At 39.9% G+C, this 135,281-nt stretch overlaps 8 protein-coding genes across 9 annotated transcripts; 2 read left to right on the top strand and 6 right to left on the bottom strand.

Annotated features, from left to right (window-relative positions):
- Positions 1 to 16,229: 16,229 nt before the first annotated feature.
- eef1g (eukaryotic translation elongation factor 1 gamma) lies at positions 16,230 to 23,954 on the bottom strand. The gene is made up of 10 exons (XM_085426123.1): positions 23,818 to 23,954; positions 22,788 to 22,946; positions 22,457 to 22,520; positions 21,980 to 22,122; positions 21,711 to 21,854; positions 21,459 to 21,588; positions 20,695 to 20,899; positions 19,552 to 19,724; positions 17,365 to 17,489; positions 16,230 to 16,583 (listed from the first exon to the last, which is right to left on the bottom strand). The coding sequence occupies exons 1-10, from the start codon at positions 23,827 to 23,829 to the stop codon at positions 16,425 to 16,427; spliced, it is 1,314 nt and encodes a 437-aa protein (XP_085282249.1). The 5' UTR covers positions 23,830 to 23,954; the 3' UTR covers positions 16,230 to 16,424.
- Positions 23,955 to 24,056: 102 nt separating this feature from the next.
- On the bottom strand, positions 24,057 to 28,407 carry polr2g (RNA polymerase II subunit G). Its single transcript, XM_085426142.1, has 8 exons — positions 28,179 to 28,407; positions 27,804 to 27,913; positions 27,500 to 27,659; positions 26,259 to 26,309; positions 26,086 to 26,151; positions 25,778 to 25,849; positions 24,577 to 24,610; positions 24,057 to 24,396 (listed from the first exon to the last, which is right to left on the bottom strand). Exons 1-8 carry the CDS (start codon positions 28,188 to 28,190, stop codon positions 24,383 to 24,385), a joined length of 519 nt encoding a protein of 172 aa, XP_085282268.1. The 5' UTR covers positions 28,191 to 28,407; the 3' UTR covers positions 24,057 to 24,382.
- Positions 28,408 to 28,567: 160 nt separating this feature from the next.
- On the top strand, positions 28,568 to 32,638 carry LOC146677780 (uncharacterized). The gene is made up of 5 exons (XM_085426135.1): positions 28,568 to 28,975; positions 29,057 to 29,230; positions 29,310 to 29,409; positions 30,831 to 30,961; positions 31,185 to 32,638. Exons 1-5 carry the CDS (start codon positions 28,925 to 28,927, stop codon positions 31,470 to 31,472), a joined length of 744 nt encoding a protein of 247 aa, XP_085282261.1. The 5' UTR covers positions 28,568 to 28,924; the 3' UTR covers positions 31,473 to 32,638.
- An 8,820-nt stretch (positions 32,639 to 41,458) lies between these two features.
- On the bottom strand, positions 41,459 to 43,893 carry LOC146677779 (uncharacterized). Its single transcript, XM_085382705.1, has one exon. The coding sequence runs from the start codon at positions 43,788 to 43,790 to the stop codon at positions 41,895 to 41,897; it is 1,896 nt and encodes a 631-aa protein (XP_085238831.1). The 5' UTR covers positions 43,791 to 43,893; the 3' UTR covers positions 41,459 to 41,894.
- A 5,731-nt stretch (positions 43,894 to 49,624) lies between these two features.
- LOC146677778 (neuronal acetylcholine receptor subunit alpha-7-like) lies at positions 49,625 to 87,109 on the bottom strand. Its single transcript, XM_085426209.1, has 9 exons — positions 86,799 to 87,109; positions 71,238 to 71,377; positions 67,766 to 67,810; positions 66,984 to 67,093; positions 58,538 to 58,785; positions 57,576 to 57,770; positions 56,906 to 56,992; positions 50,643 to 50,752; positions 49,625 to 50,541 (listed from the first exon to the last, which is right to left on the bottom strand). The coding sequence occupies exons 1-9, from the start codon at positions 86,866 to 86,868 to the stop codon at positions 49,948 to 49,950; spliced, it is 1,599 nt and encodes a 532-aa protein (XP_085282335.1). The 5' UTR covers positions 86,869 to 87,109; the 3' UTR covers positions 49,625 to 49,947.
- A 4,605-nt stretch (positions 87,110 to 91,714) lies between these two features.
- LOC146677777 (uncharacterized protein C3orf85-like) lies at positions 91,715 to 93,347 on the top strand. Its single transcript, XM_085426231.1, has 5 exons — positions 91,715 to 91,877; positions 92,005 to 92,040; positions 92,277 to 92,401; positions 92,480 to 92,565; positions 92,867 to 93,347. The coding sequence occupies exons 1-5, from the start codon at positions 91,736 to 91,738 to the stop codon at positions 92,943 to 92,945; spliced, it is 468 nt and encodes a 155-aa protein (XP_085282357.1). The 5' UTR covers positions 91,715 to 91,735; the 3' UTR covers positions 92,946 to 93,347.
- A 642-nt stretch (positions 93,348 to 93,989) lies between these two features.
- Positions 93,990 to 100,952, bottom strand: LOC146677776 (neuronal acetylcholine receptor subunit non-alpha-2-like). The gene is made up of 6 exons (XM_085426220.1): positions 100,734 to 100,952; positions 99,594 to 99,745; positions 97,279 to 97,323; positions 96,765 to 96,874; positions 95,023 to 95,935; positions 93,990 to 94,908 (listed from the first exon to the last, which is right to left on the bottom strand). The coding sequence occupies exons 1-6, from the start codon at positions 100,798 to 100,800 to the stop codon at positions 94,735 to 94,737; spliced, it is 1,461 nt and encodes a 486-aa protein (XP_085282346.1). The 5' UTR covers positions 100,801 to 100,952; the 3' UTR covers positions 93,990 to 94,734.
- An 8,356-nt stretch (positions 100,953 to 109,308) lies between these two features.
- On the bottom strand, positions 109,309 to 135,048 carry LOC146677775 (neuronal acetylcholine receptor subunit alpha-3-like). Of its 2 annotated transcripts, XM_085426101.1 has the most exons (7): positions 134,016 to 134,211; positions 121,738 to 121,877; positions 121,603 to 121,647; positions 121,398 to 121,507; positions 120,869 to 121,076; positions 118,312 to 119,322; positions 109,309 to 110,318 (listed from the first exon to the last, which is right to left on the bottom strand). In XM_085426101.1, exons 1-7 carry the CDS (start codon positions 134,071 to 134,073, stop codon positions 110,193 to 110,195), a joined length of 1,698 nt encoding a protein of 565 aa, XP_085282227.1. In that variant the 5' UTR covers positions 134,074 to 134,211; the 3' UTR covers positions 109,309 to 110,192. The 2 variants fall into 2 exon arrangements, with proteins under 2 accessions (XP_085282227.1, XP_085282236.1); XM_085426110.1 differs by lacking the exons at positions 121,398 to 121,507; positions 121,603 to 121,647; positions 121,738 to 121,877 and having other exon boundaries at positions 134,016 to 135,048.
- Positions 135,049 to 135,281: the final 233 nt, after the last annotated feature.

The raw sequence follows: 135,281 nt of genomic DNA, 5'->3' as shown, positions 1-135,281 counted from the left end.
ACTGCTAATGTTAAGCTTAAAGTCCTAGATTAATGTCAGAGTACTTCTTTTACATCCCACTGTGTTAAAAGTACTGCAAAGCCAAACACTGAACGTTATGAATTAAAACCAAAACATTCTAAATGATCATAGCTATGAAATGTTTCAATGTGGTATGCAGACACGCAAAGCGATGGCATGATAGCTTGTTACGAGAGTCACTGGGCGGTTCCTCTGACAAATCATACTGGGATTATGGGTATGGCTGTGTCACCAACAGGCTTATAGATGAGAACATCTGATAAGCCATGACTAACACTATGTTTTAAAAAAAGGTATTCCCATCCATTTTTGTTCCCAGTGTACACCAGCAGCTTTGTTAAATGAACTTAAGTACTCCCCTCAAGGACATGTTTCGAAAAGTGTTTATTTGGGCGTTCCTAACGCTACTAATGCAAGTGTGAAAGCTGTTACTACAGTGTTTAGCAGAGCAGAATTTATAACTTATGTGCTGGTTTCTTGTAGCTCACCACAAGCTAACCTTTACCATCACTTATCCATTATTTTTATTTTTATCCTATTGTATATATAATTTTATTTCATTTCATTCTATTGTATATAGTATTTTATTCTATTCCATTCTATTCTATTCTGTACAGTTGTGTACAGTATCTTATTCTTATTGTATTCCAGTGTTCTCTAATTTTATATACAACTATATATAACTTTGCACTGTTCACTTTCTGCTAGACAAAACAAATTTCCCACGTGTGAGACTAATAAAGGTTATTTTATCTTATCTTATCTTATTACTCTTGGCTGCTTTTACCATCTAGCATAGCTGTATATAGCTATGGATATTTTGTGCCACATGCTTTTATCAGTAACAGTAATTTTGGAGGGTTGTGGATTTTTTGCCAGTCTTGGTAGCTGGGGACCTCCGTCAGGACCTCAACTCCTGGCCGCCACACGGCTACGGTGCCTCCTGCGGGTGTTGGGCCTGCAGGAAGATGAGTCCATGTCCCTTTTTCGGGCTGTGCCCGGCCGGGCCCCATGGACTAAGGCCCGGCCACCAGACGCTCGCCCTCGGGTACCCTCCCCAGGCCTGGCTCCAGGGCAGGGAGGGTGAACTGCTCCCTCTGAATCGCTCTTTGTCTTGTCCCTCACCCAGGACCAATTTGTCATGGGAGACCCTACCAGGGGGCAAAAGCCCCCAGACAACATAGCCCCTGTGATCCCTGGGACACACAAACCCCTCCACCACGATAAGGTAGCGATTCACGGAGGACAGGAGGCAGGGAGGAGGCCCCAGGGCAGACCCAGGACACGCTGGAGAGATTATATCTCTCGGCTAGCCTGGGAACACCTTGCTGTTTCCACGGACAAGCTGGAGGAGGTGGCTGGGGAGAGGGAAGTCTGGGTTTCTCTGCTTGGGCTGCTGCCCCCGTGACCCCGCCCCAGATAAGCGGAAGAAAATGGATGGATGGGATTTTTTGTTTGGGTTTTTTAGGGGGAGTATATGTGTGCATCCAGTTTTGAAAATAGAATTCATATGTGGGTTGTGGATGCACATGTGTGTTTTAAGTGTACACATGTGCGTCTCCCCTTCTCACAACAGTGTCTAGTGTCTTTGAAATTCCTGCAGTGTCCTTCTCAATATGCCACACCCATACTCAGCGAGATGAAGGCAACATGCAAGGAATAGATTACATACAGAGGAAGTTACTGTGTTGTTTTTGTTGGGAGTGAACCGGGGAGTGGTACTCACACGCTTGTGCTTGTGCGCGCACACACGCATATTTTAATGTTACTACACTAGAAACTTTGAGTCAGGAGATCTCAGATTTTGTTTTGTTGCGAAAACAGGGTGCAGCTCTCCCACAAAAAAGAAGGCCCGCTGTTTGTGCGCAGACGTGTGTAGATGTCTGTAATTGTGAGCACACTGAGATAAAAGTGGAGAAATAACACCAAACATGTGCAAGACATGCAGAGATCCTAAAGAACTGTGTATAAAGTGGGGTAAAGCTTTACTCTTTGGGATGGAACAGTGTTTAAAAATGTTCAGGGGAAGTTTCAAAAGAGTTTTTTTCAAAAGTTTCAAAAAGAAAAACGTTACTTTAGTGTTTAAAGTATACTGTGTGTATGAGTGCACAACTACTAAAGCAATCATCTAGTGCTTATAGTATTTTCCACAGAATTTAACGTTTTAACTTGAACAGAATAAGATTTCACCCACTTTCGAAGTACAGCGCCTATTTGATTCCCTTTCTTGCCAACGGGGTGTGGCCTTTAAAGAACAGTCTTAGCTACCAGAAAATGCTGATTCCAGACAGACAACTCCTGTTATGTGTCTGCTAGCAATCAGGATTACTCCTGTCAAAAACGATGCACTGCTCACAAACTTTTCAGTAGGAGTTAAATGTTTACAGTTATTTAATAACTCATCAGTAAATCATATCATTGGTTATTTTTTCAGATACTCATGACGTTTATCTATAATACAGGTGTTCACATATAAATTTCTTATAAATATATCTGCTTTTATTCTAAATGAACTCACTGCAGCAGGTCAGAGGGAGACAAAGATAAGCAGAGCAGTCAGTTAGCTCTGGGACAACTCAAATGTGGACTGTTCAAACTGGATAATTGTGAAATGTGCTAAATATCTTCCATGCTCTTGCAAAGTCAATGTCCTCTGTGTATCACTGTTTTGTTGCAGATCACTCACTTGAATACAAGGATATGTGGGAATGGGTGTGTTTCCTGGCTCTAGGTGTGTCAGCCAGTGTGAACCAGCGCAAATAGCTTGGCTCAGACGCACGATGAGTCACAGCCCATGACTACAATGAAAACATGGGCAGCTCAGACTGCAGAGAGGAGTAAAATCAGAGGATTAGATTGGGATGGACGGTTGAATAAATGTGTGTGTGCTTGTGTGCGTATGTGTGTGTGTCTGCGTGTGATTGTTTGTGTGCGTGTTATGAATAATTTCTCCCGCAGGATAAGGGAAGTCACATGCCACTGGCCTAACTGTAACTTGTGATATGACTGAATAAAAGTAACATAACAACCAGACAAAATAACTTTTAATCTATCAAATTTCTTTCAGCAGCTGTTTGGACCTGCCTATAGGTAAGAAGGTGTGAGTAGAACACCTGATTGTGCAACACAGGCTTAATCATACACAATGGACTGATCTCAATCAATGATTTCCAACCACATATCAGGTTTTTAAACTGAATGAACACATAACTCCAATTTTAGCCAAACTACATTGGCTCCCTGTTAAATATTGCATAGATTTTAAAATTCTTTTGTTCACTTTTAAAATTCTAAATAATTTAGCGCCCGCCTATCTCTCTGAACTACTCCACTTATACAATCCCAACAGAGCACTTAGATCATCCAATCACATGCTCCATGCACAACCTAGGTCTCGAATGAAGTCGAGAGGAGACCGGGCCTTTGCAACCGTGGCACCCAGATTCTGGAATAACCTCCCTGTACATATTCGTACTGCCGAGTCTATCCAGTCTTTTTTTTTTTTTTTTTTTTTTTTCTAAATGTCTATCCAGTCTTTTAAATCACGTCTTAAAACTTATCTTTTTACTTTGGCTTTTGATTCTAACTAGTTGGCTGTTTTAGGTTATTGTGTTGTTACCTATTGTTTGTTGTCCTGTTTTATTGTTTGTTTTAATTGTCTCGTGTTTTTACTGACTGTGAAGCACTATGGTCAACACTGTTGTTTTAATATGTGCTATATAAATAAATTTTGATTTGATTTGATTTGAATGGATGGTATAATGGCTTTGAAAGCTGCAAATAAAATGTAGTATACGATGGAAAAAGAGAAAGATTTTATAGTATATCTGTAAAAAATAAATCACAAATATTGAAGGAAACTATGATCTTAGATTCAGACCATGCCAGCAGTGTACTGTAAGTATCTTGTTTGTAGGTATTGAGATGATTTTCAAGATATGATAAATGTCTATTCCAGAGCACATTTAAGAATATAACTCAATGTTTGCTGCTTTTTATTTCTAGAGACATTGTCAAAATGCTTCTGTTATGATTTTTTCAAACTTCTGTTAAATAAGTGGACGAAGATGGATGGATGGATGGATGGATGGATGGATGGATGGATGGATGGAGTATTCAGTGTAATGACTAACCATCCCTGGCAGTAATCCCAGAAAAAATGAGAAAAAAAGAAATTCAACGCATCTATTTGACGACAAGATTACTTTCTGTAGTTTTGCTTGCTTGAAAAGTTTGCTCAAAAGTATTTTAAAAGCCTGGTTTGCATTCAGAGAGCTTATCAAAAGCAGGCGGTCAGTACGCAGAAAGTGAGCAAATAGAAGTTCTTTGTAGCTTCATTAGATTTTTTTTACACAATGCAACATTGTCGATATTGTGTTGAGTGTTTTTCCAGCCAATGCTGAAGACAGAGTGAGATAAACATTGTCAAAGAGGCATTGTCAGTAGTGGAGAATGTCAAAAGAAATTCACCACAAATTCCACTTGTGTTTTTGGTGAATGAATGCACTATTGTAGAAGATGAGTTCAAAATAACTGCAAAAATAATTAGAACAAACACTGACCTGTCTTATGTTCCTACAGCTGCTGCCAGTTTCTTTTTATTTACTTATTTAGGATGTTTTATCTTTTTCTATGGTTTGATTCTGAAAGCAAATCAAATTGAAGTAAGAACTTCTTTAAGGAAAACACCCACTAAATCTAAAAGAATTGTATTCTATTGCACTGCTAAAGAATAAAAGTTTTTTTAATAAGTTATTAATATAGGCACCCTCTGCAATTATACTGTGCGCAAAAAATAATTAAGTATAATGACAATATTTGTTAAGTTTAGTTTAATAAAGAGAGATCATGAGAAGGAATTAAACATGATTTATTGATGTATAGAATTAAATTTGAGGTATTTGCCAGTTAGACTCCAATGGCCATCCCAGCTGTGATTTTGATTAGGGCAGGACCCACCAGAGTCTAGACGCTGGTGGTGGAGATGGAGGCATGAATGGAGCCTCAGTGATGAGGGAAAGAGGGTGATGGGGAAAGAGGTGTGTTGCACAAAGGCGTCTGCAAGGAAGAATGATGGATGCGCAGGAAGATTTAAAGCACGCAGAGTGAAAGCTGATTGGCCTGAAGAAGGCCGGCAGAAAGATGATTGGGGTAGACCAGTGATGTCACCGTCACCTTGACTGCCAATACCTGGGAAGCAGTCAGATGTGTGACTACAGATCTTCTTGTACAGCTACAAGCATTTCACCCCCATGTCATACTGTGTATGGTTGTGTGTGTGTGTGACAAATAAAATTTGAATTTGAATTTTGAATTCTTTATTGAACTAATGCATAAGCTTCATTTCAATAAGGAGAGATCATTAGAAGGAACTGAACATGATTTATTGATGTAGAAAATACAATTTGAGGTATTTGACTGTCAGACTTCGATGGCCAATTACAGCAGAACAGAATCCCAGAAGTGATAGGTATTAGGGCAGGATACCCAAAGAAAAGAACGCATTCTTGCCGTGACAGGAAGATCTGATCTATAGGGAATGGAACATATGAATTTATGAAGCAGCAGAGTAGAAATTGAGCCTGCGACAAGACTCGAGGGCCATCGGGGGCCAGGAGGGTGGAGAGAAATTGTAATAAGGCATGAGGACAGACTAGAGCTAAGACAGGGACGTAGATCCTTTGATTTGGCTCAGAGCTGAGGTACGACAGGAGAGATACAGAGAGTTAGTGATAAGGCTGAGAGCTGGCAAAGGAGACAGGAGAGATTGAAGGGCAGAGAGGAGAGGCTGCCAGCTTAGGGGCACTGGAGGCCAACCTGCAGCAGAAAGATGATAGGAGACAAGAAAGGGTTGCAAAATGCAGGAAAGAGAAGAGCCTGCATTAAGACTCAGAGCCGCTGTTGGCCAATAGAGAGCAGAGAGCCTACAATAAGACTGAGAGTTGCACAGACAGGAGAGAAAAGAGCCTGCATGGAGGCGCGGGCTGGCCAACAGAGAGCAGAGGGCCTGCAAAAGGCTGAAAGTTGCAAGACAGGAAACAGTAAGCCGATAATCACCAACATGTGAACGACAAGAGAGATTTACCTAACCAAAGCTTCCTGGAATAACAGAAAGAGGCTAAGGGTTTTGTTTGTTTGTTTGGGGTTTTTTTTATTATATAAGGTTCACTATAGTGGACTGAATGAACTTCCGTATAAATGGCTTATGCAGATGTAAAAATCAAAGCTAAACATATCACCCTATTAAGAAAAAAGAAAACAGGCTCCGCCCCCTCACCTGAATTCCACACATAAACTTTGATCAGTTTCATATTACTTGGTATTGAAAAACTGAAACGTCAGTAATTATTGCAAAGACCAAAGCCTGACCTGACCTATCCGGGTCTAGCTTTGCTAAATACAACTCATGACTCTCAGAGATTTAAAAAAAAAAAAAAAAAAAAAAGGCATTTATCTGCACAGTTAGTTTAAGGCATGACCCAACTGAAAAATTTGAAACAAATGGGGGTATGTTGCGAATGCTGAGCAGACACAGTTCATGCTTTAGTAAAGAAAAACCACTGCAGGCAAGAGAATGTCTAACCTGAACACCCCTCTTGCCTCTACAATGGTGGACAGGGTCTGCACCTTTATAACTATGGCTAGATTTCACTATATGTCCTATCTGTAAGGTTTTGAATAGCAAAGTGACTTGAGCCGAATTTGCCCACTTTTTAGTTGGCTACTCATACAGAACATGTGGACTACTGCCACATGAGCTAAAGAGAGGAATCCTCACCTTCTGCTTACAGGAGTGGGATGCAATATAATGAGAAAACTAACTTGAATGTGTTGGTGCAAGTGCTGCAAACTTAGCTGCGGAGGATTCGCTAGAGTTGCTGCAGATTTAACTCTAGATGAATGTGAATGATCAGGCTGAGTGATTAGACTGGGAATTTTAGCTTCTTACCAAGCTTTGAACTTATGAAATTCCACTAGAATGTGTTTTCAGTATCAGCCAAAGCAAAAAGTTAAATGAGATGTCATGCAAATAACCACAACTGAGAATGAATTAACCATATTTTTTAAAAAGCTGAATACAGTTTCACTTGCCAAACCCGGGCTTGATTACTGCCACACCTGCTGAATCAAGAAATCATTTCAATAGAACCTGTTTGACAACGTGAAGTTGGCTAAAAGCTTGAGGGGGGGAAAAAACACCCATCACACCACAATCTAAGGAAACTCGAGAACAGATCACCAAGGGACTGACATCTATCAGTCTGGAAAGGCTTACAAAGCCATTTATTAGGCTTTGGGACTTGAGGGAATCACTGTGAGAGCCATTATGCAGAAATGCAGAAAACTGGGAACACTGATTAACCTTCCCAAGATTGGCTGTCCTACCAAAATTACTCAAAGAGCACATCAATGACTCATCCAGAAAGTCACAAAAGAACCGAGGGCAACATCCAAAGAACAGCAGGCCTCATTTGCTTAGAGATTCAGCAAAAATAGATGCGTCTGCCTAATCTTTTTTTTTTTTTTTTTTTTTTTTTTTTTAAGTTAACATGTTCTTTATTTCTTTTTTTTCTTTTTTTTCTTTTTTTTTTTTTTTGGCCTGTCCCGTTTGGCTCTTTTGCCATCAGAATTGTTGTCTAAAGGCAAAGAAAGATGCCCAACGGATTTACTTTACCAAACTGACCATCCCAGCCTTGCCGTAATGGTCCATTTGATTCACCTTTTATTGTTTATTTTATTTTCACTTACTGAATACGGGACAGACTTGACTGGGGGAAAGAAGGGGAGAAAGAAAGAGGGAAAGAGAAACAGCTGAGAAGAGGGACGGGGGAGAAGGGCAAAAGACAATCTTAAATGGGGCATTTGTGATCGAACACCCTCAAAATTGGCTGAATGAGAAAAATCCTTCAAAGAAGATTGGGCAAAAATTCCTTCACAGTGATGTGAAAGACTCATCACTGGTTATTGCAAACATTGCAGTTCTTGGCACCAAGGGTGGCACAACCAGTTATTAGCTTTAAGGGGCAATTACTTTTCCACATATGCCCAGGTGGGTTTGGATTGCATTTTCCCATTTAATAAATGAAAAACAGCATTTTGTATTTACTCAGTTTATCTCTGTCTAATATTAAAATGTGTTTGATCATCTGAAACATTTAATTATGACAAAAATTATAACTAGGTAAGGGGGAAAATACCTTTTCATGGCACTGTAACTATTAACAACGGTCCATAGTCATCTGGAAGATAAGCAGCCCTTCATTTCATGATGCATCAAATGTTTTCAATTAAATACTATTTTATTTATATAGCACCAAATCACAACAACAGTTGCCTCAAGGTGCTTTATATTCTAAGGTAAAGAGCCTACAAAGAAAACGATTACAAATACAAAGAAAACAGAGATAAGCCCAACAATCATATGACCCCTTATGAGCAAGTGCTTTGGTGACAGTAGGAAGGAAAACCTCCCTTTTAACAGGAAGAAACCTCCAGCAGAATTAGGCTCAGGGGGGAGCAGCCATCTGCCGCAACCGGTTGGGGGTGAGGGGAAGACAGGACAAAGTCTTGCTGTGGAAGAGAGACAGAGACTAATAATAACAAATAATTAAATACAGAGAGATGTATAAACACATAGTGAGTGAAAAAGATGACTAAAGAGAAAGCATTCAATGCATCATGGGAATCCCCCAGCAGCCTAGAAGTATTGCAGCGTAACTAAGGGAGGATTCAGGGCCACCTGATCCAGCCATAACTATATGCTTTAGCAAAAAAGGAAAGTTTTAAGCCTAACTTTAAAAGCAATCTCAGAGCGAAGAGTTCTAATGGGGTGATATGGCACCATTAGGTCATTAAGATTAGACGGGGCCTGATTATTTAAGACCTTGCATGTGAGGAGCAGGATTTTGACTTCAATTCTGGATTTAACAGGGAGCCAATGAAGACAGGAGAAATATTTCTTCTCTTTCTAGTCCCGTCAGTACTCTTGCTGCAGCATTTTGGATCCACTCAGGGCTTTTCAGGGAGTTTTTAGGGCATCCTGATAATGACAAATTACAGTAGTCCAGCCTAGAAGTAATACATGCATAAACCAATTTTTCAGAGTCACTGGGAAATGCACGCAAGACAGTTCAGCAGCCTGATTCTTCATCCATAAAGCTATGCTGTTTGTATTAGCTGCAGTGTGCAGTTTAGCATTGCATTGGTGGGATGGGAGTATATGTTGCTCTAAAACCTGTATGTAACTTTCAGCATTGATGGTGCCTTTTCCAGATGCAAGCTGCCAATTCCATAGGCACTGATGTATCCCCATACCAGCAGAGATGTAGGCTTTTGAGTAGTGATTGACAAGCCAGATGACTGTTTCTCTTCTTTAAGTCGAGAGGATGTGATGTTGATGTTTTCGAAAATACATTTCTAAATTCAGTTCATTTGAGCACAAAACAGTTTTCCACTTTACCTCAGTCCATTTTGAATGAGCTTTGGGTCAGAGAAGGTGGCAATGTTTTGGGATTGCGTTCAATTATGGCTTCTTCTTTGCATGGCAGAGCTTTAGCCTGCATTTGTAGGTGGGATAGTGAAATCTTTGCATAGAAAAAAATAACTTTTGGAAGTATTCTTGAGCCCATTCACTGATTTCCATGACAGAATCATGCCTGCTGCTTAAGGGCACGAGGATCACAGGCATCCAGTACTGATTTTCTGCCTTGCCTTGTGCACAACATTTTCTGCTGATCTTATCGTACTGTCATAAATGAGTTTTTCAAACACTTTATGATTTTTGATAAACATTATTCTGAAATTGTTCCAGACTTAGTGGACAGTTTTTTGCATATTGCTGACCCTCTGCCCATCTTTATTTGGGAGAAATTCTGCCTCTCTAAGGTCATCTCACTGACCTTTTACCGATGAACCTAGATGCAAAAAAATTCCTCCAGCAGTGCCACTTACCTTTGCAGTCTTTTGTTAACCCCAACCCAACTGAAATAGGGGTCATAAATTAGCTAATACTTTTGGTAACGGTAATGGTCTCAGCTTTCTTTGAATTATTGTGGAAAAAAAATATTTGTTTATGAGATTTGACAGTCATTGCATTCTGTTTTTATTTACATTTCACACAGCATCCCAACATTTTAAGAATTGGGGTTGTATTTGAACTTTGGATATACAGCACAAATTTTCATCTTTTAAGTTTTGTCCTTAGCTGTTAAATGTTCCATGGTAGTGGAGCTGCAGACTGGCTACAGATGTATGTGTCTGTCTGTTACTTGATGAGCAGGTAATATGTAATGCATTTACAGGGCTATTGCTGAGGAAACAGATACCTGCTACTGTTGAAAATGATACTATGAAAGCAGTACTATGAGGAAACAAAAATGTAAGCAGTGAGTGGGAGCTCATGCTAAACTGTCATAAAGCTAAGGGGGCTGTACCTTCATAATAATGCTCTGCAGTTAGCCTTCACACTGTCATTGTCATGGTAAGAACTTTTACATACAAACCATGTACTTGTAAGGGAATATTTGAATACTGGGATGATGCCTGCTGTTACTTCTGTAAGGACGGTGTACATGGCTTATTCTAATGCTTATATTATTTCCAAACATATCTGCAATTCAACAAGATTAAAATCACTCTACTGTCTTCAACTGTGTTGAGACTGTTCAAGCCAGGGAAGTTTAAATCCTTGTAATAAAAGTAGAATGTAATTCCTCGCCTTTCAAATTGCTTTGCAAGTTGAGTACTGGGTAAAGTCCTGTTTAAAAACCTATTTAACCAATTTAATTAGCACAGATAATTGAATTTCATCTTGTTGGCAAATTAGCGAACCTATGGAATGAAAACTGATCACCCCATCATTAAGAAGTTTCCCCATAACTGAATTAACACATGCATCATTTGTTACGTCAGATGCAATGTATTACCACGTATGCAATTCTGTGCTACGCTAGCCCCAGAGCGCTGTGGGTAAGTAAACTACAAGCTGCAGCTTCTCAAAACAAAGTGGACCTCAAATAATCATTGAGAGCAGAGTGTACCTATGTGGAGATACACTAGAAAGAAATCACTGGCAGCTCATGAATGTGCAGTACTCAAGATAAACTATCTTGCAACACACGGGTCACGCTGCCTGTTATTTGCTATCACCATAGTAACTCGTCTATTGGTAATCTTTTTGGAATTCCCCTCAGTTCCTGCTCTCTCGCATGCACACGCTGACTTACAGGGCACGAACGAGCACATGCTGATGACTCAGAATGGCAAGCTGTTCCTTTGGTAGAGAAGAGAATGTCAGGAAAAAAGGGGAATAAGAGACAGATCGAGTTGTGGTTTCCACTGCAAGCTATGAGTCACAAACACGAGGGAGTGAGTCAAAAAAAAAAAAAAAAGACTATTCTGGGATGGCTACTATAGCAACATAATAAGCAAGGGGGCAGGTACTTGCAGGGATGTTTCCATAGCAATGCCCTGTGTGTGTGTATGGATAAATATCACATGCCCAAAAAGCAGTTTGTTATGTAGTAAGGAACTCTGCCCCACTTTTTTACACAAAGTATTATAACAGTTTTTAAAGAAGATGATTATCCCCCTCCCGTCTTGTCTTTCTATTTCAGCCTGAACAGACCTTTTTGTCTGCACAGAAGAGTCATCTAAACAGCCCGATGCTTGGAACGCCTTCCGCACGTTTGGTCTTGTTGTCACCACCCTACAGCAGGCTTAATAAGTTCCTGGAAACCTCCGGTAAATTTATGTTGTTCAAGTGTTGTAATGCATTGCCCCCAGAAAATTAAGCAAGTGATCTGACACATTACTGATGCACACCTTTGTGAATCTGATTAGATTACTGTGATCATTTTCTTCACAGAGTCTCACAGCTATTCACTATCAACTGTTTTCAGCTATTGATCTCTCACTCCACTTCCATCGGTTGTGCAGGCAGATATGATCCCAAGCTGCACATTCCAGTCATAGCTAAAAATGTTGATGCGCTCACTCACATGAGTATAATGTAAACGGCCAGCAAGTCAGTACATGAAGAACAGATGAGTGAAGTGGGGGGTACCCCTCTGCTAATACAAGTCTAAACGGCTTCTTTCTTAACAGAACATTTTGAACTGAAGTGAGACAACAGTGGTACCTGTTTTTAGTTCTGCAAAAAATACATTTCTAGCAACGCACATTTGTTTTTTCGTGTGAAGATAGCCTAGGGCTGTTTTAAACACTGAACGTTGAGTACACACCCAAACCACAACTGTGGAGCTATTATGACTAACATTTGAAAGTAATATTTCCTAATGCACCGTCCTCTAGCCTTGTAGGGTAGCGAACCAACTATAAAGGTTTATTAAAGAGAACACATTTTTATTTATTTTGAATGTTTTTCCAACATGCAATATTTCTGCCTTAGTAGTCATGGCAGTGCATTATTGTAGTTTGGCTTAGTTTGACAACACGCCCCACCTCCAGATTCTGGTAACATGAGACAGAAGCAACTCTGGGGTTTCATGTCCAAAAGTGCAGGGGCTGACTGTTTTCTCTCCATACCTCTCTCTTGACTTGTGTCACGCACTTTCTTCTCTACTTTCACACCGACAAACTCTGTTGCAGGGCAACACAAACTCACCAACAAACAACTTATTAATAATCTCTTCACGGATGACAATAACTGCTTCAACTTAAAGCTGGTACTTGCAGCGGATGTTTCGTGTTATGTTGTCCGAAGTGCTTCGTCACTACTGCAAAAGATCTAATCTTTTCTTTCCCTGCCTCCTTTAGCTATTTCCCCTCAACATACTCACCTTTGACCTCCCTCATTCCATTCTAGGGCTGCGTTTTAGAGCTATAGAGCTGCAGAGAAATGTGCAGCTCGCACACTTTGACTGCACTAAAGCCATGAAAAGACCCTATCACCAAACAGAAGATCTCAAGGTCACATTTCTAATCTAAGAGGATATAATATGATATACAGCATGTATATATGCATGTGTAACTATCTGTAATGTGTTGCAGTCTTTAAACTTCATATTTTCATTCTTGGCCCTGCCTCAAAAATAGAGGACATTTGACTTGAAGTCGCGCTGGGTGCTGACTAAGAATCCATCTTCCTGACCTCATTTTTATTGCTCAAATTTATTGTGTGTGTGCGTGTGAGTGTGTTAGAGGAATTTAAAACCCAGCAACATACTAGAGTGTAGGGAAACCCCATAAAAGTCTAAGGGTGGGATTATGTGGTGGCTGAGTGTTGTTTCTATCCGCCCAGAGATGTCCCTCCAACTGTGACAAGAGTGATGTGCTCTTGTTTTGGCCAGCTGGCCTGTGACAATAAGCAGAGCTGTAAATATGTCCAGATTTGTGTAAAATAGACACATGTAAGGCCTTTAACGATAACTTAAAGACACAAAATCTACACACTCATAATCCATAGACATGCTTAACCCACACAACAGGAATGTCAGTGGTAGCTTTCCTTTCATGAAAACTGTGTCAGATTGCTTCACCTTGCTGTTCCAAGCCCTCCACTGACTACCTAACCCTTTTCCAGATGTGTGTCTCGCAACACCAGATGCTCAGCACATGCATACCATGCCCAGAGCTCCTACTGCAAGCTGACAGCCACACAGGGACCTTGTGTGGTGAAACAATACATCAGCTCTCTGTGTTCCTCCCTTACAGGGCTCCTCGCTGGTCCAACTGCTTTCAAGAATCCCCACCCCTCCTCATGCGAGCACACAGAAGAGAGAGAAAAAAAATGTCCAGAAAACGAGGATCAGTAGAGGAAGGAAAAAGTAGTGAGTGTGTGGCCAAGTAAGAAATAAAGACCAGGGGGAGGAAGGTTGGCAGGACTGGAAGAGAAAATGTTGCTCTTTGGCATAAGACAGCTCATTGTTCTCGTGGCTTGGTTCAGTTTGGTTTTTTAACTCTGAGGCTTCTAAATACAAAGCAGGCACAGCATATTGTGTGGACTTGATGCTGCCTCCATCTGGCAGGAAGCTTGCCTCAAAACGATTAAAACTGCATGGGTTCTGCTCAGTCTCATTTCATATTTGACTTACAAAACAGCTTTGGTAACGCCACTCCTTCAGCAATCAAAGGGTTATCCTTCAGCATAAGACAGCTCATTGTTCTCGTGGCTTGCTTCAGTTTGGTTTTTTAACTCTGAGGCTTCTAAATACAAAGCAGGCACAGCATATTGTGTGGACTTGATGCTGCCTCCATCTGGCAGGAAGCTTGCCTCAAAACGATTAAAACTGCATGGGTTCTGCTCAGAGTCATTTCATATTTGACTTACAAAACAGCTTTGGTAACGCCACTCCTTCAGCAATCAAAGGGTTATCCTTCAGCACTTTTGTAACTGCCGCTGTGGTGCGAGTGAAGTCAAAGTTATTTGCTCAAGTTACAGCCCTCTTCCACCGTGATCCACAGGATGAGTGAGTCATGTGTTCAAGGACTTGGGTGCTTGGCTGTTGTGGGAACATTTCCATTTTCTGATTTCCATGAGACTACAGAACAAACTAAAATGGCTTCCCTGATTCCACACCATGGTGGAAGATGGTTGCGCCAAAATGATCTTGAATCACGCTTAGCAAGTAGGAAAAATATCACACATCTGACTCACTCTGAGATGAGAGTCCTCTCCTGTGCATCTCCCATGAGTGTGTGGATGAGTGCGTCAGAAAGAAAGCCCCTGCATCCACCCGAGAAGTTATAAAGTTTAATGCGCAACACTTCAGTGATCAAACCACAGTCAAGCGTACTAAATGTGTCACATGTTTGATATTAAAGGGAAGTTAAATCAATATGTGCCTGAATAATCTGCATTCATTACACGGGCTCGTCCAGGTGCACCGTTTCACCTGCAACCACTTGTAACAGACAATGCTGCGACAAACAAAGAAACGCCGGGCAGCAGGTGTGGGGAAATTTCAACAACAAATGATCAAGTGTGTTCAACAAACTTTCATATGGTTGGGTGTGTCCGATGAAGACAAAAGCTTTGTGCTCACAGTTCACCGCCAACAGACAAAATTTATTCAAATCATCTGCCATTACAAAAGAAAGAGTTTAGCTTTGAGTTGGGCATTCAGGCAGATGTTAAAAAAACAAGTAAATTGATGTACCACACAGGAAACTGTGGATTATGGTTATCCCTGCTTTCTTTTCCTCTTTTTTTACTCTAGCAATACCAACTTGCAGAAGTAGGTTCTGAAACATGGTATTTCAGCATTGGACTGGGGTGTGGCTCTCTCTACATTTTTATATCAGCCCTGCACGCACACTTATCATTGTCAAAAATAAAAAATAAAAAATCATTTTCCACTTACAGACTACATATTTACATGCGCATTTGGAGCTTTAAACAAGTTAAAGTTTAATGTGAAAATCTGCTCTGAACTTCTAAGTCTTAAAGAATTGTTTTACTTTGGAGTCCATGTGCCTTTTCAACCACTGTCCACTCCAAAACTGAAACACATTTTATTGATGCTTATCAAGTTTAGTTTTTTTTTTTCATGGCGTAAACATGATAACAAAGCACAGATTTTATGTGAATGGCCCTTGCCCTCGTGTATCCAAGAGGAGTTCCTATAAAGATTTGTTTCAGTCATCTCCTTAGGGGAGCACAGACTACTTCAAAACAAGAACCCATAGTTTAAGGCAGACAACATTCCCATCTTCTCAAACCACAGAGTTCAGCCCAGCCATTTTCTCTACCAGATGTGCTGTATTCAATAGCCTTCAATGTTAAGTCTTTGCCTGCCCTCTACAGGGACTTGAAGAATCTACAGTTTTAAGTTGGCTTACCATTTGTATAGTAAACCCACATATGGTTTGCAAGTTAGAAATTTAAAAACGCCCTATACATGTTCCAAGACAGCTAGACATTAATCCTGATGAGTCACAAAATCAGCTGAAGTGCATCACAAGATGCCTGCTGAGCCCAAGGTTAAGTAACTGGATAAAGCCAAAATGCAGTATTTTACTGACCTCTTCTGGTTGAATTTTTCATTGCATGTTTCAAAACCTAACCACTGGCTATTAGCATGTGTGGGCACTGTTGTACCATAGACTGCAAGGTCATTTTCTGTTTTTGGTATGCATGATTTGAAGTTAAGAAAACCAAAATATTTCTGTTTGCTTATTCTCAAAACAAAACTTAACAGAAATACATTCAGATTGAATTCACACACAATGGACATCAAAGAAAGAGATAGCATTGAGGGAAATGCTTTATTTCGCACGTCAAACAACCAGAAAACCACTTTGAAGGCCACAGAGAAACTTCATTCTTGTCTTCAAATACTGTCATTCCTGCAGGTAAGTAAGCATGTGTGGCTCAATGTCCATTGGTTTTAAGTGTTGGAGAGCAGAAGCGCAGAGTGCTTTTGTTGACTATCAGTGTCCTCTCACTTGAAGATCTTGCCCTGGTTGAAGGCTTTACCCACATGCTTGAAGTCTCCCTCCCAGGCAAAGTACTCTTTTACCATGGTTTTGCACTCTTCACTGTTTGGATCCAGCTTGCGCCAGTCATATGATTCGTAGTCAATCTGCCAATCTTCAGAGAGCTGGGAAGGAAAGTCACAAATTGAATTCAAGTTAATTACCCTCAGCTTTTAATCCAAAAATATATCATCAACATCACTATCCGATTTTAGATGACACATTCCATCCTACCTATCAAGGCGATAGGTGAACCATAACAGAATGCATTCAAATGCAGACCATGTAGGCTACGGGACACTTTATATGAATGCCAGATCTCAACATTCCTCAAATGGTTTTTTTTTTCCATTTTCACAACAACTGTATACAACAGAGTGGTTTTCCGTGACAACAGCCTAAATACAGCAGTATCAATAATTATAGTTTGAAATTTAAATGTAAGGTTTAGTGTGTGCACATGTCCACTGCACAAAAGCAATGTTTTGCTGCCTAAAATAGACATGACAATCCACAGAGTTCAAAAGTCAGCTTAGGTCAGTAACCAACAAATACCTGCACAACTAAATCTGTCTTTATTCAAGGACAATTGTCTTAAACTGCAATACGGTTTGTGGCCACAGCATGAACCAGCCTTTTACTCACTTAACCAGAGATGACTGGGATGAATATGGTCTTGAGTTTCTCTTCCCCCGTTAGATTAAGACTGCGTGTCATAATGGGACACTGCCTTGCCCAAAAACAGGGGTAATTTAAAAACACTGACTGGAACGTTAATCCTAACAGAGCTGCAATCCATGCACTTCACCTCGACACATGAGGAAATGCCCAAATCAATGTGAGAAACACTGGGGATATTATCAAATCAGAACATTGATCAAAGCACGTTTAAAATCTAATACTTACTGTGAAGGCCAGTTCCTGGCCTCTGAAGACCCAGATGCCAGAGATGCTGCTGTCGTTGTTGGTGCCGAACAAGATGACACTGGCAAAGGCATTCTTTCTGAGTTTGTCCAGGCGCTGGAACATACCTGTGAGGTACAATCAGAGATTTGAGACATTTTGATTTTTATCAACACGTCAAGGACATCTTCTATTTGATCCATATCTAAAGGAACTTCTGTCTCTCTACATGTAGAACAAAAACAAAAAAACAAATTGCCTGTGGGGCAATTCTGATCCTGTTTAATGTGACCACAGCATGAACCAGCCTTAAACTCACTTAAAACAGAGATGACTGGGATGAATATGGCTTGCAGTTTCTCTTCCCCCGTCTGATTAAGACTGTGTGTCATGACAGGACACTGCCTTGCCCAATGACAGGGGAATAATTGCTTTTCTCCTAATTGTAGTACAGACCCGTTTCTGAAGTTGATTCAAACATGTCCAAACTCCTTACAAGAACGTCACTGAAGACCTGAAGATGACCAATTTAACATTTGACAAAAAGGTACTTAACACTTATTTTTAAAAAACAAATCATGGTTTTAGCAGTGCCAAGCCCGTTTGTCCCAATTTACACATTCTTTGAAAACTGGTGTAATCAGCTTTCCTGAAAAACTGCAGGATTAAATTCCAACTAGGGCTGCCACAAACGATTATTTTGATAGTCGACTAGTCACCGATTATTTATGCGATTAGTCGACTAATCAGATCATCATCCACTGGACGTAAAACTACAGCTTATTGCACCAGCAGCATCTGCTCTTATATAACTATCATTAGCTTACAGCTTTAAGCTTTTAAGGTGCTAACTAAAAATAAAGACAAGATGATAGTTTATTCAATTTTAATGAAATTTGCAGATTGTTTCGGTAAAGTTTAATAAACTCCTTGCTATCTAAAATATAACAGGACACCGGAGTATATTCTCCAGCATCTCACACTTCTGATAATCAGCTGTCTGCTTGACGTTTATTCAGCTGTGTAAAAACTATAACTTTAATCTCAGCCAAACCGATTTACTCAGGAACAAATAAAATACTAAAAAAAAAAAAAAAAAAAAAAAAAAAAAAAAAAAAAAAAAAAAAAAGCCAAACAACAACATTTTTAATTTATCTAAGTGACTCATATATATTTAACCTGAGTCGCAAAAGACAGCGGTGGGTTTGAAAACAATTTGCCGGGAGTCCGGTGTTCTCACGGCGCTAGTGACCTAGCCCCCGGCTAGCTATCGAGCTAGTGGGTAACAGACGTCTCCGAAAACGTCGGAGCGCTTTTGAAAATATGTGGTGTCCTGATAAACTGAGCCGATATTTGAGGTTTACACAGCTACATTCTCGCCTGAAAATATGTTAAACGTTTATTTTGTGACCCAGAAAGAATAATAAGAGTAATATTAAAACTAACTAGCTACCGCCATTGTTGGAAACTAAGCTGGGCCGCGCTATGAATTCTGGGACACAGCTGCTTCTTCTTCTTCGGGGTTTAACGGCAGCTGGCATCCTTGTACATGCAGTGCTGCCATCTTCTGTTTCAGTCCGTTATTACACTCTTAAATCCTGCTGCTTATTCCTGCGTCTTTTGCGATCTTACAAAGCTTCAAACGACACGTCGACTATTAAATCAGTTGTCGACGATTTTGATAGTCGACGTAATCGTGACTAGTCGACAAATCGTGGCAGCCCTAATTCCAACCCAGAATCAGTCCAAATGATTTAAATGAGACTAAAACCTAAATCTACACCAGGACTGAGAAAACCAGCAGTACCCACTGCAGTCAACAAGAACACAAGTTAAGATGCATTTAAAATGATCTGTCCTGTGTAGCAAGTCCCAGCACTGTCTCCTCTAATCCCCTCTTTAAGGCTACATGAGAGCCGTCTTAGAAGTCTACAGACTTTCAGAAAAATTCCCATATGCACACGACTGCCTCTGATCCCAACTTGTTCCTGGGCCATAGGAGCAAACCTAAACAGATGGAGGAAATTCATGCCAGCACATGAAGTAGCAAAGAAAGATGTAAGACCAGGGAAGAAAATAAAGCCTTTTCTGCGTTTGCTTTCCAACCAATAAACAACCATAATAATAAAGTAACTTTAGATACTAATGAGACCAAAGGTGTTATATAAAATGGCTGCTGCTGAGTCTCACCTGTGATAAGGTTGCAGCTCTTGAAGGTAAGTGTGAGCTCCTCGGGATATTTGTACTGGCTGTGCCAGATTGAGTAGCCCTCACGGTCAAAGTGCTCCCAGAAGTGGGGAATGGCTACGGTCAAGGTGTCCTCGTTGGAATACTTTCTCTTGAACTCATCCATAACAAATGCGCTAAAATGAAAAAAGGAAATGACACGAGTTATGTGATCCGTGTACATGCAAGGTGAAGAGAACAAGGTGCAGAAATTAGATTGAGATCACTGGAAAAAAATTAATGTAGGAACAGTTACTGAATGCCTACAACCATTTTGTGGGTCCTACAGGACTATAAAAGGACGTTTAAAGCCAGGATTTGCCACTGACAATAACCCGAGTTTATAAATACCCACATGACTCCACCATCTTTACTTCAAAGAGAATCTTTAAATACCATAAAGCCTTGATTATATTCTGTTGCAGACATGGACAGCTGGAGACGACGTGACCAAGTAGTCGTTCCTTTTATACTTCTCCAAGTCCACTGCCTGGGGTATACGCATAGTTTGCAAATTGTAATGTAAATTTCTCTGCAGACAAGTCTGCACAGTCAACCCCCCCCCCCAAAAAAAAAAAAAATTTAATCAGACCTAAGCCAGCTGACACACAGATATACAGTCAACCTTGAAGGGCAACTATGCATCTCAAAGTTACATTCTGTTTGTGGCCACAGCATGAACCAGCCTTTTACTCACTGAATTCAGAGATGACTGGGATGAATGTGGTCTTGATTTTATTTTCCCCTGTTAGATTAAGACTTGGTGCCATTAAATGGGCACAGTCTTGCCAAATGATAGGGGACCATCTTTCCACAGCATAGGAATGTCAAAACTCAACATGTGAAACCACATAACGAGTTTTAAATGATCAATATGCCAAAGACTGCTACAGATGCACAATAGAGAAATAGGCCTTCACCAACTGATTAACACTCTTAAAGGCAGAGAAGCCTTTAGGGAAAACTACTGGGGTAAAGGGTCACACCCAACACTTGCAGATTGACTCCACATTATAGATTTTTTAATTACCATACAAGGTGTGAGCTTACAGCGAAACAAATTCTGAATGATGAAATGTATACACAAAAGAAAAAAGATCTCTCTACCTCTTTGGCAGGTGTGCAAAGGGGTCCTTGGCTTTAGGCTCTGCAGCCAAAACAGCATCACAGTCATCCATTTCCTCTTCAGGATCAGGCTTCTTCTCTTCCTTTTTCTTCTCTTTCTTCTCCTGGGGCTTGCCAGCCTCCTTTCCTCCCTTCTCTTTCTTAGAAGGAGTCTCTTTCTTGGGCTGCATCTCAGCAAATTTCTTGGCTGGAAGAACAAAACAGTGAAAGTCATGTTCCATCTTTGGTTTTGTATCTGTTGGGAAGGAGCCTGCCCTCAAATCATTTGCCCAACAATGGCTGATTTTAGCTGTGTTAGTATTGGCGTGAATTAAATCAGATATGCAAACTTTATTTTTTTTTCTTAACTTCAAATAGCCTCAAAGACAATGCTGGGGGGGGGGGGGGGGGGGGGGGGGGGCAGTGTGAAGTATGGCCCGACTCCATTGTGCACCTTAAACTTGGCAGCACGATCGGGTGTAATACTAGATTCTTAAATTGGGTTCTACTCTGAGATCCCTCACCAGCGAGGTGATTGGAAGATAATTACCCACAAAATTCAGTTGTCAAAGTGATACAGTATTACTATTATTTTTGAAGAATCCAATTGTGCAAATAACTCAAATATTAGCAGTGAATGCAGCTTTTCCAACTATCATTTAAACAACAATGGTGTGGACTTTTGCTTTTAAACATTTCAGACACTTAGGCTACGAGTTCATACTGTCTAACATGTATGCCTTCTGATCTAACTGCTGGTGACTCACCGTCAAACTGGGCCATCTTTTCACACAGCTTGACCTCTCCCAGGACAGCCTTGAACTGTGGCTGGTTGACACAGGTGACAAACCAGCGGGTCACATTGGGATAGGGCTGACGGAAAGAAGGCTCCAGGACCTACAGGGAACAGTGAGGTGTTAATGGCTTCTGGTGCAACTTCCTCCCCAAATTTCATTACAGAGATGAAGTATTGCCATTAGGCTCCAAGGTACCGCAAGGTGCAGCCGTCTGTGACAAACCTGTTTGTAGAGCCAGAGCATGGAGCAGGCCACGGTGATGTCTGCAAGGGTGATCCTCTCTCCCACAAGGAAGGTACGGGTGTTCAGGTGTTGGTTCAGCACAGCAAGGAACTTTTTCACATCCTCCTTGGCCTGCTCGGTGGCCTGGACAGTGGAAGAAAAAGAAAGAAAAATGACTGTAAATCTTATTTTCCAGTACCAAGGTGCAACAACAGGGTGCAGTCCTCTAGGAAGCCATTGTTTCAACTAAGAAACACTGAGCTGTATACCTGCTTGTTGAACTGCATGATTCCCAGAGTGGGGAAGACCCATGCGCTGGCAGGAGGGATGATCTCTGAGTCAGCGAAGCTCACCCACTGCAGCACTTGGGCTGCCGCCTGAGGAGTGGAACCGCGTAGGGTATCATTGCTCACTACGCACACAAGATTTTAAAAAGGAAAGTTGCTGTTATGGTTTCACAGTCGTTCTGATTTTTAAAAAAAATTATAGTACAACTTCAGCATTTTAAGATTTTCTTAATACACTAGAGGTAAAACTGTATAGATATAACTAGTAATGTGGTCTGACCCATCTATATGATGATAAACCCTTGAGTCAAGAAATGTCCTGTGAATTTAAATGTTTTGCTGATTGAGTGCTGTATCCCATCACAAATTCTAGACCGAATTAACTGCATCCCTGAGCAATTTTCTAAAACAAGAGTGTAGAATTCAAGCCACTTAATTATTATTAAATGTGAGACTTACAGTAGTGAGCAATGGCATTACTCTCAAACAGACAGAAGCCGTCATCTCCCTGGTAGGCAGGTACCTACAAATGACACAACTACTCATTTGAACACATTCAATGTGTTTTTAAGTCAGAGAACAAAGCGGTGCATGTGCAGATCTGTTAGCTACGAAACATAAAAGGGTGTGTTGTCAAACTGGTTAAATCCCAGCTCATAAGTTGCATTTGACAAATAACGAGTCAACCTTATTCGTGTGGGAAGGAAAAAAAGAGAGGCTCTAAAAGCAAAGCAAAAATGCATATTTAAGGGAATTGATACATTGAATTGATTAAGCCAGCTGTACTTACCTTGCCCAGAGGGAAGTTGTTGAGGAAGGCAGGAGTACGGTTCGTCTGCCCGAAGGTGAAGGCAGGGGCACTCGTGGCAACTTTGAGGCGAGCACCACTGTACTGGGCTGCAATCTGGGCCTTAAAGGCCCGCCAGTTCTCTGGGTACGTGTACAGAGTCTGAAAGGACAGAAGACAACTGTTTTTAAAAGCAAACTGCATATATATGCACCACACCTTTTCAAGCTGGATGTCTAACCATTTGATTGGCCTATGAATGACTTTCAGGAAATAGCCTGGTGTTTTACTAATGTATATACTGAGTCCTGAACAGGCTTCTGTCGGTTTTCTAATTCTACTTAAGGCATGTAAACTTGGATAAAATTGGTAAGCAATCTATCAAACCCGTTAAGAGGCAGCATTTAATTTGTTTTATAGTCACAAATAAAAGGATCCCATCCAAATTAAAAGGGTGGACCAATTAAAATCTGGCTGATTAGGCTATGGAGCATGATGAAGCTGAAATACATGCTGACTTGCACGGAATACTGCATTTCTGTTAATCAGTTATCTAAAATAAATAAATTATTTTCACGTGGCTTAAAACGCTCTCTTGACAAATAAGCTGTTCCTTAACACCGAGTCGCTTAACTTCGGAGAATAAATTTAAATATACGGCAGAATTGAGACTAAATAAACTGAACTGTAGCGATACCCTCAGGTAAAAAAAAAAAGAGGGGGAAAAAAGCGTATGATGTGAGGAGGAGGTTTTCAAAGTGATGAATAGGTAAGGTAACGTGGCACAACCCTGAGCTAAGAGAGCGGAGTCTTCCACTTACAATGCATCGTTAGCAACAGCTAACCTGTGTTAGGAGGAATACTGAATGGTATTGTTTACAAATATCCCCTATAAAAGCTAGAAAACACTCCGAAAGCAATGTCTGTGTGAAAAGCTACTCAGTAAGAGGGCAGATGCATCTGATTTTTAGCGGATTGCAGCAGGAAACCTAAAAGTAAGCACTATAGCTGGCCATCTCTCCATCTTACTCACCCCTGCCGCCATCTTCAGGACGAGAGAAAGAAAGAACGACGGCGCGCTTCACTGACGTATTTACGGCCAAATGACGTGCGCGTTCTTGAAATATCCGCGTTCACAATTCTTCTGAACGGCATGGATAAAGCTGCCTGGTCACATTTCAAAACATCCAAACATGACTTAAAAACTTAGTACCTTCACAAATAGCATTTGTAGCTAACACAGGGAGATAAACATACACTGACACAAGGATGTAAGAACAAATTAAATATTTTATTACAGCAAAAGCAAAAAATATGTAGGAATGATGAGCATTCAAAATAACAAACACTACTAATATGGATACTTCTATTCGTTAGCAATTTTTAAGTAAATTTGTTAACACTCTTACAACATTTCCATTAAAAAAAAAATGTAGGCTGTACAGCATAATAACATGATGTGCCTATAGGGCTTGGCCCCCATCTCCATACCAGAACAGAAGAAAAATAGTAATTTGTCTGTCTTAATAGTAATTAAGACAGACAAACTGAGATACAACGCAATAAAGTCCCACTGTTTCTTGCTCCTCAGAAGAAAATCAGCTCACAAGACCTGAAACAAAATACAGATGGTAAGTTTAAAAAAAAAAAAAACAAAAAAAAAACATACGCCATTATTTTTGTTTGTTCTTGTTGTTTTTATGTGCAAATAATCATAACCAAACTAAACCAACAACAACAAAAAAGCAGATCTATGACCCATCTGACAATGTACTGTGGTCTAATAACTTACCCAGATAATCATCCATGAGAGATCCAATGGCAAACTGAAAAACAAGGAAAACTTTGTTTTAATATAGTTTTAAGTATAAAAGATTGATGAAGGCACAATGGCATCCCACATTGATTTGTTGAGCTGAGATTTTTCACTGTTACCGTCTTGGCGTCTGTAAACTGGATGTGACAAGTGATCTGACTGTTGAACCATACACTTTAATAAGTATGCCCTGAACAAAGACAGTTGTAGCGCACTGGCAGTTTGCAGACAGCACATCGACTGGCAAAGAATGTCTGCTGTTGATGGGGACAGAGTACAAAGTGGGTGGTGCAACCCGTCTATGGGCAACTCTTGCCTGCGATGTTGATCAGCCAGTTGGACCAAATTAACATACGAGAGGAAGTGAAACAGAGTTCTAGAGACAATGAAAAAGTGTCCACTGCAGCTACAGTCTGTACTTTTAATGCTGTACTTTTTAATCTTTGACATTTTGAGGGTTTTTTTCCACACTTCTCCTATTCGTGGAGAACTCTGTGGTCGCTCTCTTCCCCATTTTGGCCCACTTGTCAACCAATCGGCATTCAACCAACACACAGCGTTATCCACATCCTGCAACATGCAGTTGGTATGCTTGTCTGTAATGAAATACATACACAAAAAGGCGCAATAGTGCCATCAACTACACACTACACTGGCCCTGATAAACCAGGTGTGATTTTTGTAACCTGGCACACATGGCATAGCCTGTGCAGCCCAGGTTGAAGACACAAGGGTAAAAGCAGGTCAGTCCTTACCACCATTTTAATAATATATTAGTGCAGGAGCTCAGAGATTCCCCAATTACAGAGAGGGAGATGCTGGAAGAGTTGGAAAAAAGCAAAACTTTCTGGAGAAAACTCAGCGATCGCTTTGCTTTGTGTTTCGATTTTTCCCGTTTCTACACCAGCACTGATGTTGAGGTGAGACATATAATTCAGGAGAAGAGCCACAACCCAGTCATAAACTATGAGTTGGTTGTGGCACAATCAATCCTGTGACCAAAACTAGGTGTAAGGCACTTCTGCACTGCCTTAACTTTTCAGAGCCTGTAACTATGAACATCTTTTATATTTATAGGAAATTAACTCCGGCTTAAGTTTATATGAAGTACTTAACTAAAGAAGAGTAACAAACTTGGGGTGAAGAAGTTTTTCAAAAAATAAGAACAAACACTTACAATGTCATTCTTATCCACTCTGGTTCCCACAATCTTCAGCCGGATCTCATCATCTTGCTGGATTACAATGTCCTTAAAAATAAGAGGAAGAAACATCCTTAAATGCAAAACTGACACTTGTGTTTTAACCTTTATCTTCACTATAATGTGAACACATGTCTGAGTTTGCTGAAAACTTTTTTTTTAAACACATAATAATGATAACTTTAACTTTATTTTAAAAGCCAATAAAGGCAAAGAAGAGAAATGTATTTTAATACATGTTTCTGTAACACAATTATTGTTTCAACTTAACAATGAAACAATACCTCATCAACTGTCTTATAACAGGGTGGATTAGAATTGGGGTCAAAGTCCATTTCTATGGGGATCGACTGCAAAAGAAATGTATCATGAGATTGAATTACAAACAACATAAATACTGCAAAGTGCACTAAATGACAACTAATTAAACACAATTGTAAATATCTTGCTGACTCACGTGGCGAGAGATGAAGCAGGACATGGGACCTATTTCTGTGAACAATCCGACCTGTAAGAATTACAGACATATTTAGAAACATTTCAAAAGGAAGACAGAACACTATTCTTTTTCAGCAATTCATGACTTCCTTCTTAAAACTGGACACATTTAGTTTAACAGTTTGGCTGTTAAAATGATTCAGAAAATTCAGAAGTACAATTTTTTTTATATTTCTACATCTTATAGGATGGATGGAATACACGGTGTAAAAAAGTAACTTTTCGTGCCACTATTGCATTTGCAATGTTTTACATCGCTTTGGAGGAATTTTGGCCCAATTCTCTTTCCGGAATTATTTTGAATTTAGCCACATTAGAGGGTTTTCAATCATGAATGGCCTGTTTAAGGTGATGCCAAAGCATATTAATCTGATTTAAGTCCAGACTTTCACTATGCCACTCCAAAACTTTCATTTTAGTTTTTTAACCATCCAGAGGTGTACTTGTTTTGACTCATTGTCCTACTGCATAACCCAAGTCACAGAGAGCCTCAATGCACAGACAGCTGAATGCATTTTTCCATTTGTAGTTAAACGCTCTCACTGTTGTTCAGTGGAGTCCCAAAACCTTAGAAATGGCTTTGTAACCCTTCCCAGACTCACGTGTGTCAATGACTTTGTTTCTCATCTGTTCTTGAGTTTCTTTAGTGTGTTGCTTTTTGAGATCTTTTAGCCTACATCACTTTGTCAGACCAGTCCTACTTCAATTCAATTCAGTTTTATATATCTAGTGCCACAGTTGCCTCAAGGCACTTTATTTTGTAAGGTAAAAACAAACAAACAAACATAGAAATCCCAACAAGTTAAGTGAGTACTTGAGTCAACAGATTTGACAGTGATCAGCCCTGGGTGTGGATAGTGAAACTGAACTCAACTTTCCAAAAAAAAAATTAAATTCCAAAATGATTAGTCATATTTAATATAGGATTTAAAATGTAGCAGGAATTATTTTCCACACAGGGCCAACTAGGTTTTGGATAGCCCCCCCCTTTAATAAAGGAATTCATTTAAAACGGCATTTTGTATTTACTCAAGTTAAATATTAACCCTCTCTCTGATACAATTTTTTTTGATTATCAAAAATGCAAAAAACAAACAAACACACAAACAAACAAAAAACTAAGAAATCAGAGAGGGGGCAAATACTTTCCTACAGCATGGTATGAAAACTGTGTTTTAAGACTCTAAACCTGCCCCTCACCTTGTTAACCTGAGTGACCACTGCATCCACAACTTCTCCTTTAAACGGACGGAAGACAATGGCCTTGTATTTGACTGGATAGAGGACAAAACCTCTGCCTGGTTGGATTACGCCAGCACCGATGTTGTCAATGGTGGTAACGGCAATGACGAAGCCATGCCTGCAAGACAGAATTAAACAAATTATTTAAATTGCAAAACAACCTCCATCTGTGGCCCAGTTTTCCAGAAGCCACTGGTCAAATTTCAGCTTCTTTTTAGCCTTTGTTTTAAACTATTTTAAGTCAAACACAAGAGTCACTCACTTGCCAGTGCAGGTCCCCTCGACCTCTGTGAAGAGCTTCTGCTTCACGGTGTTCAGCAGATTCGGACCAAAATATCTCGGATGTAGTAAGATTTCGTGCTCCAAAGAAATCTGTGAAAACAAGGCTTTTGTAAATTAGCTTGCCGTGGACAACGTCACTGCTCAAGCTATTCTGCTGCCGTTCAAAAACAAGAGAAAAAACACTTGTAGCATCTCCACACGACTATAAAAGCGCAACAGTGATAACAGCTTTTAAGGGTATACGATAAAGTTTTACAAAGCTACAGTAGCTACAAGCACGCCAGCCAAACTTGTATCAACGACAGAACCAGACTGCTGTTAGCGATTATATACAGAGAGCAATACAAATACTTACATGGTAAAACATTTCGGTCTGTTTACGTTTAGTCCCAACTCAAAAATCGTTTTATTATATTTTCTAAAAGATGTTTTTTCGTGTATTGAATGAAAACCAGCCGCTCGTTTGTTCCTAACAAAGTCACTTCCGAGTCAGAGGTCGATGTTGGGAAGTTGTTGCCCTCAGTTCTGTCTCTCAGGAGCGTATCGCTTTTCTTCTCTAATTTTGATAGACACGAAAGTTAAATGTAATAATCACAAGTTAAGTTAAACAATAAATATAATAACAATTTAAATATTTTACCTGCCTTATCTACGCATCGCTTAATTAACTATTTAAACGACCCACAGCAATCAGGCTAACCTTTTCAATCCAGTCACAGACTGACCCCTGTCGGTGAGGAGGACTAGTGCGTGAGGGTGTGGACGTGCAGCAGGCGTGCCTCCATACTGGGTTTTGATTGGTTTGTTTTCCACGAGACTGTTAACGTCTGACATATAAACGAAGCAAAAACGAGATATTTGCTAACACGATAGCTGATTAATGGTAAATACTGCTTCAGTTATTGTGTAATGTGACGCACTGTGAAGTCGACTTAAAGCTGGATAGGTAAATATCCCTGCTTAACTTAGCGACATTAGCTCTAACTTTGTGCCTCTTAAGGATTAGTCTGACTTCCTTGAAAACCACTCCGCCTGGATACAGCAGTAGCTGACTGACGATCAGATTAATCTCACACCAGCCTCCAGTTTCTGCTGACTGACATGGCGAGTAACCTCGTCTCGAAGCTGTTCCGCCCTCATCTGACACAGCTTGTAAGTTGTTCCACACTTTTCCACTTTGTAGAAAGCGCACTTTATGGGTGGTTTTACGTGACTGCGCTGTCCTCCCTGCAGGTGTCTCTCCGTTCAGGTTGCTTGTTACGGGGGAAGGGGGAGGTGGCAGCAGCGATGTGTACCAGATGTTCCTCCAGTGGCTCTCCACCAGAGAAGATCAGCCGATACCCAATTCCTTACAAGAAAGATCTGCCGTATGATATAGTGGAGCTTATGGAAGAAGTGGAATCAAAGGTTTACATATGAGGCGTTCAAGGTCTTTAAGTCTGCTGAACTTGATTCTGCTCCCCGTTAAACCTGTGTTTCCTTACAGGGAGGATTTTTGCCCAATGTCTTCAAAGTTCTGTCTCACAGACCGGCAGAGTTCAGAGCCTTCTTTGCATACTACAACGAACTGATGAACAAGGACACAGGTGTGCTGTATGTCTTTTTTTCTAGCAGCAGGTGCGTTTTTGTCTGAGATTCAATGGAATTGACAAACTCTGGGAAACGTTAGGCCCCAGAAGGTGCGCACACACTTCAGTAATGGCCCCACTCTTCCCACTGAGAAACACAACACCCAGACTGACATGAACCATGGTGACACAACTTGCTTTTTTTTAGTAGTTTCAGTAGGGATGAGAAAGTCTTTGGAGTTTATTGTCGTGTGTGTGTATGTGTGTGACAGACAGTACAGTGGTGTGGTGGTTAGCACTGTCGCCTCACAGCAGGGAGGTCCAGGGCCCTTCTGTGTGGCGTTTGGATGTTCTCTCTGGGCACTTGGGCTTCAAAGACACCCTTTAGTGAGGTTAGGTTAATTGGTGAGTCTAAATTGGCCAAAGTGTGGATGGATGGATGGATGTTAGATTTGGATGTTGAATTGTTCCTTTCAGAAAAGCATTTCTAAAATTCAAAACCTGTAACCCTTGCAAAACTACACATGTAAATCCTGTCACATTCCAGGATATCTATAGCACTCTGGGTTCAATGAATCCATAAGCCATTATTTGTCTGTGTGCACCAGCCTTGCTTTTTAAAAGTAAGGAGAGCTGCAGATTTGGTATGCATTTTTAGCAGCTACCTTTAAAAAGAATGCATCATATTGCCTAGTATGAATGAATACTAGACAATATGTAAAATGAGCTCTTTTCATACTTGCGTGCACTGCGGGGGATTGATGATGAAATCACAACTGCAATATATTTGTGGAGTATTCCTGTAACAGGGGTTGTTTTGTTTTTCTTGACTTAAAATTCAGTTGTGTTTATTTTCATTTCAGATCATTTTGGTAATGTGTAACCTGAGTCACTGTTTGTCCAAAAGAAATGTTCAGTAGCTTAGAAATGGGACAGCGCCAGCAAATTATCTTTCACAGAAAGTTAAAAATTCTCTTTTTAATGAGAAGCCTTCAAGATGGGACGTAAACTTCATGCAATGTGGGAAATGGCTCGTTCCAGCACTAATATTAACAATCGCTGCCATTTGCACTGTTTGGCTATTTTGTTGCTACAATGTAAATTAACTTTTCCGGGTGTAGGCATATTTGTATTAGCCTTTTGTCTGCAAGTCTGTACATCTAAAATAAAATCTGTCCTGAACAATGCACCACAGCCTGAGAGTCTAGCAGATTGGCTTTAATTCTAAACAGAGTTGAGATTGCGCCTAAGATGTAGCAGGTGTACTGATTTATTGGTAAAACTTTAGCTAGATCAGGTTCACTTCAGTCTTTTAGTACAGGACTGGATTGTTATTTGAACAGGTTTGTGAGAAGTGTTTGCACCTTTTCCTTAAATGCAGCAAATGTAATTTTGACTCAGTATTTTTCCGATAGTTATAAATGTCAATTGTTTTGCAGGTAGATTAACCAAGGCAGACCGTGAGCTGATTGTAGTGGCAACCAGTATCTACAACAGGTGTCTGTACTGTGTGGTATCCCACGGTGCTCTGCATCGCATCTACTCAAAGAACCCCACACTTTGTGATCAGGTATAATCTTAAATCCGGTAATTATAACAAAGGTGTTTTAAGGTATTTTGTATATACACTCATTATGTGATGTGCAAAATTAAAACTAGGCTGTCTGTCACATCTCTTTTTTACTTTCTAATACAGATGCTGTTTGCATGTGACCTTCCGGTTTGGTTTTTCTTAATTGCCATAAATCAGCAAAACACACTTGTAGGTCTAATTGGTGCTCTGTTTTCTCCAGGTCATTGTGAACTATGAAAATGCTGACCTGGCCCCTCGGGAGCGTGCCATGCTGGACTTTGCCATGGCTGTGTGTCGCTGCGACACCATCACAGAGCAGCACTTTAAATCTCTGGAGGAAGCGGGCTTTGACCGCGAGGATGCCTGGGACATAGCCGCCATTGCTGCTTTCTTTGCCATGTCTAACAGGCTCGCCCATCTCACAGACATGAGGCCAAACCTGGAATTTTTTAACCTGGGCCGCATACCACGGGACAAGAGCAAGGACAAGGGGGGCGATGGCAACTGAGAAAGGGAGATGTTACAGATTGTCTTAGGTCAAATGCTGTATGTGATGTTAAACTGTTCATGGTGAAGGAAATTCTCTTATATTGTATCAACATATGACTGTTGATATTTGAAGTGTGGTTTAATGAGGTGTGATAGCCTGTTCTACAGGTGTACACGCTAAAGGCAAATAAATTGACACTGAAATTAGTCTGAAGGTCAGGAGTGTAGACTTGAGATTTAAGTAGCTTGACTGAGCCTGTTTGTTTTGTTTTTTGTTGTGCCAAAATCAAGTTATGCAGTGCAGGCATCTAAATGGGGCTTGTAGGAATAGTTATGTTAAGATTTATTCCGATTCGCTCATGACTCACCAAGTTGTGGTTAATAGAGAGGTTAAGAAGTAGCCTTTTGTTTTGTTTTTCTGCAGTTAACACATCTCTTACCTTTGAATCTGACCAGTGTGTAAAGTGAGAAAGCTTATTTGGCTCAGGCCTTAATAGCCTCCACTGCCATGTAATTGTTTATTGCAATGTACACGAAAAGCATACCAGGATACACGAAGACATGCATTTCTGAAGTATTGGGTAACTTTGAACCAATTTCGAGTCCCTTCCTATGGCAAAAAATTGCATTTCCTCAGTTTCACACTGTCTGTGGGATGAAGTTCTTGATTTTATGTGAGCTTGTATTTTCAATAATTTCTGTGTACAAGTGAAAGATGGGGCTTTACTTGCAGATGTCTCTCCTTTGTCGCTGTCAACAGAAATTACCTAGTCTTGGAAAAGTGCTTCCTATCACCACCAGATGGCGCTGCATTCATGAACCTATCGGAATTTACACTGTCTTCTATATGTAACCTCTGACTCATTAATTATTCCATATGTGAAAGATGGGCAAATAAAACCTACAAAGAAGAGCTTTAGATAAAGCTTAAAAAATGTTGCTGAAAATTATCTCCAAGATTTTTTTTTTGATTTTTTTTAAATGCTGCAATCATGCTATCATTTTTCCTGGTGTAACTCTTATCTGTTGGAGTGTCTCACTTCTGTATAGTACCCAGCATTTCCTCTGAAAGTTGATCACTTTTGATAGCAGAAAGTAAAGTCAAACATGCATCACCTGAAGATTTGCTTTTTTTTCCCTCTCCTCATGCACTAAAAACTTCCCTGCTCACTAGACTATTTAGGTGATATTCACACCAGGGGACATGAGATTGTGTGTGTGTGTAAAGCTTACAGGAAAGAATTACAAATATAGTTTCTGTATCATAAACACCCTGAAAGTCAACCAGAGCAGATCCTTATTGTAGCATAATGGGATTATTTATGTATATACACATTTAAATTTAATCCCTGTGCCAGAAGATGTGTCATTAAACCATTTGAAACAGAATCACCTGATGTTAGCAAAGGTCATTTCACAGATAGTTTTGTCCTTGTGTCTGTCCTGGGAGACCTATTGATTTGTTAAAGTGTCATATGGCTCATGTGCTATTACAGGTTCACATTGAGCACCAACCTTTATGACCCCCATGTGTCCTATGACTGTTAAAATGAGAAAACAGTCTCTTGACAAGACAAGTAATGTGAGGCTGCCCTGGACCATTCATGTTGTAACTAGAATAGAATAAGATACTATTGCGCTTTGTTGAGCTTGAGCACATAAAGATAAGAAAAGCCTTCAAAATGAAAGCTTTAACCATTTCCTGTTGTAGTCTGTACTTTGGTGGAGGAATCAAGGTTTTATATGGCAGCTGTATGGGGAGTCTGCAGGCCTGCCACAGTGTCTTTATTCTCCAGAGGGAGATAAAACAAAGCACGACACACATATCAAATGGGGTATGATAAAGAGCAGAAGGAAAAAGAAAATTGAGGTTGGGGGTTATGTGGAAACAAAGGTGGAAAAAAGCAAAGTAGAAAACATTTATGAAACATAACTTAGATGTTTCCAGACGGGGTCCAAAGGGTCCAGATTTACAGCATGAGGCACTCGAGACCACTTAGGCAATTACATAAATGCAGACAAACTGTGAATCAAACAGATATTAGACATTGCATTGATCATAATTTGCACAGTAAGGTTTTCTTGGTGGGAAGTTGTATCTCTCCACTTACTTTAGGCATATTTGATAAATTCTTCAATATATTCCCATATTGAAACCAAATAATGTGAAATTATTTTCCCGTGCTGACAGATTCCTCTTATTCATTTGTCATTTTTTCATGTCATGTTAATCTGTCAACCTTTTGAGAACAATCTCCAGATTTTACTGCGTTATTACTGCGTCATCCAACATGGCGAGTGGAAAGATGAGAGGGGAAGTTATGGAAGAAGTTGCTTCTCATCTTTTATTCCTCCACTGGGTGTTCAGGCAGACTTGTCTGATTTTATTTAACACAACTTTCAATGTTGTCAGACAGCTTCTCCAATGTTTTGCATTTCTTGGAGAAAAGGAAGAAAAGGGGCAAAAAATATATAAAGTAGGACAAATTAATTGAATATTTAAATAGATTTTCTTTTGCATCCAAATTGTGTATTCAGCATTTGCTTATTTTGTTGCTGTGGTCTTGTTACGCTGCTCTGGTACTCTGTGTGCAGTTCACTTGTAAATTCAAACTCCAAGGCAGCTCAAAACCTTTCTGTCCTGTCTTCAACGCTCTAAAACTGAGGATAGGAATGAGGTTTACGCTTTTCCTTTAAGCGAGATGCTATATCTCTACATAAGGGACACATTTGCCATTTGCAGTGCAGTGAACAGAATGAAGACAGGCAGAAGAGCTCATTTCTAGCAAGTGAGCACATATGGGACATTAGCAAATGGAGAGACACAAGGATGAGACCATTATCGTTCCGTTAAGAACGTGTCGGCTACTGTTAAGAATACATGTGAGCATGCATGTGTGCAGGATTGCATATGCACATACTTTGTCAAGCAAAGTGTGTGTCTGCTTGTGTGTAGAGTAAGGCTGTTCTGTAAGCCTTTGCAGCTGGGGTCATTTGCATGAATTTGGCTTGATGGAATTTCACATTAACTGGCTACTTGCCCCCTTATCTGGGAGTCTAATCCCTACAGACTCATCGTGCAAACCCATCACACAGCTGCTAAACAGAGTGGAGGGAAGTAGAAAGTAGAAATGGCTGTGATGGAAAAACAGAGCATCTATTTGTTACAGCCCTTGATGGCTTGACATTTCCTCTTTTTGTGTGGCTAACCTTTTTGAGTCCTTATGTGCAAACTTGTGTTAGCAAGATCCTGACCTGGGCTGGATTCATCATCCTTTCTTCCTCACTCCACCTGCCATTGTAACAGTGCCCCAGTCCAATTCCTGACACCTGGTTAATAGTGCATCTAGTCTGTCCATTGAGACGGCTGTTATTTAGTGTGAACAGTTGGCTACTGTGTCTGTTACTAGCTCCCCAGCACTCATCGCCTACAAGTAAGGAGATATTATTGTTTACTGATATTATGAATAACCAAAGACATTTTGGTTTCATCAGAAGCAGATATCATCCCTAAGGACAATGTATGCTCATGTGATATTGGCTTTTCTAGCTCACTGTATCAACACCCTAAAGTATACCCTGCTTTCAGGGCTGTGCAGAGATGTTTGAAGGGGCGGGTGCTCCAGTTAAAAAGGGGCAGATAGAACCGGGCTGAATAACAACAACCCACATTCATCAGGAATCTAATATGGAATCTCATCATACTACAACTGCGCACCGCCCAGGTGGCAAAAAATGTGCATGCTCTTTGCGAGCTCATTTCCGGCTCATAACCAGTACGCTCTGCCATTAACGGTGAGCATTGGTTAATGGTAGTCATGTGACTGATGCAAACCAGAACCTTTTATTTAGCAAAATTGTGATTAATAGTCAAATGTTATTGTTGAGGGGCACAGGCAGGGCTCCACATACACACACATTAAATAAATAAATAAAAAAAAATTTACCTCAAGAAAAGAACACTTGGAGCACCCATCAGGAAAAGGGCAAGTGCTTTTGGTTGTTTAGATTAAGTGCCGGACCCATTAAGTCTTGGAAGCTGTATATGGACTTAAGTAAGGAGTCCACTTTTAGTTATATTTTTTCCTCGTCATGTGTAAATCTCCTAATAGACAAGGGTTGGTTTCACTCACTATGAGCAGAGCCCAGTGTGTAGAAAAAAGATTGCTGAGTTGTTGAAAGAAATGATTTAGTCTAAGAAAGAAATAAACTTGGCACAGAAGCATGATGCAAGAAAGCTGCAATGGAAAAGTCAATTTGCACATCTAAAACCTGATCATAGAGCTCATAGACCTTTTGCAGCAGCTGTCACTGTACGCATCACAATGATAGAAGTCGCTGACTCACAGATGAGGTGTGGCAGCAGTCAGAGTTTCATGTTTGATATGTTCCAACAAAGACCTTACTAAGTTTACCTTTGTAATGGCTCAAAGATTAATAGTAACCCAGTTAAAAATGCTTTTTTTAACAAGCCCATGTGAACCTTGCCTAAATGGAAGCATGGTGTGCTGCAGATTAGTAAGATATCGGTTAATTTGTGATGGTTTTTAATGACTCTGCTTGATGTTCTTTCTGTGCTTTGTTTTTGTTTTTTTATGATTTTATGGCCTCACCTTACACCACTGAGCCCTGTTTGTCTTAAATTCATTTCTCAGTTGTCTGTATGGTCTTTTTTTCCTTTTCTGTATCTTGAGCTGGTTTGTGACATAAATGGAGATTAAACATAAATATTTAGCCGACTGAATGGGGTAAAATCTGAACAAATATGAAGTGTTAACATTCCCCCTACTTGCACTAACAGATTAACCACAGGCTAAGCAAAGCGGTCATCTAAATAATTGTGACATGTATAATAATAAAAAACGTGATGATCAGTTCTGGTTTGACTAGGAAAATAGGTAATCAGGCAGCATGGCCACCCACTGGTGGTATGATGTTCATGGATATTGGCCCTTTAGGAACTATACACTTCCCTGCACAGGTTTTCCTTCCCTTATCAAATCTAATGAGTGAAATCCAGTAAGGTATCAAGGGTTGTGATGTAAATGGATTCACAGGAAGCTGTCTGGAATTGATTTCATGCACCTAAAATGAAAGAGCAAGAGTTTAATGAGACATGTAACACCTCTGAGAGTGAACGGTGAGCAACTGACTAAAATGGGAAAAAAACACATAGTTGCCACTTGGTCGTCATGGCTTCCTACTTTAGTACTAGAGGAAGTGTTTTCAAACCGGTAATCCACATACTCAGATTACTTCATGCCTGAGGATTATCAGTGATGCTTTACCTAACCTCAAATAAAGCTTTCACTGCTTTTGTGTATCCTTGCTTGTTTCACAGCAGGTAATTTAACAGTGTATGTCTGCATGAAAGAGCCATTTCTGTAAGTCAAGGCATGAAGGCGAGTGCTGTAAAAATAATGGCTTCAACACTGCATGGATGTCAATTCCATCTTAATGATCTAAGGCTCCGTTATCACAGTGTTGACGTTTCAGATTAGGGTTGAGTCCAGCATTGAATATTGTAAATAACAATACAAGTCAGTCTTCACTCTTGCTGTCCTTGAAACCTGACATGATCTGGGCAGACTACTATATTTGAAATTTTTGCTCAGCTAGATTGATAGATAGAAGTTAATTAGTGATAATAAATTGGTCATAGGTGTATATTGTGAGCATGGACAGTTGTGTTGGCCCTGTGACAGATTGGTGACATGTCCAGAGTGTACCCTGCTTCTCACTCTATGACATCTGGCTGCCCATATCACCACTCCATTCCAAATCTTTGACTCAGATAAGCAGAAGAAAATGGAGGGAAATTGCTCTAACCAATCTAACAAATGTGCTGGCTGGACAGGGAGATTGTGTGTTTGGGATTCCTTGGATCAGAGGACCAGGCAGGTGGCCTGGCAACATTTAGGGAAAAGAGAAACAATATTCGGGTATGGCGGCAGCAGCATCCAGCAGGGTTGGATTAATTGGGACCGGAATGAGAAAATGTGAAGAGGGAGCAAGAGGGGTGGTAATGGCCTCTGGTGATGTTCAGTATTTGTGCATTGAAGCTAGTGTGTGTTCGGAAAGCAATAACATTTGGCTTTCAAATCCCACTCACCAAGCATAAACACACACAGTTCCACCCACTCATAATCCACCTACCACACACAAACACAAAGTGAGAGCTTCATTTTTCTTTAAAATAATAATGCTGGCCCAGCAGTTCAGCAGGCAGAGGTCATTCCCATATTGGATGGTAATAAGGTTGAGCTTCATTCCATAACTTTTTTATGGATTTTATTACTTTTCTGCCCTTTCCTGACTTTTCCCTATAGCTTCCTGAACCTGTTTATGGTTTGGATCCCTAAATTATTCATTTTCAGTCCGTCATATACTGTTGTTGCATTTTTAGGTTCATAGATTTTAATTTATATTCGCAGGAAAAACTGAAATAAAAAAATCTGCTTTGGTTCAATTCTTCTTGATTCCCTGTGATGTATGCATCATTTGCACGCCGAGCTCAGCAGTCTGACATGCAATCTGGCCTCACTGAATCCCCCACCGTGTGATCGAGTTTATGTTGTCGGTGCACCATGCCGGTGCACCGGCAACACATAAGCATGTGTTTATGTGCGAGTGTATTTTCAGAAATTTTGCATGTGTGTGTACGTGAAGGCGCCCTGACATTCAGTCTTGCTACCACTTTAACCCCATGTTAACAGATCCAGACTTCAAAGCTTCTGTTGCTGGCTCGATATAAAACAGCAACACCGGGGAACACATCAGCAGCAACAACAACATTTTTTTACATGTTGTGATCCCAGAAGAGTCTTGAAGGTGAAGGTCTGGCAAGTATTTCAGGCACTTAAACCTTAACAGGCTGACTCTCTCTCCATCATTGAGAGTTTGCTATACATACCAGGTGGTGCGCATGAAATGGGGTGCACACATCTGTTCTAATGGAACCGTCTGATTGCTTTTCCAAGACCTCCAATTTTTTTTTAATGGTGAAAAACATACAACATGATCTGAAGATGTAAAGCATGAGAATGCTTTTGAGGAAGGGTTAAAAATGTAAAACATATTTGCACAGGTTTGAAATACAAATTATATGCCAGAAAACAGAAAGACTTTTTCCACCCACAGGGGGAAATCTCTGAATTTTGCTGAACATCTACTTTCACAGTCCTTGGATTGCTCCAGAGCATGCTGCTGCTGTATTTCTGCTGTATACACTGAGCTCTCCCATATGGAAAAGATATATATAAATCTTATGAAGTTTGTATCTGTCTTGTGTGAAACTTGTATGAAAAGCATACAAGAGTGAAAACATATATAAGATCCCTTGAAAAATTATATAATGAAACTTGTATGTTTTGGACACTTACTAAAACAATATATGAAAGAAATGAGAAAGTGGCCACTTTCATGAGTAAATCATATAAGTTTTTACTGTTTCTTTTCCATATGGGTCTGCTTAGGTCTGGTCATGTATGTTTTACTGTAAATCTATGATGTAAAAATCTTGAATTATTAATGTTGATAATAATTAATAGCAACAATAAAGAGATTACAATATAATGTATAAGTGTGTATCACAAACCTACCATTACCTTCTCACCACTGCTGTGCTCTGATCCATGATGATGTATCAGATGAGTACCAGAGCAACCAGACTTCTAATTAAAGGGAGGTGAGTGACTTCTAATTCATTATAAATGGATTATACAGCATCTCCCATGCTTTCTGTGGATCTGTTGTATTTAAATGTGTTATATAAATGAACTGACTTAACCTGACTATGTTTCCTGTAAATTCATGAATAGGTCCAAGCCTAAAACTGATTTAGAGATTAAAATGTTCCTCCATGACCTGAATGCCCTAATAGTTTTTTACACTTGCATTGCTTTTGTCTATAGTATTGAATTTGTTTGCTGCATGTTTAGGTCCTTATTATTTTGGGTTTTGCCTGCCCATTAGGTGTCCTAGACTCTTCTTGCCCTGCGTTATGGTTGTTTGTTTGTACCAATATGGCACCAGTGTCTTTCTGCATTGTTTGATGACAAATAATGACAAAATGTTAGAGATGATAATATGTCAGATGTCGACACTTCGAGGTAGAATTTTAACCAATTTAATTACATGAAGTTGGTGTTTTCTGGTCTTGTTTCAGTGCCAGTTAGTAAATGAAAAGATTGCAGTGAAACCAGTTGGGAAGTTAAAAAAAAAAGATTTTTGGCAGCACTTATGTGGTAACATGTCACAACAAAATTTACTTAATTTACCAAATAAATATGAATTCTTCTTATATTGGGGTCCTTTAATGAATATAAATTAATCATTTTAAGTTGATATGTGTTTCAGCCTTGTATCACTAATATGGATAAAGGGCTGGCTAGTTATGGTTTATTACTGTTTAATAACATACCTGTTACTAACCTAAAGTCCTGGATTCAAATATAACTTTCCCCTGAGTATTTTTTTTAATTATTTTTATTTTTTATATTTTTTGTTTTTGCTCCACTATACCATCATCAGTGTGTAGACCGTGAGTGCACACAAACATACAAATATACACAAAACCTCAAGTGTGTAGCTAAGGCAAGCAAAGCTAAACAAAGGAGGGCCTGTCTTGCAGAAACAGAGTGAGGGGGATTAACCTTTAACACAGTATGCTTTATATAGAGAGGCTACTTGTCTCCCAGCCAGAATATCTTAAGAGCTTTTATGCATAACACACACTCACAAAATATATGAATACATGGGATATAGAAGCTCTCTTATCACAAACCTTCCATTTGTAGGATTCCCTCTTTATTCTCATTTATGTAATATTCCCACTGACTGAGTCTAAGTGTCTTCTCTCTAAAAGTGTCTCTGTGTGTTTTTTTTTTAAACCAAACTCAGTTTATGTCCAAAATTACACTTTTGCGTATGTTCTCTACCAAAATATAAATTCTAATTATCTAACTTCCACAACTGCAGAATAAAAGTATGTGGGCTTTCGTGTGAATAGATCTATGAAGTGGCACTTGTGAGTCGTGAAATTCACAGACAATTGGAACAAGGAGGTTAATGTACCCTCTTTGTTCTACTTACAAATTTAACCCTCCTGCCATCCTTTAAAAAACTCACACCCATCACCCTAGGGACCATTCTCAGCCACGCCATAAAAAGACCATATATCCATATTTTATTCCACTTTAAATTAGCCAACCTTGTAAAACTACTTCTCCCTGAAATATTCATGTAAAGTTTTAATTATATTTTCGTTGTTTTAACCCTTCAAATCCCAGTGTTATTACATGAGCGCCCTGTGTTATAAGCCCCAAAAACCAAAAAACGAAACTAAATATTTCCACAAAAAAAACAGTTGAAGTAATATGTGATTGTCATTATAAGTAGGCCTTTAGATGGACCAAAGATTGGCACCAACACACATTTTGACTTGCCATTATTTTTTTTGCATTTTTTTTGCAATTTAAAAATTAAAACTTCAAGGCCCTGAGTCTTCATTGACATCCAAGAAAAGAAGAAAAAATAAAATCATATGATGATAATTTGGGGTTGAAAAATAGCGTTTATAATGGAAGTCAATGGGCAGAAAATGGTCCCCAGGGTGATGGGTGTGGGGATTTCTGCTGCTCAGCCATTTTAGGCTGATTTAAGGAATTCACACTGGAATATTAACATTGACAGGTAAAAACTATCCTGTGGCAAGTTTGGTTATATTCCACTGAACACAGTGGAAATGGCAGCCATTTAACACATAGCAGTGGCACAAAAAGGTCCCAAGAAGGCAGGAAGGTTAAACTGGCACCGGTGTTTAATGGTGCATTTGTATTAGGATACAGTTGCATCTCCTGCTTATAGTATGTTGACAAAATTATTCAAAACCTCCACTGTAATAGCTGTTAAACAATGTCTGTGTCACGGCTGGCGGAGGGAGCCGTGTGGTGTGGAGGAAAAGGAGGACCCAAGATGCAGCAAACTGATGATACGAGTGATGTTTTATTTACAAAGGTGGCGGTGACAAAAACAGGCAACGAGGTATGAGTACTTTACAAACGGAAACCTAAACTGGGAGAAACTAAATAGCAAACCTGAGATCGTACAAAGGGGGTGCGGGGCAGAGGGACGCAGAGACAGGACACCATGGAACGCAGATGAATGCAGAGATACGCAGAAATACACGGATGAGTGCAGTGATACATGGATGAACGCAGACGAGCCGACGAGGAGCACAGGCAGACACCAACTATAAATACACACACCAGGTAATGAGGAAATGGCACACAGGAGGGGACACAGCTGGAACTTAATGGGCATAACGAGACACAGACCTACAAAGTAAAACAGGAAATCTAGAACCCGAACCGGACACAAGGGGGGAGGACACAGAATAACTAGAACAGAGGGAAATAGTCACAAAACACAAAACGCTGGGTCAACGACCCAGGACCATGACAGTACCCCCCCCTCCAAGGGCTGGCACCAGACAGCCCAAAACAAAAACAGACGACCAACCCAGGGCGGGCGGCGGGGGCCCAGGACGGAGGGACCAACACCGAACAAAACAAGCTCCAGCGGACCGAGGGAATTGTCCAAAACAAAAACACACATGCTGGAGTACCGGGACAAAACACAGTTCAGGAGGCCGGCCCAGAGGCTCACAGCTCAGAAGTCCAGGATAGTTTATCTTCTGAGGCCGGCCACGTTGGCGACACAGCTCCGAAAGCCGACCGAGTGGAAGGCAGCGGTGGCGGAGCGGAGGCAGTTCAGGGGGCCGCCCGTGCACACGGCAGCGGCGGCAACAGGGAAACCGTTCAGGCGGCCGACCGTGCGGACAGCAACGGCGGCGATGACAGAAGTCTGGAGGCCGACCGTGCGGACGGCAACGGCAGCGATAACAGAAGTCTGGAGGCCGACCGCGCGGAAGGCAGCGGCGGCGTCTAGGAGGTCGTCCATGTTGACGATGACGCTCCACCAGCGGCCTGGCAGATGACCGCCGATGTCGAGGCGGCAGTTTGGGACCCGAAGGTGGCGTGGCCGTCGCAGCACCAGACGAGACCGAAGCAGAGGCTGGACCAGATGAGGCAGCTGATGAGGATGCTGAAGCAGAAGCCGGACCAGGCGATGCTGACGAGGATGCTGGAGCCGGGCCAGGCGATGCTGAAGACACGAAGGCTGGAGCCGGACCAGGCGAGGATGAAGCAGAAGCAGAGGCTGGACCAGACGAGACTGAAGCAGAAGCAGAGGCTGAAGCCGGGCCAGGCGTGGGTGAAGCAGAGGCTGAAGCCGGGCCAGGCGTGGGTGAAGCAGTGGCTGGACCAGGCGACGGCGTGGGTGAAGACACAGAGGCCGCAGCTGGCGAGGATGGAGACACAGAGGCTGCAGCTGGTGGAGATGATGGGTCTTGGGGCTGGCCGGGCTCCTCGGGCCCCCCAGCAGGCGAAGCAGGAGGCTGGACGGGCTCCTCGGGCCCCCCAGCAAAAACAGTCTCTGGACCAGTGGGCACCGGGGCCCCTGGAACACACAGGTCAGAACCAGTAGGCGCACGGGCCTCTGGCAGGCACAGTTCAGAACCAGCAGGCGCACGGGCCTCTGGCAGGCACAGAACAGAACCAGCAGGCACACGGGCCTCTGGCAAACACAAGGCAGACTGCAGCTGCACAGGGCATTGACCCAGCTCGGGCAGCGACAGCCGGATACAGTCCTCAGCTGGCTTCTTAATCTCCAGGGGTCCAGAGTCGGCCGGGGGCTGGGACCCAGCCTCTGGGGAGGCCCTGGAGTGCGTCACAGTCTCTGGGCTGGCCAGAGCTAGTGGCTGCTGGGCGGCTAACTGAGCTACCTGCTGGGCAGCTGGCTCAACAAACACAGCCCCGGAATAAACAGTCATTCGAGCTGGCGAAACAGACGGAGTGTCTTTTCCACTCACCACAGCCGGCAGTTCCGAAGTCCTACTCTCCGGCTGTGGGGCGACGCGCCGACGGCGCGATCGTCGCTTCCTCCTGGGCGAAACCTCCGGCGGGCCGGGCAAAACCTCCGGCGGGCCGGGCAAAACCTCCGGCGGGCCGGGCAAAATCTTCACCGCCGGGCTGGGTTGGGAAGCGGTAGCGGCTGGAGGGCGAAGGTGCAGCTCATGAAGGAGGAAGTCCCGTGCCAGCGGGTGAAGCGAGTCTAGCAGCCAGGAGTGTGCAGAGAGTAGCTGCTGTAGCCTGGCTTCTACAGCGCGGTGGAACTCTTCTTCCTCCTGCTCGAGCCACAGGTTTACCAACCTTGCGACCGTGTCGGTTACCTCCTCCCGAAACTCCTGGGTAGGTGCGAATGCTGCTGGGTCCATGTTGGTCGGCTCGTACTGTCACGGCTGGCGGAGGGAGCCGTGTGGTGTGGAGGAAAAGGAGGACCCAAGATGCAGCAAACTGATGATACGAGCAGGCCCGGCCCTAACCAATCTGGCGCCCTAGGCAAGATTTTAGGTGGCGCCCCCCTACATCGGCAGTGTAGTGTATGTACTCACAAGAAACCGAATAGCTTTGTCTTTGACCTTTTTTTTTTTTACTTAAAGAAAGCAAATTCACAATCAGAATAATTAACAAGATAAAAAAAGATATGAATAAATAAATGAATACAAAAAATAAAAAATGAATATATGAAATACAATAAATTTTACATACATAAACACAATAAAATGTGTCAACAAGTTGGATAAAATAAATTAAAAATACAATATAAATAAGGCAACAGGAAGACCGCTTGATGCTGCTGCATCATGGCTGGGTTGTGCTGCTGATGCTGCATCACTGGTGGGTTGTGCTGCTGAAGTGGAGGCAGCAGCGGTAGATGTGGTAGATGGCCCAGGGGTGGGATTTAGAAACTTCAACAGTGCATCTGAAGAGAGGAGTATGTGACACCACTGAGTATTAAAGTCTAATAATAAAAACATATGATTCCAGGAATAAAATGAAATGATATAATATAAATGAAAAACCAAAGAGATATATGTATGATGTTAACTCTTATGCAAATTAGATTAGATTCAATTTATTGTCATCATTACAGTGAAATGCTGAATAGCAGAATGCAAAGTAAAAGTATAAAATCATATGAGAATGTTATGTTATGATTATCTTTGACCGAATCACAGCAGTGCTCATATTAAAAAACAGCATTCCCTCTCATGTGATATTGCTTAATTAACATTAATGATGTGCACTTTAACAACTAGGCTTACAACTATAATATATACAGGGGTGGAAAAGTGACTATTACCTGCAGGGTAAACGTTAGCTAACCAGAAGGCAATAACAATGTAAACAAAAAACACCTGCTTAAAAGATGAATACAAATGAGGAATGGTGGGAAAGGTGGGAGTACTGTAATTACCTAACGTTACATTATTATTTTCCATAACAATTTAGCCCCCTCCACAATATTAACTGACGTTAAAACAGTTAACTAGCTATTTATTGATTAGCAATTAGCGAATCATGTAACATTAGCTTAATCCTAAAAATTTAGGTTACTATCACATTCAGACAAATAATTTCATGTAGGCTAACGTTACCTACCTCTGTCTTTTTCTCATTTCTCCTCCTCTTCTTCTCTCTTTTTTCTTCCCTGGGCACCTGACAGTTTTGGCCTTTTTGACATCTTGTGTTGATTTTTTGATGTGGTGACGTCCAAAAGGAACCATGATACGGGAAGGGAGGGGGCGCACCGTGCGGGGAGGGGGGGCATAATGTTGTAACAAATAATGTTTCTATTAAATAAGCTTTACTTTGCATTTTAATTAACGTGGGATTATTTTTTGTATTTAGAAATAATAGTACCAACTTTTTTTTTTTTTCAACATTTATGGCACTGGCGTGGCGCCCCCTGATGGACGGCGCCCTTAGCATTTGCCTATACGGCCTATGCCACGGGCCGGCCCTGGATACGAGTGATGTTTTATTTACAAAGGTGGCGGTGACAAAAACAGGCAACGAGGTATGAGTACTTTACAAACGGAAACCTAAACTGGGAGAAACTAAATAGCAAACCTGAGATCGTACAAAGGGGGTGCGGGGCAGAGGGACGCAGAGACAGGACACCATGGAACGCAGATGAATGCAGAGATACGCAGAAATACACGGATGAGTGCAGTGATACATGGATGAACGCAGACGAGCCGACGAGGAGCACAGGCAGACACCAACTATAAATACACACACCAGGTAATGAGGAAATGGCACACAGGAGGGGACACAGCTGGAACTTAATGGGCATAACGAGACACAGACCTACAAAGTAAAACAGGAAATCTAGAACCCGAACCGGACACAAGGGGGGAGGACACAGAATAACTAGAACAGAGGGAAATAGTCACAAAACACAAAACGCTGGGTCAACGACCCAGGACCATGACAGTCTGATCATGCAGTTTCATGTTTTACATCAACGAATAGATTTTAAGTTTTCAAGTTAACGTGTTTCTTTAACAGCTTGTTCATAGTGATGCCGTTGAGGTGCAGTGCTTTCATCTCCTGCTGTCATGGACTGTTTCGCTCATTTCTATTCCCATGCCCTTTTAATAAGTAATTTGAATGCCAACGCAGTGCAGCAGGCATATCTCAGTACAGTACTTTAGTCCCTCAACATGTTCTACACGGACACACACACACACACACACACACACACAAAATAATGTATGCACGAGAATAAACATTGAATAATGGACGTGAATAATAGACCTTCTTATGGTCAGAAAGAAGGAAGTTTTTCCATGAGAGAAGGCATCTGCAGTAATTCTTGCAGTACCCCCTCATATTTTTACTTAGCATTTTGTTATTGTTGTTATTGAAATATATTTAGTCCAAAATAATTTTTTTATGTCTTGGTTTTCACAGTTTTAATCATACAGTATTTAATTTCCAGAGAATTCACTCGACGGGTAACCCCGCTCAAAACAGTCTTATGAAAAATAACTTTATGTGCCTGGTGAGAAATGTGGTTATATTATAATTTTACCATACCTATGAGCTTTAGCTTGGTGACATTAGTTACAAGCCAAAATATATTATTAGAAACCATTTCTTATTGTCTCAGTGAAAAGCACACAATGAAATACACTGCAAAAATTGAGGAAATGTTTAATCATCACTGCACAACCCCAAAACAGTTACATTTCAGAGACATCCCACTGTCCAGTCAGGAAGCATAAACCAGTGTGAATCTATTTCACGCTTTCATGTAAATTAAAGTCACAACAGGCGCAGTGTCAAGACAAAAACAACTGATCTCCCCAAAAAGGAATGGTTTTGCAAGTGGTAACCACAGACTAGTGCTCTAGTCTGTTATTTCTCCTGACTGATTTTCCTCTAGTTTTGCTTTTTGTCAGTGTCCTTGTCACTGTGGGTAGCATGAAACCATATCTGCAGCCTATTCAGACTGCACAGGCAGAACTTAAGTTGGTTCTCTGAGCCTCACAGCCTCATGTGCCAGATTGTGTCGGCAGTTATTGGATAACAAAGGCACTGGCCCTCATGCCAATCGTTGCCTTCATCTGAGAACCTCTGGAGTGTTGTGTATTGGTTCATTTCAGTCACAAAATAGTGCCAAGGAATGTCCAGGAGCTAATTCAGATCTGGATCTAGGAGGAGATCCCCAGGACACCATCCACCATCTCAACAGGAACATGTCCAGGTATTATCGAGAGTGCATACAGGTAAATGGGGGCCATAGATTACTACTGAGCCACCTTCTGACCTACAGTGGGGCAAATAGTTATTATATCCCCTGCTGAATTTGTAAGTTTGTCTACTTACAAAGAAATGAACTGTGTATAATTTTAAAGGAGAGAAAGATAACAGCAAACTAACAAATTCTGCAGGGTTTCCTACTATTATTTCCCCCAACTGTAAGTTGAGATTAACTTTTGTTACTTTGACTGTTTGGTGTGATTTTGATCAAATCTATAACCCTGAATTTATTAATAATAAAAGACAAGCATGAGGGTGAGATTGATCACAGTTATATAATACAACAGAAGGAGGAATCTATAGAGTTCTTAATTTTTATAAAAAAAATAAATAGAAAGTATACATGTCAGTCTGTGGCATCATCTATACGTACCAACTACATCAGTATAGATTTTCTTCATAGTCAGAGGCACATAACTGTACAGTATGATACTTTTTTTTCAGTCTAACCCTTCAACCAAAAGGTTTATTTTGTCACGTCCACCCCTGCAAAATAAAGCCCACCCTAATTTCTAAGCTTCAAAAGATTTACCTGAACAAAGGTTTTATTTTTAATTAATGTTGCCATGTGAATCGAATCATTTCAAATGATAATACTTGTAGTTTTACTGTTAACAAAATGAGTTTGTGCTTGAGTTCAGGAAAATTGTGGTTGTAGAAGGAAATGTGCTCTTGTAAACTGGTTTTAACACTACTCCTGTCTGCGTACATACAACAGTAAAATCGCTTCAAGACTTAAATGCACGAGTCATTCTTCTTGAAGTCTTGGCTCAGTCCTATCAGTTGGAGTTTATCCACAAAAAACATCAAACAGTTGGGACTTTAGAGAATGTCTTTGTTGGTCTCACAAAAGAAAAAAAGGAAAAGAGGAAGAAAGAAATCAGAGCATGTTTCCTAAATCACAGAAGGAAAACATGCCCCAAATTCTTGGTCATGGTTTTAGCTCAGATTTATATTTAATTTCCTCCCGCATTCAATTTTTCATTCCCCTTCCTTATCTGGGACCAAAGACAATTTTATGCCACTATCTAAGAAAACCAAAGCTTTACTGAAAAGAGCGAAGAATATACAGATCTTGAATAAAATGTTACACTGTATTTGTCTACTCCAGTAAGATCCTTGGACTGTTTGATGTGTTTTACAGCAATTCTCAACTATTATTTGTTGTTTGGGATCATTCTGTGATTAAAAGTATTCAATAAATGCAATATTCACAACAATAGACCAATAAGGATTAGATGTGATTGTGTTTTATGTGTAGACTCTATAGTGACTGTCTCACATAGCAACAAAGCCACACGTTTGCCTCCTTCCACATTATATCCCCACAGATTTATGCAGAGCCTGTTATACGGAGAATAAATAGTCTTTTATTAACACAGAGAGCAAAACACTCACATTTAGGCAGAATGAAAGAGATAAAGACTGTAACTACCAGAGAATGGTGGCAACTGTTCCATGGGTGGGAGGTGGAGGTGGAAGTAAACATTTACAGCTTTCAGTCACTTTCAGTTCCTCAGCTCCTTCAGGAAAACTCATACTGGGATCCTAGCCTGAATCAACACTATATTCTTTGGTGATATGGTGGCAAATGAGGTTATGACATTTTCTGTTTGCGATTGAGCCTCTAGCAAGTGTCAGCAGTGTCAAGGATTCAAAAGTCACTTTGTTCTTCATCCTTAGAAACCACGTATGATTTCCAACAAGTGCAAACTCTTTAACAGCTTTCAAGTGATTGCTTGTTTTTTAAACTGGTGCAACTACGTGACCTGTTTTCAACAGTTAAATGAATATTAAGCGCATGTCACATCAGAGCACTTGGTTATATGATTTACTGTACAGGTCAACATGTGATATTTTACAGTACTCGAAAAAGAAAAGACACCAGTTCATCTTGTTTTTACTGGTCAACAACCATAAATACCAGTCAACACAGTGCTGTCAATACAATACACTGGATATTTCATAAACATTATTTTTCACTGTCCCAAACAGCTCTTATTATGTTACAGATTCTATAGTTCGAAATGAAGAGGCGAGACAAAGTGAGAAGTTCCTAAACTGATGAATAAAGAACAATAAAGCAATAAAGTTTTGTTCAGTGCTCTGTTGATCTACGCGGACAAGAAAACATTAAGATTCACAGTGAAACATCTCATTTCAGTAACTACACTAAACATTTTTACAAGGATTTACATTATCAGAAGTAATGTGTGACTTCCTTATTAGCTTAAAAGGTAAACAACGGGTGTATGAACTCAGACTGAGGTGGTGCAAGTGGACAGGAGAATAATATTTAACAAAGAGGACTGTGGTGGAGTTTGTATCATTGGAGAGGTGATTTTAATGGACAGAAATGATGTTTACACTAGTTTCAGGGTAAAGACAGTTGTCTTCCACTTACTTAATGTAAAAAAAAACCGTATGCAATGCTGTCCTCTGCTTTCTCACTGCTTTTCTGTGTTCTGAGTATTTTTGTTTGTTTATTTGGTTATATTTTTTTCCTTTTAAAGAAAATCTATCAATCTATTTCTTATATCAAGACAGAAAGAATAAAAAGAATTTTTCCTGACCTTTATGATGTAGCATGATGCAGGTGCTTTTGCATTTATTTGCACCACATTTTGAAGCTCGCCTCCTATTCAGTAGATTTGGTTGGTTTGGGACCACGTACATTTATGCCCTCTCCACTGTCCTCACTCTTACACTCTCTCTCTCCCTGTTACACCTTCTTCATTCCTTCTCTCCTGTTGTAACCAGTTATGTGAAGTCTTTAGAAACAGCCTCTATGAAGTTGGGTGCAGACAACAGGATTGTGAAGGTACAAATGATTGAGAAGAGAGAAAACGCCACTAGACACAGCCGGTCCACTACTGCGGCTGCAAACTTCCACTCACTGCAGATCGCCTCAGCCTCATCCTGGTCCCGGAACCTCTGAGCTATGTACGACACCTCCTCCAAAATACGCTGGATCTCTGGTGGGGGGAGGCCCACTCCCATCCCCAGGCCTACAACACCACTGCTGACATGTGGCTCTGCCTCATCACTGGGGGAGCTGTGGGCACGTCCCCCAAGCGTTACCCCAGAGTCACTAGAAGGTGGACAGTGTGGGCTTTCTATAGGATGGTAACTGCCAAAGTAGAGACTCATGGAACCATTGGAGGTGCCTGAGGGTGGGCAGGACGTCTGTGACATCGGCACAGTAAGGCTTGGTACTGTTCCCATCTCTATGGAGCTGGTGCTGGAGTGGTGGTGGGAGGTGTGACGATATTTGTAACCCGGCCGCTTGCGCTCATCGCCAGGTTGTTTCATACGGAGAAACCAGGCACACCAATTTAACAGAACCACACGGATCTGAAAGAAGAAAGGGGAAAATCAACACATAGGCACCGTTAACATATTCATTCAAACACAAACATGATGATTATCTTTTAATATAAGCTTCAGTCACTCACCCACTTAGGCATCTTCCCGCCGTGAGGGTCATGGTGGTGAAATTGTAAGACTATAACTGTAACCACCACAGACATTCCCACAATCATCATGGTGCTGGCAAAGTACTGAGCTGTTTAGTACACACAAACACACACACACACAAAAGAAAATCAACAAGGCTTAATTGTTTTTTCCCCAGAGTTATGTATGAGATCAATCATTTTATTACTTGTGGCATGTTTTTTTCCCACTTACTCCTCATTTTATTATTAGATGCTCATAATTACTAGCATTTAGAAACAGACAAGACTGAATAAACTAGGCTGATTTCACACTCTATCATGAAAGGAAAGCAATTCTCCTCAATCTACAACACACTATTGTGCTAAAGGGAAGAGATGCACATTTGAACTGAAGCTGGGTGAATAAAAGCAGTGCAAAACAGTGCAACAAAACAGAGAACAAAGGTAAATAAACCCAAAAACAGAGGCGAGAGAGAGAGACTCTTATCAGGAAGCAGTAGAGGAGGGGGTAGGATAAGTGTGTAGGTGGAGTTTCATTATTATTTGTTAGGATTTTTTTTTTTTAAAGATAAAAGAGAAGAGGTTAGGGCCTTAAAGAAAAGAAAAGAAAAGAAAGGAAAAGAAAAGAAAAGAAAAGAAAAAAAAAAAGAAAAGAAAAGGACAGAAAAGAAGGTTATAGTAGAAGTGGAGCACGAAATTAGGCTGCTATTAGAAAGTGTATATCTATACGGAGGTAGAATCAATAGAAAAACACAAGATGTACAATAATTCCAGAAATACGGTAAGTGGACCCAAACCACATTGTTTTTTGAGACAGAACAAACTAAATTGCGAATTAATCAAAACACAATTAAAATGAACTAAGCCAAACAAGAAATTAGCACACCTATGTTGTGATTAACGGCTGGCGAGTAATAAAAGACTCATGCCCTGACAGCTACAGTAACTCAGATATATATATATATACATATATATATATATATATATATATATATATATATATATAAAAACACCCAGCACGCCCCTGCGGGCGGTTTATCCTTCAAGCTCGGGTCCTCTACCAGAGGCCTGGGAGCTTGAGGGTCCTGCGCAGTATCTTAGCTGTTCCCAGGACTGCGCTCTTCTGGACAGAGATCTCCGATGTTATTCCCGGGATCTGCTGGAGCCACTCGCCTAGCTTGGGAGTCACCGCACCTAGTGCTCCGATTACCACGGGGACCACCGTTACCTTCACCCTCCACATCCTCTCGAGCTCTTCTCTGAGCCCTTGGTATTTCTCCAGCTTCTCGTGTTCCTTCTTCCTGATATTGCTGTCATTCGGAACCGCTACATCGATCACTACGGCCGTCTTCTTCTGTTTGTCTACCACCACTATGTCCGGTTGGTTAGCCACCACCATTTTGTCCGTCTGTATCTGGAAGTCCCACAGGATCTTAGCTCGGTCATTCTCCACCACCCTTGGGGGCATCTCCCATTTTGACCTCGGGACTTCTAGGTTATACTCGGCACAGATGTTCCTGTACACTATGCCGGCCACTTGGTTATGGCGTTCCATGTATGCCTTGCCTGCTAGCATCTTGCACCCTGCTGTTATGTGCTGGATTGTCTCTGGGGCATCTTTACACAGCCTGCACCTGGGGTCTTGCCTGGTGTGATAGACCCCAGCCTCTATGGATCTTGTACTCAGAGCTTGTTCTTGTGCTGCCATGATTAGTGCCTCTGTGCTGTCTTTCAGTCCAGCTTTGTCCAGCCACTGGTAGGATTTCTGGATATCAGCCACCTCCTCTATCTGCCGGTGGTACATACCGTGCAGGGGCCTGTCCTTCCATGATGGTTCCTCGTCTCCCTCCTCTTTCTTGGGTTTCTGCTGCCTGAGGTATTCACTGAGCACTCGGTCAGTTGGGGCCATCTTCCCAATGTATTCTTGGATGTTCCTTGTCTCATCCTGGACTGTGGTGCTGACACTCACCAGTCCCCGGCCCCCTTCCTTCCGCTTAGCGTACAGCCTCAGGGTGCTGGACTTGGGGTGAAACCCTCCATGCATGGTCAGGAGCTTTCTTGTCTTTATGTCAGTGGCTTCTATCTCCTCCTTTGGCCAGCCTATTACCCCAGCAGGGTACCTGATCACGGGCAGGGCGTATGTGTTGATGGCCCGGATCTTGTTCTTACCATTCAGCTGACTCCTCAGGACTTGCCTGACCCTCTGCAGGTACTTGGTGGTTGCAGCCTTTCTAGCGGCCTCTTCATGGTTCCCATTTGCCTGCGGGATCCCCAGGTACTTGTAACTGTCCTCTATGTCTGCAATGTTGCCTTCTGGTAGTTCAATCCCCTCAGTTCTGACTACCTTCCCTCTCTTTGATACCATCCGACTACACTTCTCCAGTCCGAACGACATTCCAATGTCATTGCTGTATAGCCTGGTAGTGTGGATCAGTGAATCGATGTCTCGTTCACTCTTGGCATACAGCTTGATGTCATCCATGTACAGGAGGTGGCTGACAACTGCTCCGTTCCGTAGTCGGTATCCGTAGCCAGTCTTGTTAATGATCTCACTGAGGGGGTTCAGGCCTATGCAGAACAGCAGTGGGGACAGAGCATCTCCTTGGTAGATCCCGCACTTGATGGTAACTTGTGCTATGGGCTTGGAGTTGGCCTCTAGTGTTGTACGCCACATCCCCATTGAGTTCCTGATGAAGGCTCTTAGGGTCCCATTGATCTTGTACAATTCTAGGCATTCCAGTATCCAGCTGTGGGGCATTGAGTCATAGGCCTTCTTGTAATCAATCCAGGCAGTGCACAGGTTGGTCAGTCTGGTCTTGCAGTCTCGGCTGATTGTTCTGTCTACCAGTAGCTGGTGTTTTGCACCTCTGGTATTCTTGCCAATTCCTTTCTGTGTCCCGCTCATGTGTTGACCCATGTGCCTGTTCATCTTAGCCGATATGATGCCTGACAGGAGCTTCCATGTAGTACTGAGGCAGGTTATTGGTCGGTAGTTGGAGGGGACCGGTCCCTTCTTGGGGTCCTTGGGGATCAGGACCGTCCGACCTTCGGTTAGCCATTCCGGGTGTCTCTCGTTAACTAGCAGCTGGTTCATTTGTGCTGCCAGACGCTCGTGGAGTGCAGTCAGCTTCTTCAGCCAGTAGGCGTGAACCATGTCGGGCCCTGGTGCTGTCCAACTCTTCATACTGGAGACCCTTTCTTGGATATCTGCCACTGTGATGGTTACTGGACCCTGTTCAGGGAGGTCGCTGTGGTCTGCCCTCAGATCCACTAGCCACTGAGCATTGCCGTTATGGGTTGCATCCTTCTCCCATATGCTCTTCCAGTATTGCTCCGTTTCCAGCCTTGGTGGTGCTGTTCTCTTATTGTTCCCTTGCCACTGAGAGTACACCTTTGCTGGTTCTGTGGAGAACAGCTGGTTTATTCTCCTGCCTTCTATCTCTCTGGTGTACCTCCTCAAGCGGCTGGCCAAGGCTGTGAGTCTTTGCTTGGCAGTTTCCAAGGCCTCAGGTATGGACAGCTTGCTGTATTTCTTAGGCACCTTATTTGTCGCACCTTTCTGCAACTCTGTTAGTTGGCTAACCTCCCTCCGTGCTACTTTGATCTTGCCCTCTAGCCTCCTTCTCCATGGAGGGTACTGCCCCTTGTGGCTGTTCAACTTGTAGCCAAGCATCTCACTGATCACTGCTGCCGTATTGTAGATCAGCTTGTTAGTGTCGGTAATCGTGGTTGTAGGTATTGCCCGTAGTGCTGCATTAACATCATCTAGCAGACCTTCTGAGGGTACTTCACGTAATCTTGGTAACCGGCTACGGGGGATCCAGGTTTCAAGCTTGGCCATGATCCTATTTTTCAGGTCAGTTCCTCTCGCACTCAACGATCCTTCTCCTATCGCACTTGGGGCTATGTACCCAATCTCGGGTGGGGGTGATGATATCTCCCCCCTGACCTGGCGTCCTGACTCCTCCTTGCCGTAGCATTTGTGTTGTACCTCGTCAATCTCTAGCTGTGAGAGCAGTCCCTTCTTTCGAATGTTGGAACACTGAGCTACTAGTTGTTTCGCTGTCATTGTGGATGTTGGGTATCGAAGAATCCATAGGTCCCTCATCCTATTCATGTAGCCCCTTCCGCCGGGGTTACTTGCGTAGTAGCATTCCAACAACGCCCTGTTTTCGTCCCTTGCCCACCGATGCCTTCTTGTTCCAGTAGCCCACTTTTCGTCAGGGTGCCCTGGTTCCTCAACACCTGACGCGGACCTTGTTGATCCGGGCGACGTCCGAGCCGGCATGCCTTCATATTTATCTGTCTCGCTCATGTCTGCGGTAGGCTTGCTTAGCATAGGGGGTCTAGCCTTAGGACCCTTACTGGATACAGACGCCCCAGGCAGGAATCGAACTTGCGATCCTCTGTTCCAAAGGCGTGTAGTTTAACCACTACGCTATATATATATATATATATATATATATATATATTTATTTATTTATTTATTTACTTATTTATTTATTTATCTAAGCCACCACCATTTTGTCCGTCTGTATCTGGAAGTCCCACAGGATCTTAGCTCGGTCATTCTCCACCACCCTTGGGGGCATCTCCCATTTTGACCTCGGGACTTCCAGGTTATACTCGGCACAGATGTTCCTGTACCCTATGCCGGCCACTTGGTTATGGCGTTCCATGTATGCCTTGCCTGCTAGCATCTTGCACCCTGCTGTTATGTGCTGGATTGTCTCTGGGGCATCTTTACACAGCCTGCACCTGGGGTCTTGCCTGGTGTGATAGACCCCAGCCTCTATGGATCTTGTGCTCAGAGCTTGTTCTTGTGCTGCCATGATTAGTGCCTCTGTGCTGTCTTTCAGTCCAGCTTTGTCCAGCCACTGGTAGGATTTCTGGATATCAGCCACCTCCTCTATCTGCCGGTGGTACATACCGTGCAGGGGCCTGTCCTTCCATGACGATTCCAGATTGACGAGGTACACATATATATATATTTTTTTTATTTATTTATATATATATATATATATATATATTTGGACAGCAGGGCAAGAATTTTGCATAACTGCCATGAAAGTATGGATCCACCCTGTTCTAGGTGGTGGTGATGGTGGTGGCACACTGTGGGCTCTTTAGTACCAAGTGAACATAGAGTCCATTCCTTTTATGAACAAAATGTTCTCATCTTCTGCCTGCTTCCAGCACACAAAGCTGAAATAATCTGAAACTGGTTTCTTTAACATGACAATGTACTCCACAGCCACCAGATCTCAATCCAATAGAGCGCCTTTGAGATGAATCGGAAGTAGTACCAACAAGTTGTAACTAATAAAGTGGCAGGTGAATATAAGTTATCCTGTTATTGCTGCTGTCACTCATTTTTCAGAAGCCATAATAAAGTTTTGACAAAGAGGTATAATCAGTAAGTTGTCACAGGCTGGGTCTCCGACCCAGCACTCTGAGTTTTCTTTGTATTTTTTGATATGTTATTAGTTTTTGTGTTATTTCCTATTTTGCCTTTAGTTTAGGCAGTTATTGGTTATTGTTCCTGGGTTTTCTATGTTTTGGGGTTTGGTATTTATTCATCACGTGTTGGGTCTGTTGAGTTGTGTTGTCATGTTTAGTTTTAGTATTTCCTGTTTTATTCTGACAATGTCATGTGTTCTCTGTTAATTGTATTTAGCTTTTCTCTCCTGGTCCTGTCATTAGGTTTATGGCTGTCAGCTGTTTCCCCATATGTTTCCACTTCCCCTGATTCACCTCATGTCTGTATTTAAGCCTTTTGTTTTCTTCATGCCATTGTCGGGTCGTCTGTTTATTCTGCCCTAGTTCTAGCCTGGTTCTGTTTATTTGACCTCAGTCTTAGTTACGATTTTTTGTCTGTTATGTATTATTAGTCATGGTCTTTGCTTGTTATTTTCCACCACAGTCATAGTTTAGGTTTTGGTCTCAGTACTGTTTAGTATTTTGTTTCTTAGTGTCTTGTCAGTTTACTTTGGTTTCCTGGTTTACTCCTGCAATCATCCAAATAAAGGATCGCTTTCTGTTTAAACCTGCAACACCTCGTCCACATCTGCTTTTGGGTCCTGTTTCAAAAACACACCGGCGCACCCCGCCGTGACATAAGTATCAGGTAAAGCTAAACAAAATCATTGGTATGCTTTATCTTCTAAGGCATACCAATCTCATTTGCTCCCCCTGATTCAACATTCACGCACGCTTAAACATGTTACATGTACTCACACAGACACAGAAATATAACCCACCAATGAGGGGGACAGAGTCTGACGTTGCAGGCATGATCTCAGCTACCAGAAGCATGAAGACAGTTAGCGAAAGCAGCACAGTGATGCCTTGAGACAGAAACCAAGAGAGACACAGTGAGAGAGAACATGAGCATATACATAATGATGCAATCAGGGTCACTGGTGTATGAAATTATTCTTGTAATTACTTATGTATGTAATCAGTTATGTTCTCGTGACTACAACCATTTGTCAGATGGTGCCCTCTCTGACATGTTCAAGGTAGGTTACAGCTTCAAAACTCCCCTACTTTGTAGCTGCTGATTGCTCACAGACAGGTAGCTATTCATCAATGCTCTGCACGGACAGAATGCATTCAGTGATTTTTTTTTAAGTGTCTTTAAATGCATGAATTCATTACAACATTCATTGTGGACAAATATGCTTGTAATGCATGTGAGGGCACCTTGAAGTTTTGATGTACTGTGCAGGGTGTTTGCATTCTTATTAGTTTGAACACTCTCCTTTATTTAAAAACTTAAAGAATGTCTAAACAATACACCCCCTTTGTTGTTTGTTTTATTTTACTCGACCAATATTCTATATCAATTCTTCTTTTTTGTTACTTATTCACATATGCACCAATACATATCTGCAGTAAGCTAACGTGTGTTCAGCATGCCCCTCTCACCCAGAGAAATCTTTTCTCCTGAGTCTGCAGGTAAAAGGAAGACCAGCAGGGCCAAGCCAGAGATCAGCACACAGGGGATGAGCAGATTTAGTCCATAATACAAAGTCCTGCGGCGCATGGTGACTGTAAACGTCACATCAGGGTAGGGCTCCTTACAGCACTCATAGTACAACTCATTACGCTTGGCCGGCACACCTGAAGGACACAAATGCAGATCTGTTTCTGTGGACTAAAGAGCAAACTTCATTTAAATGTTTGTTACCATGTAAACCCAAACACCATGTGACCATGCGACCTGCCAATGGGATTGCAAATTAGCTTAGGCTAACTCTGGTACAATGCATTGAATGCCAGCATTTATGTTAATATTTTATACAGTCCCTTCTCAAATAAAATTGTATTTCAACCTCATTATTTTCACTCTGTATTTAAATGTTTGGCAAAATAAAAAAGTAGAAAGTAGGTAGGCCATGGTTTTCCTGAATTTTAGAATTTTCTCACCTTAAGGTTCAGCTCTAGGGAAGTGATTAGCTCCACTCACATATGGCTTGGCTACACTCATGTCAAAGTGTCAAACTGTTTCTCTTGCATGCCATCTGGTTCTGTCTCACACCCATTTCAAACTAACCTAAACCCCAGAGCCCTGGAACTGGGATTTCCTTCTACTCTGTCCCAGCTTGAAAACCTCGAGAGGTCTTCCAAAACTTCTTCCATTTCCAGTCTATTCATTATAGCTCATTTTTTTGGCCTCATGTCAGTCTATTAACAGGCAGTGTGCATGTATATAATGTATAACATCTGCTTATGTCTGAGTATTTTAGCTTTTTATTTACATAAAAGAGATTCGAAATATTGATTTAAGAAAACCTGATGTAACACCTCACTCTCTGGTGACAGATTGAATTAAGCAGCCTTTCTTATTGCAAAGTTCTGCAATGTTCTGATTAAAGAAGCCCTCTTACCCACAAGATCCCACTCTCCATTTGGTATATAAGTGGATGTGTCCACATCGAGCATCTGGAGGTCCAGAAGCCAGCCGTTGTGTGTCCATGAGCCAAACTTCAAATCGCACTTCTGCACATCGAAGGGAAACCAACGCACGTCGATGTAACAGGTGCTCTTCAAGATGCCAGGGGGAATATACTGGCAGTTACCCGACGCATTCACCAGCACGTTGGTGTGAAACGTGGCATCAAACCTTTCATCCGCACTGGGAAGAAAGCAGAGGACAGTACTTTTAAAGCATTCATTCATTGCCACATGATAAAATTATCTTGTTGGGGAATGCAAGCGCTGATGGAAAAAGTAACAAGAAGGTATTTCTGTCACATCTGTTTATTTGCAGCAAACGTGGTGCCAATGTGCCTTTATTTGTGTGTTTTTATTCTTGTAGCAGTTCCTACTCTTCACAGTCGCCCTGAAGCTTTGCTGTGCTCTCAGAAATAGCAAATTGCACAATGCCTGTCTCTGTTCAAAAGAAGGGTTTACACCTGAGAGAGGGCACCAGTCTACCATGGGGCTGATACCTGATACAGTTAATATTGTTTGCATTTTGTGCCAGCATTTTCAGTCTGAAAACTGAAGCCAAGTGCCAAAAACTGCATTTCTTTTAGTGACTTTTTGAGACTAGGTCATGAGTCAATCTGTATGGACTAGATAATAAAATAACAATCTTTAGCACAGAAACGATCATGCTTAGCAACTGATCTTTATAGCTAATAATTTTACAAGGGTACATAGCTTATGTAAAACTAACCCGTTACAATTTATCAACGCTTTAAGTTGAGGCAAGGCTGCTTTAAGGGACAGGTGCATGCACAGATAGGGGGTGATGTAGCCAAGAGCTACCACCTACGTTTGGTCGGAGCATTTTAATGCAATTATCATGCCCCATTATAGCATGATAGCAGCCAAGATGCTAACACTGAAGCTTCAAAATGGGGAGATGACGTATTTCATGTATAGTCTGCAGTGACTGCAGTGGCAGCAGGGAGTTGTTGAGTGATATATCTACTGAGCCCTCAACCTGCCTGCAACTATACACCTTGATGAAAACTGTTAAACGCTAAATATGTAATTGCAAAACCAAAACAGAGTAGGTGATCCTTTTTGTGTTTTTTGTAACTCACTAACTGTTGCAATGATTAAACGCCAGTTTGAGCAAAATATGAAACACATAAAAATTATTGGATCTGTTTCACTGACAATATTCGCTGTAATGTACCAAAAACAAATAAATAATTTGACGTTACATCTGCAAGTCGAAGAGTGCTAGCACTTAGAGATAGATGCTTACAGTAAAGAAAATGCATGTGCATAACCTTGATTGTACTACAGCTCTGGTACTCCACTTGAACTCTAATTAAATATTAAAGAAAAGCTCCTCTGGTGTTGGTTAGAATGGGAAGTCCTTAATAAAGTGCCAGAGGCAAAACCTGAACTTTTAGAGAATTAACAGTATATGGCAAAAGTCATAAAGCAAACTAAATTCTGAGTGTAGCAGCTGGCTGGAAGAAAGCAATTTAGATCCTTCTTCAATACGGCATTTGGATAGAAGTGAAAAAATGAGTCAGCTTAGACCAGTGAATACAAAAAATTCAGTAAAATATATCAATTAAGGTTGAGCAGGTGACCATGCAGCAGACAGTGTTTGAGTTTGCTCCATGTCTTTCCCTGTTCACTCTTGCTGCTCTATCAAATAAAGGGGAAGAAATCTTCTTTTATGAGCTACCAAAACAACAAAATTAACAAGACAATACAAAAACACACAAAAGTCTGCAACAAAAAGAGTGAGAGAGTGAGAGTTTCTCATATTGCTTCAAATTTCAGCTTCCTGAAAGAAAGGTCTGCAAGAGTGTGAATACAAAACAGAAGTTTTGATCAGAGGACTGAACCTGAAGGAGCAGACAGTGCTGGTAAAAAGTATACAGCAATAGCCCAAAAAATAAGCCCTGCAAAAAACACTGCAGAAAAAAGGAACAGACCACTGATGCTGTGGACAATATGACTGGCAAAGGAGCAAATGCTTTATTGTACTGTAGTTTTTAAATAATAACACATTTTGATTAATAAGTGTATTTATTACATGAAAATACACATGTGCAAACTATTAGACACATTGTGTATTAATTGTTGTGAGCTATATTGTTTTAGTTCACACTCCAAACAGCTTAAAAAGCCACATATAGATCTGTACATAAATGCACAGTATACAGGCACACACAATGCAGTAAAATGCAAACAAAAAATAAAGCAATAGGCACACACACACACACACACACTTCAATCCCCAATGAGAGTGATAACATCAGCGTGTCTGAAATACCCCACAGCAGTATTGAGACTTAACAAAAAAACGTGGCCTGCATTTTAACCAAAGTTTGTAGATGGCTCCTTTTTCTTTGTACCTGCTTCTTCTCAGATTGAGTGATTGACCTTTTCTCTGGAGGGTCAAGTGTTATATTTTATGTCTCTGCTGTGTGCGTCGCTATTAGCTGTGGATCCTGCAGGTACTCAGGAAGGGATGTGTGGGGTTGGCCAAGGTGGAGACACGCAATGAATTATTCAAGCTTTGGCCTTACTTTATCTGGATGTGCAAGCTTTCTTGCAATCAGCGCTTACACACATCACAGTAGACGATGTCCTGAAGTGTGTGTGTGTGAGTAGATGCCAGAAGGTACACACTTGTCTAATCGCAATTTTTCAATTTTTACTTAAGACACTTGCCTACCCCTTCAGCTTGATTATAGTTTTTGTTGCATTTCTTTATCTTATACCTCCACAGTGCTTTCATCAGTGGTCACATGGAATTATTAATTTAAAGCATCATTACATGGCTCTTCCACGATGCACAAGTAACATCAAAGATCTACCAGACCTTACAGTTAAACATTTGTGAGCATATTTGAAGTTTCTGAAACCCTTAATAATGGAGTAACCAACATTTTGCCATGTAAAGATTAGAATTATTAAAACAGCATACAGTTGGACACGTGATATCCCTGGGAGAAGGAGAAGCTGTCACGCTCACATACACACATACAGGCTGGCAAAAGGGCGCTGTGGATATGTCAGAGTGCAGCAAGGGGGAAACGGAGACTGACCGACAGTGACAATGGTGGCAGTGACAGGTCTCTGCACCATGGGACATGACTCACCCGGCTTTATTCTCACTAACTCAACACCTGACTCTCAATAATAAAAAGAAGGAAGTCTTTTGGATGTGAGGCAGAAAAAAGGCCATACAGAGTGAACAAATTCTAAATGCAGCACAAGAAATGTACAAACGGTAAACATGTTTATATAAAATTATGTCAAATATAATCTTATGTATCTTAAATGATTAGTCTGAAGCTTTTTTTAAAAAAGAAATCTGAGAAAGATAAGAATAAAATAGAGATACAGAATGTGTATTTCTCCAGAGGAAACAGCTAACACCTTCCCCAAAGCTTTTCTGAAGCTTTTAGTCAAGCATAGTTGAGAATTACACAAGGTCAGTGCCTCAGACTCAGAATGACTGCATGAAGTACAGACCAATCTGTCCATGTCCATTATGTCATATTCCAGAGATACAGCCCTCTATTAAGCAGCCTCAGGGCATCATGACTTGAGGCTTTCTGTTTGACAGCCTCGAGGCTTCGTGGTTAGCAAATGGACAGAATAGAAGCAGAGTGCAAAGTGACATTAAATAGATTACTTATAAACTTAATTCAGCTTCAAATCATAAAATACAGAAGCAAACAGGACGGAAGAAGACTTGTAATGTTACACAGTGGTATCTGATAATTTCTTTGGTTTTGCATATAATATGTTGTCTGTAATGTAAGTTTAAACATGTTGTCATCATAAGCATTTTAGGAACTTGCACAGCCTCATAGGCATGAATACATATACTAATAACGCCGCACCTTATTGTTACTTATCCTGTCACCACTTCAGCGATTTGTGAAAAAATAATAGATGACAGAATTGGGTTTTTTTAGGTTTCTTATAAACCTTATTATAAACCATCGTGAATTTTGAAAACATGCTCCTGGGCAGTAAAGACATTGACTCTTTTCTTTCATTCAAAACTTCATTAATTTTAATGGATCAGAGAAACATCATTAAATCCAGCCATCTGTCTATTCATTCAACTCAGCTATCCGTCCAGGAAAAAAAAGTTCACATCCATTTATTTGATTACTTCTCTATTAATTCATATGGCCTGTCACAATGTTGTGTGCTGTATGTTTACGTTTTCTGCCATAACTGCAATTCAGTCTTTGTCCTACCTGAATTTGACGTCTGTTATGTTCATCGTTGCAGCTTTCTGTTTCCTCTAATGAGAGAAAAGTTAACAGCTCAAATATTCGGCCCGTTATAGTTCTATTTACTTTATATCAGAGATGTCAAACATATGCTCAGCAACCAGAACAGCCCTGCCACTGGGTGGCTTTGAAAAATGTCACAATGGTATAACTATAACGACTATTATTTTATCTGCACCATCAAAGGTCTGAATCATTCTCAGTGTTTCAGCATTTATAAAGGCTTCATCCAAAACCTGGCGTACTAAAACGAAACAAGTAAAAGACAAAGCATGAAACAGAAAATAAAGTGTCTTTTTAAAACTTAGTATTTTGTGAATTAACAGAAAAGTTTTGGTTTTTTTCAGAGAAGCCATAGTAGAAGTAAAGTAGAAGTCTCAGTAGAAGAGAAATATCTTAACGGTCTCATCTGTTAATTAAAGTTTGGTTTGTGTTTTCATGAGGCCAGTTGATGAAAAGCAAGTCATTAGACCCACTGTAATTATTGAACTGGAAGATGAAATGTGCTAATTAAAGACTGAAACTATTGCAAAGATGGAGGATAAAAAACTATTTTCCCCAGGCAGGAATGCACAGATATCTTCTGGATGATAAATCCATGGCTCACTGTATAGATTACCCATGCGTAAAATATAATTGTGAAGCAGTGTGAACAAAACAGGCTGACAATAACAAAAGCAATATCGGAGAAATATGAGATTTCACACTGGGAAAGAAATGAGCTGGCTTATCTCATTTTTTGTCTTTCCATTCAGTCCATTCCATATTTAGACAGAATCGGATCTCAGCACCTCTAAACATCATTATGGTAATATTAATACAATTGAAATGAATAAAAAAATTTATGGTAAGCTTTTGTCTAGTAAGTACTTCCTATTTTCATTCTTCAGCTTACAACTTGTAGGGAGGACACCTACACCAAGCATCCAACAGTGGTAACATGGAATTATTCATTTAAAGAAAACACAAAGTGCATCTTTCACAGTGTTGACATAAAAATGAGAGTGATTAAGTGCAATACATTTTGTTCTTAGAGTTATATAAAGTTATAAATCACAGATAAATTAGCCCAAACCGGATGACGAGATCTCTGGGTAAAAATGACAAACTGTTATTTAATATGCCTCATAGCAGTTTTTTTGTTATATATATATTTGCAGATTCATTGTATACATGTATATATCCATCCATTCGCTTCCACTTATCCTTTTCAGGGTCGCGGGGGGCGCTGGAGCCTATCCCAGCTGTCATAGGGCGAGAGGCGGGGCACACCCTGGACAGGTCGCCAGTCTGTCGCAGGGCTAACACACAGGGACAGACAACCATTCACACTCACATTCACACCTAGTGGCAATTTGGATTATTCAATTAACCTAACCCCACAAGCTGCATGTCTTTGGACGGTGGGAGGAAGCCGGAGTACCCGGAGAGAACCCACGCAAACACGGGGAGAACATGCAAACTCCACACAGAAAGACCCCGGCCTGATGGTGGAATTGAACTCAGGACCTTCTTGCTGTGCGGCAACAGTGCTAACCACTGTGCCACCGTGCTGCCTTACATGTATATATGTTATGTATATATATGTTGAATATGTTTGTGATGGCATCAGCCACACATAGGTAAAACTAGTCCATTCATTCACTTTATTAGTTTGGTTTGCAGTTGCTTATTCACTAATATGATTCTTTAATCATTTTACTTAAACCTAACACTGATATTATGAGGCACACGCATAATAGCATTGTATGGTTTTTCTAAAAATATTTTCTGTTATATTAATTATGTTTCTCTTTCTTTGAGTTACCTGGTTTGGAGCGTTGGCTGTCTGCTGTCTGGGCAAAAGGTATGGCTGAGAACAAAATGCCTGCTCAGCAGGACCAAGCACGTGCTATCAGAAACAGGGGTGTTTTAGCTTTACTTAAAGTTATTCTGTGCTTAGTTAGTGTTGGTGTTTGTTTTTGTTTCCCCCCTGTTGTGTGTAAATGGTTTGGTCAAACTTTGTGATTATAGGTCAGTTTGTGAGTTAAGTTGTGTCCACTTTGTTTATATAAGTTTCTGGAAATTACTTTTTGTAGAGTTATATTTAGTTGACCTCTTTTATGAGCCCACTAATTATATTTTTGAATTTTGTCTTTTTGAACTTTTTTTGAGGGTTAAAATAAAGAGAACCCATTTTGAAGACATTTTTCCCGTGTCCTCTATGCCTTGGCTGCTTGGTCCCTCACAGTGTTACTTTAGGTTATGAGTTAAAGTGTTATGGAATAAGTACTATTTAGTATGTAATTATTATATTTACCAAGACTGCATACATCAGCCCAAGTGGCACCCCTAAGAGAAGAGGTCGTGGGAATTTTTGTACAGATGTTTGTTGTGCATTTGTGTAAAAGCTCAGTGTCATGCAGTGTAACTATAGCAACCCTACCAATAATAACTGTAATAGTAGCTATATTATTAATATTTCTGAAAACTGTAAATTTAGATATTTCCTCATGAGGTGCATAAACCCTCATGCTCAACTGTGGACTGGATCTTCATATTTAGCTTCATGTTGCTGTTCATTTTTAGCGAGTTCAACAGATATTTTGATTTCTCATTAGAGTCTGTTTTGGGGGTTTTTTCAGCCATTGCTCTGAAAAAACTGTAAAAGAAATATTCAGGCCATAATATATTAGCAGTAGTGCTGTAATGGACATATGTTACTATGAATATATTTTGTAAAATACAACAGGGAGAATTTACTTTGACAAAGTATGCAAATTTATAGAAAACCCTTAACATGAAACAAAGAGGACAGAACCTTTGTTTTGCACAGACTGATACGTTTCACTATGATTTGATTAGATTTGACAAAAAAAGTCAAACAAAAAAATATGGAGACAAAACACCAAAACAAAGTGTTTGGTAAATAACATTTGTAGCACCTAAGTTTTAGGGGAGTGTGTAGCCAGTTCAGAAACAAGACAAGCGGGCAGAGAGAGGAGGGCGAGGAAACATGCTGACACTTTGACAGAGCAGATGGAGTGATTTATAAAGAGCACTCGATGAAAGATGGGAACGATAAAATATGGAGAGAAAGAGTTGATTGAATGGAATGAATTATAGTAAGACAGTGAGTTATGAAAGAGACGTGGAGGGAGACACAAATGAAATGAAATGAAAAGAGGGATGGTGAGACGGGCCGGCGGTGAAGGGGTAGGGGAGGGTAAAAGGCAGACATGGGGAAAGAGAGGGGTGAGAGTCAAGAGATTAGGTTGGGTAATCCTGGCAGGTCTAAAAGCTAAGCTTTTAAAATTTGGGTTAATACTCCTAGACCTTTGTTTTGTCCTAATGTTCCATGTGATGTGTGTGCTGGAGGTACTAAATTTATCCATCCCTTCATCTTCTCCTTTCCTTTTAGTCTCAAACTGAACATCCATCTCTCACTCAAGCATTGCAATTAGTTGTTTTGGAGGAAAACAACTGGCCTACATCTCTAATTGGACTGAGAAAGCCTTACACAGAAGCATGAAGTGGATAAGCCACCATCATCAGCTTGACCTGAATCAAAAATGCAATGAGCTTGTTGAACATCGTTTATGAAAACAATGATTTTGACCTTAGCTCTTGTGCGGCTCCTAAATTCATTAAAAACTATTATTTTTTAACATTTTAATATTTTTTTAATATAGTGAAAATCAGTTTTAATGACATCAGCTGCTTTTTATCAGCTTTCGTTCATCGTCAGTGACTTGACTGCCACAGAGTTTTTAAAATAACCTGTCTCCTCCTGTTTTGTATTAATGTGTTTGTGCTGCATTTTGATTGAATATTTATCACTTTGGCTCAAACTAATCTGCACGGTTTTGTGGAGATTAAAGGTGGAATTTAATTTAAAAAATGGCGGCATATCTAAAGAATTATATACACGTTTAATTCGCTCCTGTCAAAAATACATAGTGCAAGGAAAGATGGCTCTGAGAGGTGAGTTTATTTGTAGCAAAGGACAGACAGTGTTAAACTGCTCCACAAGAAAAGTAGAAAAACATTTTTTTAAGAAAGATCAAGGTCATAACCTTCTAAAGTAAGGCTGCAATGAGTGGACAAAGTCAGAACTGACCTGTTGTAAAGAAGGATGTCAGGCGTCCAGACCTGGTCTGAAGGAAATCGCAGGTTTTGGACACCGGGATAGTTTTCTGGATTCCAGGTCAGGTAGATGTCTGTCCAGTACTGAGACAGAAACATACATATTTATAGACTCATTCATTCAGTTATAGATTATGTGGCATTTTTATAAAATGGCATAATTTACCCTCATGCACTGCTAAACCTGTAACCTGTCACAATGTAAGAAATTGAATAGCAAAAATGTAAATGGAGCAGACAAGCTACATTAAAAGTCTGTATCTTAAAATAGAAAAAGCATGGGACAGTAAACTAGTGATAATTCTTCCCTTAGCTTTTTGAAAGCTGCTCTATTTCTTTAAATACACCTGGACTTTGGACTTGGGTGTCGACTGTGTCATATAAACAGTATATGCGGGAAAGGCAACAAGACAATGACACAGAGACACTGAATCTGGCTGCTTGAGCCTTTTGTGTTAACAACCTATGTGTTGTGTACCATTAGAAACCTAAACATCAGGTTGCTCCAATGTTTTTTCCATAGACCGAGAATCTGGTGCTTGGGTCCAGGCAGGCTTTCATAGGTGAGCAGGTTAAAAAAGCCAAATTGTTAGGTGTAACTGAAAAACACCTATAATGCTGATAATAGAGTTGCCGAAATGAGTAAGACTATTCCAACTTTTAGAGCATGCACTGTTATTTTCAGAGACAACAATTAAGCAAGTATTACAGCACATTAAGTTGATGGTCATGTGCCCCACTCAGACTTTAACTCACCAGCTGCAGCCAGGCATTCGTTATCAGCACTTGGTTCTTCTCGTCCTAAAAACAGAAGTAGAAGAAAGACAAAAAGAGAGTGAGATTTTCTTTTATATAAGAGCAAAGAACCAAAGCAATTCATATTTAATAAACTGGAAAATGCCTTTGTGATCAGCAAGTCATTGCAGCTGTTTTGCATTTCCAAAGAACCAACCACGCTATGTGAAACCTTCTAGAAGTGATTTTTTGCAATAAAGTGTAGCTCAGTTAAAGAGCTTCATGGTGGCAAAGGACTATTTAAAACTTTTCCAAGCTTTTTTATATAACACTGTCTGTTAAACAGGGGTGATGTAATGTAAAATATCATGCTAGCTCTTGTAAAATACTGCATGTCATGCTGAAATCAAAGAATGACGAACATTATAAAATAATGAACTTCGGAAATGTTTTTAAAGTGTACATATAGCATTTCTGGAAATGATGTTGCTCATATTCTAGCTGCAGGGTGGAAATTAGCATTTCTGCAAGCATCACTATTCCTGCTCCCTGTGCTCCCTTACTTTAAAGAAAAGGGGATATATATTAAATGAAATCCAAGCAGAATTCCTGCATCTTTTTAGCTTTTTGTCCTCTTTTTGAATTTGTCAAATAAAAGGTAAATAACTTTGTCTATAAACAATTTAATGAAACAATCAAAATAAAACGGAATATCCTGAAAAGCTGAATTTGCATATCTATTTGATGTCAGACAAAATTCTTGCAGCACAGTAAACAGGGCCATAATGTATAGAATGGCAATATTTATTTATTTAATTTATGGTCTATCATTATTATTATTGCAGCAAAAATCAAGCTTTGGGGGTTTCTACTGTATGTTACAGTAATAGTGTTGTATACATTTCCTAGTAATATCTTGGTGTTTCTATCAATACGTGTTCATTTGCATTTTCACGTCATATAAAAATCAGACCAAAGCTTCAGTGAACACAATACACCAGTTGCTGTTTGAAGCACCAGCTAAGATGTTGGAGAACAGGAGCAATGCAGGTCTCGGTGGCATGAACTTGTCCAGAAGCCAAGATGAGAAATCACAAAGTTCCTTAAGACCATCGTCAAAACCCTGCTGTCAAGACTGCTCCCTTGGTTGTTGATTACAGATGAAGTCCACGTCACTCAAGTTAAAAAAAAAACTAGAGGATGGTCAGATTCATTATTGAAAAAGCATCAGAGACTGCCAAGAGCTTTAAGCAGCTTCTACTTATACAACAAAAATGCCCTGGAACAGCCTCTCTCAGGAATTACTTTTTAGGAAACTGATAACTTTTGAAGCAGCAGGACAGACATTATGTCCATATGAAGCAGCTCAGCGGACAAAAACTGCACTTCAGTTTGCTGACTTTGTTTGGAAGGCGTATGATGGAATAAATGGGCCTGGGCCATGCTCAAAGACACACTTTCAACAAAATCTGAGTATCTATTAACGAAGGATACCACTGAACTAAGAGCAGAAGATGGTGACACGTGTCAAAGTATCTCAGTAACAACATGGATAGTAGAAATCAGACTGTTAGAGACAGGAGGAATAAACAGGATTAGCCTTTTTCTGAAAGTTGTCTGGAACAGTCAAAAATCTTTGTCAAAAAAGAAACATATTGAGGTGCAGAAAAGTTAATTGACATTCAGTCTAAAAAAATTTAATTCCAAACACATCTTTTGTACACTCTTAACTGAAGACCCTTTATGAAGGAGAGCCAATCTGATCTGACAAATAAATGACTTGTAAGTATCTGAGTCCTCAGTTTTTACATAAAAGCTTTTCAGTGATTTAAGAAGCATCACCACATATAAAGAGAAACAAAAATTAGTGGAAAAACAGACTGAAAGGTGATTTTAGAAGGACTGAAAGTTTGTTTGTTTTAGACTACAGCCCTACTACAGTAAACTAGTGTAAAATTCTGAATCTGTCTGAATGTCTTCCTCAGTCTGTTAGAAACTGTAGATCATCAGAAAAACATGTGGTTCCTTAATTATCAAATAGATTAAACAAGAACAACTGGAAACGCTTTATTTCCAGTTGTTTCCAGTTTCAAAAGGAAGACGTCCTTTTGAAAGTGCACGCTCTCACACACACAAACTGTTGCATCTGTCATTTCTGACAAATGACAGCAGACACATGGCAGTTAAATCTCAGAACCAGTGCATGTAACATGCTAACACTTCCCTAAACTGTCTCCTCTCTGTGGATGAGACTGACTGATAAATGTACACACAGCCTCTGTCGGGTCTGTTACGTTTTTAATTCTTTCTGATGGTTAATGAGGCTTCATGTGACAACCTGCTGCTACTCTGAGAAGATCATTTACTATTTAAAAAGTCATTAAAGTTAGTAGAAACCTGATTTTGGGGTCACAGGCCTGAGAAAAGAGGAATAAAATATAATGTTCATAAACTGCAACTGTTTAAAGTGTATTAAGCTCCCCTGTATCGAATATTATCAACCACTGAATTACTTTTACCATTTTTATTACTCTTATATAGACACATCAACAGTGGTCACTCCACTGTGTATTGGGCAGAGTTCTAGTTTAAAATTAAACTATACAGTAAGATTTGGGTTTGGTTAGATTTACGCACCAGAACAACTTGGTCGAAGGTAAGACAAACCACAAGTTGAGTTTAAACACAACCATTAACAAGGAAAACAGTCTTACCACAAAGTTTAGGAGGGCACCTTTTGGCCAAATGGGATGCATTACAAGCTGGTAACAGCCATTCAGTGTGCTAATAAACAAGAATTGTATGAGCAATCTCACACAAACTCAAAATCACAATCAGGAAAGGAGATTCTAAAAAATCTCTTAAATATACTCCAGACAACATGGGAAACTGTGGTAGAGAAAATCACAGGGCTTTTGAGGCACGGTAAAAAACTACAATTGAGCTGCAAGAAGGAGCTGCAAAAATTTTAAAAATAAAATGTAATCTACTTTTGGCTCCTCCCTTGCAACAAGTGGTCACCACAGTGGGCCTCACTCTAATCAGTGACCTTTCACTTGCCAAGCAAATAAGTAAACTACTACACAATAGAGCCACCTTAAAATGAAAATAAATAGAATAAAACAGAGCTTTTAAAATTGTTTCATTAACCCAAATGTAGTGTTTGATTCATCAATCACTTCATGGATACCCACATTACAGCTTCAAACAGACACAACAAGAACACATTTGCATTTATACTTGCCTGTATTGTGTAATATTTAATGTCACCTGCAAAATTAGCGCAAACCTTAAAGCCACAACTCTTACACGGAAAAGTCTCCATGAATGTAACACTCAGCTAAATACAAAAATGTCAACGTTAAAGTAACTAAAATCCACTTCAGGTTTTCATACAATTACACCTGGAAAACTTCATATTTTTCCACACATTCTTTATTTTAAAATGACCAAACTAGATACCATGCCACACACACACATCCAGTTTTCTCACCACATCTATGATCTGCAGAAGTGTGAGGCCCAGCTCCACCAGGATGGGAGCTGAGTCATTGACCACAGGTCTCTCTAATCGATTGTAGTTAGCCAGCAGCTCCTTGTACAGTCTTCTCTGGTACTCGCCCTGCAAGGACCCTGGAGGACAAATGCAACAGGAAAAGGGGTTTGTGTTGAATACATATTAAACCCAAAGTGCCGTCTGCTGCATTTACAACATATACGCATGGAGGCTCTGTGAGAATGAAAGCAAGTATGGAGGTCTATGAGTTTTTTACACCTAAGCTCCACTAGTTTGCATAAATGCTCCACTCCTTACATGCCCTCCACTCACTATAAATAGTTTCTGAAGGTCAGCATGTGATTGATAGGGTGTGTTTTGCATTTTAAGCCATAAATCTAGTGGTAGAATAACAATGTTATGGAGAAAGACGTTTTTGTTTTTTTTTTGGCTTGGACTATCCAATTTCTTGGAACATATTCTGTGGTGCATTTGGGCTGAATTCCTAATCCAAAAAGTATCTTTAAAGGTCTTGAGAACCTTTTACCCTTCATTTGCTGGCACCACTGCCTTACTGCCTCATTCTAGAGGCTTTTGATTTCTATAGTTTATCATGTGAGCTTATTGAAAATGTATAAGAAGAAGGTGTGTATGTTGAGCCATGAGTTTTGATGAATAATGAACAAATAAACAAGTGCTGACATCTGCAGATACATCTGCTGACTGTAACACAAAGAGAGGGTGGAGGGACTGTGAGTTTGGGGATCTCTAGGATTAAGGTGATTAGGTTGATGTGTTTGTTGGCCCAGCTTTTGTCACCATTATTGATTCAAATGCCCCATACATGTTTAGCACAAGAACAACCTAACTTTTCACATCAGGACACTTTGTTAACCTTGAAGTCACTGTTCTGACTAGCTGCAGGATGATACTGTATTTGGCCTTAAAATGTAAAAAAAATTAAAAATCAGATTTTCTGCCTTTATTATCAAACAGCTGGAATTAGAGTATCAAAAATGACTTAAAATGACATCATATGCATGTCCAATAACTTGATTCAATATAGCATTAATTCTCTACAAACGTGAGCATCTGAGGGTTGGTGTAGATGAATTTCTTAATGATATTGGATTCCAGCTACAATGAAAAACATAAGCTGAAGTTGTGAATTAACAGTCGAAGTGATAATATACACCCACTAGTTCCTTCATTAGTTACATCTTGCTGTGAAGTTGGACCCCCTGTTGCTTTCAGAATTGCATTAATTATTTGTGGCATAGATTCAACAAGTTGCTGGAGTCTTTCATCCACATTGACGCGATAGCATCGCAGAGCTGTGGCAGATTTACTGGCTATTGGATTCAAATTTGGTGGCTACAGAGACTATTTGAGTACAGCAAACTAATTTTTATGAAAGCAGATTGAGATTTTCTGAGTTTTATCATTTTATCATTTTATTAAAGATAAAATTCTTTCATCTTTAATAAAATGATCAGTGTGGCTGCTCTACCAGGTGTAACAATGAAGTTTAAAATCCAGGCATCCATAAAAACAGAATTTATTCAATTTCACTGAGTTAGAAGTTAGCAGAAAGTTAGCTCGCCTAGTTTCCCACCTAAACATGATATACCATGTTCTGACTGAGGAATTTCTGAAAAAATTAAAACATATAGCTCTGCTATCACTTCTGGCATAAATGAAGACAGGAAACTAAACAGCAGTGACGTTTGAAGGGTTACTGATGTTGGGCTAGCTGGTATATGATGATGTGCTACATGGTGACCGGCGACCTGTCCAAGGTGTACACTGCCTCTCACCCTAAGACAGCTGGGATAGGCTCCAGCACCCCTTGCAACCCTGAAAAGGATAAGCAGAAGCAAATGGATGGATGGATGGAAGGATGGATGGATGGATGGATGGATGGGTGGATGGAATACTAAATCCCATACATTTTTTATCTTTGTTATTTTTTGATAGTTTGTTTAAAGGATTTCATAGGACCAATATGTTTTGGGAATCACAACACTCTCAAAACATGGTCAACAGCACACAGGTCATTAAATCCACACATTGTTTTCTAGATACCAAATTGCTACTCTTCCCATGCATATAGATACTCTAATGCAAACAGTAAAAGGACTTCCTCATATTAACATCAGAGGGCAGTCAACAGTGAATTGCTGGATGGAGTAATCCAGTGAAACAGAACAAATACATCAGAGAAGGCATGTAGTATGAATGGGAAAAAGGAGAAGGGATTACTGACACAGCCCTGCAAAGCTGTGAAGATGATAGAAGCATGCCTTTGGCTTAGCATGCTGCTGATTGGCCCATTAGGACTATAATGAGAAGAATTATAGGAGGACGGAGCCTTAGGTCAAAGGCAAGAAGCTGCTCAGCACAGCAGATGCCCTCTGACTGCTCCTAAGACTCCTCACACTCTCAGACTTTATGCACCCATCCACCCGAGGCCCAGTACCTTCTGCTCAAGTGGGATTGATAAATAAATATTTTTCCCACGTAAACATTTAAACTCATTAATAGCCACACACATGCATGCTGAACCATTATTCACCATCTGTACCATTTGTTTTTCTTTCTTTTTAAAAACGTGTTGGAATGGACTACGAGTATGTTAAAAGTTGATTTCTTCTGCAAGGTCAAAAAGACATTTTAAAGAAATCACAGCACAACAAAGTTATAAATATGTCGATATACCCTCAATAAAATTTGCATGCACACATTCACAATGACTCAAACACAGCCTCGTCTGCAGCTGTTATCCGGCCAATCTCCCTCCTGTGTCACTTTTATGTGTTATTACTGTGAAATGTGAACAGAGGGCCAAACAAACATAACTAAACCAATCAAAAAGATTTGAAACCTCAGTCTCTGTTGCAGCTTGTATCATAAAACCAAGTTTATAAGGAATTAAATAATCAAGTCAAATAAACCACTGCAAACTTTAATTCACATACAACCGTGTGCAGTGTACATTAGGGAGGAAGGGGTAGATTCATACCTTTTGTTTTGTTTTTTCTTTTTCTTTTTAATCATCTCACTAATGAAGATTATATGAGTAGATGCAATGAAGGAATAATTTCCACCAACACAGCGAGAGGCGTCCTCAAAACAAAACAAAGATTACGCATCCAGCAGAGGGAATGAAAGAAGGAAGTAAAGGGAGCAGTGGGAGCTATTTTTCTTAATCACCTTCACTATTTATCTCAATGTTTTCCAAATCTGCTCTATTGTTTAAATAAGTATAATAGAAAACTGTCTATAAAGATAATCCTCAAAGAAATAAAAAAAAATTCTTTCCTTTTTTAGTCAAATATGTTTTCTTAATTTTTTTTGTTTGGATTTGGCTTAGATTGAATTAGATTATTGTTAATGTTGCTTTCTTTTTGAAATAAGAAAGTGAGAGTGACACACTTTTAATTAGGAACTTGTATGGGTGTGGCTCATTAACACAGATGCTAATTATTTTCTAGACTCGGATTATGATGGATTTGGTTTCTCACTCAAGTCTTACCAAGGTCAGTACACTATAGGTCAATATATTAAAGAGAGAAAAAAAATATAGAAAATATATGACATATATTTATTGTATTAATTTGTGATTTCCATGTGGTAATATGTTTCTGAGGGGGAAATATGAAAGATTACCGTGCATCAGTGTTAGAAGGTATCGTAAAGGAAAAGCATTCATTTTATACTCAGAATATGTGTAGACCTTGCTGGTCAAACAAGAGAGGTCAATCAAATATTTTCAGAACTAAGAATATTATATAAATAGTTTGAGAGGTTTGACCTTTGAGGTTATATCTCAGTCACCTTTACACAAAGTTCATTTCAATTCCAAATGACTCCATTTACACCACTAAACTAAACCAAGGAAAAAGATAAATATATATATATATATACTTTTAACACGTATATGTTATTCTACGAGTCTTCTTAGCAATTTGCACAGTTGGGAAAAAATGTGAAAACTGTTTTAATGGTGATCCATGATAGGTCAACTGATGTAGACCCTCAGTTGGAGCACTTTCTTGGCACTTTATTCACCCATTTGGGCAAATGTGTTCCTGTTGCAGGGAGATAAGAGTGTTCTACATGGGTTAATGTGTGTGTGAATGGGTGGTTGACTGGTTGTGTAAAGCGCTTTGGGGTCCTTTGGTCCTTTGGGGCAGGGATAGCTCAGTAGGTAAAGTGGTCGCCCCATGATCGGAAGGTCGGCGGTTCGAATCCACTTAACGGCTACCCTGAGGTACCCCTGAGCAAGGTACCGTCCCTACACACTGCTCCCCGGGCGCCTGCTTAGTGGGCTGCCCACTGCTTCACTGAGTGAATGGGTCAAATGCAGAGAAAAACAAGTAATTTCCCCATGGGGATCAATAAAGTATCCATTATTATTAGGGACTAGTAAAGCGCTATACAAATACAGGCCATTTACCATTTACCAGTTAATGTCTTTAATTAAAGAAATAAATTGTAATACTGCAAAATACTACCAAATACTATTACTGAATGGGGTCCTACTTTAATAATGAAGTTCTATTGCCTGTACACTGTACAAATATATGCAAATACATACAGATTTTTACAGAGTCCTGACAAAACAACATTTGGGTTCATAGTATTTACTTCCTTACTCTCTTTCTGAAAATGTATATATAAAAGAGCATCACTGTGTGTGTATAGCATTCACATATCTATCTTGCATACAGCTGATTTAGAATCACCAATTAACCTAGTGGGATAACCCACACAGTAACAGGGAGAACATACAAGCGCCACGTAAAAACGATCTCACAGCCATCTTGCTGTGACATGTCTGCGCTAACCACCATTGCACCAGCAGAAGACCAGCAGGCGGTTTGTGGTTGTTGGGAAGAGAAAATCCTTGTTCTACTCCAGTTCAGGAGTATGTTACTTAAGGCCCCCAAAAATCTCTGCTGGTTTTTTTTAGGGGGGACTTAAGGGTTGAATGCTGGTGTTATTAATAGAAGAGCCACAAACTTTCCCTAACTACAGTACATGAATAACTTGCCAGTTAAAAAATAACATGTTTATTAATGCATTTACTTTTGACCATGGGGGTATTTGTTGAAACTAAGCTGCATCATTAACATATTTCATTTTAACGTATTGTGTCTTTTATACTATGCATGTTATCCCTGCTAAACTCAGGCTAATGTTATACAACAACTGCCTTCAATGCTCAGTCCCTCTAACCCCATATAGATCACTACAGGAAATGATCAGCCTATGAAAAGGTCACAAAATTATTGATTATTAGCTCAACTTTACAACAGAGAATCTGTTCATTATTTATATGTACATTTAAAAAGTGAAGGTCAGACCATTTGTAGATATTAGCAGAGAAGGTCAAGAGACAATTGTCTCAGTCTCAGGAACCAAACTTTGAGTCTATACTGCCACTGGAACAAGTAGTGACTATCTCTGCCTCCTTCAGAAAGCTCACAAACACTGGTAGGCCACACACTGTTGCAGAAAAATGCACTTAATTGTGGATTACTGTGGATGAAAGCACTTTTTTCAGGGTTCTGTTTGAGTTAAATTTATTGTTTATGTGAGAGAAAATTCAGGAATTGTCAGAAGGACGTCTACTTTACTTCAAACAAAATACTTAAGCAGCCAAGTTTTGAACAAAGAAACATTTTCTTCAAGTTTAACCAAATTCTCTTTTCGACAGACTTCTGCTGTTAATACTTCTCAATTAAACATAAAACTTCATTTTATTTGGTGAGCTAACTGCAGCTAGTATGAAGAAAGGGGACCCTACCACATCAGAAGAACCTGGACCTTTCCCAGAGAGCAACCACAGAAGTGAGTGAGAACAAGAAAGAAAGTGGGAGAAAAGCTGTGTTGTCATGCTCAGCCCCACTGAGCCCGCTGCAGCCCATTGTAGTTCTATATTTTGCCTTTCTCCCTCCCAGTTAATGACGTTCGGTTTCATCCCATGGCTCTGATGACCTGTTTACCCTGTGTCAGTATCTTTATCACCGGTGAAACACTGAGGCATCCAGCAGGAGATTGCTGCTGACTCACTGTATACAAACAACAACAATAAAAGAATATGCAACTGTAAATTTAAAAAGAGGCTAAATTTCATTTTTAAAAAACAGCTACCTCTGAGTCAAGAACAAACACAATGGCAATGTGTTGTTGATGTCAATACAAGTCTCATCCTCATTTCCACATTAGACACAGATTCCACAGAAACAGGTGATTTGTTTTTAACTCAGTACACTCACAGGCTCACAATGATGTGTCCACATTACAATTCATAATGATTTGGTACTCTGAGCTTACCCCGAGGTGTCTGCATGCATTTAGTTCTAATAAGGAGAGCCAGCCTGCTCCTGGTCACTCCAAGGCACCACCAGGGGGAAAGTTTAATGCATTTCACATATTCAAATGGTCTACTACTACAGACCATGCCAATTTTATTTGTGTGGATTTCCTTGACATGAAATTTATTAGAAGAATATTGGATGTGCGCTCTAGCTCACAGATGACTGTGGAACTGAATGGAGAGGAAATTAAAAATGTGAGACCCATGGAGATGTGAATTTGGTATGAATATCATTATGTTTTTAGCTCTGTGCTGATAAGACAACCTGTCCAGAAATGTGTCGCTTGTCTCTCAATCAGTCTGTGTTGATGTTGTATGCGAGCAAAAATTTAGAGGTCTTCAAATACTAAAGAAATTAATAATGATATTGGTGCTTTGTGGGATGGACTCTTTTAGACATAGTCTAAAGAAACACCTTAAATCTGCAGTGCAGGTCTTATCTTTCTAACTTCTGGTTCTTATTTTTTAACTTTGGAATCAGACGCTGCTCAAAACTTTCCTTGGTCTTTCCACCACCTCCACCTAGCTGTAGCTTGTTCATTTTCCAGTGCAATGATTTTTACTTCCTTCACCTCCAACAAATTACACATTGCTCTATAAACTAAAAAGTATCACTATAAGATACCAGATTTTAAATTTTGAAAAACTAGGTAATAGCAAGGCAACTTTCATAATATCATTAATGCTAAAAGACTTAATCAACGTTATGAGAACTTGTCTGAGGGCTTAAATGTAACCGAAATTTGTTCTTATGTGATCAGTGAAGCTCAAATTATTCGTTTTAGTACAAAATATCTACGATATCTAAATTATGTGTTGTACGCAAATGTCACTGACTTAGCTGAAAATGGATGGATGGATGGATTTATGTTGATTATTTCCACAAATATAAATTATCTGAAGCACTTTTGAATGTCAAGAGCAAATCTTTACAAGAAAATGAAAAGTACATTCTCCCTTTTCTATCCTTTTGCTCTTATTTACAGAGAATGAGATGGCGCACACAAAAATATGAACAAAACCATCCAAATCAGCACTGTCACCTATGCAATTTATTTCCAATCAGCTGCAAACAAATAGCAGAGTCGTTTGAGGTCGAGGTCATGTGAGGCCAAACAAACAGGCAGAAGGTGACCATCGCAAAGTGATTGTGATTTTGGGGTGGCATTTAAGCACATTAATCTTCTCTCTTTCATGCTCACAAATTAATATATACTGAGAAATTCAGCTATTTGATTCTGTCCCTTTTGGATACTTTTACTAGGTCAGTATGTTCAGATGAGGCTTCTAAACAGGCTCATCAGACAGGCTATTCACACACAAACAGCCTGAGGGACTCATTCTCCTTCTTGCTGTCACACATACCTCTTAGACAAACACCCAAACAACAGGATTGCTATTTTAAGCAGAGTACTAAATGACCAGCTCTTAAATCAGGGCCCCTGTTGTGGCCAGGTAAACCTATCCACGCTGAGCTGCTTTCCATTGTGCAGCGATGATAATGGCTTTGTTTCTCGGTCCATTTTTTCCCTTTGTCAAGATAATCTACCACATGAATCATGAATATTAGGTAATCTATTGTGTAGATTACCTATACAGTTAAAAGTGATTTAATTACTATTATGCTTTGGGCAAATCCAAAATATTATGTAACTAAACTTGCAATATTGACATAAGGCTGAGTAACTTCAGTTGTTTTCACACATGCACAGCAGCCCTCGACCTTTTTCCAGCTCAGCTGCAGGTAAGAAAGCAAATATCAGACACTGGATCGCATTAAATTGTCTTTAACCTGCCATCTCCATAGCAGATAGAACTAAGACAGCACCCTTACCAAAATCAAACTGAGTGTTTCCTGCAGTGAAAACACATCTACAGCAGACCTACCTGCTATTTACTGCATGTGAATAAAGGACTTCAGGCCTGTTTGAAATTCATGCCTGAAAATTGCTAACTAACTTGAAGTTATTGGAGTGATTAGTTGAGTGAAAACTAATCAATGGGAATGCTGATATTTAACAGATAAGTGGTAACAAATGGGACAGAAATGGTGTGTTTAGTATTCTTGGTGTGCCTGTGCTATGTCATTGTATCAGCCCCGAGGTTATGAGGACATGTGCTAGCCGGCTGTCTGTGAGTCACATTTTACAACCTGAATCTAAAACTGAAGACGATACTGGTGCTGTGGAAAACATCACATCTGGTTCTTATACTAAACAGATGACACCATCAGAGCATATTGACTATTGACCAGTTACTGTAGCACTGGAAAGACTGGTTCCCAGATCGGGGTGCAATGATGCAATCATATCCATGCTGCAGAGAGTTTAACCCCATCAAGGGGCTGCATTGTGGAGGATGCAGGCCCCTGTGGTGCTCCACTGTGCTGTCTCCATTTATGTTTACTATCCATAGCTCAGACGTTCAGGACTTTTAGACCTTTTACTTAGGCAAAAGGTTGAAATACTTGTGCCACTCCATCTCTTCCTCATCTGCACTTGCCTCTGCCTATACCCTGAGACAGTGACACCCATCATCAGCCTTCAAATGTATAACAGTAGTGAGATGATGCAGCAAAATTGCATCTCATGAACATTAATCAATTTAAAAGGACTCAAAAGGCATTATCTCCTAATGTCAAAACTGTCTTCAGCATAATATATAATCCATAAGTGATGGAGCAATTGTTATAGATGTTTTTTTCCTGCAGCTGGAGTGTAACAGTCTTCATAAACTGTTATTCACACCAGTGATCTTGCTCCTAGACAGACATTGTTCACAGTTAACCCGGGGACTCTGGTATAGCTGGGACCCCCGAGGTTCTAAATGATGTAACTTTAATCCTGGTGAATAAACAGCAACACTACAAAGCTGTAGTAACAAAAGGCTCGGGAAGATTAAAATACAAATAAAAGGCTTTAAAGACATTCACTTTAGTGTGACTCAACATTAATTTACATGCAGCCAGCAGGTTCTTTCTTTTGAGGTTTGTCCCTAAGAGAAAAGCACAAAACATACAAATAAAATAACTCTACACAAGAAACAGATCTATTATTATTTATCGTAATTTTGTTTCACACAACAAACTTGGCAAATCTCATAAAACCTGATGCAAAAAGCCAGATCTATCATCCAGTATGGAACACAAAAAGGCTCTGAACCCACAGTGCCCTGGGACTAGAGTGATGAATCTGGCAAGGACTATGCTGCACAAAGGAGCTGCTAACAGAATGCCACTCCCTGAGGGCCCGGAGAGTCGACATCACAACAAATGCTACGCATCTAGACCCTTTCTCATGCAAATATATGGCATTAGTGCACTGTATTTATGAGTGTTTGCGGAAGAAACAAATATGGAAAAATTTCCACTATTGAATGAATGTGCAATATATCTGATGCCGAAGTCACACCGTGAATGTTTTTAGTCCAAAGATGATAAACTTGCTGAATATAAATCAAATCTGCTGGCAGCTGGAAAAATAAACACACCAAATCAGAATGTAAACACAGGCTAGAGTGCAAACTATAATACATTCCTTGTTTGCAGTTAGGCGTAACATATAAACATTTAACAAATACTGTATATTTTGCTTAAATAGACTGGGATGTAACGTAACTGGGTCTTTTTGAAGCAGTATCAATAGACGGACTTCTCAGCTATGAAACATACTGATATTTTTAAAATGCAGTCCGTCCTGCAGATATCAACAAATTATATGTCTGACACAAAAAAATACTGCTGCAGCATTGGTAATGAATGCGTAACATCACTATAGGCAGGATGATAGGTATACCTTGTGTGATCTTACACATTGTTTTGTCGATTTTAAAGGTTAGTTAGCTTTTTGAATCCAGAAGTCAAGACTAAAAGATGGAAGGTGACTGCACAATTAATCACATTTTAATCTGAATCACAATTTCAACTTCCTGCAGTTTTAAATGAACGTGATTGACTGATAATGAAAATGTGTGCTACAGCTAGACATGAAGTAAAAGCAAATCAAGCTCTCTCTGACAGCGTGCCTGCATGTGCCAATCACAGCTGTTCCTTGCACCGCAGAGCCTGAAATTTCCTGAATTCACTTGACTGCAGTGACATACTACATATAACAGAACGTCAAAAACAAAAATCAAATGTCTGGCACAGCAGAAGGCAAAGATTTTGATCCTAGAGGCAGATCATTACCTGTAGTTTGGATATAATTCAGATTTAGGGCCAGTGATGTCAACCTAGAACAATTGTCCAATGTCACTTCAGATGTCCAAGATAAGTGACCAAACATACAATGAGTAAGGAAGGTTTCAGGAAAATGGTCAACATACTAGTAAAAAAGAAGTTATCGCCTCGCACAGTTATTTTTTCAAAACAATAACAGCTGCACTACATGCAGATCATTGCAGGGGAAACAGATTTTCACAGGTTCAAACAAATAAAGTTTAAGACTTTATAATTTGCTTCTAGGAGATGGAATTAGATCAGGACAACACACCTTGTTTTACACCACAAACTCCTACAACTAACAGTTTGTCAATTTTAAAGTACTTATACAGCACTTCAAATCTTCTTTTTTACTCTAAATAAAACAATAATAGAAAGGTGAACAGCATAGATATGAATCTCTTTTGTAGACTGTGGCCAACACAGTACAGTGACAGTGTGGAGAGATAATAGAATCCAGACACTATAGTGACAGAAACAAGAAATAGCAACATACTCCAGGGATGAAACAGTGTTGAACAGTATTGAATGGCACATTTCACTATATGCTAATTCAATGTGCTTAACCCAGAAGATAAAAACATAAAAACATGTATGGTGTAGGTTTACAATAAAGCAGTAAAAATAACAAATTCAAATAAAACAAGACAAACTAAAAAACCCCTATGGAGTGTAAGGCTGTCTGAATAAAAAGGTTTAGAGGTTGTATTTGAATTTACACACACATTTAATAATATCTCAGGTCAGCAGACAGCTCCTTCCAAAGAACAGAAACACAATAACTGAAAGCACCCTCAGTATAGTGAGACTAATCCTGTCATCTCAGTCTGACGACCTGAGAGTTCTGACTGGTTAATAAACAGTGAGCAAGTCAGAGATGTAGTGTGGGACCTAACCATTGAGAGCTCTGTGATATAATAGGCTTAATCCTTGAAAGGATTTTAAAGGTAATTCTATATTGCACTTGGAGTCAGTGAAGTGACTTCAATACTGTGTTAATGTGGTCAGATTTCTGTATACTGTGATTGCTTATGACAGTACTAAGTGAGATCGTGCAAATTGTAAAGAGTAATGGACCAAGGGCAGTGCTTTGAGGAACCCCTGATTTAGGTTTTAGGCAGATCTAAAACTGCTAATTAAAATAAAAACTTCCACTCACCAGATATGAAGATATGATCCAGATATGAACCAATCAAGAATCTGACCCGTTTAACCAACTATGTCATGAAGCAGTGTGGGATCATCTTGACAGAGGACAGAGCAAAAGGAAACCAACATCCAAAGAGCTTTTCTATGTCTTTGAAGAGGCCTGGAGAACTATTCCTGAGGACTACTTAAAGAAATTACCTAAAGCTTTCAGACTCTGTTGAAGAATGAAGATAATCACACCAAATATTGGCTTTCAAGTTTGTTCACATATGACTCTACATGTTTCAATAAGACGCCGGACATCTTTCCCATTTTCTAACAACACATTAAAGAATGAGGGGTGGCTCAAGACTTTTGCACAGTGCTTTTCTGTGTGATTCTGTTTATAAGAATCTGCATGATTCTTATAAACTGTGTGTTGCGCTCTGGCTCCAACACCAGGCAAGTGTGCATTCATGTAAATTGAGGACATATCTACACTGGCATGGTCTAGCAGCTCATTATTTTACTATCAGTCGTTTGGCAAGGAAACATATCAGTCAGGGGAGGTCAGCAGTGAAGCATCCAGATGTTCAGCAGCTCTAAACCTACATTTGAACCCAGGTCACTAGCCTATTACCTAACCTGATTCAAAATGCAGCTGGGGAGACTGGAAGAACATGAGACTCTGGGAAATTAGTTGATTTGAGTTAAGCAGGAAGTACAAAAAGAATCCAGGGAGAAAAAATAATTTGTGCTAGATGGAGGTGTAAGAGATGGATGAAAACCAGTCCATCACAGAGCCTTTAAAATCCTGGATTCCTTTACATTTCATCATATTCCTGATCATGCTTAAAGGACTTAAATTAGGGTCTCTGAACCTGTAAACTTCAATAAAGCACAAAATATTTTAGTGAGGCAGTAAGACTATGACTTAAAGTAGTGTAAAAAAAAACCCTAATAAAAGGGTGAAACTAGAGAAATGACCTAGAGCTAAAAATGATGCAAGTAAAGGAGACCGTTAGGATGGAGATAAAACAGAAAACTGTAATTCATATAATAGATTTAACCATCCACATATTCTGTTGCTAACTAATAATGCTTGTCACTTCTCTGTGCAGCTCTGGGCTTCCAAAGAGCAAGCACACACACTATAACCATTCTGTGTGTGGGATGTTTAAATCAACTGATGAACCATGAACTCATCCATTAACACATCATTTCCAGCATTGTGTGACTGGCTACAGTAGCGAGCATAATCGTGTATGATGCAGTTTGTTAATGGACCTCTAGATAGATGAATTTATAGAGGAGAGATTTACAATCTATGGCTTCCTGACACCACTGTAATCCTAATCCAGGAGCTAAGACCTCTGAAGTGCTGCACTGAGTCTGTGACCACCACATCTCGTATACACTGAACACAACCCACATGCTTTTACAGATTTGGAAACAAAAATCCTTCAACACCTACATGGTTAATGCAAAATAAAAATGTTTTAGGTTTACTTTTAAACATTTGAGTTTAACTTAATAGCAGAACAACCTGTTAACTATTTCTGCACAACATGCTGTGTTATAAATGTTTGAGTAATCACAGACTTCCAAGGGTGGTAAAGGATGGGAAAATAATTTGAGGAGAGCTTTACAAATAAAGATAACCAAAACTAGAAAACGTTAAAGAGCTCTACAACATCAGTTTTTTCGGGTCACTGTTCTGTTTTGTTTGACTCAGTAGAGTGGAGGAAACTACCATAAGAACCTCTACATCCCTGTTTTCAATTGAAATCAACCTTAATTAATTTTTTAATCCAAAGTAATCATTAATATTTTTTCATTAAGTATAAAACTCTACTATTTTATTTTACTAAACATATAAACAGTTTTTATAGAATATTAACATTTATAAATATTCTGCACACACATACAGGTACACACATAAATTTCTCCCACCACTACCACCCTAGCTAGCCATTCTAGACATTAACAATTTAAGAGTGTGGACTTTGCATGTTGTTCCCATATTTACATGAGTTCTCTCCAGGTACTCAGGCTTCTTCCCACAATCCAAAGGCATGCAATTAGTGAGGTAAGGTTAATTGATCATTCTAAATTGCCCATAGGTGTGAATGTGAGTGTGAATGGTTGTGTTAGCCCTGCGATAGATTGGTGACCTATCCAAGGTGTACCCTGCTGCCAAAACAGAATAGAAGGGATGGATGGATGGATGGATGGATGGATGGATGGATGGATGGATGGATGGATGGATGGATGGATGCAACAAATACAACTCTATGGTCAACCAGTATTTGATTTTGAAAACACTAGAAGACTAGAAACACTTGGTAGAAGACTAGTTCAGGTTGTTCTTTTTTTGCTTTGTCTTGTTTTTTCCCTGCTATTTTAAATAAAAACATCTGATTCTGAGTCACACGTATGCAGTGAGGCTGTTGTTTCAGTAGGATGCCATTGGTGTAGTCAGAGTAGTGTGTGTGTATGTGGGTGGGTGTATGTGTGTGTCTGTGGGTGGTTGGGGGAGGTTACAGTCTTTATATTGGACCCCTGTGAGTCTAAGCATGTTTTCTGGATGTGCCAGTTTACTCCCTGAAGTACTTTAATGGATTAATTGTTTTCCCTCTGTCCCCTTTAACATGGAGAGAGGTAATACCCTTTACTTGGCATGGGGCTCATCGCTTTTGCTTCATCAGTTATGATGCCCTGTTTGAACAGCGTGCTGTGGAGTCGTGTCTGTGCTTGATTTTTGGTAGCCACTTAAAAGACAGTAAAAAAAAAAAAACATCAATGGGTGAAACAAACTGTATCCATTCTGTTGCGCTTCCCTTCATTTTTTGGTTCATGTCCACATATGTCAATAAAGCAAAACTAAGCTTCCAAGACAGTTAAGTTTTTACTCTTGCTTCATGTAAAACAACAAAAAAGAAAGAGGTAAACCACACAATTCTGAGAAGTCATTACATGCTAACCCTGTTCAAGGATAACTAGCGTGCTATTACCAATACATGCCAACAGCCATATGTGACATGTGTTAGAATGTCTTATCACTTGATTTGACCTTGTCTCCTGGTCTTGCCTCCCTTCTGACTGGTGAAGTGGAAGGTGGCAGGTTCGGGTTCGCGGTGGACATATGTCTATGCATAAAGCAGTGCTTTGGAAAGCAGATTCAGCAAAACCACTGAGTTAAGTAACCAACCCAGATGTTAGATGATGATGCTGATGATGGGATGGGGCTTAGCAATGCATTATAGAGTCATGCATGCACATCATCATCATTCAACGCAGCAAACATTAATGTAGAGAGTAATGCACACATATGCTCAGTGTTTAAAAATAACTCTTTGCGTCTTTAACTTGTTTTTTAGTCTGGATTCTGGGTAGGAAATTCAAAGATTTATAAATCTTTGAATTTCCTACCCAGGCTATAGCCTGTGAAAGATTCAGCAGCCAGTGTTATTCAGCAGGTGTATGGTGACTGCTAAACAAAAAACCGTCACCTAGTCCTGTACTGTGAGGTCTTAAGTAAAAAATTCCACATTATATCCAGATATGAAATTATCTAAACGTACTCTGGTTTGTTTATGTCAGACAATTTAAAATTATCCTATCAATTTTGATTGTTTTTTAATGTTAGAAAACTTTCCGAAAATTCCGAAAAGATTCCCTACTAGTCGTTTGAGGACGTAAACTCAGGTCTAAATTACCATCCTCCTCAAAAAAAACCAAAAACAAAAATCGTTTTCAAGTCGGTACCCTTCATTAGATCATCTGTATAAACTGGAGGGGAAGAACAACTTTGCCCCAAACCTACCTCTGAAAAGCATTGCGATCCAAATATAAAATCCAAGCGAACACGGTTTCCAAAACTTGTGGCACCGCATGCTGGCACCGTCCGGTGAACTCCAGCGGTTGTGTCGGCTAGACGGGAACTCTGATCCGGCTCGGCGGTGAAATGAACATGCGGCTGGGGAAAACGAAGGGGACCGGGACGGCGTGAGAGATTTGCAAAAAGAAAAGAAAAAAAAGACTGACAGACAGGAGTGCGGAGTTCAGATTGGCACGTTCACGCTGCTTCAGTCTCCCTCACACGCACACGCACACAACGCTGCACAGTGCACCTCCTTCCCAGCCTGAGTGCGCATCACAGGTAACACAACAGGATACAGTAAAGTAATAGCCTCTGTCACGGGAGTATGAGCACAGATGAGGCTGATGAGATGCCTGTAACCCAGTAATTGTGTGCTAACCCTGAAAACTAGCTCACATTTGAATGTTAAATCCTACAACATGCTCACGAGACACTGACTAGAGATTACATTAGTGTCTACTTAAACTCAACTAGTCTAATCAAATAAAGGTGCGTGTGCGTGCCGCCCACTTATATTGCTCACATTCTGGGGGTGATAATGTTAGTGTTTGACCTCAGGCAATGATGTAACGAAACCCTGAATGTAAAGTCCCCTGAAGTGATGGAAACAGGACTGTGTGTATGCTCTCCCAGTCACGCCTGTATACACTGCAGTCTATTACAGTAAACAGTAGAATTAAACAGGGACTTTTTTTAGATGTTCATGGAAAAAAAATCTTATCTTTCTTGCACAGAGTAAGGTATGAAAATTGATTCCATTTGTGCACTGTTATATAAGTACAGATCTAAAAGTAAATAAGGAATATGTAACCCTAAGTAAAACTCCAAATGGCATAAGTGCTCTGACAGTGTAAATAAATGTATTCATTAGTGAACTTAGGATAAGGTTATCAGTTGGTAGCCGTATATCACTATTAAGTGTAATAAAAGTTGTATCAATACTCTTATCTACCTCAGATAAACAAGCTACTTAAGCCCAGGAGTAGTATTGTAGCCTGAAAGTAACATCCTGCAAGATTTAAACCAATCTGCTCAGTCCAATCAGTCAAATCATTACATGCTTGATTCTATGCATAGCCTTTTCTGAGCAACTCGTAAAATTGGTAGTTGCCCAGTGACTGACATATATCTTTTTTCTTTTGCTAAGTGCACATTTAAATCAAACACAAGGTCAAAGAGTAGCTATACAAATACCAGATAAATAAATTTGTCATTTGTCCGTTTTTTTTATCTCACTGTTTGACAGGAAAACTTACTCTGACCCAAGTAGCAGGTACAAATCACCAGTGCATACCCTCCATCTCCCACAGCTGTAGATCATCATTTATTGAAGTGCCACGCGTCGCACTGCAATTTCCCCCTTCCCAGCTTTACAAAGAGGTTCATCAACTGCATTTTTGTCATATTTGTCTCCTTTTTGTGCCAGACTGGCTTATAATCAAATGACCTATTTATTCCAGTCCATAAATAATTTCAGTCGGAAATAGAATCCAACAGGCAATGAGGGGGAACATTGCATATTTCTCCAAATGTTCTCGCCGCCTTTGCTCCCTGTCTCTTTCTCTCTTCTTCTTCTCTCAATGGAATAGGGGCGTATTATCTAAGAAGCAGCCCTGCGCCATTGGTATTAGTTATTTTTCCTACCCCACATGGAGCTCCATCTGAGGAGATTTATGCTGTTAGATCTGATTTGGTACAGCATCCCATATCTGTTCAATAGGTGGTCCCGAAAGCCACAGTGGGCTGTGTGAAACCTCTGATCCCAACTTCATCCTTTCAAATAATCTCACTGTAAAAGAAAAAAAAAACATCTAGGGAGTGAGAAGGAAGTAAAAGTAAACAAATCACACACAGTGACACACCATGTCACAAAGCTTGAATCATCTCAAACTGGTTTCTTGAACAAGAATGCGAGTTCACTGTAATCAAATGTCTTCCAAAATCACCAGATCTCAATCCAATAGAGCTCCTTTGTGATGTGGTGTAATTGGAGATTTGCATCATTGATGTGCAGCTGATAAATCTGCAGCAATTGTTCGAATTGCCATCAATTCAATATGGACCAAAATCTCTGAAGTATTTCCAGAAACGTGTACAACAAAGAATTTGGGCAGTTCTGAAGGTAAAAGGGGTCCAAAACATTACTAAGGTGCATCTGACAAAGTGTTCGTTGAGTGTAAACATTAAGTGCATCATTATGCATGCAGTACTGTCTCTGTGTGTGTTTGTGTTTATAAAGTGATTCTGTGGCTCTGTTGCACCAGGAGTATTTTTTTTTCACTTTATGTTTTTCTTTCCACTGTTTTGCCTCCTCCTACACTCTGTATAGCTGTTTGCCCCCACTTAACAATGCACAGTGCACATTACAACTGCACAAACACACAATTTAAAAAAACCAAAACAAAAAACATCTCTATGCTCAAAGTTCTTAAAATCAATCCTCCAGCAAACTGGCAGCTGATGATACTCTGGACTCTTTCACCCAAATACTACAGTCCTTTTTCAGACAGACCGTTCAGATTTTCCACCCTAACGACGTGTACAGATGTATTCCCAACACTGTTGTTTGGCAAACGTATGTAATATGAATGAACATGAAAGATGCCACTGTGCAATTCTTATTTAATTAATGTTTCACCTTTTTGAGTTGATTGTGAGCTTCAGTGCTGAGGTTTAAAATGTCTCCAGTCCAGGAAGTGAACAAGAGAAAATGATAACCACAGAAAGGAGTGTGAGGACTGCAGGGAGCTGTTAATTATCAATTTTTTTTTTATAAATGGAAACTGTTCTGTTTAATTACTTAATGTTATGACGTTACTGGTACTGCTTCCCTGTTTCGTCTTTGTCTTTTCTTCTCTTCAAATCCTTATGGTATTTTTCTACTACGTGAAACAAACTTAGCACACATCATTACTGACAATCACACATCGCAGTACAACTAAAAGCTGATAGTCAGAAAAAATAATCACAGATTTGTCACTATCTCGATATTCTCTCAATGATGAGAAAGTATGCATGAAATTTTCAGTATCGTAACATATTTTGTTCAACATCCATCTTGTCCTTTGCCCTGTTTCTAACTTAAATATTTGAAATATTCCCCATAGTCCCAGCAGGGCGCATATGTATGCATGTACATGATAGAATGAGGTCAGATGAGCTTTAGTTTGTATCTAAATCACTACCTTTGATGTGGGAGGTGTGCACGCATTCGTGAATCTGCATTGTGTCATTTATAATCTTTTCAGAAGTGTGTGCATATCTGAAATGTTTTCAACCCAAAAAATAAAATGCATCTTTTCTGCACTCCAATATGTGCTGGTTTGAGGTACGTGTGAATATCTAGCCCACATGATGAAGATCATCTTGGTCCGCTCAACACAGCTCGTCCTTTTTTGTCTCACTAGCTGCCAGCTTGCCATTTGTCTCTGTTAAAATGTTCAGGTGGTGACAGTTTATTATGGGATGCGACAGAAAGGTCAGACCTCTCATACACACTTAGTAGTTTACTGTAGAAAAAGGTCAGCAGTGTGTCAAGGGTAAAGGACAGACAGAGCGTGTCAGACGAACCCAAACAAAAAGAGCTCAAAGGTTTTGTGCGGTGTGTGGGGGCGAGTGAAAATGTTACACAGTTAAAGAAAAACAAATAAAAAATTATACAATTACGCTGAAAAATAATTGTATAATGTCACATGTGTATGAAACAATCATTAGAAAGTCTTAGGTTCATAAATAGTTAAAATTATTCTCAGTAGTTTCTCTTTGGATAACCGTTACCCTCAGTTCAGCTTTTATATAGTTATTTTCATGTGGCTGCATCAGCGTTTGAGCGAGATCGTAGGCCTAAATATTACATCACACAAAGAAATTCACTGGCAGGCTCCTCCTCATACTTAAAAGGATGAGACCTAACGCAGCACCTCAACAAGTAAAAATGAAAATTAATCCTTCTGGGACCTGCTTTGATTTTTTTTTTTCCGGAAGTCTAAGCTGATTCAAAAGCAAGCTTTAAATTATCTTCCCTCAGAAAATGCTGCTTTATGTGTTAATATTTCCCTTTCATTAAATCCATCACATAAGTTGGAGTTTTTGTTTATTAATTAATCTGCTTCATTTTGTCAGTTTCACTCCTGATTTTATGTTAATAGTTTAATGCATCAACATCTGGCCACATTTATGTTTGTTTTGTTTTATTCTTTAAGTGTGTTTTTTTTTCACGGTGTATTTTCTCATACTTATTTTCTTAATATACCAACACAGATTACAAAAATTATTTTGGAAAAATGGCAGTTGTTTTGCCATTTGTGTCACACAAAGAGTGAACGCTCTAACCAAAAGTCAGTGTGGATAGGACTACACCTAGTGGTAGAAATGTAGACATACACACACAAGCTTTACTTCTACAAGACTATAAAAATAGGTCGTGCGTTCAATAATATATGGTTATTTATATAACATAAAACATAAGGAATTTGGTAATACCATTTGAAACAGAAAAAAATATCTATTGCAATATAATGCAATAAGAGTTCAAAGTAACATGAGTGGAGAATCTTTTGTGGAAAAAGTTGATGCAATAATACCTTTAAAGTTCAACATAACTTTTGTTTTTAAGGGTTTTAAAATGCAGCCAAAAAGCAAAGAATAGCTGTGTCTAGAAAAAAGCATTTGTAAGCATCTTTTCTTCGCTAATTGTAATTTATTTAAACCAAACACGTCTTACAGAATAAACGTTTTAGTGACTGTCATGGCCTAAAAATACAGCCGGTAACATCTCTATGCTGAATCTCACAGCCTGGCTGCTGTGGGGGAAGGCCTGCTGTTTGGTCTGCTGGCAACAGATAAATGTAAATGTTGACTCAGAGTGATGGCCTGCCCTGATGCTTGAGTTCTTTCATTCCCTTCTGGTTTCTGGTATTAAAGGAAAAAAAATCTATGAAGGAAAGTGTTGTTCACTTTTCATGATGGATTTTAAGCTGAATCCGAAACACTCACACATTCAGACGAATGACACCGCTGCAGGTAAATCTCCCTTTCTGTCTCGTTTTAATGAAACGTTACAGTATTCACACCTGACAGCTCAAGCAGTTAGATGTCTACACATTTCTCTCTTTCTTCTAAAACATTTTCTTTACTCATAATTTCACAGACATGAAGTTTGTGATCCTGTTAGCTGTTTTGAGTGGTAAGTTTTCTCCTCTGTTGTTACTGCAAGTATATGTGCTGGTGTTGTAGATTTAAAGTCATGAAACATAGTTTTGAAAATTATAGTTTTAAAATTTAAACATGCAGTGTTCTACTAGACCTACTTAACATCCAGGATTCGCTCATGACTTCTATTTATGTCAGTGTTGTTAGGAATTCTTATTTAATACATGCGCCTACAAGTATTATAATATCCGTCGATGTTAATGTTTTTAGGGGGTTTTGCTGCCCCTTTCCTGAAGGAAGAGGAGGCAAAGGGATTTATCAGGCTGAAGAGACAGGCAGGATATTGGGATCCACACCACTCTCAGAACCAGTGGGGTTACACCGTTCAGGAGCAGGTAAATGTTAGTGAAATGTTCTAAGCATATAGAGTGAGTCACTGTAAGAATCGTTTCATGTAATTGTTTGTTCATTAGGCTAATGAGTACTGGACGGCCATTCGAACAGATGCGCAGTATTACATGGACATGAGCAACCTGATGTTTGACCGCTCTGTGGCCACGTGAGTGACGTAACTGTTTGTCGCTATTAAATTACATTTGAATGTTTCAGAGTCAGACTCTTCCAATTTTATCGAGGTAACGCATTATCATTTTATATGTATGTTTATCGAGTACATTACTTACGTAACTTTAAATCAAACACGTTTGCAAAAGAAACAACAATGGTTACTGTTTTAATGGTCAGCGTGCCCAAACCGAAGTAACTTCAATGAGCACTGTAACTTCCTTTTAATATAGTTATGATACTTTTGATCACACAAACTTAAAGCCAATATTCATTATATGTATTTTACTTTGCAGCGAAAACAACAGGATGTATATGGAGATGCTGCGCAATGCACGCGCCCACCTGGACAGCCTCACCGGTCGTAATGGGTAGTAAAGAAAAAAGAAGACTGGGGGCCCAAAATAAAAACAAATTAAATGGAAAACATTTCATAAAAAGTGATTTACATAAGCATATATACAAAATATTAGAAAGTATATAAAGACTTACTTGATATGGGATGTTTTTGAATATGTTCTCCATTCAGAGCCTGTCTGAACTGTAGATTTAGCGATCAAACGCACTATGACATGAACGCAACATTTGGACAGAAAGTCTTAGAATCTCATTAATTGGTCAGCTTTTTTACTCAAGTTAAGCCTCTCATTGGTTACGAAGCGTGACCATTATTTCCTATATCAGCATGGCGGAAAATGTTGTTTTTAGCAATTGTGTCAAATTTATTGGATTATTGTAGAAAAATGATGCAAGCATTTCATACAATAAAATCAAATTAAATTGAACTGAACATTTTGCTTCTTTAGTCTTTTGGGATTGTCTATTAATGGAAATAAAATGATTTTATGCCATTAATTAAAACGTATTCAACAGTATTCGAAGAATCAAACGAAATGAGATTCACCACCAGGTGGTGCTGCAAGATGCAGATTTTACTTCACAGATTTCAGCCAAAGCTAAAATGATCCTGTTTGGGGGGGATAAGTCATACCATTTGTGACACTGCAGTGACTTAAATTTTGCACACAACATGATGAGCAAATACATTTTTTGCTGAATTGTAAGCGAGTCTAAAAACAGCATTATCTTAAACAGGCTTGTGTATTTAAACCAGCTTTATTGGTTTGATTAGGTACATCGAAACAATAAAAACAACAAACTTATGGGTTGTTTTCATTAATCCAGTACACTTTGTTACTTTAAATGTATTCTTTGTCTGCTGTGAGAAAAATTTATCTGATGAGGACGACACAAGTGACAAATCAGTAAATGCTACTGAAACAGAGCAGCACAATTTTTAAGCTTCGGTGTGGTGATACTCAACATACAGCCTGAGGGCCAAATCAGGGCTATCATTAAGTTAATGTTAGCAATAAGTCAGTTATTGCTAACATTAACTTTTACTGTTTATTACTTTTATTTCAGGTTTATTCATGCCTTGTCACATGCAAAAAAAAACACAGGGAAGAGTAAGTTAAGTATCTTTCCTTTAATACTTTATTTCCCCTAATGTGTGACATCAAAAGTCAAACGTTTTGCGAGGTGGTGGGATCTCTGTTTAAGGTAGTTTAAAGGTTTCTGCAGAAATGATTTTTCTTACAGTTTACTACAAAAAAGTAGCCTACTGTTAAATAATAGCTTTGACAACGCCCTCATGGGTGTTTATTTAATTAAAATTCCCAGAGTAGAAATTTGTTTTGAATTTGAAAAAAAAGTATGTCAAGAAAAAAATATCAAATTAAATATGATGTTGGTTAAAAACATAAAAAATAAGGCAATTATTGGGTTTTACCTTAATCTTGTATATTGATAGCTAAATACCATTTGGTGTAGAGTTTATGAAGCATTTCTTTGTTGTTGTTTTTTATTTTGGCAATTTGCGAACTGAAACTCAACACAGGTGAGACTACTGGTTACTCAGGTTGTCATATATATCTTAAACCAGAATAAAATGCCAATATAATCAGATGAAACGTTATGATATTGACAAAACAGACAGAGTGACCTGATGACTTATTCGCATGTATATTTTACACAGTGGTTTAACAGAAAGAGTCAGATAGTCAACAAAATCCTGTAAAAGGTGCCTGCAGTGGGCTCTTCTTGCTCAGTGGTACCATGTTTAAAAAATGTTTTCTTTGAAGGCAGATGATCAGTTGCCTCGTCAGTGTAACGGCTCTGAAGCTTGTTCCTCACTTGGAATTGGAGGGGGGATTTTCATGAACATCTGCAGAGCTGGAGTGAAGATAAGGATGGTGCCTAATACTGAGACAGTGAGGAAAGCCCAAAGGAAGATTCTGTCTAACACCTGGGCCACAAACTTCCAGTCTTGTACCACCTGTGAAAAGGTAAAAATAAGACATGGGATTACAGAAAGAGTATGCGCAATATAAACATCAAGTTCTTAATCTGTCAAAAGAATTTAATGTTTATTGATAAATACTTTACACACCTCACGGATGAAGTGTTCTTTACGGATATGTCTGCTGATGTAGCGCACCGAATAGATGGCTTTCTCCAACATAGCACCCCAGGCTTCTTCGTCCTTCCCATCAGAAGTAGTCGGTCCGAGCGAACCACTGTTTGTCTTCTGGCCTCTCCGACCTCCAGAGCGAGACTTCAGCTCAGGGCTTTCGGGAGCCAGCTCTGGGTAGTGGTAGCGGTCAGTGTGCCCTCGCATGCACAGCAATCTGGGCAGTTTTTGAAGAAAGAGGTTTCGAACCCATGGCGACATTGGGTGGTAAGTGGCTGAGGAGCGGTGGTGGACATTGATGACAAAGACAGTGACGATGATGGAGAGGGTGACAAAAATCATGATGAAGAGGAGGTACTCTCCGATCAGGGGTATGACCTTGGAGGAGGAGGGAATAATCTCTTCAATGACCAGCAGGAACACAGTAAGTGACACTAGGACGGAGGTAGAGAGTGAAAGCTTCTCTCCTTCATCTGAGGGGAGGTAAAAGACCAGGACGGTCAGAAATGACAAACCCAAACAAGGGATGATTAGGAACAGCGTGTAGAACAAAGGCAGCCTCTTCAGGATGAAGGAGTATGTGATGAAGGGGTAGGATAACAAGCCATCTTTTCTGTTTCCTTTGGCACCAGTAGCGCTGAGTATCTCCCACTCCCCGTTATCAAAGAAGTCTTTCCGATCAACCTGGTTGTCCATGAGAACCAAGTCCACCATGCTGCCATCATAGGTCCACGACCCAAACTTCATGGAACAGTTCTGGCGATCAAAAGGGAAAAAAGTGACATCCATGGTGCAGGCAGATTTGTAACTGGCAGGTGGTGTCCAGGTGATGGCCCCGTTGTACTTCACAATAGCTTTGGTCATCAGGGAACCCTCAAACCGCCCATCAGCACTGAAGAAATATGAAACACAAGTCAATTCTCATCTTAAGTCCATTTACATGAAACTGTTAAATTAATACTACTATATGCAATCGTCCATCTCTTTGATAATGAATTGTTTTTATGCACCTGTTGTAGTTCAGCTGATAATCACATGAAAATTGAAAATTTATGGACTCTTTGAGAGCATTATGAAATGTGTCCACATCGCTCCCTGCTACTTGACCAATGGCAACTAAGACAGGCTCAAACCTAATAAGTGGTCAAGTAAATGTATGGCTGATTGGGTGACCGTGGCTCAGGGGGTTGGGAAGCGTATCTGTAACCGGAAGGTCGCCGGTTCGATCCCTGGGCTCTCTGTCCTGGTCGTTGTGTCCTTGGGCAAGACACTTTACCCTACTTGCCTACTGGTGCTGGCCAGAGGGGCCGATGGCGCGAAATGGCAGCCTCGCTTCTGTCAGTCTGCCCCAGGGCAGCTGTGGCTACAACCGTAGCTTGCCTCCACCAGTGTATGAATGCGAGAGTGAATGAATAGTGGCATTGTAAAGCGCTTTGGGTGCCTTGAAAAGCGCTATATAAATCCAATCCATTAATGTACAAGGAACAGAGTGGCCTTTCTGAGCACAGCTCAGTGTTACTGATTTTTTTAGATGAGGTGTAAGATTAAATATTTATATTATTTATATTACAACATGCTGGTTACACTCAAAGAAAGCTTTTTTTAAAGCAATTAAGATAGATAGCATCACGTTGTGTTAGTGTTTTTCATGCAGACAGACTCATGTTTCACATGACGTAATCATCAGTCACTGGATTGCTGAAATTTCAGAGCGGCCTTACTTCTCATACAGGACGATGTCTGGGAGCCAGATATTTTCTGAAGGAACTCTGATGGAGGTGATTCCTCCGTATTTATCTGGATTCCATCGCAGCTTGTAATCAATCCATTCCTGGTCAAGGGAAAATGCAGGAAGCCACATCAGCAGACTTATAAACAACACTCAATAATACTGTGATTTGCTTGTATTTGTTGTATACCCTCTATAACAGACTCCTTTATGAATTCTGTCACCCATCATCAGTTATACAAATAACAACTAAATATTACATTTAAACCAACTGCTCACACATACAGCTTATTTAAGCAAATCAAGGGTCTATAAATTAGTTTTAAAATACATTACATTCAAAAAGTCAGTCTCATTTTACCTGCAAACCATGTGTTATTTGTTAATGCATCATGAAAAATAAACTGATTAACATTTATGAGAAAATGTTTATAAATGGTCTCTTGGATGATTCTGTACAATCTTTCATGCTCCTGCCCAACAACATTGTGTTCATTTTGTCTTACCTGCCACAGCCAAACATTAGTTGTCATTAGCTGATTTTTCTCATCCTAAAAGACAAAAACATAAAAAATAGAAAAAATATTATTATTTAAAATTGGGAAAATATGTTATGTAAAAATACTTTCCAAAAACGTAAGAAGAAATCATTTTTGCAACCCATTGTTTTATTATTTGGTGGATTTGCACATTAAAATGCAACTATGAAAATGAAATATATTTGCTTGTTTGGCTGGTTTTGGTTGGGTTGTTCAGTTCTGTGCAAAAGACTCAAGACACCCCTGATGTCTTTGCATGTTTTCAGGGAAAATGGGAAATAGGTGCAGCGATTGCATACATAGAAATAAAATAAGACAAAAACAGAGTTTGTAGAATTCCTAAAAGCTTGAAAGTCAACATTTGGCATGGACACTTTTATTCTTCAGCTGTGTTAGCTGCAAGCTCATTTTCATTGTCATTCAGTATTCTTCAGGAGCAGTTCTCCAGGCTTCTTGAAGGATGTACAAAGCTCTTCTTTGGATACTGGCTGCCCTTTGTTGTGCCCTCTGTCTACATGACCCCACACTGCTTCAGTAATGTTGAGGTTTGAGCTATGGGGAGGAAAGTCCATGACTGATGGTGTTCCACTGTGTGTTTTTCTATCCAAGTATGCTTTTCCTGCAGTGGCAATGTGCTTGAGATCATTGTCATATTAAAAGATGAAGGCACTGCCAATCAGAAGCTTCCCAATTGTTAGTGGATCAAAGTCTGATGATACTTTTCTGGGTTCATATTTCCATCCATTTTGACAAAGATTCCAAAACCACAGACTGAAGTTCAGCCTTAAATACTGACAGAGCCTCCACTGTGTTCTACAGATGGCTGTAAAACATGGCACTCATTGTTATACCCCTCTCCTGACTTCCTCTGTACATACTGACAAAAATGTCAGCCAGAAATTTCAGATTTGGATTCATCACTCCATGAAACCTATCGCCACAGATTTTGAGTCAAATTCTCATGTCATTGGCATACCTCAGCCTTATCCGTCTCATGTCATGATTCTATTAGTCCAAAAACACTATTTTATGCCAATAAACTTTGATATCTTTGGCATTTTTTAAAAGATTTAACTAAAGAAATAAAAAACTTGCTTTTGTAACAGAGTTCTAGTAACAAAGTACCTAAAGATACACTTTAAAATTGGTTCTTCGCTAAGGCACCTGTTCAGTATAGACTCAACACTGATTCACGCTTAAATGATTCATAAACAAAGAAAGAAATCCAAGATCACTTATTTCATTCAAATATTTTATTGTCTGCTACTGTTTTAGTGAATATAAAACCCCCAGCTCAGGTGAACCAAATCATCTTTTCGTTTTCCACTGTATCTGACAGAATCTGATTTATCTGCCACTTTCTTAGTAAACACAAAGAAAACATAGTACCAAAAGTGGGTGCAGGAAGCTGTGCTGATAACAAAAACAAGTTCAACAACCTTAGCAGACGTGAGCGAGACATATTCAAAGATGTTCAGCATATCCAGCGCAGGCCTCAGCTGTCAGACTCAGTTGAATGTTTTGGTGATCACATAGACCAGAGGTGAACCATAATCTAATACAGAGCTGAGCAGCAGCCTAGAGAGAGTCAGGGGACATACACAGCATAGGCAGGCTGCTGTTTTTATGTTTAGCTCCATCGCCCTTTCTCTTTCCCAGAATCCAACAGATCAACCTAAACCTTTCCTATTTGCCACAAACAGCTTTATGTAATTCATTTCTGGCTGTGTTTGTTGGAAGGAAGAGAAGAAAAGTTAAATATGGACTGGCTGAGATGAATATTTCAAGCCAAGAAGCATGGTTCCTCCATTAGCGTGCTCAGTTTTCTCCTCCGGAGCAACTAAACCATCTCAACCTATTGCAACCAGCCTCTGAAATATTAAACAAACACTCCAAAGAGAGACAGTGTAGTCACAAGTATGAAGAGATAGCTTGAGCTCTATTTCAGCACCACACATAGTGGGACTGATGAAACCAGAACAACCTCTTTATATTTCTTTTATATGTGTTACACGTGTTTTATCTAACTCAGTGTCTTGATACTTTTTCAATAATTGCATTTTCAAAGCAAGTTCATGCTTGCATTTAGTGTTTGCTGTTAAAGGGCAAGGCTTGCAATATTCTTTACTTTGGATGTTGCCAACAAATCTCACAGGAAGACCGAAAGACTAAAAGTTGTGTAAAATTCAAACTTAGTTTCATTCAAACTAAGGAAGCCACTTTTAACAGGAGTTGCAAACTGATGTCAGTCTGTTTGTACGTGTGTGTGTGTGTCGTCTCACCACATCGACCAGCTGAGAGATCTTGAGTCCAAAGCGTACTTTAATAGTGTCATTGGCACGCTGGATTGGCCTAACCCAGCGCTGATAGCCTTGGAAAAGGTTCTTCAATAAAGCATCCTCCATCTCCGCCAAGGACACAAACTCATTTGGAGCTGGAACAAGAAGAGGGAAGATGGATCAACAATAATAACTCCTACTGCCGCTGCTTTTCACCATCACCAGCCTGATTTTAAGTGGCAGGGATAGAAAGTAGAGCATTTACTCTTCCTCTAAAAAACACACACTGCATAACAAGATAACAAGATAGGATAAATGGTTAATATGGCTGTGCACAGAAGCTGGGCAGTCAGCCCATCAGTCAGTCTGCAGTGAAATAAAGCCACCAGAGAAACAGAAACTGTAATGTCGATGGAGAGAGACATCTAAAATATCCGACACAAGGGACATCATGTGCAAGGACTAATGTGTGTGAGCTGAGGGACCGGGAGGAAGGGTGTCCACCTTTGACCTGCAGCGTTTTTGCTTTGTTTTTTTTTCCCACTCTGGCTTCACATCTGTCTGACATCATCTGACAGGGTAAATGCATATAAAGGATCCACCAAGCAAACATAAAAGCCACATTACAGATGATTGAATCCCACAAGCTCTGGCTGTACTTTCAAGGACAGGTGCAGAGATGCTGATATATGACACCTGTGTTCTTGTTTGCCTGATGACCAGTCAGCTCCAAGAGAAGCAGAACTAGGGCCATCGCATTACTGCGTTACACTGCTAAAAGGACTATCTTGTTGCACTAAAAAAAAGCTTAATTCATCCCACAAAAATGGCAGCTTTTGCTGTTTTGTTGTTGTCAACACAATTAGAAGTCTGCATGCCTTCTCCAAGTTACTGAATCTTTTAAAAAAAGAAACGTAGGAATGTAAACATAATCCTTTGCTTTATAAGACCAGTGGTGAGTAGTTGGTAGTAGTTTGTGCTTACCCGTTTGACAAGGTCATCGGAGTTTATGCAGAGTTTAATCAAAGCTATTAGCGGATGTTGCACAACACTGAACAAATCGGTGGAGGCATTACTGAGCATAGAGTATGTCTTCTAAAGAAATATTATATTTATATATACATATATCAAGAGTTTTCTCACCGGCAATCTTCGCGGGGGACAGCTTGCAAAAACCCAAGAGGAGGAGAAGAAGGACTTCTAACTTCATGGTATTGTCAGCTGGAGAAGAAGGCTATGCACACCGATATGTCTTAGACCCCGAGGTTCCCATCAGTGCTGGAACTAGACGGTATACGGAAAGTAACCCCGTTACTGCTGCCGTGTATCAGGGGGCAGGGACCTGATGTGAGAGCGCATGTGTCCGAATCTGATTCCGTTCGAGGCGTCACGGGAAGCGCCGCTGTCGGTGGACGGGGTGGCTTGCAGGAGGAGGGAGGGAGGGAGCGGGGAGGATGAAGGAGGTGGTGGAGGGATTCCCGGATCGGACAAATAAGTGAAGTTTTAAAGATGCTCTAAATCATTGTGTTTAGCTCACTGCTGCTACTGACCTCCTCAGGATGGACTAGGTTATTACTAGCCGATGTTTAAAAGTCCTGCTCGGAATGTAAGTCTTGAGCTTTCACTTTAAATTGTGTGTAGAGTTTGCATTTTTTACAAAAGACTTGGGACAAACAAATACCCGCCTCTAATGACTTTAGCTTTTGTTGCATTTTGTTTTATTTTCTATAGTTTTCTTTTTAGAAATAAAATAATGATGAATATAATGCAGTGAGAATGGTTGCCCCTCCTTCAGCGTCACCTTTTAGTCCATAGCACAAAGCAATTAAGCCCGTCCTTTAATGCAGAAAGCCCCTGTATGTGCGCATGAAAACATCACATGAATGATGCGTCTTGATGAACTTCCTTTGAAAATGCAATCACTTTGTACCTAAGCAGGAGACTAGCCTACCTTCATCAATAACATCTGTTTTACCTGTTGTTATGTTTTGGAAAAGCTTTATTACACTTTATTGCACCATTATCCCCAGGATCAAGAATCTGAGTTACAAACACTGTTATATTTAACTTTAAATTACTGAATCAAGTTGTTAAAAAGTGCTTCCGTTGGTGTATGTGAAGGACACGCTTGTTTGAATTTTTTTGAAGTTTTATTTTGCACAAATAAACTCAAACATACATAGATCAAATTAAAGTAAGGCAAAAAATAGTTTTATTGACATAAACAGGAAGCAGAAAGATTCAAATCAGATTTTGAGACATTTATAGGTAAACCTGCAATGCAACTGGAACATTTCTGTCTCAGAGCACCAGGTTATCATTACATTATCACTGTGCAATCAGTCAAAGCTTACTGAGTATGTCCCAATGTGATTAGTTTGGCTAGTTTCAAGCTTGCTGAGACTCACCCTGGCATGAGTTTGTCTGTTAGTTTCCTCTACCTGATACCAACTATACACGGTCATAAATAGTGTAGTGAAAGTTTATTGTGTTGTGTATTTTTTAGAGGTCAAGTGTGTTTGCAAACATCAGTGTGAATATTTCATCAAGATAAAGTCATCGGCTGCTCAAGTGCCAAAAACAGAATATTTGGGGGTCACAACTACATAATTCAAACACATGATTGCACACATGTAAGACACAGAAACAGAAACAATATTTCCATGTTATGAGGCATGCCCTTGCATGCAACTGAACAAAAAGACTGAGGGTTGTCATGAAAAGGAAAGGAAAGGAAACCCAAACTCATGGCATACAGGACAAAAACAGCTGAACATAAGGCCTAACTCGCACACAAAGAAAGACACTTAGAAGAAGCAAAAACAATAGAATAGGAGTGAGAAAAGGAGAGCCAAGAGCAACATAAACTTATTATTATCCCGCAGTCAAAGACAGGCTGGTGGTGAGACGGCAGACATGCTTTACAACTCATAGCTGAGAACAACAACACTTTAGATGAAAAGAAATGTGTGATGTGAAATCAGTACTGCCCTATACCAGCTGACATCTGGGAACTTGTAGAAATGCTTAGCTGAGGTGTGAAATCAGCATCTTTGATACAAACACATTAGTATTGCTTAGTTATGTACAAACACACTTTAAAGTTTAAAGTTCCCTGTTAACACAGGTTGAAACCAGGCAACAATCATCTTAAAATATCAGCATGTATAAAGCTATTATTTGTATGTTAAAGTTCAGGGATTTGGATACCTGCTTTGAATGTTGTTGGGCCATTGAAAGGGTGTTATCAATGGTACAAGCTCCATAGATATAAAAAAGTCTCCATAACTCATCCAGGTATATTCTAAGCAGACAGGAACTCTCAGTATTTTTATTTTCTCCTCCTTTTCACCTCCCTCCTCTCTTTCTAGTATACATATGCAGTACACACACACACAAACACACACATACTTATATATATATATATATATATATATATATATATATATATATATATATATATATATATATATATATATATATATATATATATATATGTTTATCTCACACTCCCCCTCCCTTGTGTTTCCTTTCCTTCTTCTCCTGGGTTGAAGTAGCAGGGATAACGGGAGGCTGATTATCACAATGAAATTATCCTGATTTTCTGCTCCACTTGGAGCGGTGGGGCGGGCAGCTGCTGCCTCCGAGATCGACCCATCCGCCTCGCCTCTAATCATTCAGAAACATAAATTCTCATGGGCTTGAAACCTGCTGGTCTCTTCCCAGATGACTGTGGGCAGCTGTGCAACGTGCTTGCATATGTATGTGTTAGTTGATGTGTGTGAGAGTGAGAAAGTGAGATAGTGAAAATGCAAAGTGAGGAGAGAGCACATTGTCAGCATCTGTGCGTTTACAAAAATGTTGGCGCTTGCTTGTCTCGGCTCATGTGTGTGTGTGTTCTCTTCTTGACTGTGTTGGTGTTGTTTTTGTTTTCTCAGCCGTTGTTGAGCCCATAATTAGAGTCTGCATAATTTCACTGGGTGCAGAAATATTGAATTAATAAGAGGAAAAAGCCTCGACTACCAAGGCCTGGGGGTTTAATCTTAGTGTGTTTGTTGTTTTAAGGGTTTTAAAAAATGGTCATAAAGGAAGGAGGGGGATACAGCAAAGGAAATCCAATCTCACACAGACTTCAAAGGGAAACACAAAGAGTAGTCTAATAGCATCACCCCACCCCATATGCTATCACCAGCACTTCAAATGAAAAATCAGATAACCTGATGGCCTCATAGCAGCTTTGAGATGATACAAACTTTTTTCCAAGTCACTCCAACTTTAAAATGGTCTGATGAAAAAAAATCCAAAACCCATCAATAATATAGCGGTTCAGTCATTTGATATTTTAATCTTCCGAAGCACAAAAGAACTGCAGGGGAAACTAGCTGCAAAGATTCTGGCCAGATCTGAGGAGCAAAAATCTTTCAAATTTATCTCAAACTTACAACAGAGGAATAAAAAGGGAAAGGGGAGCATGTGAGAGAGGGAGGGAGTGAGAGATTAAAACAAATTGGCCATAATACCCTTTGGGGCTCAAATATCAGTTCAAGAGCCAATGCTGGAGTGGAAAAAGTTAGCAGCAGAGTGAGCTTTCTCACTCCACTGACACACAGTCACAACATGACTATTGACCTTGAACATGATACTTCAGTCTAAGAGGCTCACACTGATTTTCCTTTTGTTTTCGTCTGACTGACGTGAGAAAAAGAAAAGACGGAGCAGCGTTTGAAACTCTAGCCGCTCAGACAGGGTTACAATTCTGTCTCCTTCTGATAATGTGTAAAGACGGAGGAGCAAAGATCAAGTGCGGCAGAAATGTTCACAGCATTATAGAAATAAACATCTGTGTATGCCTGCCTCACTTTGTTGGAACATAAAAGCAAGTTCCTACAAATAACTCATTCATCTATATGTGACTACCACACTATCTGTTGTACAGTGTCCTTGGGTGCTTTGAAAGGCGCTATTTAAATAAAATGTATTATTACCACAGTAAGTGCAGTGCTCAGTTTGTGGTCATATTTTTGGGGTCTTCTTCTCATATTTATTCAGTAGATGGAGCCACTCACCTTTGTTGCTAAATATCTTCATTATAGGAAAATTATGACAATGCCACAGTTCAGATATTATTAATCACTGTTATTAGTATCATCTGTGACCGCATAATGATCTTGTAACATTGTACGTAAATAAACCAACACTGACTGTTACAGAACTCACCCAAGCAGCTTCAAGCTCAGCACTACATTTACTGGGCTGCAGATACAGCAAGTTTAAAAATGATCTGATTAAGGGTTGTTGGGGAAAGCGAACAGACTGACAGACACAGATTAAGCACAATATTCCAATTTTCAAATGCTATACAGATGTTTGGAGCTGGGACACGTTTAATCTGAAAATCTTCAGATTAAAAAATAGCCTTTTTTGACCTCAACACCTCTAATTTAATTGTGCCCTCTGACAAGTATATAAGCTTCACAGTTTGTTTGCATCAGCACTGTGTCAATTAGATGTCCCCACTAAGATATGAAAAAAACGACTGTGTGTGTGTGTGTTCCTGTCTAGCTATCTTTGTGAGGACCGAAATCTGCATTCTACTATACTTTTGAGAACCAACAGTCCCTTGTGAGGACACACACACCGGTCCTCACAAGTTTGAAGGCCTTTTTGAGGCTCAAAATGTAGTTTTAGTGTCAGGGTTACAATTAGGTTATGGTTAGGTATAAGAGAAAGTTTGATTTAGTTGACTTTCATTAAAGTTTTTATTGCATGGTCCTAGGGGCTGCTGGATCATCCAGATTTCTCCCTTGAGACTCCTGTTCAACTTCTCTGCTCCTCTTCTCCTTTTCCTCGATGGTCCTCTTCGCATATACCGTATTCGATCCCTTGTGACTGGGTTAGGGTTAGGCATTCATTTTTAATGGTTTAGGATTAGGGTAAGGGATTAGGGAAACCATTATGTCAATGAAGGTCCTCACTAAGACAGCTGAACGGGCTTGTGTGTGTGTGTGTGTGTGTGTGTGTGTGTGTGTGTGTGTGTGTGTGTGTGTGTGTGTGTGTGTGTGTGTGTGTGTGTGTGTGTGTGTAGGAGCATCTCCTCCCAGAGTTAGTAGGCAAAGAGTTAATGGCTATGTCTGTAGTCATAAGTTGTGAGTCAGTTGTGCTTTGCATATTTGCACGTGTCTATAATCTGAATTTTTGCAGATATGGTTGTCTATCTTTATGTGTTTGTGCAAGTTTGTGTGCTTGTATGTACTTAATGTGGGTATGAAACTGTGCTGTGCTGCTCCATGTGCCAATATGTATGTATGTAAATCTGTATTTCCCTTTTTCTGTCTGTGTTAGCCTAATCTGTCTTCACATGCTGCTGTATTTATGTAGTTATGTTCATAATCACTGAGACAAAAACACTCTCTGTTCATCTGGATTCTGTGTGCCACCGCAGTGGATCTGAAATCAAACAGTCAAAACGTGACTGAGGGCAGACTTTCAGCTTTAATTAAATGGGTTTCACAAAAATATTGTATTAACTATTTAAGAATTTCAGCTATTTTTCTCGAATTTCAGGGCATCAAAATTAACTGAACAAACTGATATAATTTAAATATAAGAAGAGTTGGTGGGGTTTTTTTTTTTTGTTTTGGGGGGTTTTCTTCAGAGCAGGTGGTTCAGTTCTGTGTTGCTTCACCAGAAGAAGGTCCTGGGTTTGAATCTACCATCGTTCCATGTGGTGTGAGTCTCTTCTGGTGTGTAACTGGTGATTCTAAATTGCCTGTAAGTATGAATGTCTGTCTGTGTTAGCCCTGTGACAGTCTGGTAACCTGTCCAAGGTGTACCCTGCACATTGGTAAACATGGCCGTGTCATATACATTTTCTCAGTTCAAACATTTGACATGTTTTCTTTATTCTGTTGAAACTAAAATGTAGCTTTATTAGATTTACAAATGCTTGGAACGTTTTTAAAAATTTACATTTAAATCCCTCAGCACTTAGTGGTGAAGGATTCCGATAGTTTCTTGATTTATCAAAGTATTGTATGCATTTCTCTGTGATGTTTACTCACAAGCCAAAAACAACCTTGAAGCATTTTTTGCTGTCACTGTTCCACCAAAATGTTCTTTCTTTATTCCAAGACAATGTTTCTTCATCCATCTGCAAATATTCATCAAAGAGTAAAATTAGGAGCCTGTGTTTGGTGTAAGGGCGTTGCAGCATTCTACTTCAAGAAGCAGCCATTTGTGTGTGCGAGAGAACCCTGCATGCATGTGTGCGTCTGTGCGTGGGTTCAGAAGGCTCCCATTGGAATGAATTATTTAGCGGAGAGTCTCCTTTACTTATCCATGGTTGACTGTCCACAGGCATGTACCGTTCTGCTCCCAACTACACAAGAGACTACCCTAATTCACCATCCAGCCTTCTGCAGTATGCCCCTGTCTCACCCTACAACCCCGCCCCAGTTCTCCCAAGCATGCTGAAGTGGTCCTCTGCAGATGTCCCTTTTTCGCTCCCTGCAACTCAGTGGGCAGAATCCCTGTAACTAGTGGACAAGGCAAGCATGGAAAGCTAAAGAAAGAGACAGAAGATGAGAAAAGATGAAGAGAAACTCACCTGGGGAAAAAATGTCAAGATCCTTTTTTTATGGAAACAAATGTGAGCTAAAACTATGATTTTATTTTTATTTTTTTATTACGTTAGTCCTTAAACCTCAAACCTGAAACAAAAAACCCCAAAAGCATTTCATCATCCTGGACTCTTCATATCCAAGAGCTGGATGCTAACAGTCGCGTCAACAGTGAAGAATCATGTAAAATATTCATCCATGTAGCTGGCTTAATAATGTATTATCCCTGAATTTACCACCCAGGGCTTTGCTGCACTCTGCTTTAGTCTCTGACTGCCACCAAGTCCCTTCTTGAAGTCCAATCATTCAAGAAAGATCCACAGTGCAGCTGCAAAACATCAAACTCACACCATTACAAATTCAGCTTTGAGTGGCTGCAGCTTTAAGAAGCAGCCAATTTGTGAGTCTTTCTCGACATATTCCATAAGTGGCATCCAAATACATCAAAGGGAAACATCTTCGTCTAGTGGATAAAATTATAGATGAAGGTGTTGTGAGGGCTCTTTATTTGTTCCCTATTAAATGCTGCAATAAGTTGGGGGAGAGGCTGTTAGGTAAATTGGATGCATACTGTCCAAATATAGCTAGAGTATTTGGTAGTTCTCAGAATGAACTCTTCATTCTGTGGCAACCAGGCACTAAAATGACCTTGTCTGGATGCAGACTGAGACTGATGGGATAGTATGTGTGTCCGCGATACGGTTGCTGCTCATCTTCATATTTATAGCCGGACTCCATGCACGCCATAATCCGTATGTAGGGAGACGCTTGCTACTGAGTGCTCATATGGACTTGCAATAACACTCACTCTGTCACTATCTCCACCCTCTCTGTCTCAGTGTGTGTTTCTCGTTCTCACTTCCTCAGGTGACATGTGTAATCTTCCCCGTCTCCTCTTGACACACACTCTTACCCAAACACAAATGTGTACAGGCTCAGTGTGTAGACACAAGTAGGGATTAAGTGTGAGCAGTAGATCGTTGAGAGCTGCAGTGTGGGCCAATTCAAAGCCATAATCACAAATGTGACTTGAGGGGAAAGGGCTGGATGGCGTGAACCTTTGCTGTGTTTGTGTGTGTGTGTGTGTGTGTGTGTGTGTAGGCTTGTGAGAGCTGACAGGGACATTCAGACTCACTAGTGACCTTTGAAAGAGGAAAGAAAAGAGCAGGGAAGTAAGAAAAGGCAAGTTTGTTACTTTTGCTTTAGCGATGCAGCCTTTTTCCTGTCTTCTGCCTATGTGCATCACCGTGTTAGATAACTCAAGACCAGCTGATAACACATTGATTGAACTTCAGGACCTTCCAGTCCTAATTTTGGCTTGAAATTGGTGGCACAATCAGAAAAGGTTAATTTTCTCAATTATTATCTCCACCTGCCGAGGTGGTTATATTTTTGGTAGTGTTTGCGTGCATGTTGTTCAGTCTGATAAAATGACACCTCAAAAAGTTTTGTGTTGTAGAGTGGTTTGTTAACAATCCATTGTCTTCAAAGTCAACTTAATGATGTATTGTCTTGCAAGTGTGGTGTGTATAGTCAGGCTGAAGAAGTCACTTGGATCAGCTTTCTGAGATTTCCTTACCTGGATGATCGAGCATGCATCAAGACATTTTTTGACTTGGTATTTATTTCTAAACATGTAAAAGATTTTGACTAAATGAATGAAATGAATGTTGCACATGTACTATTGCCTTTTAAACAAATAATAATGAATATAATTATGCTAGAAAATTTATAGAGCTGGTCATGTTTTTGTATAACTTAAATTAAGGTTCCAAGTCTTCAGACTTCACTGTAATCTGATATTGCTGAATCTTATTATTGTCTTTTGTGTGACACTTGTATCTATTTATATTTATATTACTATTTATTAGTGGCAAGTTCATTTTTAGGATTCACACACAGACACACAAGTCCTATAACACACAAAAAGGCATTAACTTCTCAAGTAGGGTTTCAGCCTCTGGGATCTGTATTTCATTTTGACTGAATGACTCAGCTTACAGATCAAGGACTGAAAGTACAAACTCGGTAAATTTGTATTTATTTGTTAGAAAAGACTAGAGCAATTTTTAAATTTATTATTCAATTTATTTCACGTCTTTTATAAGTTTAATCTACATTGTGCAAGTCAAAGTGTATCTATACATTGTAAATGTTTCACCGATTCTGTGAAATTTGGTGCATAATTAGACCTGAAAACCTACGTCTTTAAAGGTGTATAGCCATAGTCAGTGTCATTATCCAAAGCCATGCATAAGACACTTTACAGATATTTACTGGGAAAAATACAGATAACTTCTATTTGACAACAAGTAAACACAAGACTGCATTATTGTTTCTTAGCTTTAAAGGTCATATTGTGCACAGCTCTCAAAAATCTTTACAATGACTAGTGAAAAGTCATTCATGCATTTCCCTTTGAAATTATTCAAACTTATACAGTACTTACAACATTCCCTTAAACAGTTTCCTGACAATTTTAGAATTTTTTTTATCATTGTTTAAGACTGTACAACAATCATAACAAAATGGACATTTTCACTTAAACACACAGAGTGGTAGAAATGCAGCCTCAACAAGAAACAGGATTACCATGAAAAGACAAGCAGCGATGGAAAAGAAAGAAAGAAATAATGAAAGAAGAGCAGGGTTTTAAAAACAGAGAAAGAGAGAAAGAGGCTGTTAAAGTAAGACCAGACAGCATCAACTGCACATTGAAAAGCATAAGAAGGATGAGGAAATCTGGGTAAGTCGTGTGAGAAAACAGACAGCGGAGTGCTAGAAGTGATGGCTGATGATGGCAATCCCAGCGAAGAGCATGAGGCAGATAAAGGAGAAACAGAAAGCTGGAAAAGGAGGTCAACGGCATCTGTGAAAGACACGAAAGACCGGCAAAGGGAATAATTCTCGAAGTACTCAAAGTGGAGCAAAGAGACAGAAGTAGACAAAAATAAGAGAAAAAGTGAGGACATAGAGACGTGGTTCATTTAAAGAAACTGATGAGGGGATGAAGGAAGAGTCCCAGAGTTCCCAGCACACACACTGTCACAAACACCCACAGGAAAATCCTGTCAATGACCATGGCAACGTACTTCCAGTCATCTTCCACCTGAGGAGAGAAAACAAAGGAAATTTAAAGTAAAAAGAATAAAAATAACCAGAGCACATTGTCTTTCTTTCCTCTTCCAAATGTCTTCAAGCGACCTTTGCTTAATGGTAATTGTGAACTTTATGGCACAAACTGTTACATTCACTGTTTTTTGTGCTCTAAAGACACTGTGGTGCCAAACACATTTTGATTTTGCAAGAACAGCTATATAGAACCTTTATAGGCTCCTCTTGTTCATGTGAATCTTTTATCTCTTTATTTATTTTCTTATTTTTATTTGTGTAATTTCAGTTATTATATTAAATGCGGTATAGTATGACAATGTCTAAGGCAGGACAGGCAGGAAAAAAAAAAGCCACATAAATGGGCTTACACACTGTGACCCACGCAATCCACAACCCCCTACAAGACCCCAGAGTAGGAAGAAGTCATCCCCACACAAAGAGCATACTGGAGTATACAGATGAATGTCTTCTTCCTCTCACACTAACCAGTCGCGGCAGATTGCTGCCCATCCCTGAGCCTTGTTCTGCTGTAGGCTTCTTCCTTTTAAAAAGGAGTTTTTCCTTCCCACTGTCGCCAAAGCGCTTGCTCATAGGAGGTCATATTAGGTGTTTCTCAGTTGTATTATTGTAGGGTCTGCCTTACAATATAAAGCACCTTGAGACAACTCTTGATGTGTATTGGCGATGTATAAATAAAATTGAATTGAATTGAATTGAATTGAAGACTATTAGGCAGCACCTTCCCCAGTTCTCTACCTCCACCAACCGAGGCAGACACAGAGACACTCCAAAACAGCAAAAGCTGCTCTCCAGCTCTCAGGAGGCTGCAGACACGCATAGTCCCACAGACCATCCTCATCCACCTGCAAGGCAAATGGGGAAACAAGACTACAGCGACCAGCCCCTCTAGGTAATGGAATTGATCAGCAAGGACCAGAGAGACAAATTCACCCAGTTGGTTTTTTGAAGAGACCAAATAATGTGATCTCCAGAATAATGTGATCAAGAAGTAAATTTCTACACTGATTAATAAAAAAAGCCATTTTTTGATTTCCTTTTTGGTCATTTTGACGGCATTTTAAGCATACATGTGTCCAGAAGTTTTGATCTGGACTCATGGAAAGATCTCGCTCCCACTTTACAGTTGGGAGGGGAATTGATTTGTTAATTTTAAACAATAGCTTTTACATTTTTGATAACCATTTGGGGTTCAGATATTTAAAAAAAAAAACTTGTTAGCCAATTATGTATTTTTAGATTCAGTTGACTGGGATTGAATTTGTCCTGTATGTTGGCTTTACTTGCTGATATTCAAGAAATTTAGCTTTGCTGATTCTGAATTTTCAAATGAAATAAACTTTCCATTTTGTATAACACGTTCTAGATTGTTAATCCCTTTCTCATGATGTCACGATGGTAAATATCTGGATTGTTTCAAATGGGTGATAGTTTGGATAAGTGAAGATTTATACCATGTAGGTTGAAGCTTTGTGAATTAAAATCATTTGTCCTAACACAAGCATTTGGAAAGCTGTACAGTGTTTTAATCTAGTCTATAAAGAATGAACCAAATTCAGATTTATGCAGAACTGCTAATACAAATTTTCAGTTTATCCGGCCAAATGCTTTCTCTGCATCTAAGGAGACAACTGTGGTTTCTAATTTGTTGATAGAGCAATAATGTATTATATTTATTAGTCTACGTGTATTATTCACTGAGTGACGACCCTCGATAAAGCCTGTTTGGTCAGAATATATTATGATTGCAGTTATTTTTTCTAAACTTCTGGCAAGGACTTTGTAAGGTCAACGTTTATAATTGAAATGGAGCAGTGGCTGGATGGGAACGCAGGATCCTTGCCTGGTTTAAGAAGTAGACTAATGACAGCAGAGTTCATGTTTAGAGACAGAGTCTGATCATTCTGAATTTCAGTGACCATTCTGAAAAAAGAAGTTGCTTGTAGAGGCCAAAATTCTTTGTAAAACTCTGCTGGAAAACCATGTGGCCCTGGGGCTTTATTGTTTGGGAGATGCATTCATGGTGAATTCAGAACCACAATCTGATCGTCATTTATTTTCGGTACATTTATATATTTAAGAAATTCTGCAAGAGAGATTAACCTGTAGTGAGTGTAAAGCCTCATGAAAGTCTTTAAAAGATGTATTTATTTGTTGTGGATCATGAGTAATGTTCCCAGTGGAATCCTTTATAGAATAAATAGTTATTTTCTCTATTTACATTTAAACAGTTTAGGAAGGAATTTTTTTAATTTACTGAACTTTAGTATTAATAAACGCTATTTATGGCATTGTGGCTTCCTCACATCCTTTTTATGTCTAATACATCTGCACAGTGCTAAATATAGTGTGAGTGTGGCCTGATCAGTCAGGTGTGGACAATAAGATCATGGATTCAGTGACCATAATGCCATTGTGTGAATATAGAAGGCCGTATGGCTATTCTGCATGCAAGAAGGATCCAAGCATTGCTAAGTAAAGCTGGAGCAGCAGCAACAATCATATCAGGACCATCCAGAGTGTGAGGAAGGAATGCACAAAGCCCTCTATCTGTGACAAACAAGAAGCTTTACACTCCCTTTGCAGCCCTCTGTAAATGGCTTCCAAGCCATTTACCAAGCTAGATAGAAATTCATCTATTATGCATAGATGAACCACATGTAGTAATGCTTGGTTATGTGTATGTGTGTGATTATTTATGTCCTGCATATATTTGGGGGGGAAATCTGTTCTAAAATCTATAAAAGGTCTAGAAAGCAGACATTTTTATTTTTATCACTTATGTTTAAGACAGGGTATGATTAAGGGGAAGTCATTTGTGAGTTTGTGGTAAACTCTTTGGTGCCTCTCTTGCCGGGAGATGCTGTCGTTGGCTGATTTCTGACTTTGTGTTTGCATCTCCCTCAATTTGCAAGAACGCAAAATATTAGTGAAAACTGGGTGTAGGTGGTCAGACTACGATAACTGATTCTTGGTTTGGTTGTCAAAATGTGTTAAATTTTCCCCAAATGCACAAAATAGTTCATTTTTGGTAGAATTTGAGGTTACAGCTTAGAAACAGCATGGTAATAGGGCAGTAATAATGTCGAAATAAAGTAGTAATGACCACACAATGTCATCTAAATATATGTAAGGTAATAGCTACCACGGTTTTTAGCTGACTTATATTAAACTCAAATGTATATAATGTGCCAATAACTATATATAATAATGTGGACGCAGATATATATCTGTGCACTTTGTTTAAAATCTGCAATGAGACCTAAATTAAATAGAAATGGCAAAAATAAAAATAAAATAAAAAGGCAATAATGTTTAGCTTCAGACTGCACAGAAATGACTATTTCAGTGCTCACAGGTTAAGATATTGTTACCAAAACATTAATAAATGATTTTGCCTAATAGACAATGTTACATTTAATCCATATTACTCCACTTTATTACCACATTACAAGCATTATAAACAGTCTATTATTACCAAGGTTTAAAAAATATATAATATTAATTAACAACTAAAACGTGGTTGAGATATGCTACTACTTGGTTATTAACCTGAAATTATATGTAATTCAATTGTATATCTTTATTGTCTCTTTTCCTCTATATTAACACCTAACCCCATCATGTTATTATCAAGCTATAACATGTAATGTTAACCACGTATATAAATCCTAACAAGGGTACTACCTTTAGGTTTTGCGCCTTCTTTGCTGTTATTAATGTCTGGATATTTATTTTAAGAAGCATTTCAGGGTTGTGCAGGCATCAATTTAGCTTGAGTGCCGCACACAGCTACATAAAAGTTTTTCAACATAGTAATGTAATCCCTGTAATCATAGTAATGTGGAAAAGTTATGTGATAAGATTAAATAGTGTGGCAAAACATTATTATAAAAATCATTGTTGATGCATAGTCCCTCAAATGAACATTGTTGTTATACCTGCTTGACCTTTTTTTACACTCTTGTCACAGAACAAAAAAACCATAAAAGTTTACACACCAAAGCCTGACGTATTGGCCCTCATTTTACTAACAGCAGATGTGTAAAAGTGTGTGACTACATTGCGCGTACAAATGTCTCATGTATGAATTTTTAATACCATTGGCTTTTGGCAATTATTTCCAGTTTTACAAAACACTCTTATTACTATTTAACCATCATCACTCCAGTGGAAACACTTTGGAAAGATCTGCCTTTTCTTCCTCTTTGGACACAATTTCATAAGCCCAACTGTAATTTTTGGTGCACTCGATAACAGCTTTTCCATGCACATATTAGTAAATGGTCCTTCTTTCATGAAGCCAGGAGACTATATTTTCAACAATATATCACAGCCACTTAAAATATTCACTGTTTGTTTTGCTTGTAGTGACTAATATAGCCACAAGCCTTTAGCCTCAGGCACAGACAAGCAAAAAAGCTTGTTTTTAGCTCTTCTTTAACTGGATTATTTTTAACTTCACACTTGTAGCCCAAACCAGTTTTATGTTGATGTCACTCAGATTTGACACAGCTCTCTCTGAAAGCCCAGAAGGCTTTTCCCATCTTTTCTTGCATGCATTGTATTGCAACAAACTGTTGTTTCTTGTCCCAGTTCCGGCTGTTCTTGATACAGCTGGGTGTATGCTATGTCACTGATAGTGAACTTTATTTTATTCATGAAGTTAGTTAGTAGAGTTGCAAACCGTCATGTAAAAAATGGAATCGTCCCGTATTCATAGAAAATATTACACATTTCGTATTGAGTTGAAAAGGAAAACAGTTTGTCTCGTACTTCACCTACAATGAAAAAAGACACAAAGCTGGAGTTATTCTGTGTCTTTGCTGCACAGCTGGCTCTTCTTCTCTCATTCTCTCTCCTTCCCTCTCCTGCTGCTACTTCAATCATGAAACTGATCAATGATCAGCTGATCAGCTTTTCTCTCTTGTTTGTTTATCGCCCACTTTGCACCAGAAAGAGGAAACCAGCGGATGTCACGCTAAACAACATCAGCACGTTTAAGCTTGATCAGCTGTTGTTAGAATTTATTTAATATTAATTTCTAGTATCAGCTGATGTTTGCTGGAGCCACAGCTGTAAAAGCTGCTGGTCATGATATCGGTTTGGTTATCTGGTGAGAGGGAAACATGAAGATGAAACCAGGAGATGTCCTTACTGACTCATCAGAGCTGAACAGGTGATGGAGAAACAGGTTAACCTTTTAGGTGACATGAATGAGTTGAAGGGAAGTTATGAACTGTTTCTGAGAGACAAATAACCCCAGGATCCTTTTCTAAGTAGCTGACAGCTGGTAACTGTGCAGGGGCGGGTCTAGCAAAGTGTTGCCAGGGGGCCAGGTGGGGCATTAACAGGGAAAGGGGGGCACAAAGAAGTACTTTTGTGTCTTATTCTCATTTAAAATGTCTCGCTTTTAATAAATAATTATCTGAATCTTACAACCAAAGTTTTTATCTGACGTGAAATGTATAGAAATATACATTTTACCTATACCAACAAGACAGTGTACGTCACTGTCACAACACAAGAAAAACAATGGTGCGCTTGGTTTCAACGTAACTTTATTCTTTCATGAGTTATTTACAAGTTTCTCTTTGTTCACAGCCATTGACATGTCAAAGAGGTTAACACGTGAGGAGTGGATCGAAATTGTGTTGCTATCTGGTGAACGCAGTAACCGGGTCATTGCAGCAGATTTCAATGCAAGACACCCTACGAGGCCACCCATCTCCCATGCTACAGTTAGCAAACTGCTTGCTAAGTTTCGTGAAACTGGTTCAGTGTTGGATTTGCCAAAATGTGGACGCAAGCAAACTGTCACTAAGGAAGAAACATCAGTGGCTGTCCTAGCTTCATTCAGCAAGAGCCCACAGCGTAGCACTCGCCGCATGTCACTGGAGAGTGGCATTAGTTGAACATCCCTTCGGTGGATATTAGCTACTCACAAATGGCACCCTTACAAACTCCAGCTACTGCAGCATCTCAACGAGGATGACCCAGATCGGCACACAGAATTTGCAGAATGGGCAAAACAAAAATTGGAACAGGACCCTCAGTTCACGCAGAAGATTTTGTTCAGTGATGAGGCAAACTTTTATGTAAATGTTGAAGTTAACAAACAAAACCACTGCTATTGGTCTGACACTAACCCACTTTTGGAACAACAAAAGTGATGGTTTGGTGTGGTATATGGGGTACAACGATAGTTGGTCCATTTTTCATCAATGGAAACCTCAAGGCCACTGGATATTTGAAATTGCTACATGATGATGTGTTTCCCTCTTTATGCACTGAAGCTGGCACGTTCCCTGAGTTTTTCCAGCAAGATGGTGCACCACCACATTATGGGTGCCAGGTCCGAGCATTCCTAGATGAACAGTTTCCTGGAAAGTGGTTTGGTCATCGTGGGCCAGTTGAATGGCCCCCAAGGTCTCCCGATCTGACCCCCTTAGACTTTTATCTTTGGGGTCATCTGAAGGCAATTGTCTATGGTGTGAAGATACGAGATGTGCAGCACCTGAAACTACGGATACTGGATGCCTGTGCTGGCATTTCTCCTGCGGTGTTGCTATCAGTGTGTGAAGAGTGGGAGAAGAGGGTTGCATTGACAATCCAACACAATGGGCAGCACATTGAACACATTTTATAAGTGGTCAGAAACTTGTAAATAACTCATGAACGAATAAAGTTACATTGAAACCAAGCACACCATTGTTTTTCTTGTGACATTACCAATAAGTTTGATGGCCCTCTTCCTATTGAAAAAAACAAAAGTTGCATCCAAGATTGCCGACTTCTAAATGGCCACCATGGTCACCACCCATCTTGAGGAGTTTGCCCCCTCACATATACTAATGTGCCACAAACAGGACTTTAATATCACCAACCATTCCCATTTTATTACGGTGTATCCATACAAATGGCCCACCCTGTATTAACAAGCATGCCATATTGGCCCAGTTTATTTTTCTTATCATTGTTGTGAGGAGACCATAAATAGCGAGTTCTTGTTATGGATAAAAAGTGTCTTTTTATTTTTTTTGTTTCAAAATAGCTGATAACTATTCGCTGATAGCTGCGAACATCTGCGAACAAATATAATTCTATAAAGTTGTTCTATATAGTGTGTAACTGTTAATATAGAGCGTTATTAAATTTATTGCTAATGCAATCATATGGCACATTGACTTCTGAGGAAATTTCAGATGGCACTCATCATCAGAAAGGTTGCCTACCCCTGCTATACACTTTACAGACAAAGTAATGGACCATCAACAAAGCACACCTACAGCAGCCACTCAGCCTTGGAAACTGACAATGAGAAGCTCTCCGCACAGTTTTTGTGCTGATGTTAACATCAGTTATTGAATCAGCAGAGTCTTGGTGACGTTTATGCATTATAAACACATTTTTTGGGTGCTGGAGGAGATTGCCTACCAACTAGGAGGTTGGTGGATTGCCCCCCCAGCTCAGTATTTTGTCCACGTGTTCATATATTAACACATGGACCAACTGAACTGAGCTTCCCCTGTTGCATCCATCGATATGTGCTGGACAAAAAATGCTTAACTATAAATAAAAGCACTGTATTAATGTGTGCAATTTGGCAGATGCACTTTGAGTGCTCAAATTGAGTAGAAAGGCGATATTTAAGTACCGTCCATCCATTTATACATTGTAAATGGATGGTGCTTCAGCACTTGGCAATAGTGCTCTGTATCTTAAGTTGGTCTTATCGTCATGGCTGAGTGTGGTTCTTAAATGCTTGTACTTTGCAAGACTGCCTCACAGTTGACTGAAGAACATCTAGGAGGAAATAAATTTCCCAAACTGACTTGTTGAATGTTGGTATCCTATTACAGCACTACACTCAAAGAGAAGTGGGCCAGTACTTTGTCTATATAGTATAACTTCTATCAATTTGAAAAGCATATTGAAATAAATAAAACTGTGTTTTCCACATTGCATACCTCTTTGGCTTTGTTACGAGTCCTCATGTTCTCTGCAATGTACTTTACGCTCTCAATGGCCTGCTTGATTTCGGGAGACACCACAGAAAAGGCGACGACAGCGTTTACCGGCGATGAAGCATTGATGGGCCTCGGCAGCTTGGGCAGCTCTGACTCCTGGGGCCCCTGAGTCTGAGGTGGCTGGGGAGGAGGTGGTGGTGGCACCACTGGCGGTGGGACAGGAGTCGGTACCTCTTTGCCTCTGTAGGGGAACCTTCTGTTCATGTCCCGTTTCATGTCACGGTTCATCTCACCATACTCCACACAGTTCATTGAGCCACCAGCTGAGGACGTACCCCCTCCTCCTCCTGCACCGCTTTCCAGCGGCGGACAGGCTACACCCCCAGTTATGCCTCCAACACTTACACTTCCTGAGCTACTTGTTGCTCCTATACTGTTTTTTCTTTTCTTGCTTCCACCGCTGCTTCCTCCTCCTGTCCCTCCTGTAATTCTGGCAGGTGAGGAGCAGCCCTGGTCAATAGGACGCCTCATCAGCATTACTCTGGGCAGCACGCCAAGGAACACAGCCCTCACCCACTCGGGCATTGTGTGAGTCATAGGTGTGCGGTAGTGAACATTCAGCACAAAGACAGTGATGACAATGCTGAGTGTGACAAAAATCATGGTGAAGAGGAGATACTCGCCAATCAGGGGGATGACAAGAGATGTTGAAGGGATGGTTTCAGTGATGACCAGCAGGAACACAGTGAGGGAGAGAAGGACAGAGATACACAGGGTAACTTTCTCCCCGCAATCAGATGGGAGGTAGAAGACCAACACTGTTAGGAAGGAGATGAGGAGGCAAGGGATGATGAGATTGATGGTGTAGAAGAGAGGCAGGCGGCGGATGTAGAAGGAGTAGGTGATGTCAGGGTAGATCTCTTCGCAGCAGTTATACTTGATGTCATGCTTGTATCCTGGAGCGTCAATAATCTCCCACTCTCCACTTTCCCAGAAATCTTTTAGGTTCACCTGGTGAAGTGTAAATGTGAAAGCTGTTTTTAGAAAAAAATATTATATCTCAAAGTTTAAAACAAGTTCATTTAAAGAGAACTGAATCTGTCTTCATTATTAAAATAATCTATTTAAATACATTTGTCAATTTTAACATTGTAATAAATTCATCATCAGTCTTCCCTTTGACAATGGCCACCCCAATCCATCACATTCTGAATTTCAGGTAAAAACACATAGTAAACTTTATCTGAAAGAAAGACAACAAACACATGTTTAAAATTTCCAACTGCTTCTCAACAAAAAAAAGTTAACTTTCTAATTCAGACTATCCAAAGTCTAAGCTGCAATGTACTGCCAAAAGCATTCGCTCATGCGTATGAAATTGAGTAATATTCCTTTCTTAATGCATAGGGTTTAACATGATGTCAGGTGACCCTTTGCAGCTGTAACAGCTTCAACTCTTCAGAGAAGGCTTTCCACAAGGAAATCATGTTTATGGAAATTTTTGACCATTCTTACAAAGACACCAATGTTGGACAAGAAGGCCTGGCTCACAGTTTCTGCTCTAATTCATCCCAGAGGTGTTTTGTCAGGTTGAAGTCAAGACTCTTGGTACAATGTAGTGAGATGAGTAACATTCTCCTGGAAATCGCCAAATCCAGACTCGTCCATTGGATAGCCAGATGATCGATCCAGAAAACACACCTCCACTGCTCTAGAGTTCAGTGGTGGCGCGCTTCACACCACTGCATACATTGCTTTGCATTGCGCTTGATGAAGTAAGGCTTTGATGCACCTGCGTGGCCAAATTCATTCTATGATGCTCTCTACTTACTGTTCTTGAACTAATCTGAAGGCAACATGAAGTTTGAAGGTCTGTAGCTACTGACGCTACAGAAAGCTGGCAACCCCAGTGCATTATGCACCTCAGCATTTGCTGATCCCCCGCTGTGATTTCACGTGGCCTACCACCTCATAGCTGAATGTCTGTCGTTTCCAGTCACTTCCATTGTGTTATAATATAACAGCTGATTGTGGAATATTTAGTAGCGAGGATATTTCACAACTGGACTTGTTGCAAAGGTGGCATCCTATCATAGCACAACACTGGAATTCACTGAGCTCCTGAGAGTGACCCATTCTTTCACAAACGTTTGTAGAAGCAGTCTGCATGCCTGGGTGCTTGATTTTATATACCTGTGGCCATGGAAGTGATCGGAACACCTGAATTCAATGATTTGGATGAATACTTTTGGCAATATAGTGTAACATTGCAAGTTAGTGTTGCTTTGTTGTGCAACTGTCATCTCTTAGAATGAAAGTGCATTGAGGATACTTACCTAATGGACTGAATAAAGAGGAGGAAGGCAAACATAAAAAATGAAGCAATCTAAGCAAGTTGGAAGATATAAGCACTTACTACTGTGCAGTGCTAAATAATTCTTCTCAATAATGATGCATAAAAATGCTAAAAACAAATAAATAAATAAAACTGACAGAGATTTCTTAATGACGTAACTGCAGGGATCTATTTCCTTTCACCCCAGTTGCTCCTTCTCACCTTTGAGCCAATGAGCACTAGATCAATCTTGGCCTTGTCGTAGGTCCAGGAACCAAACTTCATGGAGCAATTCTGGTAGTCAAAAGGGAAGTAGGTGATGTCCATGGGGCAGGAGGATTTAAAAATAGCTGGAGGGACCCAGGTGATCGTTCCATCAAATTTTAGCAGAGCCTTGGTCTTGTCTTCCACAAGGAAATCACCTACAGCACTGTGAGAGAAAAAGGCCAAAATACATATAATTAACAGATATGTTTGAAATTAGTAGTTGATTACAGTTTTAACACCACTAGGCAATGACAAGAGGGTACTGCTAGCAAGTGAACGCAAATTGTGTTAGAGAAGTACACAGGGTGCGCATATCTACTGTGTGTGGTTGCTTTTGATGTGAAAATGTATCTTCAGAAGCAAAAGAGAAAATAACATAAAATAGCCCAATATAGACATCTAGATTTCTCAGATAATGATAGATGGAAAACAAAATAAAATCCTCAGTGTAACAACCTCTTAGCATCTATGCTCTAACACTTACTTGTTGTACAAAACTATGTCTGGCCTCCAAATTTTATTGGACGGAACTCGTATGAACTCAATCCCATCAAACTCAGAGGGGGTCCATCTCAATTTGTAATCATTCCACACCTGAAAGACGAGCAGGGATTAAAACAATAGGATCTTAACAAAATCCACAAGTAACAAAAGAACAGATAAAAACAAAGCTCGTGACTGTCACTCACATGTCTCAGCCACAGGTTGGTTTCCATTATTTGATTCACCTCATCCTGAAAAGATAAACGGGGAAATTTGACGAGCCTTATTATTTATTTATTTTAATCAAACACCTATTTGTTATACTGATTTTACCCTCTTACCACTTTGACAAGCTGAGATATGGACACCTCAAACTCGACAGTAACCGGATCCGACACATTCTCTACTGGTCGGATGAACTGGTTGTACCTTCGGAATAACCTTCGAAATAATCTGTCCTCTGCCTTAGATGAAAAACAGCCTAGAAAAATAGGATGGAGATGTTAATAATGAAATGAAAAGATGATAAGTTATTGCCAGGGAAATAAGGGGGGAAACTGTCGCTTCACATTTAGTGAGCTGATATGTAGGCATTGTCCAGCATTGCTAGCAAACTGAACTTGACTTCAATGTAACTAAAAGCTCAGTCACTCAGAAGGATTAACATTAATGTCTTCTAAAGCAAACACTATAGAAACATAAAAAACACCTGTGTCCTGAAGGTGGTAATATCAAGGGTTTAATTCACCGGCGAGTGATAAAGTAAGAAAGAAATAAAGTGTGAAGGAGAGAAAATGCAAACAATACATGTGAGCTTTCACAATAAATCCATATTACTCAGAATAGCTTCAACATTTCCTCACTTTCATTATATGGTTACTGCAGACAGACCAAACAACACATCCACCTACAGCTTTATTAAAGGACTCACTCCTGGAGGTATCTAGCCATGCGGATACATGTAAGGAAATATGTTTGCAGCAGTTTGCTAAAGTTAAGCATCACAAATCAACTTCCATTCACCTTCATTGTACTTCTGACAGTGATGAGCAAAAAAGGTAAATCTATGCACCAGTCTTCACAGCACTGGGGCTTTCAGTTTGACTTTCAGTCATTTTTAAGCTGTTTATTCAATGACAGGAGAGAGGGCTACAAATGATCAAAGTGTGTTAGTTCAGTTGTATGTTTACATAGTCTCATTAAAGCCTAAAAGCTTGTAGAAAATCTGAAAGCACAAGAGGCTTTAAGCAAAACAGAATGATGTGTCTTTGGCCAAAGTGTCTGCAGACAAGTGACTTAGACAAGTGTGTCTAAGTCTGGACTGAAGGTCATACTGTGGAAAGCTGCCACTTGTAACGCTGGTGCTTGGGATGGCACATGCAGGCCCACGACTGTCCAAGCAGAAAATGTTGCCTCGCACGGGACAGCAGGCACTCACGCTATCAGCAAGCCCTCAGAAACACTCTTCTAGTGGCTTCAATGAGCTTCCTCACATCTATTCATAACTACAGAAATGCTTCCATTCCAGACTTTTTTTCACCTGCTTTTTATCATATTTCTTTATCCCCTGCTACCTTTTTTTTTTCTTGGTTAACTAAACACAGGATGCCTGTGGTTGGCCTTCTATACCCTTAAATTTTGAACTGTTTAATTTTGTTCAGGCTGAAAACCATTAAATAATAAATGCTTTAACCTCTGAGGCCAAACTCACGCATCACAGCTTCCCAGTCATGAAATGCCGGACACATTTTTCAGTCTACTAAGAAACCATTAAACCTGCACTTAGTGAACTGCATTTTAGAGATGGGTCTGAATGTATTCAAGTAGGACCCATATACACGCAAACAGCCATATTCACCGAAAAGGTTTGTTTCCTTGAAAATAGCTAAATAAAACATAGACCTTTAATGGGACGCGTTCTGTCTGAATCTGTTTCCTCTCTAAAAAAAAAAAAAAAAACACAGAAAACTGCTTTGGTTTCTTATTTTGATGCTTTTTTTTCATGTTTTTGGTCATCGGTGTGTTATTCGTGTCACATTTTAAACCTATCCAAAACTCCAAGCAGTCTGTTTTGCAAAATCAAGTTTATTCCTGGAGTTTCAGTGCTTGACCTTTATCAGACTTACTGCTGCTCCCTATTCTTTGAATTATTTGGCTTCCTTCTATCATAAGCAATTAAGTCATGGAGAATGAGCACCAACACTTGACAAATAAATGTATTTTTGGAAGTTAAGTGAAGTGCAGCAGGCAGTCTGTTAGGTATTCTGGACCAGGTTTCCCTTGACTGCAGACGTGTCTCAAAAAACAGGTAACTCAAATCAGTTCAATTCAAATCCATTTTATTTCCATAGCACCAAGTTACAACAACAGTTGCCTCAAGGCGCTTTATATTGTAAGATAAAGACCCTGAAATCAATAATACAGAGAAAACAGAAAAAACCCCAACAATCATATGACCTCCTGTGAGCAAAAATGAGGTGCAACGGTGGGAAGGAGAAACTCCCTTTTAAGAGGAAGAAACCTCTGGCAGAAAATCTGACACAAATTACTGTTCCAAAATTATGATAGCAGTATCCTAATATATTAAAGCATCAATCAGTGTACACTGTTATTATCAGGTGAATACAAAAAGTAGTCACCTCATAAAAAATTTGAATACACATATTTTATCATTTAATCTTTAGCACATTGTCATATTGTTCTCGAAATATTACTAGACTATTACTAATTGGTTTAACCTCGTAAGCTTATGCTTGTTTCCACATTATTACCCGTAGTTTCTGCCCTTTTACTCGATAACACAGATTTTAAAGTAATGGCATGATATCAATTTTACCAGCTTATTACCAAGCTGTAACAGAAACTGCGACCAGAAACATGCACCATCAAGCAAATGTGTATTTCAGATATAAACTGATTCAAGGCTACTAAACTGGCTAAACTAAGCTAAAGTGAACTGGCATGATTTGAGTTCAGATGGAGCAGAAGCAGAATAAACCAGTGATTTGCTCTGAAGCAAGCGCTCCTCTATTTCCCAGGGTGCTTAGTTAATTATTATTTTTTTCATATGGCTCGTATGTACTCACACCACACAATACCCAACACAATCACCTTAAATAAAAATTGACTTTCAGTGAGGGTATCACTTTAATATAGCACATTCTTGAAGAAACTGTGTGGCAGAACAAATATTTCATAATAACAACCCATAAAGTGAAGTCATAAAGCTGTTCTTGCATTTATTACAACAGGGAGTACACTTAGATGAATATGGTTCAGACTTTTCAGTTTAGCGTCAGTCCATTTTTTCATTTTGGGAGACGAGCTCATTTGCTTACAAAATCTACAGGAATAAATACATTTTCAGAGAATTTATCCCAAGTTAGTTTCTTTGTGAGTCTAAAAGGTTAAAATCTAAATCAGTAAACACTTTTGAAGCCTTTTACTTTTTTTTTCCAACCTTAGATGCTAAACACAAATTTCCCTGGCAGGCTCAGCTTACACGCTAAAATGATATCGACTTCTTTGCTTCCATCAAACTCAGGATCAGGATTACCTTTACTCATAAAGCCGGTGTTACCAAAACAATCTAAGGCAGTAAAATGGAAAAAGACAACAGAAAACCGATGGTGGGGAGCAGTTATCTCGGCTGCAATCAAGAGGAGAGAGAAAGTATCCCTGAGTTAAGATTGTTGGGTGCTCTTCTACTCTGGGTGAATCACAGCAGACTTAAAAGAGCCTGTTAACATGGCTACAGCTGATTTTATTCCACAGTAGTGTGGTTGATTTTTGTTCTTAAGATCTTGCTTCCCTGTTAAGTGGGTAAGAAGCTGAAAATTATGTAGTGACTTCAAAACCACTGAAGTTTTCTGAGGTCAGTGGCAGAGGCGATCTAAGTCTTAAAGCTTAATGAAAAGAACTTTCTCTGGGGACACTTGTGTAATTTCTGCTCTCTGTACCTGCCTTAAAAACTGCCCACTGCTCCCTAATTCGTTGCACTCTCAGAACCTTGTTTAAGCCTCTAATTGGCTGAGGGAAAACCAGGGCAATTATAATCAGCCAGTTAATTGGACCTTTTGTTCCTTGTGACAAAAAAAAATGAAGCCAATATATTTTTCCCCTTCCTCCAATGGCACATTCACTCCTCTAATTCCCTTTATTTGTTCTGGCACTGAAGATGTTAAGAAGCCTTAGTTTAGAGGAAGTTAATTATAACCTTTGCACTAACATGTCAGTTGATTATGCACAGCTTTTACTGCTTTTCCCTGAGAGTCAGCATAAGGATTAAATTTTGGGGGATGTGAGGTTGCTTCCAAAAGTAACGGCTGTGACTTTTTTATTTTCAACACAAGAGTTTTGTAAAGTTTTATTATCTTATACATGGATTATAGCTGCTTCTTATCTTTCTGGTTAAGCAAAACACCATTACGGTCAGACTAACGGCTCTGTGTGGCCTCATTGACACTGACACTACCTGTTCTGTAGTACTCTTTGGGGGAAGGGGTATGAGGAGGTGCCAAGTGAGCTAAGCTAATATTAAAAGGTAATCTAAAAACACTGAGAACCACTGGTCTGGTAAGTGAGGATGGTAAATGATGATCTGGCATCGTGGTGCCAGGATAACCACCTCCAGCTGAACGTCGGCAAGACTAAGGAGCTGGTGGTGGAATTCAGAAGGAGTCAGCACAGATACTACAAGCCTATTATCATCAACGGAGCTCCAGTGGAGTGGGTGCAGAGGCAGAAGGTTCTGCACCATCCGAGCAAGAACAAGAGGAGCTTCTATCCCCAAGCCATCCAGGTCCTAAACCAGAACATGCACCCCACCCTCCCACAGCATCCATAAGTGACAGAGACAGGACTTATTCCTAACACATCCCAGACTGACTCTTCTAGACACTTTAACACCCATTTGCACAATGTACATTTTTCAGATTTTCTATTTAAAATTTCCAGATTGTCTATTTAATGTAATTAATTTTATGTACCTAATTCACTTAATTGCTGCATATAATGTCCTCCTGTATATATTCACTTAATGTATATAATGTTGCCTCTCGTTTTGCTAAGTCGAGGAGCATGTCAGGATACATTTCACTGGATGTTGTGCTTGTATAACTAATCATGTGACAAATAAAGAATCTTCAATCTCAAACCTGAAATGGAATGGTACTTATAATTTACCTTTCTACTCATTTGAGCACTCAGATTGTTTTCTTACTACAGGTCTCATTCATTCAATCACCTATGGACTTTGTATTATTTATACATACACTCACATTTCAGATACGCTTCTATTGTTTCAGACGGTTCAAACAAAGGTTTGGCATGTACCACTCCACCACTGAAAAAATGTTCCCATGGGTAAAGAAATTTTTAGTTAAGTATCTTTACTAAATTTCAAGTTAGTAATTCAAAATTCCGACTTACTTTGAAGTTAAAGTCAGTAAGACAAAATTTTGAGATGCTGAACTCATTTTGATTTGGGTCAGCCTGGCTGTCTTTTTGTTTTTTTCAGTCATAGAAACAAGCTATTGGTACAATCATTCAGATATGTATATTTTAAAAAGCCAAGTTAATGGCAACAGAAACCACTGGAACCAAGAATACCCTCAAACAAACCAACCCTAATGGTTGTAGCTAGAACTGAAAATAAACCAAGTCCTTTTCCTTTATCGGTTCACCTTACCTCAAGGTTTAGAATGAAGTTACCATAATCACTGTGCCAAAAGAAATCAGCTTGACATTCATGTTTCATTTCACCGGACATGTGCTCATTCCTTCCCCTCACTTTGTGCTGTATCAAAGTGACAAGCCTTTGTATTGCTGCACATGAAGCCAAGTCAAGCTGTCATGCATTTCACCCTTAAAAAGCCACATTGATTTAGAATTAGAAAGCCAAACACTGAGTCTGTCTTTGTCTCTTGTGGCTACAGGAGCCAAAAGCTACTGGAAGACCCATGGCCTGTGGGAGGCTCTTTGATCAGGCATGTGCTTAACAGGATGAGCCTGGAAGCCAGTTGTGGACACTCTGAAGGAACTAATTACCCTCCAAAAATACACCACTGTCAGAGTGCATAGAAAACAGATACAAAGAGAGAGACAGTGGCAAGAAGAGATAGGAAAAGTGACAGCAAGTACAAGGAGAGAAGAGCTAGATAGTGTGCCTTTGCTCTCCAGGGTTTTTGACGGCCTGACTTTGACATTCTGAATGACGCACAAGAGAAGCCACAATGATTACAGCCCGTCCTGACTGTCCCATGAAGCATAAGGTGTTTAATCTACGGTAAGTGTAGCTTCATATATGGGGGCTACAGTACATACACATAACTATGTGTGTTACTATTTACGTTCATCCACCTTTGACTTGACCCATTCTGAAAAGTAAAAGATTTTCTTCTTCACTGATGCGTGAAATTTAATTGCCACTTGTCTCCCTGCTTTCATCAAAAAAGATGTGGGAGGTTTGAGGCTGCATTCTCTCTGTATAAGATATTTTAAGTAAGCTTAGGTTTAGGTTTTTTGTTTGGGTTTTTTGGTGGTGTTGTTTAAAAAAAACGGACGAAAAAAACGAAATGCTAAGATAATCCAAGAAGTGATTAACTCTGTTAACAGGAAAATGAGCTTCAGGCGTAATCGCTCATTTTATTTTGTGCATTGTGTCAGAGTGGGCGGGAACAGCACCTGGGACACAAAATAATGAACCCAACGGCGAATCACTCAGAAAAGTAAAAGGTTTGGCACTGTTTTGGCATTTAGACTCAGTGAAATGTGATTTTATCCAAAGAAATAATGATTGATGTAACAAGATAAACACCCAAGGATTTAGCTGGCGTATGGGAAGGAAGGAAAACTAGATGGGGCCCCCTTTTAAAGGAGATAAAATACAGTATTTAGCCATTCTATGGAAAACGTAAATAAAAAAAGCTCAAGCCATGTCTTTTAATACGACTGACACTATGAGCCTGAATGCTTAGGTCTGCCAAGTATTTAATTAAAATGTATCCACATATTTAAAACTGTGCCTTGTTTTAGCAGAGGCTAGAAATGAATGTGTGCTGTTGCTGTGACACTCTTAAATTCAGAAATGCAGTCTGGGGACTTAGTCTGCCTGGAGTGGGTGGCTGTGATGGTTCTCACAGCACTGCAGTCGCAGCTGCAGGTAGTCAGTGCTACTTATCTTTCTTCCAGAGATGCTGAAGCAGGCCTGTCTATCATGCATGTCAGCAGTATTGACTGAATCAGTACGCAGAAAAAGACTTTGACAAACGCTGCGTCCCAAATCCATGGCAGAAGTTTTTGCAGTGGATTAGCTAAAGTTTGAGTTAAAGTTGTGTCCTCATTTCAAAGTGAGGAGTACAGAAATTGGGGGGGGAGGGTGGGACTTTGCTAAACTGCTAAAAGTCTTTGCTAAAATATGTAATTCCAATTCTCATAGTAGGAAAATAATGTCATCATTGGAAATTAAATCCCGCTATTTAAGCATCTAGCTAGCTACAGATGAGGAGCCGCCATCATTTCAAACAATTCAACAAATATAACCAAACACACAAACCGCGTCTGTGAGCTACATGTGCACTTGCTGTGTTTCCCAGGAAGAGGGAAAAAACATTAACACTGAGAGATGGAGAAGAAAGAGAGGAGAGGAAGATGAAGAATGTTTTCAATGGTAAGCGCTGCTCAGCAAGAGTGAGATTCAGCATGAATTTAAAGCTTACCTGTCATGTCCAAATTAAATGTGTAGCTTTAAAGTCAGTTATTGGATATATACATGATGTTTTGTTGAGTTTTGAATAATTTGTAGTGATGCACTATGTTGGACTGGTTACATCTAGGGTACTAGTACCATTTTACATCAAGTGTAACAGATATCAATTTATATTTGGGGTGTTTAGGTGCTGATGAGATTCACTCATTGAATTCTATCTTTTATGCTAGCTTTATAGCCTCAGGTAACATATACTTATGTCATTTGGCTAAATCCACAAAAGCACTGAACGCTGTAGTAGCTTTTCATACTTTGTGCACAGTTTGTACCACTGTAAATCACCTGATTGAACAGGCACCTCGTATGCTGAATGGTTACAAGGGCCATGAACACTTCCTGTGTATGACTGCTGTTCATTACTCCCTTCTGTCTCTTCATAAATATAGGTTAAATGGGTATTGGGAAAATGTGTTTTGCAGATTTAATCATTTGCACTGGGGTATGTTAGAAATACAGTTACAAGAAATTCCCCCAGTTGACAGATAGTGGTTTCCATTTTGGGTCTAAAAGAGGGTAGTATTCCGATCCATTTGGGGAAAACTCTCCACGATTGCTTTAAGCACTGAGTGGGAAGAAAGCAATAAGGTAACTGATACAAGTGGCTCTAATGGCTTCATGGATATAATTATTCTTTAGAGATTATGGAGAACAGAGGTATTACAAAAGGTATTACAGATGACATTCTTTAAAGCTGTTAATCCTGCTTCTGTTCTTCAGCGCTTGTAATCTTATGTTCACTGAGATTGTGGAAAAACACAAAAAGAAATACATAATAAGAGAAACAGAGGCCACTCAGTAGAAAATGGTGCGTGGTTAGAAGAAGGACTGAGGCACAAAATGCCCCAGATGGAAGATGAGCATCTTCCATCTGGGGCATCTCGGACAACCTCCCCAGCACTTTTATTCTCACCTTCTATCTTTCCATCATGAAGTGTGACTCAATTCATTGCCAGCTCAGAAGACAAGGATGTCCCAGAGGAATCAGACAGCAGGGCTGTTTGGAGGAGGGTGTGTGTGTGTGTGTGTGTGTGTGTGTGTGTGTGTGTGTGTGTGTGTGTGTGTGTGTGTGTGTGTGTGTGTGTGTGTGTGTGTCCATAGGGGGCGTAATAAGGGTGTCTACACAGCATGTGTAGGAGCTAAGTAACTGGAGTTTGGTGGCAATAATCACATGACAATCGTGTTAAGAGGATCCTCAAGCCACCACACAGCCCTTAAGCCACATACTTACACACACATGCACACTGATTGCCTGTCAGATTTTAATGCAACTATATTGCTTCATGGAGGGAAACCGGAGAGCAGCTCTGTATTTCCAAGGGAATCTCAGACGAGCATTTAAGTCTGCGAGAGGAGCAAATACGCTTGATGATGCTGCGATGCAAAGCAGACAACTTCATATAAGCAGACTTAGATAAGTGCTACAGAGTAGGGTGGCTTAATATAAACCATTTCTAATGCTCAGATTGGGGGAAAAAACTCTGATTGTTGCCACGCTACACTTTTGAATAACTAGTTTTCTGGCTCTCTTGGCCTCTACGCTGTCAACCCATTAAAAAGCACAGTACAGTGAGATGAAGGGTCAAGGCTGAAACATAATGCGGAGTGGGTCAGTATAATGGACATCTCTCTCAGCAATTTGTGGAAATGCTGAAGGGAAATGCATCACGCGGTTTCACTCACCCTTATCACTCAGTCTCTAAGGTATAGCAGCCCATCCTGCTCTAAAATATGCTGATGTGCACCACAATCGATATTCCACAGGCAGTGGCTTTATTTTGAATGTCATAACTCCAACTAAATCCCCATGCCGTACAGATTTCTCATTCCTTACCTCCAAGCGACTTCAACATGATTCTATTTCTGACTAAAATACCCCAATCCCATGAACGGCAGGATCAGCTTTTCCTCTGTTATGAGGGCCGATCCTGGATAGCAGGAAACAATACCTTCTGTAGCTCACTAATCGGACCCCCACTGGGAGTGTTTGTACAATCTGTGTGTGTTTTTAGGCACTTATCTGCATGCACAGCTCCTGTTCATACCCGTAGAAAAGACCACCGAGCCAGTGAAGGATTGTGGAGGAGAGGGGAGCTGGAGGACAAATTAGGGGGATAGAAAAGGTGAGGCCAAAACCCTCCTGGTTTTCAAGGTAACCGCCTCACAACTAGTAACAATATAAAGTGGATTTCCTCTCACTAGAGCAAAATGTGCTCTGATATGAGAGCACTGACACTGTCATCCTTTTAAGGCACTGTTTTGAAATTCATTCAGTTCAAGGGCAAAGCAGCAAGGCTGCTGGCTGTAGCAAATCTCTCCAGCTGAAGGGAATGACAGGACAGAGGGAGGCATAAAAAGAGACAATTGAGGGACTTTATGTGTCTTACAGAAACACATCCCTTCTCCTTAACTGTGAGTCTGTGTTAGGTTGCTACACAGGATGACTAGAGCATGACAGTACAAAGGCACTTAGTGCAGATCCCCAGGGAGGACTCCAGGTGCCACATGTGGAGCAAACTCCCCACCACACTCAGGACTTTGAAATGAAAAAAACAACAATTTAATTACTCCTCCTCCTAGTGTCTGTAGGAAGGATGCATGTTCAGCCGCCCATTCCCAGGAAAGCAATTGGGATATCTGGAATACCTCAAGGAATATTTGGGTGTTTATCACGAGAAATGACTTCTATTAAGGCTGGAGGTGACCAGTAGAAAAAATAAAAACCTATTATCTACATATCATTAACTACCTAAGATCTGAATTTGAATTTCTGTCCTCTAACCAACCAGCCAAATGTTGCCTAACTGAAAAAGCTATCTGGCGAAATAGTCCCAGCTAGCTTTAGTTAAGGCTAAAACAAAATGTATTTACAATTTTATATTTCAGTATTTAAAAACATTCACTCAAAAAGTTGCTTCTCAGTTTAGTTTGTTAGTCAATATAAAATCTAATTAAATTAGCCATTAAAACTTTAACTCCAACTAAACTACTGATAGTCATAAATATTATAGATCCTTTAACATTAGCCACTGGTTTCTGAAGTCTCATTTTAATAGTCATTCCAAACCAAGTGGAAATTTCTGAGTTCCCAGCTGGAATGTTTTACTGGAATGGATTTCCAAATCGAAAAGTCGAAAGATCCCCACCAAACCCAACTTAACCAAGATGGCGGCACAGCACATAAACATTATTCAAACTGTAAAATTTTTTATCTGTGCTGCCACTGTTGTGTATAAATGTATAACCGAAAGTGTGTGGCCAAGCCCATAGACTCAGCAGGAAAGTAGCGGCTTCAAACTTTAACAGAATGGATGCAGTCGGATAAAGACAGAAATAACTGCAGCACCACAGCTATCGCCATCTGGTGGCCTTCAGATAGAATGAAGCTTTTGGTTTTAAGATCTTTCCCACTGCCTTTGTTTTTCCAGTCTGGAAACTAAATATAAACCACTAAATATATGATTGTGATTTTTGTGTGAAGTGAAAAAAAATTACCATTTAAGTATGAAATGAAGGCACTGCAGCTTTTTTTATCATTTATTTTATCCCACACACACATCCCCATTAAAGGTGTTCCCATTGGTGAAGACACTCTCTGAAGAAGCGTGTCTATATTTGTGGAAGTGAATGGGAGAAAACTTAAGATTAAAATAACCATCAAGTTACATGGGAATACGACACAAAGCTTCCTCTTTAGAGCATTTATCTACTCTTTGTTTTTTCTCTGGTTCCCCAAGGAGCTACTCAAAGACCCCACTATTCTAAAGCACACAAAAGACTGACAGCCTTACACAACCCAAAGGCAGAAGCAAAAAGAAAATGTGTGCACAGGTGATTTTAAATACAAGAAAATAAAGAAATGGGTTGCACATAGAGAAAAGCAAAGTGCAGACAAACTAGTAGTTTGATTATTATTAAAGCATAAGGAAAATTTTAGTTTTGTTGGTCAATTCTAGTCCATTTTTTAAGTACCAAGGTTACTTATAGTAATTACCCCAGGCAACCATCTGCTTTCCTGTGAAGTGTTGTGGTGCTAGTCTGAATCTTGACCTCTGAACTCTGCAGAAGTCCCCAAGCCCTTCACACCTTGTGAAACCAGGGATGAAATCTGTATGGACACTTGCCGAGCAGTTTGTCACCCCTATGTTGCGTCACTTTTGGCACTGATGGTCAATGTGAGCTACATGCTGACATGTTAAGCTCTAAGTCATCAACCTTATATAAAAAGTAACCAAACCCGATGTGTAGACTAAAATCTAACAATTATACAGTGTGCTTACATCCCACTGTTCTCACTCTCTGCAGCATAACAGTGACTCCACAAGTTCGAAAAGCACGGGATATTATATTTCACAGGCACGTGGGATTTGTTATTGGCTGGGAACAATTTCCCATGGACAAATGTTGTGCCCTGTGTCGTGAAGTAGTGTGAAACAAGTACGTTAAACGCAAAAAAGAACAAAGCAAAACGGTCTTGTTTTGTAAGATGTGCGCTGCTGGTGCCCCAGAGGAATTTGAGAAGAATATGGCTGTTCACTGTTTCGCCATTTCAGCGATTTGACAACATCAGCGTGCATGCGTGCCCAAATACAAATTAACTGGGTTGATAAACTGAGGTAAAGTTTGGGTTGCTCTGCCTTTATCCTGACTGGCTTTAATGGATCTTCCTATCTGGACTGAAAAGAGATGCAGTTTCTTGTCACTGAGAAGCGCACAAAGGAGTCAACTCGAGGTCAGTTTGGCAGCCAAAAATACTTAAAACTGACATGACAAGTAAGGAAAACACAGAAAGTGATGGTTTAAAAGTACTGAGTAAGAGGCACTTTCAGCGATGCACGGAGCGCCGTGTCCTACCTTGCGCTGCGAGGATCACCAGCAGGAGGATGTTTGTTAGTTTCCCGAAGAGATTCATGGAGACATCGGCGCTTCGCGAGTTTTTTGGATATAAATAGCGATGCTGAACAATGACTTCTCGTAATAATCTGCTGCAGATGTCTGTGAAGCCTCAAGATTAGAGCATCTTTTTCCTTTGCGCTCCCGAACGCGGAGAGGTTGGTGCGCTCTGCCGACATGGACAACTTCTGCACGTCCCGCCTCCCCCTGCCTCCCCCGGCACTGCGTCCCACACGCTTGCGCGCGCACACAATCACGCACACCTAAGGGTCAAACCTTGCGATCTGACTCAGAGTGACTCAGAGGTGATAGGTCTGGAATAATTAAATGGTTTCGAATATGGCTCTAGGAGCGTAAGGGTCGTACAGAAAAAAACATTCATAAAACTCTCCTATTCAGTGTTTGACGCGGGTTTTGTGAAAATTAGGAACATTTCTTTTAAAAAAAAAAATGAACAACTCAAATATCCCTACCTCAGACAATTATCCCCTGAGAGAAAGATGCAGCACTCACCTACACGCACATTTTCAGCACTGAGCTGTAAATGACCTATTTAGTCACTTAATTGATTTTGCAACCATAACAATGTTCAGGCAGCTTAAAGAATTAGCGACTCAATAATAGAGTCTTGAAGGCTGCAGAGTCTGCCCAAATCATATAATGCAAAGCCATTAACGCACAGCAGCACTGCATGGAATTGCACTGAAATTATTCTGGAGCACCCAAGACCTATGATTGACTACTGCCTGGTCCTTAAAGGAACAATAATGGAACGGTTGGTTTTGGATGCCTGTAAGTGAAATTGGGGTTCATTTACTTCTTGAAACAACATCTTTAATTTGTATCTTAGTTTAGGGAATAAAATCTTTAAGCTCCAGTTCTGAATATAACATAAAAGCATAAAATCTACATCCAAAGTGGGGTTTTTCTTCTTTTCTACAAATTTTATAAAATCATCTTTAATGCACAGAATCCTGTTCATGAGACACCTAAATACCAGGATGGGCACAGCAGACTTTTGCATTATTTGTCCTTTAATATCTTATGTAACTGTGTTCATATGTGCATGCATGTATTGAATATTCAACAGCATAAAATGTGCTTGTATCAGTTTGCTGTTGACACATGTGATTAAAATAATAGGAACTGCTGCTATATTTGCTTTTTGCCAAGATTAGTTAACCAGTGAACAGTGCAATTATGTGACAGCATAAGATAGTTTATTTT

The sequence above is a fragment of the Rhamphochromis longiceps genome, linkage group LG2 (assembly GCF_057381845.1).
Source record: "Rhamphochromis longiceps isolate RC_006_pf linkage group LG2, R_longiceps_female_GT1.1, whole genome shotgun sequence".
NCBI lineage: Eukaryota > Metazoa > Chordata > Actinopteri > Cichliformes > Cichlidae > Rhamphochromis > Rhamphochromis longiceps.
The sequence above is the reverse complement of the archived record's forward strand: the minus strand, read 5'-3'. Positions and strand labels throughout refer to the sequence as shown.

Bases quoted from the DNA above. Each gene is read 5' to 3' on its own strand.
- LOC146677779 (XM_085382705.1), bottom strand. From the start codon at position 43,790: ATGGACCCAGCAGCATTCGCACCTACCCAGGAGTTTCGGGAGGAGGTA.
- LOC146677775 (XM_085426101.1), bottom strand. From the start codon at position 134,073: ATGAATCTCTTCGGGAAACTAACAAACATCCTCCTGCTGGTGATCCTC. The intron at 121,648-121,737 runs GTAAGAGGGTAA...TTATCTTTTCAG, and splicing joins TATCTCAGCTTGTCAAAGTG to GATGAGGTGAATCAAATAAT. The intron at 110,319-118,311 runs GTATGCAATGTG...TTCTCTCCTCAG, and splicing joins CTCGTAACAAAGCCAAAGAG to GTGGAAGATGACTGGAAGTA.
- LOC146677777 (XM_085426231.1), top strand. From the start codon at position 91,736: ATGCTTGAGTTCTTTCATTCCCTTCTGGTTTCTGGTATTAAAGGAAAA. The intron at 92,402-92,479 runs GTAAATGTTAGT...TTTGTTCATTAG, and splicing joins GTTACACCGTTCAGGAGCAG to GCTAATGAGTACTGGACGGC. The intron at 92,566-92,866 runs GTGAGTGACGTA...TTTACTTTGCAG, and splicing joins TTTGACCGCTCTGTGGCCAC to CGAAAACAACAGGATGTATA.
- LOC146677776 (XM_085426220.1), bottom strand. From the start codon at position 100,800: ATGAAGTTAGAAGTCCTTCTTCTCCTCCTCTTGGGTTTTTGCAAGCTG. The intron at 96,875-97,278 runs GTAAGACAAAAT...TCCCTTGACCAG, and splicing joins CTAATGTTTGGCTGTGGCAG to GAATGGATTGATTACAAGCT. The intron at 95,936-96,764 runs GTAAGGCCGCTC...ATATTTCTTCAG, and splicing joins GACATCGTCCTGTATGAGAA to TGCTGATGGGCGGTTTGAGG.
- LOC146677780 (XM_085426135.1), top strand. From the start codon at position 28,925: ATGGCGAGTAACCTCGTCTCGAAGCTGTTCCGCCCTCATCTGACACAG. The intron at 28,976-29,056 runs GTAAGTTGTTCC...TCCTCCCTGCAG, and splicing joins GCCCTCATCTGACACAGCTT to GTGTCTCTCCGTTCAGGTTG. The intron at 30,962-31,184 runs GTATAATCTTAA...TGTTTTCTCCAG, and splicing joins ACCCCACACTTTGTGATCAG to GTCATTGTGAACTATGAAAA.
- polr2g (XM_085426142.1), bottom strand. The intron at 27,660-27,803 runs GTGAGTGACTCT...TCTGTCTTGCAG, and splicing joins GAGGGGACCTGCACTGGCAA to GCATGGCTTCGTCATTGCCG. The intron at 24,611-25,777 runs GTAAGTGTTTGT...CTTGTTTTTCAG, and splicing joins GAGTGGATAAGAATGACATT to TTTGCCATTGGATCTCTCAT.
- eef1g (XM_085426123.1), bottom strand. The intron at 20,900-21,458 runs GTGAGTCACCAG...TTGTTCTTCCAG, and splicing joins AAAGATGGCCCAGTTTGACG to CCAAGAAATTTGCTGAGATG. The intron at 19,725-20,694 runs GTAGAGAGATCT...TTTTCATTTTAG, and splicing joins TTTGCACACCTGCCAAAGAG to CGCATTTGTTATGGATGAGT.
- LOC146677778 (XM_085426209.1), bottom strand. From the start codon at position 86,868: ATGCGGTGCCACAAGTTTTGGAAACCGTGTTCGCTTGGATTTTATATT. The intron at 67,811-71,237 runs GTGAGAAAACTG...TTCTGTTTTTAG, and splicing joins TTCTGCAGATCATAGATGTG to GACGAGAAGAACCAAGTGCT. The intron at 50,542-50,642 runs GTGAGTGACTGA...TTCTTCTTTCAG, and splicing joins GCGGGAAGATGCCTAAGTGG to ATCCGTGTGGTTCTGTTAAA.